A 143218-nucleotide genomic window follows, 5' to 3' on the forward strand; every position below is an offset into this window, starting at 1 on the left:
GAAAACAGGGGCGCCTGGGTGGCTCAGTGGGTTAAAGCCTCTGCCTTCGGCTCAGGTCATGATCCCAGGGTCCTGGGATCGAGCCCCACATAGGGCTCTCTGCTCCGCAGGGAGCCTGCTTCCTCCTCTCTCTCTGCTTGCTCCTCTGCCTACTTGTGATCTCAAATAAATAAAATCTTGAAAGAAAAAAAAAGGGAAACAATAGAAAATGCGTGAAGGATATGAACTGAAGGGTCACAGAAGACACAGCTCTACGTACAAGGAGCATCTCAATGCAACTAATGATCATGATTAGAAAGCTAGAAATTAAAACCACGCTGTGGTATGTTTTATATCCACCTGCTCATCAAAATGTTCAAATCTCGGGGCGCCTCAGTCGTTAAGCATCTGTCTTTGACTCGGATTGTGATCCCGGGGTCCTGGGATTGAGCCCCACATCAGGTTCCGTGCTCATCAGGAAGGCTGCTTCTCCCTCTCCCTTTGCTGCTCCCCTGCTGTGTTCCCTCTCTTGCTGTGTCTCTCTCTGCCAAATAAATAAATAAAATCTTAAAAAAAGAGTTCAAGTCTGATAATACCAAATATTGGTGAGAATGTTGGAAGGCTCATATGGTGTTGGATGGAAACGTACATCACTATGACCAATTTGCAGAGCGATTCAGCCACTTCTGGTCAAGACACAGATGTGCATTATCCCGTTTACTCACATCAGTGTGCGCTAATGGAAAGAACAATCCTACTCACTGAGTTACCATCTATTACTGTCATTGTTTTGACGCTCTAGTTGTCCTACATTTTCCCAGTCGCCACACCTTCAAGCTGGTTCCTGTACCTTTTAAAAATATATTTATCAGGGCACCTGGGTGGCTTAGTGGGTTAAAGCCTGTGCCTTCGGCTCAGGGCATGATCCCAAGATCCGGGGATCGAGCCCCACATTGGGCTTTCTGCTCAAAAGGGAGTCAGCTTCCCTTCCTCTCTCTCTGCCTGCCTCTCTGCCTGCTTGTGATCTATCTGTCAAATAAATAAATAAAATATTTTTAAAAAATCTAGTGTCAGACTTATATTCTGACACAAGGGGTTCACGGCCCATTTCATCCTTCCCTAGCCCCAGACCTGGAATCAACCTTTCTTCCAAAGAGTCTGGCTCCGTTTATTGGAGAATGATGTTTAGAATCAGGGTGGCGACTATACTCATTGCAAAGAGTTTTTTCTCTATATATAGTCGGTTCGGCTGTAACACAATATGTATGTTCCAGCAAATCACAGCACTGTACAAGCAGTAAAAACCATAGGGCTATAGTTCTCTCCATCTATTTGGTGTTCCTTATCAACAAAGTCCCCTGTAAGAAACACAGAATTAGCATTCTGCTCTAATTGTTCCCTAATACAGCAGTCTCCTAGGAATAACATTTTTCTAGCCCTGTGAAGTTATAATTGACACATGAAAATTGTATATATTTAAGGTGTACAGTGTGATGATTTGATATATATATACATTATAAAATAATTACCATAATCAAGTTAATTAACACATCCATCACCTTACTGTGGTGCCATTTTTTTTTTTTTCCTTTCTGTGATGAGAAATTTAGGACGAACCCTTTGAAGCAAATTTCAAGGATACGTACGGTATGATGAACAATAGTCACCATGTGGTACATGAGATCCCCACACCTTAACTCATCTCACTGAAAAACTGGTGCCCTTTGACCGACCTCCTCCCCCTGTCCCCTCCCGTCAACCCCTGCAGCCTTTCTGTTCCCTCCTTCTGTGAGTTTGGCTTTTTTAGATTCCATCCATAAGTGGGAACATGCAGGATTTGTCTTTCTATGTCTGGCTTCTTTCACTTAGCATAATGTCCTCCTTGGAACAAATTTGCATTTTTAAAACAAGTGTTATCGCATAACTGGCTGTATTATATATCAGGAATTATACTAGGTGTTGGGAATTTAATGAACTGATCTTCTGTATGTTTTCCACTTGGCCTTCTGTGATAGAACTTTTCATATTTCATTATTATGATTTACATCTGTCTCTTTTTGATGGACTGTGTATGTTCCTTGAGGGCCAGTTTCATCTCTCATTCACCTCACTTGCCTGACTGCTACACAGCGTCTGGAATCTCAGAGACAGTTATTGAACTCTCGGTGAATCGATTGAAAGAGGGAGGAGGTGCAGTCCTTTCATTTGAAGTGTTGTCAGTCCAGAACTCTGCTCTTCAATATAGTTTGAGTTCACCATGTATGGACACTGAAATTTAGATTAATCAAAATTAAATAAGTAAAGAATTTTTGTTCTTGATCCTCATTAGTCATATTTTAAACACTCAGTAGTCCCATGTGGTAAGTGGCTACCATACTGGCTAGCTCAGAATAGAATATTTCCTCCATTGTCAAAAGTTCTATTGGTCATTGTTGGTTCTAGACTCCAGTGGATGAAGAATTATAGCTCCCTCATTATCCAGATCCTTCTCAGAAGACCTGATGATATCCCCCCCACCTTCCCAGGAAAATGACAAAAAGACGATCCCACATTTGGGAAAATATTATTGAAAACATTTCAAACTGAAAGTCCTCTTCAGAAAAATCAGATTTTGAAAGAAGGTTGATCTGTGTAATAAAATCTACAGTATTCCACAAAGGAGTCAAGAAGCTAAAAAGGAAGTGAATTTTTCTTTTTTTTTTTTTTTTTTTTTTTTAAACAGTATTCTTTTTTTTTTTTTTTTAAAGATTTTTTATTTATTTATTTGAGAGAGAGAGACAGTGAGAGAGAGCATGAGCGAGGAGAAGGTCAGAGAGCGAGCGAAGCAGACTCCCCATGGAGCTGGGAGCCTGATGTGGGACTCGATCCCGGGACTCCAGGATCACGCCCTGAGCCGAAGGCAGTCGTCCAACCAACTGAGCCACCCAGGCGTCCCGGAAGTGAATTTTTCTTAAGGAGACAACACAAGGCAAGATTGTACACCAAGTCTCGAGCCTCCCAAATAGCCATTTTTTGCAAAGTAGACTGAGGGGAGATGGCAAGATCAGTAGGAGAGAAACAGGATCTTGTCTCATCAAAGCCAAGAGATAAGAGTGTGTCAAGAAAGAGAGATTTGCCAACAGCTCAGTGCTGAGAAATTATCTTGTAGATTGCCTGACGAGCACACTTTGGAGTGAAGCACATGGAGGCCATCTGGGACTTGAACTAGAGTAGTTCCAGTGAAGTGCTTGTCTAGGGAGGAGTGGAGAACTTCTAGATTTTTGGCCAAGATCTTTATTTATTATAGTAAACCAAAAATACAAATAATACCCAAGATATCATCCCCATAGAGTATGCTTTTGAATAATGCATATGTGTATACTTCCAGAACTCTGGAAGAAAATTATAGTGAACAGTATTTATTTCAGTAACGTGTGATTGTGGGTAATCCTTATATTCTTGATATTTCTGTGCATTTTTCAAATTTTTTATGATGAACATATATAGCTTTCATGATCAGAAAAAGCAAAAATTGCAGTAAGTATGCATGTGTGTTATTAAGTTATCAATAATTACGTTCAAATAGTGAAATTATGGGTAATATTTTGTTTCTACATATTTTACTCTATGGTAAAAGATTGCATTTTACTGTATATAATCTTATGCATATTTTGCTGACTATCCTTTCCCACATTCTTCATCCCCACTGAATCCCTATTTCATTTGATTTTTTCCCCCAGTTTACTGAGGTAAAATTGGCAAAACTGTAAGATATTTAAGTTTACCATGTGATGATTTGATATAGATATATGGTGTGAAAGGTCAATTCTTGTTTTCTAATGTCACTGTTCTCATGCCTGTCATCTACAAGGAGCTAGTTTGGGGACAATGCTTTCTGTAAGTGTGGCTGTCAAGGGCAGGGGAGAGAAGAGGAAGTAGCAGGAGGCCAACTGGGCCTTCTGGAGGTGCTTTCTTGTTTGAGGGTGAGAGAGAGGCCACCCTGAAGGTTTCAGTGCTGCTGAGAAGGGTCCAGAAAGCAGAGGGAATTCATTGCTGTGTCTGCAGTGCCTTTCATGGGATGGACACTTACTTAGTAGGTGCTCAGCAAAAACCTGTGGAGGTAAGAGGTGCATGTGAAAGGCGATTTAAAAGGCCAGAGGGGTGGTCTTCAGAGCACAGATGGAGGGGCTGGCCTGTGGTGGGAGGAGTGGGGGGTGCACCACCTTGGTTGTAACTCAAGGCAAGAAGGAGAGAGAGGGCACAGATACGGACGGGTTTATAGAGTCTGTGGTAGAAAAACCCTTCTTGAGTGAAGGGGCTGGAGTAGGCATCTGGCACCTGCAGAAAAGGGATGAGATTGGAAGTATCACTGGCAGAGGAAGGGGAGCCCAGCTGATGAGAGCAGAGCGGAGAGCGCAGAGGACAGGGCGGAGGGCCCAGCTAGTTCACTGGACACCTTGACGGTGGTGCTCCCAGCTCTTAGCCCCTTCTCGCCTACCATTGTCCTCCTACTCAACACCATTTGCGCCTGTTTTCCTTGCCCATTGTCCCTCCTTCCTTTATTATCATGTAATGAAAATCCAGCCCAAACCGTAGGATAGAAAAAAGAAAGATTAATTTCCACTGAAATGATCGGGAAAAGCTAAGATTTGAACTGTGTTTTTAAAAAACAAGAATTTCAGGGGTGGAAGAGGGCATTTTCTGCTAAAGGCACAGTCATGAGGGAGGTAAAGGAGGATATAGAAGTTCAAATAATGATTATATGGCTGCTGTGGAGAGCAGCAAAAGGTCTGGGTCACGGGAGAAATCTAGGGCGTGTCTTGTGTCGTCACTGTCATCCCAGAGAATTTTGCTCGTTGACCCTGATCCTTCTTGTGCTGCGTGTTCTTTGCTAAATCTTGCCTGTTTCATCGTTAAGGTCTTTGGTCTTATTACTAAATGCTCCTTACACGGTGCAGCACACAGTACCTGTACCATAAAGATTAACTGCTAGTCATAGTGCTATTAATTGCCAAGGTTTCCCTCTTCGTGAAGGCTTGGGTTATCCTAGAGCCCCAGACTGATGAGGCTGCAAAGCCTGTTGAAGACAGATTGTTACCAGGGAGTCTGGACTTCCGTTTAAAGACAGAGGCAGTCAGCCGAGGATTATGGAGTTGGAACAAAATATATGCCCCTGGAAAATATAGCAGCATAAGGTAGGGTTTATATATATTTAATAATAATATATGTATATAAAATTTATAATGATTTTAATGTATAGTGCTTATACATATAAGCACTAAAATTTCATTAAATGGCATTGAGCCATCATTATACCATATACTAACCATGCATAGAGATTTATTATACTTGATGAGGTGAAAGTTAATAGTTCGGTACATTTTTAAGCAGTTTCTTTCCTCAGGGACCCCCATTTTCCAAATCTCTCTTCTGGTAGCTTCAGTGTGTGGTTCTAAGATGCACGGGGACCCAGAGGCTGGTAAGATCATCCTTTTTCAACCGGGTATCAGTGTGAGGCTGGGTTTGCTTTATGCACTTCAACCAAAACAACCAAAACAACACAGTCCAACAGTTAACGTGGAAGGTAGCTAGTGAGAAGCTGGTCATCTTTGATTAAGTCAGACATTAAAGCAATTTGCAAAAGTATAAAACAATGTCACTGCATTCATTAAATTTTTGGGAAAATTTAGTTATTTTTTCCCAAAAAAGTGCTATTTATGTGAGCAAGTAATGGGCTTAGGTGTTATTTTAAAATTCATGCTAACGCTCCGAAGGCAGCCAGCGGATGAGGGCATCTCTGGGGACAGGGGACCTTCCCAGGGCCTGTGAAACTCACTGCGTGGCCACCTTGTCGCCTGCTCTGTGACTAAGACCAAAGCTACCCATGTGACTCAAGCAAGCAGAACTAATGACAAGGCAGACATTCGAGAGTGGGAAGGTCCTGAAGCTGGATCTGGAGACTAGGGGCTTCTCCAGGGAGGATGGTTTTAGCCTTTGCTGAGTGAGTTCACCATTTGCAGCCAGAGCATGTGTCCCGGAAAGAAGAAGGACCCATGTCTGCTGTCTAGAGGGATGTGGCCTCTTTGTGCCATGCTGACCACTGGTAGAAAACGTGGTGGATGTTGCAAGTTACCTCCTTTATTTAAGGTTCTCTGTATTCTTTCCCCTACTGAAAGGACCCCTCAGAATTTTCTTCAGAGAGGTGTTAAGGGAAATAATAATTCCCCCAGGGCAAATACTGGTGAGCAAGCGAAATGTCAGTGGGCAGATGCGGTGGGGAGATGCTCTCCCCAGCTCATGGATTCCAAGACCAGCTATATTTGGAAACGGGGATAGGTTCTTTGCTAAATATTCCTGTTGAGTGAAACAGGGATAAATTTAGCTAAACCAAAAGCAGGTGACTTAATGAGACTAAAGGTGTCAGGAAATAAACAGGAAGAGCCTGAAGTTTTCCTAGAGGAGCTCAAATCAACCACAGGGAAGTGCTCACGTGTCTTCCCTCTCACCCCCACAGTTGGTATATAAGGGGCTCCCCCAGCAGAAGGCGGCATCAGACCTTCCTCACCTCCTGAGTCTCCCTCCTCACCTCTCCTGAGTCCTTACTCTCCTGACACCATGGGGTGCTGTGGCTGTGGAAGTTGTGGCGGCTGCGGTGGCTGCAGCAGTGGCTGCGGTGGCTGCGGCGGCTGCGGTGGCTGCGGTGGCTGCGGTGGCGGCTGTGGCGGCTGTGGCGGCTGCGGTGGCGGCTGTGGCAGCTGCACCACCTGCAGGTGCTACCGCGTAGGCTGCTGCTCCGCCTGCTGCCCCTGCTGCTGCGGCTGCTGCGGGGGCTGCTGCAGTACCCCCGTGGTCTGCTGCTGCCGCCGCACCTGTGGCTGCAGTTCCTGTGGCTGTGGCTCCTGTGGCTGCGGCTCATGTGGCTGTGGCTGTGGGAAGGGCTGTTGCCAGCAGAAGTGCTGTTGCCAGCAGAAGTGCGGTTGCAAGAAGCAATGCTGCTGCTAGGCAGCTGGCGGCTCCACCCCTCCCAGGAGCTGGAGGCCCCTCTGCCCTACGGGTAAGCAGGCTTTGCCTCATCCACCTACTCCTTTCCCTTGGCCTCTCTGCCACCGGCTTCCTCTCCTCCTGCTTCCTGGGCCTGATGCTTTGTCCTTCTGAGATCTCCCTCTGCCCACATCTGGCACACGTTTCCCCACCTGCACAGCATGAAACAGATGCAGCCAAAGAGCCCATGAGAAGAGAGCTGGGCAAAGCCAAAGTTTACTGGGAACCCTAGGAGTTATTTGTTTGTAATGGCCTTTCTTTTATAAATATTCAGGTCTGGCTTTTGGCCGTTTGGGGGTTTTCTGCCTGTGCGCTGTCTTTTCTGTTGCTCTGTCCACATCTGCTGTTTTAAATTTCCTAATAAACTGACTTGATGCACGATGACATCTCTCCATTCGTCCGTGTTCTATGAATTTCACCGTGGGCTACTCAAGCCCGCACAGTGAATCCAGCTCTGGGGCTCCTGCGGCCGCATCGCCCCGCAGCCGGTCTGGGGGCTGGACCCTGCATCCATAGCCAGTTAGCAGACATGCACACAGCCCCATTCACTGCTGCCCTGAGGGGCCTCTGCGCTCACACTCAATGTTCCAGGGTGGGGTAAAGGTGGTGGGCATTGGTGGTGGTGTGACTCTGTTTCTTCAAACTTATTTAAGGAAAAAAAAAAAAAAGAAAAGAAAAGAAAAAAGAGCCCCAAAGGAAGGAAGAAGGCAGGTAAACTATCCTGCAATGTTGGGTGGTTTCCCAGGAGACTGAGAAGCATTGGTCCCCGCAGGGAGCTCCAGCTCCATGGAGCGTTCCAGAAGGTTCTTTTCTTGCTAGCGTCCTTGTCTGTGCCTCCAACAACTGTGTCTTTTCTCTCTGCTTCTGCTGATACTGTACAGCAAACTCTCAGGGCAGGCCCTTGGGGAGGGAAGATGTACTGTTGCCCAGCTGCTGAGTGCATGGGATGATTCTGCTCAGCTACGGGAGGGGGAGGGGAGCCATACCTTATGACATCACGGTCAACCCTTGTGGCCAGACCAGCTCCAGCAGCAGGGCAGCCAAGGGGTTCTCTCCTTCGGCTTGCATGCTGCTCCGGTGTCCATGCAGAAAAGAAAGAATGGGTGTTGAATTCTCCTGGACACCCCCCCCATCTATAGTGCACTATAAGTTTTCAAGGTGAGTTGTATTAGACCCATTTCATTGCTGAAGTGACTAAGGTTGAGGCAGTTAAGAAATTCACTGAAAGAAATGCAGCTTATCAATCCCGATTGAATCCCAGGTTTTTCTGACACCAAACATGACAATCCTTTTCCTATACCAACACGATTCTCCGAGTTTCAACGGGGTTCCTTGTTCATTTATTTCCCCCCTTTTTGGTCTTCCCATGCTTATGCATACATGTGATGATATCTGTCTGTTCTTTATACTGCCAGGTGGTCTTTGAACACTGCTTCCTAGGTAAGAGCTAGGTTCCAGCAAATTCCTTCTCAGCCATCAGAGGAATTTCTAGGCCACACAAGGGCACATTCTCTGCTTATCCAGGTGACGGCTATTTAACTCGTTACTGGTAGGATGTAACTGTCTACCAATGCTTAACACCGGAAGGAAGAGGGTTCTTTTAGTCTCCAGAAATGGTCTTGAAGTTGGTGTATTTGTTCTGGGTTCCTTGAAAAATGGTGTGGGAGTTAACCATTTACCATGCTTACCTAGGAGATAATGGGGCCGGGGCTGGAGGACTTTAGCTTTTTTTTTTTTTTTAAGTCCTATTTCTTGTGCTTCTTGAACACCCCCCTAAGGTCATTTAGAGGTGGTATGGGTTCAGTTTAGGCCCCATCTTCCCCACTAAACCTCCCCACCTCTAGGCTAGGAACTTCTTTCTCTCTGAGCTCCCATAATGCTTTTTTTTTTTCTTTAGTATCAGATAATGTATTCTGTATCTTATTATTGTTACTTATAAATAAGAGATGATGCTAGATAGTTAGATAGATAGACAGGGACTTTCTTCTTCATAAAATTATATACACAATTTTTATAATTATACATGTGATTTTTAATAAATCTATCTATAGATATAATTTTTTCCTGTTCTGTCCCATTGATGTATCTGCATATTCAAACTCCAGAATGATGCTCACACACTCTCACTGTGCCAGATGCTGGGACTGGACTATGCTAAGCAATGGCTCCTGGCCCTGAGGTGCTTATACTCTGAGGAGGGAGACAAGTAAATGAGAAATACTCTGTAATATGGTAAGTGCTGTGGCTGAGAGGAGCCTGAGATATTATGGAAATGCACAAAGACCTAATCCAGGTTTTTTTTTTTTTTTTTTTTTTTGGTGGGGGAGGTGGTGGCAGTGCCAGGGTCACAGAAAGCTCATGGAGGAAGTGACACTTAAGACCAAGTCAAGAAGAGTTAAGGCAGCTGCTGGGAAGAGGGTGTGTCAGGGGCCGTGGCAGGGATGGGATCTATTTCAGGTGAGGCAGCAACGTGTGCAAAGGTCAGAGATGAGAGGAAGTATGACCAGTGCGGAGAGCCTGAGTTGGGTGTAGCTGCGGACTTGAGGGTGTGGGTGTCACATGAGGAGATGAGGCCAAGCAGTGAGCAAAGTCCAGGTTAGGGAAGACCTCACGCAAGTGTGTGGACATTGTGTTCCATACTGTGAAAGATTCCTTGAAGGATTTTAGTCGGGAAGTGACATACTTCAGGGAAAGTACCAGTCTGGCAGCATAAGGAGAATGCATGCAGGGAGACAAGTCCAGAGCCAGGAAAACAGACAAGAAGCTGTGGCAGTGGTCTGGGCGCTGATGGAGGGGGCTTGAACTGCATGCTATGGGGACATTTGAGAAATTTTAAATGTCAAATGGAGAAGCAAATGGACTTTAGGAGAATTCAAGAGTCCCAGGTGAGCTACCTGGGACAGGTGGGGGAGCTGGGGAAATGAATCATGGATCACGGATCATGGGGTCACCCACCAAGTCGGCAATATTGATGGTAGCAGCTGATACTGCCAGCAAGTCTCCTCCTGATTGGTCCTCACAATAGTTTAGAAGGAAGGTATGAAAATCATCCCCACTGTTTGGGAAATTGAGGTTGTTAGGGGACATCTCTCAGACTCTGCACAGTGGAGCCCAGATCAAATCCAGTCTGCTGGACACCCTGCTGACTTTCTCTGCTCCCAGCACTGCTATAGCGAAGGAGTGAAGGTGGGAGCAAGGTTTGCTTATCTTTGTGGCCTTCCAGAGCCTGGCACATGATTCACAGTGGAGGCCTCCCTCTTGCCATGACTGTAATTGAAAATCTGCCCCCTGGGAAATGGAACTTTAGGGATTCTGCATTCATGCTAACCACATGTATCTTCCCTCCTGCCACAGTCTTTAACAGGCAGTAGGTGGGGCCATGTTTGTGTTTGTGGACTTGTGGACCATTTAAATACCTAGGCATCACTAAACTGTCAAACGCTTGTAAAGTAAGAAGGAGGGTTGGACTAGGGGAAGCTGAGTCAGGCAAGTACATCACCCAACCCTGTCTTTCAGTAAAATTTTGATACTGTTATCATCATGGACTTCTGCACCAATTTTAATCTTTGAAAATATTGTATTAAAAAACATCTTGATGACTTGGTTTTTGGTGCTACCTTAAATTTTTGGTGCCACCTTAAATTTTCACCCCAGGTTAAGTGTTTCATTCACCCTATATGAGGTCTGGCCCTGGGAAGAAGCCTTAGGTGGAGCCAAATATTCCCCACTACTGTTATTTCTATGCAGATATAAACATAGATTTTCTATATGGAATAATATTCCTATTCAAATTGTTATTCTCAGACTGTGACTAGGTATCAGTAATCCCAAGAACTTGTAAATAAATAGGAAAGCCATCCTAATTCTAACAATGGCTTTTATTGAGTAGGTCCCAAGCTCTGTCTTAAGTGTTTATAGGTATTATTACATGTACATTCCACAATAACCCTCTGCTAGAGGTATTATTCTTTTCATCAGGAAACTGAGATAAAGAAGGATCTGATCATACCCCTGGAGGTGAAGGGAGGAAGCAGGATGATCCCAGACTGCATGCTCCAGCCCCCACTCCTTCCTCCTGTCTACCTGTTCCCGTCTGGTTTCCTATTCAAGACCCAGCTTGAGTTCTACCTGCTTCATAAGCTTTCCTATCTTCGCTACATAATTGGAGTTAATTAGCCCCTCTTTGAACTCTTACAAGTCTTAATATTCACTTGGAACTTAAACATCCCACACTTGGAGTCAACTCTTATTTTGTTGGACTATTATTTTAAAGCTTTTCCCCCCTGAATTTACCCAATTATATTTTCTCCTATCTCTGATTAGTCGGAGTTAATTAGAAGTACATTTCTTTTCATTGCCCATGTGGACCGCACGTGAAATGGGTTCAACAAATGTTTGTTAATGTGGTTGCTTTGCTGAAGTGTTTATCATTCCAAGTAGAACTATAAGTAGGAAGTTAATTGACAGATGCGCTGCATAGTATCCTCTATTTAGAACAGCCACACCTGGTTATTTTTAACTGGCATGCTTATCCATTTGAACCATGCTTTAGGCAGGAATTTGTGTTACAGACTAATGGGTCACACATTTGAATGCTATAAGGCTTCCAAAGACCTGGTTGTACAGGCTGGAGTTGGAATTGTTTTCTATCCCGATGGGACGGAGATGAGCTGACCATCCTAGATGCATTCGGTTAATCTGAATGTAGTCACAGTTTCAAAGAGATCTGATCATTGTCCGATGTGATTTTTTCAAAATCTTGGTAAAAGTTCAAGTGAAACAAAGAACCCAGCAGATGGTATCTGTAGGAGTCTCATTTAGTCTTTGGGATTCCCACACTCTTTTACAAGGGAAGGCATCATTGTAGGGAACATTGGTACAAAAACAGGGGGCAGTAGCAAGTATGAAGGGGGAAGGGGTAAAGTTGTCTAGCTTATTCAACTAGAAAAAGGAGTTAGAAAATCATATAGATAATCACAAGTATCTATCAATTCTGCTTCCGTGATGCCTCGTACACTTAGGTAGTGACTGTTCCATATGAACTTCAGCTTGACCGGTCTGGGATTCTGCCATGTCTGGTTAGATCTCCAGAATGGTGAAGTGAGACAGTCCAGGGTTACTTGAGATGAAGACCGAGGGGCATCTTAATGAAAACAAAAGCAAGGAGGGTCATTTGAAGGGAAAAGAGTCAGGCAACGGTGTTCAGTTCTATGACGATGACCCAGTTACTAGAGGTCTTTTGAGTGGTTCATGTTGGGGACCAAGAGCAATTGGTCTTGGGCCTGAGGCATGTGGAAAAAAAGTCAAGGAGAAATGTTCCCAGACAGACATGGAGAGTCTGGAGCATGGAATCAGGTGGGGGAGGACATTCTCTCCATGGCAGCAGAGCAACATCAGGGCAGGATGACACTGGCGCAGATGTGGCCGGGAAGGTCGGCACTGGTAGCAGCCACAGCACAGGGCAGTGTCTGGTGACAGTGTTGGCTCCATCATGGTGGAGCTTTGGCTCTGGCTTAGGATCTGCAACCCTTAGGCAGTGCCTGCAGCCAGTGGCAGCCACCATGTCCCGTGATGGCTTTTCCTGCTTGCAAGGGCTCAGAGTTGTATCACCGCCAGTCCTGGGAGACTGGCCAGGGGAGAAAGGGATGCTCAACAGGACCACTGAGTGTGCTACATTCCTGAGCACACTGAAACCTCTCGAGGACCCCCCAGGATCATGGTTGTTAGGGCAGGAGGACTCTGAAGAGGGTGAGAGGGTGGAGCTACATGGCACCCAATGATGAGCAAAATTCAGTTAATCAGATCGACACATTCAACAATAATTACTGACCACTTACTAAGGGACTGAGTAGCCGATCTAGTAAAACACTGTTTGTTCCTGTGAATGTGATACTGTCTTCTTTACTCTGATGGAGTGCCCTGGGGAATGTTCTGTGCCCCACTTATCACTTAATCCTTTTCTCTCTGTCTCTGTCTTTAGACCTCTGAGGTTATCTGGCCAACACTGTTGCAAATGCCTTTTAACTGGTCCCAGCTTTTGGGGGTCTCACCTTCCCAAGTCCTGGTTCTGTGGTTGGTCACCTTCCAGAAATATGAATCTCGGGTCCCATGAACCCCACAACCCCAGTGCTTCTGGACCAGCTTCCCCTTGCTCTCTGGCCAGAAGTAGAGTGTTCCTATGAACACTTTCATAAACCAAAGAGACATAAAACTGAAGAAGGAGCAATTATCATTAATTTATCTGGAAAAATTTTTGAGGATTCCCAGACTCCCAAAACACCTCTCTTAGGCTTTTCTGCAACCTTGGGACACATATTGCCGACAGATGCACACAGTCAATGGTGATAAAGCACAAATGCTCGAGGACATAGTTCAAAGCTCTGGGGGCTTGATGGTGGGATGCTGAGGGTGCTTTCCCAGGAAGGAGCTGGGTAGGGTTGCTCTCCCTGCTTCTGGAACAGCTCTATAATTTCGGCTTTAATCATAAAAGTGAAAAGCCTTTTCAGATTTCTTTCCATCAGCAAAAACAGGTGCTAACGTAGGTCTTTGTAAAGCAAAGTAGCCTAACAGGAACTTTCAAAAAGCAGGGATATTTGCCCAGGGATTTCTACCCTTAACTCTACCTATGTTCCCAGGCCTTCCCCTGGGTCCCATCCCATAAGTACCAGCTGCAGGCCCATGGGGCTGCTGCCTGGATCACCCCTCACCTGTTCCCATCTCCAATCCTTACTGAAGCCCTTCTATGGAAAAGAAGCCTTTCCTGCAATAGATGGTCCCTGTCAGAGTTTTCCCAATTCCCCTTCTCCCACATAAACCCAGAATCAACAACTTCTTTCTCATACCTCTAAGAAAGTCCATTGATTGGGTTATTCTGGTTCTGGTGCTGTGTTTTGGAATTCTTCTTCTTCTTTTTTTTTTTTTTTCTCTTTTCAGCATGCATTTCTCACCAGACTGAGAGTCTTGATTCATCTCATGGTGCCCTCACAGTGTCCTCAGAGTTACCCCCACCAAGACAAGGATAATTCGATAACTACTTAGTTAATTGCATATGCTGCTCCCCCTCCAAGTTGATATGATGGAAAATATTAATGTGCTTTAAGGTAGAAGCTCACAAGCCCTTTTAAATGAGAACAGAGGCATCTTGAAGGTTAGAGAATTGGGGAGAAACATGTAGGAGCTGAAGGCATGGAAGCAGTGCTTCCTCATTGTGTATTTCCCAGGATAGTTATTTTTCAGTTTTTAAAATTTATTTTTATTATTTAAGTAGTTTTGTTTATTTATTTGACAGAGAAAGAGATCATAAGTAGGTGGAGAGGCAGGTGGAGAGAACTGTGGCGACTGAATTCAGGTAGATGTAGGGATGATTTAAAGGTCTGAACAGTGCCAAACTACTCCATTATCTTTCTTTTTCTGGCTCTCTTTTTAAAGATTTTATTTATTTGAGAGAGAATGAATGAGAAAGAGAGAGAGAGAGAATGAGTTGGGGGTAGGAACAGAGGCAGAAGGAGAAGCAGACACCCCACTGAGCAGGGAGCCCGATGTGGGACTTGATTCTGGGACTCTGGGGTCATGCCCTGAGCTAACGGCAGGCGCTTAACCAACTGATCCATCCAGGTTCCCCTCCATTATCTTTCTGCTCTGAAAAGTAGGACAGTTGCCTTCATAAAGAAGTCATTAAGACTTTTTTTAATCCAACTATAATTAACATACAATGTTATATTAGGTTCATGTATACAGTACAGTGATTCAACAATCTCATATATTACTCAGTACTCATGACGATGACTGTACTCTTAACCCCCATCATCTATTTTCCCCATCCCCCACCCCCCTCCCCTTTAGTAACCAGCAGTTTGTTTTTTATAGTTTCTATATCAGTCTTATTTTTTTTGGTCTGTCTCTTTTTTTTGTTTGTTTGCTTTGTTCCTTCAATTCTACATATGAGGGAAATCATACGGTATTTGTCTTTCTTTGACTGACTTATTTCACTTAGCATTATCCCCCCTAGATCCAGCCATGTTGTTGCAATTGGCAAGATTTCATTCTTTTTTATGACTGAGTAATATTCTATCACTACCACATCTCTATCCATTCTAGATAAATACTTGGGCTGCTTCCATATCTTGGCTATCATAAATAACACTGCAGTAAACATAGGAGTACACCTATCTTTTTAAATTAGTGTTTTTGTAACTACTGGGGTAAATACCCTATAGTGGACTTACTGAATCATATGGCAATTCTTAATTTTTTAAGGAGTGTCCATACTGTTTTCCACAGTGGCTGGGTCAGCTTGGCATTCCCATCAACAGTGCATGAGGATTCCTTTTTCTCCACATCCTTGTCAACACTTATTGTTTCTTGTGTTTTTTTATTTTAGCCATTCTTCCAGGTATGAGGTGGTATTTCATTGTAGTTTTATTTACATTTATCTGATGATGAGTGATGTTGAGCATCTTTGCATGTGTCTATTGGCCATCTGTATCTCTTCTTTGGAAAATTGTCTATTCCTGTTCTCTGCCCATTTTCTAACCAGATTATTTGCTTTCTTAGGTGTTGAGTTGTATAAGTTCTTTATATATTTTGGATATTAACCCTTATTGGATACATCATTTGGAAATACCTTTTCCTATTCAGTAGGTTGTCTTTTTGTTTTGTTGATGGTTTCTTTTGCTGTGTGAAAGATCTTATTTTACTATAGTCCCAATAGTTTAATTTAATAGTTTTGTTTTGTTTCCTTTGCCAAAAGAGAAGTATCTGGAAAAAATATTTCTAAGGCTGATATCAAAGAGATTAGTGCCTATGTTTTTTTCTAGGACTTTTATGGTTTCAGGTCTGACATTTAAGTCTTTAATTCATTTTGAGTTTACTTCTGTGTATGGTATAGAAAGTGGTCCAATTTCATTTCTTAGCATGTTACTGTCCAGTTTTCCAAACACTGTTAAAGATAATATCTTTTTCCAATTATATATTCTTGCCTCTTTTATTATAGACTAACTGGCCATAAAAGCATGGGTTTATTTCTGGATTCTCTATTCTGTTTTATTGATCCTTGTGTTTGTTTTTGTGCCAGTACCATGCTGTTTTGATTATTATAGCTTTGTAGTATACCTTGAAATCTGGGATTGTGATACATCAAGTTTTGCTCTTTTTTTTTTTTTTCAAGATGGCTTTGGCTAGTCAGAGTCTTTTGCGGTTCTGTAGAAATTTAAGGATTATTCTAGTTCTGTGAAAAATGCTGTTGGTATTTTGATATGGATTGCATTAAATATGTTGATTGCTTTGGGTAGTATGGACATTTTAACAATGTTGGCTCTTCCAATTCATGAACATGGACTATCTTTCCCTTTGCTTGTGTCATCTTCAATTTCTTTCACCAAAGTTTTATAGTTTTCATAGTACAGGGCTTCACTTCCTTGGTTAAATTTTAAGACTTCTTTAACAATAACTAAAAAGTAACCAGAAGGGTGTTCCTATACCACTTATAACCATTTACTAAATGGTGAAGCATCCCTTTAGGCAGAATCAAAGGGTGGCTCAGTTGGTTAAGCATCTGCCTTCAGCTTGGGTCGTGATCCTGGGGTCCTGAGATCATGTCCCACATTGGGCTGTGCAGGGAGCCTGCTTCTCCCCCTGTCTTTGCCCTCTTCTCTGTCTGTCTGTCTCTCTCTATCATGAATAAATAAATTTTTTAAAAGATTTTATTTATTTATTTGACAGACAGAGATCACAAGTAGACAGAGAGGCAGGCAGAGAGAGGAAGGGAAGCAGGCTCCCTGCTGACTGAGCAGAGAGCCCGATGTGGGGCTCGATCCCAGGACCCTGGGATCATGGCCTGAGCCGAAGGCAGAGGCTTTAACCCACTGAGCCACCCAGGCGCCCCATGAATAAATAAATTTTAAAAATATTTAAAAAGTACCCAGAAGAGAGCCCTGTGTTAAAGACCTGGACTATAACCTTACTCCAAACTCCTTCGACTCAGGGTCATGCAGGGGGCTGACAGGACACCTGGGCTTGCCTCATCTGTGTGACACTTGGACTGTCCTAGGATGGCTGTTAAGACCACTTTCATATTCTATAACAGTCGGTAGAACCTGACCTGCAGACTGCAGTGATTGCCTTCACTATTTCCCCTTAAGAGGAAAGAGTCATCTGTATAGGAATGGCTAATTAGAAGCAACCATTTCAAGTAAGCATTCCATGGCGGACTGGTCCATGATCACTAGGGACTGAGCAACTGTTGGAAATATACCTTTAGGTTTCTTTCTTTTTCTTTTTTAAAGATTTTATTTATTTGAGAGCAAGAGAGAGTGAGAGCATGAACAGGGGTTGGGGGAAGGGGCAGAGGGAGAGGAAGAAGTAGACTCCCTGTTGAGCAGGGAGCCTGATGTGGGGCTCAGTCCCATAATCTCAGGATCATGACCTGAGTTGAAGGCAGATTCTTAACTGACTGAGCCACCAGATCCCCTACATTTGTCTTTCTTTTTAAACAGGCTGATGACAGCAGAAGGCTCCTTGAGTTTGGCGCATGGCTTGGGAATATTGTGCTTAGGATGTGCTTCTATCTTCTGGCAGAATGCTAAGGTCACTCTGTCATAACCCCTGATAACACTGGATCCCTTCTCCTGGGAATCAGAGTCTTCTTCTAACCGATGTTACAGGATGAAGAAACACCCAAGGAACTCAGCCTTGGGATGATGAAACAATGTGACCTGGGATCACCTTTCCCTTTGATTCTCAGAATTCCCCTTTGATTCTGCCTAAAGGGATGCTTCACCATTTAGTAAATGGTTATAAGTGGTATAGGAATGAAAATATCTTGTCCTGGGCTAATAATGACCAAGAAATGTAAAAGTACCCAAGGGAAATTCTGACCCATTCAGATGTCTACCCAAACCCCTCCAACCCCCCCCAAAAGAAAACAAACCAAAAACTGGATTTCATAGTTACTTCCTGTCCTATTTTTAAAATGACCTTAAAAAGAGAAGTAAAAGATAAATTTAGCAAAGTTTACAAGTCAGAAGGACCCATTAAGGAAGTGCATAAAAGGCCATGTGAGATTCAGCCATGGATATTTGCATCAACAACAACAGGGAAGTGGCCTTGAGTCCTGGGTCAATATTCTCCCTGCAGTGTTGGTATATAAGGGGCTCCCACAGCAGAAGGCGACATCAGACCTTCCTCACCTCCTGAGTCTCCCTCCTCACCTCTCCTGAGTCCTTACTCTCCTGACACCATGGGTTGCTGTGGCTGTGGAAGTTGTGGCGGCTGCGGTGGCTGCAGCAGTGGCTGCGGCGGCTGCGGTGGTTGTGGTGGCTGTGGTGGCTGCAGTGGTGGCTGTGGCGGCTGCGGTGGCGGCTGTGGCAGCTGCACCACCTGCAGGTGCTACCGTGTGGGCTGCTGCTCCGCCTGCTGCCCCTGCTGCTGTGGCTGCTGCGGGGGCTGCTGCAGTACCCCCGTGGTCTGCTGCTGCCGCCGCACCTGTGGCTCGTGTGGCTGTGGCTCGTGTGGCTGTGGCTCGTGTGGCTGTGGCTGTGGGAAGGGCTGTTGCCAGCAGAAGTGCTGTTGCCAGCAGAAGTGCGGTTGCAAGAAGCAATGCTGCTGCTAGGAGGGCCATCTGGCCCCTGTCCCTGCACAAGAGATAATGGGATTATCTTCCACTTCATTCATCGGTCCTACCTGTTGTCCTCTGGTAGTCTGAGACTTACCCTCTTGGGTAGCTTTGGTGACTTTGCTCCTGGATTTAGGTTCCTCTTTTTCCTGCTTTGGGTGTTTCCAATGTTCCTCCCTGAAAAGTTTCCAATTAAATAGGACATAGCAAAAACAAGGACATGAAAACTCCAAAAGAAGAGCTGACATCACGGAGTTCCATCAGATAGGATCACGTTATTATTCTTAGATGTATGTGATTATTTCCTTCCCATGTATGTGCTTTTATGTCTACTCCTTTTTTATCTTGTATTTCTATTTGTCAATAACACTTTTTAAAAATTTCCAGTAAAATAAAAACTTTAATCACTAAATGTTTCTCTTTGCCTTTATTTTGATTTTACTTTATCCTACCCTCTAGAACATCTTAATCTCACTTAAACATCCCTTAGAAGAAGAGAATAGTTTTCTTGCCAGTACTGTCCATGTATTCCAGCTATGAACACCAATGGGACACTTGAAAGAATAATGTATCTATATTCTGAATTCTACTTTGAAATGACAGTTACAGAGAAACAAGTGTCCCCCCAAAAAAAGAAAGAAAGAAAGAAAGAAAGAAAGAAAGAAGTGTCCCTAATTCATTAAGAAATGTGTCCCTAATTCATTAAAAAAAATCCTGTTTTATTCACAAAGAACCAATTCAAACCCATTTTCAGAAATGTATCTGCTACCAAAATATGGATGGCTTCATTTGCTTTAGATTCCCATCTATTGTGGCCATTTACTCTTTGTGTCAAGGGCAGAGTTCCACCCCTGCTGAGCAGGCCCTTTCATTTTTTCCCCTATAAACTCAGCCAGCAGTGCCCATTTAGACTTTTGGTATTATTAGTTTAGCTTTCTATCTCCCTAAATACAATGCCAGCAGGTTGTGCTAAGTGGGCCAGCATTGGTGGACATGAGACTTATCTTCATTCTCTTCTGTTTATATTAATTTAACCTCAGTTGGGGTCTTGCTGAGGCTCAAGCTTTCTTTTGACTTTACTTCAAACCTATTTTTTTTTTCTTTTGAAGGGGGGAGGGACAGAGACAGAGGAAGTGAGAGAATCTCAAGCAGACCCCACGCTGAGCATGGCACAGGGCTTGATCTAATGACCCTGAGATCATGACCTGAGCCAAAATCATCAGTCAGAAGTTTAACTGACTGAGCCACCCAGGCGTCCCTTAGATCTTACTTAACAACTCAAACTATAATGTGTGTTTTAAATAATTTTTTAAAAAGATTTTATTTATTTAATTGAGAGAGAGACAGTGAGAGAGAACATGAGAGGGGAGAGGGAGAAGCAGACTCCCCATGGAGCTGGGAGCCGGATGTGGGACTCGATTCCCAGACTCCAGGATCATGACCTGATGCAAAGGCAGTTGCTTAACCTACTGAGCCACCCATACACCCAGTGATGCATGTTTTTAAATTGTATTTCCATTTTTATAGACTCATGAGCTTAGAGGGGATCTGACTGGTCATCGAATGTGAGTCCTTTTGCCAGACTGTGGTAGTCTATTCCTGATAGGAAAACAGTTTTATGAGCAAGATCTGTTTCCTTTATACCTGGAGCAAACTAGAGTTGAGTTAATCCCCTATAGCCATTATTCACTTGGAAGATACAAACTGAAATACAAATGACATTTTATGACTCAGATCAGGAGTAGTACTTAAAAGGATTTAAATATTTCAGAAGAATCTACTTCTTTCTTTCAGAGAAACTCCTAGATATAAAGGTGGGTCTAAGGTATTGAAGCCAGTTCAAAGATAGAGTAGTTCAAAGACACCCTGCCTTAGGGTGTCTTTGGGTGGAGTGGGCTGTGTACAAGGAATCATAATCCAAGGCCAAGTGTGATGCTTGCTGCAGCTGTTTCCATCAGAGGTGGAGAGATAGTTCTCAAAAACACTCAGAGTGGCTTCATAGCACTGTATCTCATGGCTTTCTTGCAAACTCTTCAGTGTATGTTCTCTCTGCCACTTTTGGTCTACTTTGGACCAGAGCCAGAAAGTGGTAGAGGTCATTGTCCCTGCAATGTGAAGGTCAACAATTATTGTCTCTGCATTAATTTTCCTCTTCTTTTGCCAGAAGGCACATGTTTCTCAGGTGGACCCAGTACTGACAACAAAAAGGTGGATCACAATTTAAGGAAAATATTTCTGTAGTTCAACTGAGTTTAGCAAATATTTTCATTTTTCAATCTGATATGTTTCTGCCTTTGTTTTCAAATCCTTATAGGCCCTGCCTATACCTTTCCCAATTATTCAGATCACCTAAATGAAGACCCGTATTTTGCAATTAGATTACAGAGAGGAACATTCAAGAACTGAGGTGAAATGCAGGTTGTGTGCCTTCCCATGCGTTCCAGCCCCTGTCACCAGAGCCCCCATACATGGATCCTGTGTGATTTCCTTGTGGATTCTGTGATAGTTTCATGTACTGGGAATTAGTGTGGACCACGCTCAGGAGGAAGAAGTGAGGGCTAAGTGTGTCAAGGAAAACCAGGAAGCACACTGTGTACATGTGCCATGTTGTGGATGCAACAGCAGCAATGTTTCTTTCTTTCTGTGTATCAACTTAGAATTTGAGGAAGCTCATCTCAGACCCTCTCCTCAAACCCTATCTTCTGAATTTCAAGGGGGGAAAGGAAGACTATCTTTTTAGGGGCTCCCTTTGGAGATATTACTTGACATGGCTACTCAATTCATATATTGTTTGGTGATTTCACTGCATTTGGTCACTTCAGCCTATGTAAGCATCTAGTTTGTCAGGCTCTGCTCTGAGTGACAAGAAAATACTCCATATGGATTTGTGGTGTTGGAGCAAAAATATCCTTCTGAAGACAAACCACAGGGACTTGTCTTTCCTCAACCCCAGCTTCACCACCAGACCCAGCTGGGAGACCCTGCCTCCTTTCTCTCTCAGCTCACTGCTAAACCAACCATGATGGATCAAGAATCTGGAAACCACAGAAAAGAGCCAGGCATCACTATGGGAAATTAATAGAAAGGGTGTTCAGGAACACATTTTATTGTGTGTAATGGTGTAGACTCCTTCAGACAATGCTGAGGGGGTGGTATGAAAGTTTCCCAGTTTGATTATTTTGAATCTAATGCTCATCTTCTGACACTACATCTGAAAACCAATTTTGTAGTTCGTAGTAGCTGACAGACAGACTTCCATGGCCCCTACAATGGCTCCAGAAGAACTTCTGAGAGAGCTGCTTGGGAGGGTATGGATGCTTAGTGAGGTGGTGACTGAATGAAAAGCACTCATGGACTATAGAGCTAATGGGCAAAGAGATGTGAGAGACTCAGGGCTTCCATTTATGTTGCCTGTTGGAGTAATTCTCAGCTATGAGGCCATGACAGTCGGGATCAACATGCAGTAGAAAAAGACCCTAGGAGTAGAAAAAAGTGAGCGTCATAAACGATAAGCCTCAAAAGCGACAATGCTCTTAAGTGATCAAATGACTACGCAGGATCTGTATGAATATTCACGTACTCAGACTGCTGTTGCTAAGACTCTATCAGAAGAGAGATTTGGGAAGAGTTTAGTTTACGACCTTCTGCTGCCAAGATAAAGGATGTGCCCCCTGAGTTCTTTGCTTCTTGATAGACCCACAATGGATTAACCATTTACTAACCCATCTATATCCATTGCAAATAACTTCTCTTGCTTTTAATTCATTGTCATGTTCACCTATACACTACCTGCTTCATGTTGAGATTGAAATGCATTGTTCCCAAGGGATAGATAGTTTAGAGACTGGCAAAAACAAACAAACAAAAACAACAACAACAAAGGTTTTTGAGGCTGATTTAGTATAATTTATTAAGAAAAGAGTTGTTTTGCATTTACAGAGATGGCAATGCAATGGTAAAAACAGGACATAAATAAACACAAAGTTAAAGGCATTTCAAGAACACAAAACATTAGCTATCTTGATTCATTTTTGTCAAGGCAATATTTGAAAGTTAATGGACAGAGGAGGCTGTCCATTTACACTTTGGCTGGTGTTTATTAAATGCAAACAGGATGACAGAAACCACAGAATGTGGGATTCCTATGGGTTGGTGACCAGGCTCAGGTCACGCTTGTGACTTAAAAGTCAGAAAGGAGCTGACAGAAAGGGAGGGGGAAGTCTTACCTACAGCATGGTTACCTGCAGCACTTCCCCAGAGGCCGGCCGGCCGCCTAGCAGCAGCATTGCTTCTTGCAACAGCACTTCTGCTGGCAACAACACTTCTGCTGGCAACAGCCCTTCCCACAGCCGCAGCCACACGAGCCACAGCCACAGGAACTGCAGCCACAGGTGCGGCGGCAGCAGCAGACCACGGGGGTACTGCAGCAGCCTCCGCAGCAGCCGCAGCAGCAGGGGCAGCAGGCAGAGCAGCAGCCCACACGGTAGCACCTGCAGGTGGTGCAGCTGCCACAGCCGCCACCGCAGCTGCCACAGCCACCACAGCCGCCGCAGCCACCACTACAGCCACCGCAGCCGCCGCAGCCACTGCTGCAGCCACCACAGCCGCCACAACTTCCACAGCCACAGCACCCCATGGTATCAGGAGAGAGGACTCAGGAGGGAGTAGAGAGGAGCAAAACTCAGGAGGTGAGAGAGGTCTAATGCCACCTTCTGCGGGTGGAGCCCTTATATACCAGCACTGGGTGGAAAGCAGGAAGACACATGACCACTTCCTTGTCGCTATTTGGCTCTACTTACAGGGAAGAATCACATCATCTCTTATTTGCTTCCCTTTTAGATATCTTTGTCTTCATCACATGTTTAGTTTATTGTTTAAATAAAACCTTTATTCCAGTTTAACTTTGAAAAAACCCAGAAAGTTCTAGGGAGGCATTCTCGGAACCCAGAATGTGGTGAAGCTATCAACAGGAATGGGCCGAATCTCATCTTACCACGATACCTGTGTCTGTGGGGCTTGCAGACCACACCCTGGGCCAGGTGATCTGTGAGCACCCAGGGGCTGGCATGGTCCCTGACCTCAAAGAGCTTGTAATAGGAAGCAATACTGGGAGCTGGGGATGTGAAAGGCCAGATACCATCATTGCATCTATTGACCAGTGAAAATTTCTGGAGCTGGAAACTTCGACTCCTTTCCTCTTCATGTGAAGCATACCGGTGTTCTTTCTCACACCCAGGTTCTAATGACTATTTTATAACAGAAATAAATCCTCTTAAGAGTCATTTTAATGATGTAAATGGACAAGGAATTAATTTTTAATTTTTGTTTTTGAGTAGATAAGATCAGTTGATGTCCTCACTAAGGAGTCTGACCTTGGAGATTTTGAAAGAAGGGTGGGAACTTTGAGGGGTGCAGGTACAGAGGCCACAGATGCAAAGAGGGGCCCAATGTGGTGAGAAAGAGTGTGAAATATGGTGAAGTGTGCAGCTGTGGTCCTGGGTGGGATTGGAGGGCTAGTGACTAACAAGGAGGTGATAGAAACATAGACAAGAAAAACAAGAGCACCAGTGGGCTCCTCATCACGTGTGCTGTTGGAGGAGCCCTCTGGCCTCTCAGGGAGTTCTACAGACCTTCATGGAGATCGTTGGTGGCCAACAGATTCCCCAAACTATGATTTATAACTGGCTTGCTGCCCAGAGCCCATTTTCCCAATCTGGTGAGATTGTTCTTCAGGAATCTGAGTGAGAGGAAATGTTGTAAGGTCCCAGAGGCATGTTGGCATTGTTATTCATGATCTCAAACTATTTTTGAGGTTTGTGGACCAAGGCATGCATTTCAACCACCCAGCTGAGATGAGCTAGGGTTGGGGGTACAGTGGGGTAAGAGATATAGGAATAGGTTAGAGAGCTTTTAAGGAGGCACAATCACAGAATTCTGGGTCAAATATCACCCATAAGAACGTAAACAAGGAATAGCCCTGGATGAGCTTCTTGTGGAAACTGCATTGGCAGCTGTGAGGAAGTGCTGGGTCATGTGTCTGGGTCACTAACTCCATCACCTTCCTCCTCAAGATGGTACATAAGGGGCTCCCCCAGCAGAAGGCGGCATCAGACCTTCCTCACCTCCTGAATCTCCCTCCTCACCTCTCCTGAGTCCTTACTCTCCTGACACCATGGGGTGCTGTGGCTGTGGAAGTTGTGGCGGCTGCGGTGGCTGTGGTGGCTGCGGTGGCTGTGGTGGCTGCGGTGGCTGTGGTGGCTGCGGTGGCTGCGGTGGCTGTGGTGGCTGCGGTGGCTGTGGTGGCAGCTGTACCACCTGCAGATGCTACCGGGTCAACTGCTGTCCCTGCTGCACCGGCTGCTGCGGGTGCTGCTGCACTGTCCCCGTGGTCTGCTGCTGCCGCCGCTCCTGTGGCTGCAGCTCCTGTGGCTGTGGCTCCTGTGGCTGCGGCTCCTGTGGCTGTGGCTGTGGGAAGGGCTGTTGCCAGCAGAAGTGCTGTTGCCAGCAGAAGTGCGGTTGCAAGAAGCAATGCTGCTGCTAGGCAGCCGGTGTGCAGGTGCCTCCGGCACCCATTCACTTGGTAAGACTTCTGCCTTCCTGTTGCTCTTCTCCACTTGATGGTCCTGAAAATACCCTTTCCTGTCTTTGGTGCCTTAAGACCTTCCATCAGAAGAGTCCCCGAACTCAGAGAAATCATCTAATGGAAGAAATACTGATGCAGTGGAGCACCAGAGTAATTATGCAAATTACTAATGAAATCACGATTATGAATACTTGGTTTGATGGAAATATCCAGTGCCTTGCAGGTTTGTCTTTGACCACTTTTTTCTGTCAGCATGCATAGTCCTCCCCCACCCTACCTTTTCTCCTTCCTAGTCATTACATAATACTCTCTAAATTTCCCTAATAAAATAAACACTAGAAATCCATAAAAGTGTTCTTTTTGTCTTTGTTGTGTTTGAATGCATGGAATCCTGGTTTGTTCTGAAACTTGAGAATTTACCTTTGCACCAAATTTTTAAAACCCTTGCAGCTATAGCAGGTTCAAAGCTCCAGCCAGGTCCTTGGTGACCACCCTCTCCCCTCAGTGAAACTTCACTTTCCTGCCAGCCTCTTTCCTCCCTTACAGCTCGGTGTAAGGCTCCCAACTCCCCTGGGAGACACAGTCCTCGTGTACTGATATAAGGGCGTGGCCCTTCAGCAGGCATTAAACCTTACATGGACATTCCCATCAGGACCCAAATTCAGAATTTAATAGTGGGCCTGAGACCATCTGGGCTTTCCATGGGGTCTCTTTTGTGGACACATTCAATCTTTTTCTTCTCCTCTTTCTGTTTTTTGGTGCATGCAGTTTTCTTCTTTCAATTGTTTCAGTAGGTAGTAAACATTTGATGATAACAGACACCTGAAACGTTTCTAAATTTTTAAAATGCATTCAGTTGCCATAAATTCTTCCAGTGCCTCTGTCTTCTCAGCTACCTTCAGCAAAAGTAATACATGAAAAGAACCCCTGGGGAAAGGGGGTTTCCAATGCTTTTTCAAGGGGGGACATCTTTTCTTCCACTGCTTCAATTTTGTCCACAAGAAGATAACCTCTTTTCTTTTTCCTTCCTTTCTCTTTTTTTCCAGTTCCTTTCTTTTCTCTCCTCTCCCTTCCTTGTCCTTTTCTTTCCTTTAATTATTTTCTACAGCTTTTTTTTTTCCAACTGTTGAGATTCTGCAATTTTATTAGCAGTAGAGACTGTAGGCCAAGGAGATTTTGGATCACGATGGTTCAGTATTTTCACACATTGATGCATTTGTCCAAAAAGGGAGGAAGCTCTGCTGGATAACATGTTCAAATGAAATAAATTAACCACAGCCCTGGGCTCAAAAACAAGATCTGATCTCTGTGGACCAAACACAGAACAGAAATGCAGAATGCAAGGCTGCAGCCATGTCCTTGCTGGGATCTGGGTCTGGAAGTGGCCTACAGACACGTGGAGAGTAGGAATTTGATCACAGAGATCAGATATTCCACACAGAGAGGGGATGATATAGCTAGGCTCACTTGAGATGTAGTGTGAGGGTGGGCTCCCTTCTGTCTTGAAAAAATCCTATGACTCTCTGCTGCCTAGGGTTCTGCCTAGGGTTCACCAGAGACATATGGATATAGTCCCAAGATCACAAATTGACTTAAATCATCCAGAGGCTTGAGAATAATCTATGATATCCCATTACACTATGGGATGAGGCTTGGATGTAGGGCAGGAGAATATAACAGCAAAACTTCTAGACAGGTCAAAGCCAAGGTGAGGATTGAGGTAAGAAGAGAGAGTGAGAGAAATGAAAGTAGAAACAAAGCACTTCTCACTTAAGGGAAGTTGGCAAAGTTTCAAAAACTCTTTGTAGTAGGAAGCTTTAACATGGTTCCCAGTGATCCCTGCCTCCTGGTGTTCATACCCTTGTGAAATCAATCATCGTCTCTGGAGTACGCACTGGATCTAGGGACTAATGAAGAGAATACCACAAAAGTGACAGGATGCCACATTCTTGATTAGGTTACAAAATCTTTAAGCCGATCCTTGATTTCTTGGCTTGCACACTTTGATGAAGCAAGCTGACATGTTGGAGAGGCCCACATGACCAGGAACTGAGCATAGTCTCCAGTCAACAGCTAGCAAGGAATTGAAGCCTTCTGCTCAGTGGCCACGAGGAACTGAATCCTGCCAACAATTACATGAACTTCGAAATGCATCATGCCCCAGTCAATGCCCTACCTACTGAAGTAGTCTGTCTTGATATGAAATCTAATCTGGGAACAAGGTTTTGAAGACTTTCCCAATAGGGCTTCTCCTTATGCACAAGGATATCTTTCTACTACCATCAAACTTATTCATGTTGGACTTATATTCCAGATACTTTTGGATGGATTAAATTTCAGGCAGCTTTTAGTGTACTAAAAATATTGGGATCCAAATTATCATGAAGCAGTGGTAGCATTTTCCATTATGACTGCTACTGAATATTGAATTTCTTAAAATTAATTAGAACTCTTTGGCTCATACAGGTCAAGTAAGAATTCAGTAAAAAGTTTTTCTTTTTACTGAAAAGAAAAGTTCATGATGAAAAAGTTCATCTTTTTCTCTTCTATGGATTACCAACTAGCCAACACCACAACTCTCTGTAAGTTAGACTATTCTGACCACTGCTTTGGCTCCATTGTCCTTTATGGTAACCACACCCATGTTGTCTTTAGCAACTAAGTGTCTCCACATAGCCCCTGTCTCCCTAGGATCCTTTGATCTCCATTGTATATAAGTATTCCAGTTCATTGATAATAGTTCCCACTTAAATTGTTGATCTATAGAGCAAAGCAACCACAGAGTTCTTTTAGCATGCTGGACTGTTCTCCTGAATGTATTCGCACAGTTATAGTAGAAGGTGTGTCTTCTGGATCCTCCCAAGTTGGGTGAACAAATCCACATGATAAATCCACTCTAACATCATAATTTCACTAAGAACCAAGGCAGTTCTGGCATTTCAGCTGATTTAGTGTGTTCCACCTGTGACTTCATGTTTCAGCTAACCAACCAAACTGGCAGCCCATATCAACAAATTCTGCTTGATCCAACTTTATGTTCCTTCTACCATGATCCCACATCCTTAAGATACATTCCCATACATAATATCTAGATTTCTGTTTATAAAAACTGGGAGAATCATGTAGCTCTTTTGAAGCATAATGCATCTCCACACATTTTGTACTATCCCTTTTGGGGTCTGCTGAAACTTGAGTCTATTTATGGGTTTAGAGACAAAGATGGGTGCTGGGGGGGTGGGTCTGAGGAGACTCAACAATGTCTTGCTACCTCAGTGGATGCCATTACAGGACTACCTCATTAGGCAGGGGTGGAAGGACAACTTCTAATGGCAAAGACTTGGCTAATCTAGGGCTTAGATATCCCCAGCTTTATTGCTAGCTGACCATGTGTCCCCAATCCAGTTTTCAGGATTCCATCCATTCCCAGTGAATGTCCTCACTTTATCAGAAGACACACTGCAAGGTCAGGAATTCAATTTGTACTGTAAAGCAGCCAATTGCAGAATGAGACTCCTGGTTTGATTATCAGAAATCTCTGCTCTGTGGCTGCAGGAGATAATGGTTTATTTTAGAAAATATATTAGAGCTTTCAGGTCATTAATGCAAGCACTCGAGCTGGGAATTTGAAGCCCTGAGCCTATCCTTTTTTCCTCCCTTATTTTCTCCAGTGCTGCCAGGAGTAACCACCCAATTCCATTTTTCTCTTTAGTTTAACTAAAATAGTCTAAACTGAAAAATACACGACAATTTAGAACCTCACCTTCTATAGGTACTGCTGAATGTTGACCTCCCCAACCCCAGATTTATGTTCATCTGGAACCTATAATGTGACTTAATTAGGGTTGACCTAAATCCAATATGGTTGGTCTCCTTATACTAAAAAGAGACTTTGGACATAGAGACAAGGACACATAGGGAAAACATCATGTGATAACAGAGGAACAGATTGGAGTGATGTGTCTACAAGCCAAGGGATGTTAAGAATTGCCAGCAACTGCTCAACGTTAGGAATAGTCAAGGAAGGATCCTTTCCTAGATATTTTCGGAGAGAAAGTATGGGCCCATCAACACCTTGATTTCAGACTTGTAGCCTCCAGAACTGTGAGAAAAGAACTTTCTGTTGTTTAAAGTGACTCAATTTGTGGTCATTTGTTATAAGAACATTAGGAAACTAATATAGTATTTGATTAGGTGTATCTAATGGTGACACTTAATGTGTCTAAAACCACATCATGCCATAACTACTAGTGCCTTCTTTATGACCAGAAACAGATTCATAGTGGCTTTAAATCTAACTAGATCAGAAAACAAGTTCCAGAAAACCCAGAAGCTGTACAGAAAAGTCTTTCTTAAAAATATTTCCTTTATGGGATGTCTAGGTGGCTCAGTTGGTTAAGCCACTGCCTTCGGCTCTGGTCATGATCCCAAGGTCCTGGGACCGAGTCCCACATCAGGCTCTTTGCTCAGCAGGGAGCCTGCTTCTCTCGCTGCCTCTGCCTGCCTCTCTGCCTGCTTGTGTGTACTCTATCTCTCTATCTCTGGCAAATAAATAAAATCTTTAAAAAAAAAATCTGTCCTTTACAACCACTCCTGGTACCAAAATCTGTATCAATCAGAATTCAGCCTGAGAAACAACCAGTGGAGATATATATTGAAAAATTTATTTAAAGGAGTTGGCTTACTTGATTGGGGGAGCTGGGGAGGCCAAGTCCAAAATTCACAGGGCAGGTCATCAGGACAGGTAGGCTAGAATTCTCAGACATGTCCTCAGATGGAACTGCTTCCTCTGGGAAGGCTCAGTTCTGCTCTTAAGGCCTTTCAACTGATGGAATCGGGCCCATCCAGGTTATCTAGAGTAATCTCCCTTACTTAAAGTCAACTGATTATGAACTTTGATCATATCTACAAAATATATCACAGCAACACTCCGATTAGTACTTGTTTGAATAGATAAATAAGGAACTTGAGAGAAACTAGTCAGGATGACACTAACACTGACTGTCACAAATTACAACAAACTTATCCATTAGTTTGAAAAGACTTGAAATCATTACAATATTCAATCTTTTCACGTAAGGTCATTGTAAAGTTTAATAAAAAATTGTTTCCTTGGGGCACCTGGGTTGCTTAGTGGGTTAAAGCCTCTGCTTTCGGCTCAGGTCATGATTCCAGAGTTCTGGAATTGAGCCCCGCGTCGGGCTCTCTGCTCTGTAGGGAGCCTGCTTCCCTTCCTCTCTATCTGCCTGCCTCTCTGCCTACTTGTGATCTCTGTCAAATAAATAAATAAAATCTTAAAAAATTTTTTTTCCTTATTTTTTTTGGCTTAATTTTATAGGAATTAAATGATTTCCCCCATTCTAGCTTTTTTCATAGTATATAGTATGAGTATAATCATAATGGTTATCACATGTTGATCATTTACTATGCATCAGGCCTGCATGAGAAACTTTTTTATCTACTATTCAAACCAAAACAAATCACACTTTTATGAAGTTGGGCACAAAAACCAGTATATATCATTCACTCTGTGATAGTTCATGTTTCTGTTCTTGGATGGCCCCATTTGTCTGATTTCCATGTTCTTTTGGGGTGGACTCTAAAGTATTAAAACTGTATTTAGGGTCCTAGTTGCTCACGAAGGCCATAAAGATGGCTGGTTTCAACTTAGTTGACTATAGTTTTTGGTTGTATCCAGTTCACCAGCCCATAGCAGAGATTTTGATGTGGTGTTGATAAGGTTGATGATAATCCTGTCTTTTATGATATCTTAATCTAGGATAAAAAATTAAAATGTCACATAGTATAGCACCATATATTTTCAGAGCTGTCCACCCTTTGAGTCCATGGTAGGAGGGACCAGGCTAAAACTGTGTTACTGTGTTCATACCAGACATTGAGTTCTCCGGTTCACTTGGATTCTGACCAGTAACAGTAGACATACATTCTTCCTTTCCGCATTTGGCTGAACAGATTATGTAAATGCTTCTCATCAGGAAAATTCCAGCAATAATAGAAAAATAACTCCCATAAATTAAAAACTATAAAAGAAAAATAAATTAATGAATGACATTAAAATGGGTATTCAATACTGAAGGTAAATAGTGGTGCTTTATTACTTGCTGGGAGATCTTAAATAGGTCATGGATTCTCTCTCTGCCTCCATTTTCTCAACTGTGAAATTAGAATAATAACAATATTTACACATTTGTTGTGAGGATTAAATGAGTTATTACATATGCGATATATAGAACAATACCCATGTAGTAGAATTCAATCAGTGTTAACTGTCTGTGCTTCTGAAACTCTCCATCTATATAGAGTATAGTCTTCCTTTTTGCTTGCCTTCTCTTTTCATATTCACATTTAGTGTATGAAATTGGGAGTTTATTTTTTTCTTAGAATATAACATACTTGACAGTATTCTATCCAAAAAATAAAAATAAAAAGAAAGAAGACAGCATATCTATTCAAAATATTGAAATGATACTAATAGATGTACAGAAGTTTAGAACTTGTATATGTTTCTAATAAATCAATGGAATTTTAATCATTTTTAATGATTCTTAGATATACAGATCAAGAGGTCTTAATTATGTTTTATCTTTTAAAAAATTTGACTGTATTTGCTTTTAAAATTTTTGTTTGAATGGTAGGAGTTTTCCTTCCTTCCCCCCTGCAAACTTCACATGTCTTTGTAATTTTATATGTGTCTTCTGTAAATAGACTATAGTTGTAACCCTTTAAGAATCTAACCTGAAAATACATTTTAATTTTTTTCCCCTGGGTTGTTCAGCTTTGAATTGCTTGATTTTTATTTTTGGAAAATTATAAACATTCACAAAAGTGGACAGTATCCAAATGCCCATGAATCCATGACCTGTTTTCATCAATCACCAGCTCATAGTCACTCTTGTTTCTACAATTCCCCAATCACTTCCCCTTTCCCCTCGCAGATTAATTTGAATCCAGTATCATATAATGTAATAAATATTTCAGCTTGTATCTTTAAAAAGAGGGATGCACAAAAACGTCACCATGAATCATTAATATACCTAAAATATTAGCAATTGTTTAATGTCTTCTAGTCAGTATCCAAGTTTCCCTGCTTGTCTCATAACATTTTTAGTTTCTGGGTATGAAACAGTATTCAAATAAGACCCACACATTGTGATTGATTACTGAATTTCTCAAGACACTATTGATCTTTTTTTAAAAATTTATTTGTTGAAAAATTAATTTCCCAGATGTTGGTTTTTTTTGGTGATAATTCTGGGTGTCATGTAATGAGTTCTTTTGCTTCTCCTATTTCCTGTAAATTGGCTGTCCAATCTATGAGTTAGTTTGTTATTTTAGTGACAACTAGCATATTTGTGTTTTTTGCCACCATATTTTTCGGATTTTTCATGCTCCTTAATTTTCCCCTCCTTTCTTGAGCTCTTTCATGTGACTCTTTTTCCACATACTATTTAATTCCTCTCTTCTGTATAAAAATTGCATAATCTACTTCTAATTTTTTTTCATGGTTACACTTGAAATATTGACTCTTAAATAAACAAATCAGTAATGTATAAAGGTGATGGTGGTGGGAGTTGTCTGCCTTGGGAATGGGCAGTAAGTAGGGAGAACTCTGTGCAGAGAATTTTAAAACTATATTAAAATTGATTAAAAGTCTGTTGCATCTCATTATCGTCATGCTGCAGCAATTTAGACAATGCTGGTGATGAAATCCGCCTCCCTACCAGATGGACTCCCAACCCGTTCTCTGCTTAGTGTGTCGCCCCAGCAGTTTCTAATCAATAATTCCTCCCCTCCTCCAGAAGAGCACAAAAATCCCGAGTTTTGAACACCCACTACTGAGAGACACTATTGTTGTCCAGTACTTTGGGCATCTTTTTAAAAAACTCTTCAAGATATAAAATATAAATATTATTGTTTTATTTTTTTACTTTTAAAGATTTTATTTATTTATTTATTTATTTTAGAGAGGATGGGGAGGGGCAGAGGGAAAGGGAGGGAGAGAGAATCTCAAACAGACTCCAAGCTGACTGCAGAGTGCGACAGGGGGCGCCATCCCAGGACCCTGAGATCATGACTTAAGCTAAAATCAAGAGTTGGATGCTTAACTGACTGAGCCACCCAGATGCCCCTAAGTATTAATGATTAGTGTTTGTTTAGATTTACTCACATGTTTAGTTTTTTTTCACATTCCTTCTTTTGGGAATACCTTCCTTTTGGGATAATTTTCCTTCTTCCTCAAATGCATACTTTAGATTTTGTTTGTTTGTTTTTCCCAAAGACTTTATCTATTTATTTGACAGAGAGAGATCACAAGTAGACAGAGAGGCAGGCAGAGAGAGAGAGAGACTGAGAGAGAGGGAAGCAGGCTCCCCGCTGAGCAGAGAACCTGATGTAGGACTCGATCCCAGGACCCTGAGATCATGACCTGAGCCGAAGGCAGTGGCCTAACTCACTGAGCCACCCAGGCGCCCTAGATTGTTTTTGTAAAGGTTTGTTGGTGACAACACACTGATTCTATTTCCATTTGTCTGAAAATGTCCTTGTTTTACTCTTATTTTTATAACAGAGTTTCTCGTCTATGATTCTGGGCCGGCCATTATTCTCTGTAACACTTGAAGCCATTGCTTTGCTGGCTTCTACTGTAAGCTACTGACAGGTCCACTCTCGACCACCTATAGCTGATTTCTGTTTCTTTAATTTTAAGATTTCTTTTTCTTTGGTTTTCTGCAGTTAACCATAGTGTGCTTAGATATGAATTTCTTTTTACTTACTCTTTTTGAGATTTTGAGGGCTTCTTTCTTAATTCTGAGAATACTTCTGGAAAATTCTCAGTGCATATTTCTTTTTTGGCATCTCTTTACTGCTTTTATTATCTCCTCAAGGAATTCCAGATAGATATTTGTTCAACTTTCTCAGTTTCATCTCCACATGTGTTAATTTTTCCACTTCCCTCTTTCTTTGCTGCATTCTTGGTGATTTTTTCCCCATTCAGTAATTTTTCCTAATGCTGGCAATTCTTCTGTCTCAAATCTTTGTCAGTCAGTCTGATTCTGCTTTTTATTATTTCACTTGGCTGGCTCATGCTACTTTATATCCAGGCACGATTTTGGACTTTTTAAAAAATAATCTCATATTTGGTGGCATTTTATCTGTGGCATTTTTTTTTTAAATTTCTGTATTGAGTGACAGTCTTTCCAGAGAACATTTGTTTTGATACATACAGGTACCTGGGGGACATTATCAACCAGGGCCATTTTAAACGAAATATTCAGCTTTAGGAAAAGAAAAAAAATATTTAGCCTGTAGAAACTGGGCCCTAGAATTATGTGAGTGCTGGCTTATGAAAGCAAATTTCCAGGGTAAATTCCTCTGATATCACCCAGATTCATCTTCTTTGTTGGCATTTCCCCCGTAATTTCATGTTTTGTTTCTGCTTCATCACTCACAGAGGATATAGCTTTTGGGGTTGCCACTAAAACCAAAATTCCAGGTCGCTGGGGAATCAGCAGATGCCCAAGCACATGAGAGATTCAGTGTTTCCTTATCTATCTGGTTTCCTGTTCCTGCTTTGACCTCTGCAGAGTGTTCTTATTTCTTACCAATTCAGCGTTTATTTAAAAAAAAAAATCTTAAATTTATATCCAGGAGTTTTAGGTGTTTTGTAGTGTAAAGGACTTTTTCTGATATCCAGTTTATTGTTGCTTTAATGGAAATAAGCCTTTCTTATTTTAGTATTTCTTAAATTCTATAGCTCTTAATGGAAGTAAGTCTTTCTTAATTTAATATTAAAGAAAAAAAACCACTTGTTTACTTCAAACTTCAAACGATGTGGACACCACCCTTCTTCTCTTTCTTCAAACACAATCCTCAACCCCACTCCTCCCAAGGTGGTTGCCTTCAGACCATTTCCACTAAAACAACTTTCCACTAAAAAAATTTCCACTAAAACTTTTTCTTCCAGAAAAGTAAGAAAACAAGACCATGTCTGAAGATCAGGACTCAAACTCTTTGAAAATCTGTATAGGCAGTTATTTTGTTTGATAATGAAAATCTGGGCTCACCTTCAGTTGCTCTTTAAGATTCCAAAACGGAATCTTAAATCCAACAGACCACACATCTCACATGTTTTGAGTTAATGAACGCGGCCTGAAAACATTCATCTGAGCTTTCTGGACTGGCCAATAGTCCATGCTTTAAATACATCAAAAAAATCTCAGAATTGATATGGGAGGTTTCCCAGAATCTAAAGGAATCCCCATTCCATGCACTCACAATAATAGCGTCCCTGTTCTACTTTTTGTGAGATAATCTTTCTATTTAGAGTGCCCCTTCCCTTATTAAGCCCTTTGGGGTTAAAACTAAAACTCCATTTTCATGATTCTAATTTTTATTTAATTTAAGGCAGCCAAAAGTACCAGTTATCCTAGCTAGATAATCTAATGGAGTGTGTAATCAGGGGTCCATCTGGTCCCCAAGTGGCTAAGTGCAGTGGCTTCCTGCCAAGAGAGCTGGGGAGGATCATTTCTCATTTCTCCATGAGGACATGGCAGATAGAGCAGAGCAGCAGCTGTGGTGTCCATGTCATCGAAGGGTCACTTTGTACCAGTGGCCTTCCCCTTTTCTTTTTCTTGTGTGCTTCCCCAGCTTGCTGGTGATGGGGTTCAGGACAAGTTACTTCCAAATATGACACTTTGGCATAGTGAATGTTTTTTACTGAAGGAGTCTGAGGCATGGCAGGTGCAGGAAGGACTTTCCGAATTTCCTTTGGAGCAGGTCCTAAGAACTGAGTGTCTATACCCAGAGGAAAGGAACATCCTTATCTCCAAAGATAAAAGGACACAGAGAGGAATCTGAATGAACAGGCATTGTGAAGTTCCCCCAATTTACTATTCTTAGTTTATATCCTTTTCGTCCTATCATATTTTTTTTTCATAGCTTTCCACCCTTTATCAAATCTAGTATAAAAACATTTAGGCTCAACTATTACTTGGGGTCTTTACTTCCTCACGAAGGTTCCTGTGTTACACAAAACTTAAATCAAATACATTTGTATGCTTTTGCTAATTTGTTTTTGTTACAGTGACGCAGCTGAGAACCAAATTGGGTGTTGCTTTTCATGTTAAGCTTCAAGATCATCCAGGGAGGAGGCTGGTGAAAGTAATGAGATTCATGAATGGGAGTTGAATGAATGTCAACTCTCTCAATCAATAAAAAATTGATGATTGGGGTGCCTGGGTGGCTCATTGGGTTAAAGCCTCTGCCTTCGGCTCAGGTCATGGTCCCAGGGTCCTGGGATCGAGCCTCACATCAGGCTCTCTGCTCCGCAGGGAGCCTGCTTCCTCCTCTCTCTCTGCCTGCCTCTCTGCCTAGTTGTGATTTCTCACTGCCAAATAAAAAAATATTTTAAAAAAATTGATGATTACCGTGTGTTTTCCATTGCGAAGGGCATCTCTGCACACTGAAGGATGGAACCGGGTGGGGAGTGAGAGGAATGGAGGGATATAGTAACAGGTCACCAACCTGAGTAATTGGGTGTTTTCATGTGAAACCTAACAAAGGGATTATTTTTTAAATATTTTATTTGTTTACTTATTTGGGGAGGTGGAGAACAAGCATACAGGGGGAGGAGCAAAGGGAGAGGGTGAAGGGTATAATTTCCAGAAGACTATGTGCTGAGTGTAGAGCCTGATGCCAGCCTCCATCTCAAGACCATGAGATCATGACCTGAGCTGAAACCAAGAATCAGACACTTAACTGACTGAGCCACTCAGGTGCCCCTCAAAAGGATTATTTTTTAAAAAAATTAACCATTTTGGATTTGTGTGATTATTCACCCACTCCCTCTGAAAGTCCCTCATATTTACACCTATGAATTTCATCTATTTTTTAAAAACAAAATTCCCCCTGAAAATTATTTTATATCATCAGTGTACCACAGTATGTTTTTATGGCTTCAGTAAAGCTATATTCTAAAGTTACCTCTTCTTACATAACTAGCTAAATTACTCCTTAGCTTTTTCTAGATGAGGTAAAAAGATTCTTTTAGCTGCTCTCATGGGCATTTTCCCCCTAGCTTTTCAGTAATATTCAAAGATATACGAGGAACCTTTTTTTAAGATCTCTATGGTCCTTTTAAATTGAGAAATCTAAAAAAGCCTATGTTGGGTAACAGGCTGAAAAATAATGAGGAAATGGAAGAATTGTTCAGGATGCCTCAATGCAGATTTCTTTCCACTGAATCTCTATGTCCTATGAAAATGCTGACTTAGGTTGTAGTTTCTATTTTTTAGATTCCAATCTTTTAAAATGGCACTTGAAATTATATTAAGAAGCTCATGGGATATCATTAAGTGCATAACCAATGATAAATGGACATTTATGATTGAGACTTGGGAGTTATTAATCAATATAACTATTCTTGGCTTTCTGAAGTTAATCCAATTTCATTAGATTTCTACCCAAAACCAATTTTAAGAGGGCTGCTTTTCAAACCCAGAAATCTGTGGTAAAACTTTTTTGTTTGGGGAATATTTGATAGAAATAGGGGTTGTCTTCCCTTATGCCTTTGGACTGTATATTTTGTGCTTACCCTGCTCTGGCACCTGGGGAAACTAGTACTTTATTTAGGAGTTGAGTTTTACTTTACCTCACTTACATGAAAGAATCTCAAAGAAAGTTGTTGTAGCATTGAGGATAGTGGCAGAGATGATAAGACAAGATAGAAATACAAAGAAAGATTTTATTTTTAAAGATTTTTATTTATTTATTTGACAGAGAGAGATCACAAGTAGGTGGAGAGGCAGTCAGAGAGAGAGAGAGAGAGAAGCAGGTTCCCTGCTGAGCAGAGAACCCGACGTGGGACTCGATCCCAGGACCCTGAGATCATGACCTGAGCGGAAGGCAGCAGCTTAACCCACTGAGCCACCCAGGCGCCCCCAAAGAAAGATTTTAGAGGAGTTCTCTGAATCTAGATTTCCCTTGGTTGAGAAGATAAAAGGATTTGGAAATCTTGGCTTATCAGGGGAAACAAAAATGAAGCTTGACTTTTTCTGCCAAACTTAATTTTCACCCCCGGCTTTGGATGTCCATGTGAACTCCCCCGAAAGGTCAAAATTTATTGATTTTCCCACAAAGTTGTCATTTAAATCAGGTTACACAAAATAGTGCAAGGAGGAGGACGGACAGACTGACAGACAATTTTCTTCTTAAGTTCTGGGTTGCCTCCTTCAGTTCTAGGAATTCATTAATTTCAGATTAAGGCTCAATGGATTTGTGGAAAAATAAAGGAGATTTCTGAAGGATATTCCTGCAGAAGTCCTCAGAAAAGGTAAGTGCATCCTAACAGTGTTGACTCATGTGAATAACTCTTGCTTCTTTGTATTAAGAAAGGAGAGAGACACATCTATGTATTGAGTACACTATAGCCTGGGAATGGTATATTTTATAGGCAAGCATCTAATCTGTGTATGAACTCAGATATTATATTTTCCATTCTACTGAAGAGAAAACAGACATTAAAAAAATAAATTACAGAGGGCACCCAGGTGGCTCTGTTGGTAAGCGTCTGCCTTCAGCTCAGGTCATGGTCCCAGGGTCCTGGAATCGAATCCCATATCAGGCTCCTTGCCCAGTGGGGAGTCTGCTTTTCCCTCTCCCTCTGTGCTCTCTCAGGTAATAAATAAAATCTTTAAAAAAATTGTATCTCTAGGGGAAGAATGAGGAAGTATGTGGCAGGTACAGATGAAATAAGATTGGCCATAAATTTGAGTGATGGATGCCTGATATCATGACACTATTCTTTCTAGTTTTATAATAGAATTAAAAGTTCTTAAGAAATCACTCACAAACATCAAGATTTATAGCCATAATTTGTTGATTTCAGGGCTGTGCTCTCTTGATCACATCACATACCCAATGATTTCTAAAAAGCTGGAAAGTGGGATGATAAAATAGGAATTTAAATTTTATTTTAGAAAGTAACAACTGATCTTTTTATGTCCTCAAAAAGACCCGAGTCTATAGTAATCTTAGTTTTAATATTTATTCAATGAAGGTATCTTTCCTTCTGTTAAACTAATTTGAGATTAAAATAGATTTCTTAAATATTACTCATTCAATTGTGTTTCCTGAAATGATTTCTTTTTCTCTTTTTGTTTTTAAAGAAGATGACTCAATATTCTAAACATTTGCATTAGGGATGTGTAGGGACATGTAAGATCTACCATTTTGTCCATGAGACTGAGTAGGCTTATGAAATCTGTGAACTAAGAATTCATAAGATTGAGTTTTAACCAGGGCAAGAAAAACATTTAACTGTGGATAATGAGAACCTCTTAAACTGGAATGACTTTATGGGTCTATTTTAGGTAATGCTTTCATTCTTTCACCTGCTCAATGAAAAGGTCACCTGCTAAATGAAAAAGTTTCCTAAGAAATAGAATGTATCTTAACCACATCGTATTTATACCTCTCAGTATAAAATTATTCCATTGAAGACACCATGCTAAATGAAAACAATCCAGAAATAAAAGGCTATATCTCTATGATTCCATTTATATGACTTCCTAAAATGACAAAACAATAGGGATTGAAAACCCATCAATTGATTGGGGAGGTAGCATGGAGAGAGGCAGCTGACAGCAAGAGGGGGCAGGCATTGTCTGGCTGAAGGGGTGGTTCTTTATTTTCATGTGTAGTGGCTACACAGCTGTGTGTTTGCCCAAATTAATAGAACTGTAAATAGATTTTTATATGTCAATTTATTTTATGAAAATTGTATCTCAGCAAGTCCAATTACTATGTATAATAATATAAACATATGTATGTGTGTATATAGTTTTTAAAGTATACCTCTGTGTCATGCCCTTACCTGGATGCTGACCGGAAGTCCCAGTCCCTGGTTGTCAACCACAGCTACAGTCATGACAGTCTGGATCACCAGGGCAATGAAGGTGTTGATTCCGAACACCAGGGCATAGCGTTCCACACTGAGATTAACAGCAACCTGAAATCTAAAAGTGTAAAAATGGAAAGAATTTTGAAAGTGCACATATGTGGGCTTTTATTTTGTTTAAAAACTTTTTTTTATTCATTTGGGAGAGAAAGAAAGCAGAAAGAGCACACAAGTGACAGTGGGAAGAGGCAGAGCATGAAGGAAAAGCAGACTCTTCACTGATTAGGGAGCCCTATTCAGGGCTTGATGTGAGGCTCCATCCCAGGACCCTGGCATCATGACCTGAGCCCAAGGCAGATGCTTAACCCACTGAGCCACCCAGGTGCCCACATATATAGGCTTTTGAATACAGAGCAGGGAGTTGTGTTTTTTCCAAGATTTGTCTTTCCCAGGCAGCCCAAGTTTCTGTTGAAGTTCTTGCTGAAAAGTTCTTCTAGCAGAGAAAACGGGAAGAATGGTAAATGGAATAGTGAGGTGTTATATTTTTAACATTCCCATGTAATGTGATATATTATAAGAATTTAAAACTAATTAACCTTCTCTAAAGTTAAGCCAAATATTCCAAATGTTCTGCAACTAAGGAACACTGAACATTATTGGACATGGATATGGTTTAACAGTCACTCTTTAACCTTGATATATCAATGAGTAAATCACAAGTCTATCTGATGAGTTTTTACTTATTTGGATTCTTTCTGGATCATTGACTGTCTACATTAGCAGTTTCAGAGTCTAATAGATGAATTTTTCTCTGGAAAACTCACAAATTATTTGCTCTCACAGTTGGTTCAGTCTGACTGTTAGTTCATTTTAAATAAATGATTGGGTTTTTTAATTTAGTCAGGCAAGATTGACATATATGCATTCAAATTCTTCCATCTAATTTAGCTAAAATATTTATAACCTGAATTTATTTAAAAATATGAAAACAAATAGAAAAATTTTAAACAATTTTTACATCCTCTCCCCAAATCCTCACATTAAAAACAAATATAAGCATTTTAAAATTATGTGATTCAATGAAAATGTATTATTTCAGTGCAAAACATTACCAACATAACAAAACCCATAAATTATCCTAGATCCCACAAAGCGAATATAACATGTGATCCAGGTAAGCCTTATAATTTCAGGAGTTTTTTGCTCAGCTAACAAATTTTCCTTTGGCAGAAAAAATGCTATACTAGATAGATGCTCTTGAAACCTAGATTAAATCAAATGGCAGATTCCCTTTTAGTATACAGATTATTCCAGGTTGGAATCTTGATTTAATCTGTACAGATGCTTAAACAAAGTATCAGTGATTACTTTGTTTTGGATAAGACCTTTATATATGTGGTAGATTCAGATAGAGGCATAATGATGACATCAGGCTCAGCGTGACATTGAATGCTAAGCTTTTTCAGACTAAACCCCAAAATTATTGTCCCAGGTAACTGAAATGACAAGGAATAATACTATCTAAAACCTTTTTCAAAGCTCCTACTGAGTCATATCTACATAGGCATAAATCTACCATGCTGAGTACCCTGCTCAGGGCCAATAAATTCTTGGGAACTGAATTGTATTCATGTTCTGTTAGGCAATTAACACTAAACACAGATAAGCCTGTAAGATAGGTAGTGAAAAGAAGGGCCATCTCTACCCCAATGTTTATAGCAGCAATGGCCACGGTCGCCAAACTGTGGAAAGAACCAAGATGCCCTTCAACGGACGAATGGATAAGGAAGATGTGGTCCATATACACTATGGAGTATTATGCCTCCATCAGAAAGGACGAATACCCAACTTTTGTAGCAACATGGACGGGACTGGAAGAAATTATGCTGAGTGAAATCAGTCAAGCAGAGAGAGTCAAATATCATATGGTTTCACTATTTGTGGAGCATAACAAATAGCATGGAGGACATGGGGAGTTAGAGAGGAGAAGGGAGTTGGGGGAAATTGGAAGGAGAGGTGAACCATGAGAGACTATGGACTCTGAAAAACAATCTGAGGGTTTTGAAGGAGCGGGGGGTGGGAGGTTGGGGTACCAGGTGGTGGGTATTATAGAGGGCACGGATTGCATGGAGCACTGGGTGTGGTGCAAAAATAATGAATACTGTTATGCTGAAAATAAAAAATAAATAAGAAAAAAGATAGTCTGTAATTTAAAGATAGAACCACTTTGAAATTTTATTTGATCATTTATGTTCCATATATTATGGCATTATGGAATTGAATTTACCCATTTACCCTATCTGTTAAAGGAAGTCATAGGAACAATTTATAAAGCAAAGAAAAACATTGCTTTTTGCCCATAAAAAAATTCAATAGCCTAAAGTTTTTCTTAATGTTATATTATTGTATTTGTTTGTAGATTTTTTTTTTAAGATTTTATTTATTTGAGAGAGAGAGAGAACATGAGCAGGAAAAGGGACAGAGGGAGAGGGAGAGAGAAGTGGATTCTCCGATGAGCAGGGAGCCTGACATAGGACTTGATTCCAGGACCCCAGAATCATGACCTGAGCTGAAAGCAGATGCCTAACAGACTGAGTCACCCAGCTACCCCTTGCTTATTGTTATTGTTGTTGTTGTTTTCCAGAAATGCTCACCAAATGTTCATTATGAAACAGGGACTTCATGGGCATACCAGTGTATGAGCATGATTCTACTTTCACTCCAACAGGGAATACTTAACTGGACCCAGATAACGGCTTTGACTAAGATTAATTAAATTTATCACTTTTGTCATGAAACAGAAATATAAAGTAAGTATCTTCTTTTATAGAATAATCAGATTTTTTTATATGAACTTCTTGTATCGTAGGATGGTTGAAACCACGGATGGTCAATCACCTTAGAATTTCTTCCAAATCTGAACTCTAATCCTTTGCATTAGAAATATACTTATCCTACACATGATAAATTTATTTTAAAATTTTCTTGGAAGTTAGAGGAGTAAAAAGATGTAAGTGAGGTTACAGAGACTGGATTCACCTATAGAGAAAATGATATTCTATTAGTATTCTGAAGTTGGACATGGGAGTGATAATTTCATTTAGCACCAAATTTCATGGATATTTGAGGTCAAGTTCTCTTTACCACCCCCATGTGAGTGTGTATCCTAACACTAAGATACTATTTATTGAGTCCTGCCCAGTAATTAGATAACTTAATTAATGTAACCAAAGTTAATTACATCTAAAATAATACCCCTTTTCACTAAGCTTATCAGTCATCTGACTGAACTGACAAATTAGATGAAAGATGATCATTGAGCTGTAGAATGCTCTGAGCATACTGTCTGGGAAAACCCTGACAATGAAAATATGAGTTCCATCTTCATGGCCTCTCAAAATCTTAGCATTCTTACTATTCCTATAGTTTAACCTTTGCTTCCCCATGTCTATAATAAATCATTCTGAGAATTTCTCAAAACACCAAAACATTTGGGTTGTTTGTTTTTTCCTAAACCATCTCATATTCTGACAGTTAATCTTACAATTTTTTTTCAAATTTTCCTATTTGTTTCTTTAGTAGAGCAAATTGACTCGCTTCATAGTATGCAATAAATATGCAGATGGCTGTGAACCAATCTGTTCTGAAATATTCAAGAATAACATACTTTTTACTCTTTCACTATGTGAAAACTGTGGTCAACAACAGTAAAAATAACTCTGAAAAAAGTATTTTTACTAATTTGCAAGGTCTCCATCTTCCTAAATGTAGCCATTGAGCATTAAATCAAACTAATTTAGGTTTGACTTAAGTTCCTTTTCCTAATCAAGAGTTAGACTGCTGAGAGAAAAGGAAACCTTTCAAATAATTTCTAAAATAAAAGTGGAGGAAGATAGAGATCTCCTTGTTAAGATGTTGATGGTCAGAAAAGACTAAAATAACAATAAGAAAATAACAGGGCAAGCCTGTTTCCATAAAGAAAACGTAAGTATAGTAAAGTTGCTGAAAATCAAATAAAAATAGAAAATCTTAGAAACAGCCAAAAGCAAAATAATCATCACATTTAGAGGAAGAACAACAATGAGAATGACAACAAACTCCATAACGCAAGCTCAAGACAATGGAATAATAATAAATCCTTAAAATGTTGAATGGGGGGGGAAACACTATCAACTTAGAATTCTAATCAGTAAAAATATACTTTAAAATGACATAAAATGTATTTTCAAATAAATAAAATTTGAGCAAAATTGTCACCAGGTGGCTTGTACTAAAAGAAATGTTAAAACAAGTTTTCAGGGCGCCTGGGTGGCTTGGCTGGTTAAGCGACTGCCTTCAGCTCAGGTCATGATCCTGGAGTCCCAGGATCGAGTTCCGCATCAGGCTCCCTGCTCAGCGGGGAGTCTGTTTCTCCCTCTGACCTCTCCTCTCTCATGCTCCCTCTCTCTCATTCTCTTTCTCTCTCTCAAATAAATAAACAAATAAATAAAATCTTAAAAAAAAATAAAATAAGTTTTCAGGCTTGGGGAATCAATAGCAGATGGAAACATGGATCTACAGAAAGAAATGAGAAGAATTAGGAATTGTAAATCTATGAGTAAATATAAAAGATTTTTTTTTGGTCCTAATTAAAAAAAATTATTTTCCTGTTTAAAGTAAATAGACTAATAATGTATTGTAGGGTTTATAACAGAAACTGAAGTAAAATCTCTAAAACAGTACAAGGCACAGGGAGTAAATGAGATTATGTTGCTGTAAAGAACTTACACACAAAGTGGTATAATATTAATTTAACAAAAACTATTGAGTTAAAAATCTAATCCCACTAAAAACATAAAGATTTAGCCAAAAAAACAAGAAAAATGGAATTAAAAAAGAAAACTCAATTAACTTCAAAAGAGGAATAAAGGCAAATGAATAGGTGGGACAAATAGTAAACAAATAACAAACTGGTAGATATAAACTCAATTGTAAGTTACATGGGGTTCATGGGTGAGCCTCTTGAATGTACAAATTAATGTTTTAAATGAATGTTCATACATTTTTTGAATATATGATTAATGCTTTTGATAAAATCTGGGAACTTTCTCACCATTATCACAACACTTTTTTTCTCCTTTATGTTCACTTCTTCTGGGACTTCATAATGCATATATTGATATAGTTTTTTGTGTTCCATAGGTCTCTAAGAAAAATTTAAGGCCAAAGAGCATGTCCAAGATTATACAGCTGATGGTAGGTCAAGGAAAATATTTTTAGATGTTTGCTTTGTCTTTGATCAACTTACTAATTAAAATTAAACATACTGCCACACAGGAAATGATGAGCAATACCTATCTAGTCCTTTTTTAGGTATTCTCTAGGCAACATTCATCACTTCCTTAGCTCATTTTCTTTCTATTCTAATTAATCAAGATCAAATATTCCCTTTGTTTAAACTACTGTATGATTTAACGTTTCTTATTTTTATATGTAGTTTTATAGAACAGCTTCAGTTCTACAGCTGCTCTGAGACTACTTGATAATTTGTTTCAAAAAGAAACAGATGTGCTATGATTATTCAAGCAGGTACGGGTGAAAATGAAACGGAGTCAAAATTAGATAATAATCCCATCTCAATTTGTTGCTAAATAAAACAAAATCAAATTGGAGAAATTAGAACTAAGGGACACTGTTGGTGGGAATGCAAAATGGTACAGCCATTGTGGAAAACAGTATGGAGGTCCCTCAACAAATTAAAAATAGAACTACCATACAATCCAGAAATTCCCACTTCTGAGTATTGATCGAAAATAATTGAAATCAGGACCTAGAAAAAATGAGAGCACTCCCATGTTCATTATACTGCTATTCATAATAACCAAGATGTGGAAACAACCTAAATGTCTGTAGATGGATTAATGAATAAAGAAAATGTGGTATACACGTACAAATGACTATAATGTAGCCTTAAAAAAAAAAAAAAAGGAAATCCTACAATATGGGACAACATGGGTGTATCTTGGGAACACTATGCTACATGAAATGTTTCAGTCATAGAAGGACATATGTCGCATGATTCCATTGCTATGTGATGTCTAAAATAATCAAATTCATAGAAGAAAGAATAGAATGGCAGTTTCCAGGGGCTTTGTGAAGAGGAAAATTAAGTTGCTACTTAATGTATATAAATACTTATTTTTCAGTTATGCATCATAAATAAGTTCTAGCAGTCTGGTGTATACTATTGTACCTACAGATAGCAATCCTGCAGTGTGCACTTAAAAATCTGCTAAGAAAAATAGATCTCATGTTACATGTTTTTACCAAATTAAAAAAAAAAAGAGGACTATAAAAGAAAAAAATCAATAAAATTATTCTGTTAAATAAATACAATAGAAAAAAACATAAAAAGTCAAAACCTCAGAGCATATTGCTATTTACTAATTATGAGAACTTTGAATTTTTTTGCCTGATTAATAACCTTAATCAAGTTCCAGGAGAAAGTCTGTTAAAAGAGGAATATAGTTGTTGTCTCTTATATTAGGCATTAAATATAACATTGAAAATGCTATTCAGAAGAACTAGAAGAATAAATAAAGAAACCTGTTCTGTTGCTTGAGATTTAGATTAAGAAATGATAAATACTTACGCTGCTATTGTTATGAGAAGCATGTAACTTGACTTGAATATCACAAAACCAGCATAGCACACCCAAATATTATTTGTGTAATGCATGAGAAGTAGAGAACCGGCATCCACTGCTGAGAACACTGCCAGGGCCATCTCTCCCAGGAGATCCCAGTTGACTTTCACACAGCCTGCTGTGAAGGCTGCCAGAGCCCCTGGAAAGGAAGGAATCAATATATATTACAACTTGTCATTCCACATATACAAAGTAGGGTGATGTTTTGTTAAAATTCACAGTGGATGGGCACTGAAGCATTTCCAGGCTATGGTAAAAAATGTTGACCAATCATGACCTTTGACTGAATGACAATCACTTGATCCACCTCTGGGAAGTGTGCGTATCTTTTTCTCTTAAAGTTTGAAATAGAACAACTGAATTTGGGTCTCCATAAATCACAGACTGGAATGGCCCCAGAGAGGCCTTTTTTCCCTTTCTTCTTCCCTTTGCAGAAGATAAAACTTGGGTTCAGAAAACTGGTGTCAAACAAAAACAAATCCAGACTTTGATAGGGGGAGGCTTTATTTAGAAGAAAGAATTGCAATAGGAAGGACACTCTGATTGCCGAAATCTGCAAGCATCTTAAAATCAAACAGAAAAAGGGTTTTCTTTTATAGTGTAATCCTTCACTGTAGGGCAAGCAGCCATAAATGGGATCTTTGGAGAGGAAGCTGGACAAGGAAGGGGAAATGATCAGTGGAGACTGACAGGAAAGTGTCCTGCTGCGGTCCATTTTCAGAAGATGATGGGGGCTGGGGCACATTCCAACTCGTGTGGTGTTTACTCAGAATTGGGGCAAGCAGAATGTGAGGGGTCTGTAATAAGGAGAGGAGTCTGACTCAAGTTCAGTCAAGACAAAGCACCGTGGAAGGAACAGTCAGTTGTGAACACTTGGTGACCAAGTGAGGCACCAGGTTCTTCAGACTGAACGCCAGTCCCCGCTACCATGTCCTTCCCTGTGCCGCATAACAGATGTTCTAGCAAGAAGGGATTCTCTCTCTCTGTCCTTATCCCTGTTTTCTCTATCTTCTCTATAACATCGATTTAAAAATTCCCTCAAATCCCTAAAACATACCTATCTTCTTTTTAAGAATTCTCTCTATACACTTCCTCCACTTGTTGGTTTAATCATTCCCCTCTTTGTTGACTCATTCATTCACCTACCCACTCATCAAATTTTTTTTGAGCTTCTCTGTGAGAAAATATGGTGGTAAACTTAGGATCCTTGCTCTTGAAAATAATATAGCCAACTGGAGAAATGAGATGTATCAATTTTTCATTTTAATAGTGTGTGACAGAATTATAGAAATGCTGACCTTAACTCAAATTTAAACTAATCGTAACCTAGTGGTTCTCACAAAAGTGTTTTTGTCCTTCAGGGGAGAGATGGCAATATTTGAAGACAATTTTGGTTGTCATGACTTGTCAGGGGTGAGGGGTGCTGCTGGTGGTGGTATGTTAAGGGGATCTACTGGGTTGGGACCGATGATGTTGTGGAACATCTTACAAAGCACAGGACAGCCCCCCAGGACAAAGAATTTCCCTGCCCAAAATATCAGTATTGCTGAGGATGAGAAACTCTGACCCAAGCCCTACATGTAGTCACAAGACATACCCCCAGAACATATTCACGTGATGATATGTATTATATGGATATATGTATAATATGTTCCTACATCGTGCTGTGAATGAAGTAATCAGTTGTCAGGTTTCTTGCTACCCTTAGCTTTCTTTCTTAAAGACATGGCTTAATTTACATGAGGCATTAGGTCAGCAAACCAGTCTACTTCACCTGGTTCTGCCTAAAAATTTGACACTAATTAGGGTCATCGCAATCACAAAGAGACTAAAGAAAAATTGTGTTTGGGGAGTTTTTTTTTTTTTTAAGATTTTATTTATTTATTTGACAGAGATCACAAGTAGGCAGAGAGGCAGGCAGAGGAAGAGGAAGGGAAACAGTCTCCCCGCTGAGCAGAGAGCCCAATGTGGGGCTTGATCCCAGCACCCTGGGATCATGACCTGAGCCGAAGGCAGAGGCTTTAACCCCCTGAGCCACCCAGGCGCCCCTGTTTGGGGAGCTTTTAAAGAATGAATTTTATGCACATTTTACCTTTCCTACACATGCCTTTAGTAAGGGTACATTATCTAAAGAGAAGAAGATTGTTTTCTCCCTTCTCCCAAGGAGCAGCAAGTCCTTAGAGAGGAAAAGGGTTTAAGGTAAACAAATCCTAGAACAGGTTTCTAGGAGTCAAAATGGAATTTTTAGAAAGGGAAGTGAGAAGAATATTATCTCAACAATGGACCCTGAAATGTCCAATAAATATATGGGTGTGGAACACCCCAACTTCAAAAATAATACCTTCAAAGTCTTATTTGATGTGAAAGCTTTGTTATATCAGGAAAAACCATGTGCATTGTTGGGCTTACTTCAAAGAGAGCTCTGGGCTCTACCCTTCAAACTCTAGAGGATTAACTCTGTATCAACCCACCTTCCCTCCTCTTCACCTCATTCTCTTTGGAAAAGGATTTTAAACTTCACAAAATATGTTCAGGGAAAAAGGAAGAGTCCGTGGACAAGAATCTAAGAACCCCCAAACCAAGGTAGCTTCTCAGCCAGGAGGGAAGTTTTTGAAAGTCGAAAGCCCAGGATGGGGTTGAGGGGGAATCCTGTAGCAGAAGCTGGAAACCCTCACTCTCTCAGGATCTTCTCAGGGTCACTCAGTCTCACTGCCTCTTTCCTGGGGCACAAAAAGCAGTATCAGAAATTCATCAATAGGTAAATAAGGTTGAAGCAAACACTTAAGCAGTCAGCTCCAGGAGAAGGAATAAATACTCAGGAACACACATAGCCTCTTGGAGGTCCCGCCTCTCCCAACAGGTCACACCCTGTCTTTCTCCTCCCGCTGCCATTTTCTCCACACTCAAAGATTGCTATTTGTTAAGAGCTACTGTGGAGAGACACAATTCTTACTGCCTCTTACTAATGTCAAATGAATGAAAGTATATTATGTAGGAAAGACCAGAGAGAACAGTATACAAGGTAATACAATAAGCTAGCTGTGGAGAAGAAATGGGATGTAAGATTATAAGAATCCCGTTTTGATTCACTATTATTCCAGAAAAAATCTGGATATAATAGGGAATGGGGGAAGCTGAGTAGGGAAAATAATCTTAATCAGAAGGCAACAAGTTTTGGCAAATCTCTGCATGTAGAGTTAAGGAAAGATATAAATAAATTATTTAAGTTGTCTCAAAAGGAAACTTTGAATGATAAAGTAGCTCATAGAACAGTAGCTTTCAAACTTCTTTGACCATAGCCTGAAAAAAAGAAAAATGTTTTATATGTCCACCAGTACATACATATTTGTATGTAAACAGTTTTCACAAAACAGACCTTATCCCTATAAGCTGCTGTGCTCTGTATTCTATTCTAAATTTTCTATTCTGTTCTTTGATTTAAAAATGCTGGTCAGAAATCCACTACATTGATTTCAAAAGCTGTACTCTATAAAGGGTCAGAAAGTAAATATTTTAGGCTTGCAGACTACATAGCCTTCTTTGTTTTTATTTGGTTGGTTTATTATTTTTACAAACCTTGGCATATATTATTTTTTCCCTTATAGCCCATTAAAAATGTAAAAATTATTAGCTCTCATGGGTCTTGGGCCATCGTTTGCCCACCTCTGTTAATAGTTTGCAAACCACAGTTTATCAATTAGAATTAGAGAGCAATTAGAGAGGAAAGTGATTTGGTAGCTTAACCTTAAACCATTCAACTCTTTATGGCCAAACCAGGTTTGGCCAGTTGGACAGAAATTTGTAGTCCCTGTTTCTAGGGGGTAGGTAAAACTTTATTTTCCGTGGATAACTTCGTCAATCTTCCCTTATATTCATTGCCTCTTTTACATTTTTAAATTTTGTGTTAAAGCTCTTTTTTTTTTTTCAGAGTATTTGGTATTTAATATTGAAGTCAGTACAATGAATCTAAGACTATGATTTGGAAGACTATATTTCTTGCACTAAGAACACTATCTGAAAAGATAAAGTCTGGTATGCTGACCTCCAAAGGTTGCAAGGGCTTCTACTGCTCCATTATAGATTGTAGAACTCTGGGACGGTGCCTTGTAATCCCACAGGATTTGAACATAGTTCAAAACCTGATTGAAACCTGCTGTGGAGAAGGCCCACCACAGGGACCAGTAAAAAAGTTGCTCTGAGGAGTAGCACTCCTTCAGATCTTGGAACCACTGCACAAAAACCCTCAAAGTTACGTTTTCCGGCTTTGGAGTGCTTAACGAACCATCATCCAGATTCCTTGAGAAGGTGAATGTTTCTTGGCAGACTGGTTTGTGACCCTTTTGAGGTTCCTCTAAGAAAGCATCTCTTCCTCCTGGTTTTGGAGAAGCCCCTGTGCTGGGTTTTGCATGAAAAAACATGCTCTTCTTAGGCATTGGTAGGAGAAGTGAGAAAAGAAAGGCCACAGAGACGGAGGCCAAAGATATGATGTTGAGGCAAAAGTACGAGAGGCTGGCCAGGGACACCAGGAGCTGGGCCAGCACCGAGGCTGCTGTGTAGGCCACCAGCGTGATGCTCCTGCAGTAGCCGCTCACTTTCTGGTAGTGCTCGGGGCTGACCACGCTGTAAATGTAGGCATAGTACGCCACCTCGGTGGCAGAGACCATTCCATAGAAGAACTCTAGCACCTGCATGGCTCTTAATCCTTGGCCAAATACAAGAAACAGCCAGGTGATGATGAAGCTGACTCCTTGCAGGATGATGACTGGCTTGTAGCGGACGTAATCGGTCAGGATGAACACGGGGAGCAGCAGCACCAGGTAAGAGTATGTCCAGATTGGGAAGATCTCATTTGTGATCTGTGAGATTAAATGGGGGAGGGGCATAAGGACCAAAGCACTGGACGTGAAACACACCATAGTTCTCTGACATAATATATTATCCAAAGGACAATGTATCCATCCTAGGACACATTGCTTGGCCCACGTCAATTTGATACTTCACATGAGTTTTTGACAATACAGTGGAAAGTCGTGGGAAATGGAAATTCAAGGAAAACAAATGGCCCAAATCATGGATATTCCTAACATGTGGGTTCCCCTCTCCAGGGTAAAGAAAGAGCAGTTATTGTTCTCAGTTACCTGCTTCTTACATTTTAAAATGGAATATTTAAATTTAAATAATAATATTTTATATTTATTTTATATTTAGCAATAATATTAATAATATTTAAATATTAAATTTAACATGGAAAATCTGCATAAGCCACTGAGGCTGGGAAAGAGGCCATAATGTGTACGTTAGGCTTACCAGCTTTCCCGAGGGCAGTGTCGGACTGCTCACATGCTGTTGCCTCTCCTTTTAAAATAGTTGACTCTTCTCCAATAAGGTTAAAAAGAATGTTTTGGTACTGGCAGAGCCTAACCATATTTGTCTTTGATCCACAGCAGTATGTGCAGACCCTCAAGAGATCATCTGGGTCATCAGGAACACATAGGACAAATGACCAGTTCAAGATCGAATATCAGAAGAAGGAATGCTAGTCTGTCTTCTGTTCTTCCGCATTCTTGGCCTTACTCTCTTGGGCTGCTTTGGAGGAGCCATGAGAAACCAGTTAGTATCTCTCTTGTTTAAGTCAGCTTTGGCCACGGTTTTCCATGAAGGAGTCGGTGGTATCGGCCAATCATCTGAGCCCATCAATAGAACATAATTATTTTAGCTTCTATAAGCTGAATCTATAGTGGGTGGGAAATGAGGTAAAGAAGGCTGGGGTAGAACCCCGTAAATCCTTCTCAGATCCCTGATGTAAATCTGCCAACTTACTGAGCCCGAGAGTGTGTTTTGACCTAACCTGTGTCCTGACTCCTTGAGTTCTCAGGTCACCTTCTATCTAAGTGTTCTTATAGTTGGGTAGAACTTCATTCTGGCTCTTCCCAACATTAGGTGGAGTCACTAACCCGGGAAAAGCTACGTTCCAGATCTGTTTTTAGGGACTGTCTCTGGACTCTAAATCCAGTCCAGGGGTATCTCTCAGACAAACCTATCTGCACCTACCGGCATTCAAGATTGGCATGTACCTTTTACTTTTTTATTTTTTTTATTTTTATTTATGTGACAGACAGAGAGGCAGGCAGAGAGAGGGGAGGAAGCAGGCTCCCCGCTGAGCAGAGAGCCCGATGCGGGGCTCGATCCCAGGACTCTGAGATCATGACCCGAGCCGAAAGCAGCGGCTTAACCCACTGAGGCACCCAGGTGCCCCGGCATGTACCCTTTTAACTGGGAAGGAAAGTGGCGAGTGGGTTTAGAGGGCAGACTTTTCCTTGGTGTCCAGTAGGGACATGAGGATGTTTTCCGGGAGAGGGAGGCCAAGGGAGATATAATTGTAATGACCCATCTGCTGACTAACCAGCCTGTAAAAATCGGTGTGACATTTTTTTTCCTAAGGAAATTGAATCAATACAGTGCTTTGTCTGATCTTGTTATTGTTCAGTGATTAAAGGGAAGGTTCTAAAATTTTTGTGTAGCTGATTTACCTGGAAGGTTTATTAAAAAACAGACATTTAGACTCAGTAGATCCGGGGTGGGGCCTGAAATGAACATTTCTAATAAGTTACCCAGGTGATGCTCTTGCGTGGGTCGACGGACCATGCTTGGAGAAACACTGACTCATAGGCTCTTTAGGATTAGATCCTATGACTTAACTAGAAGCCAACAATAGCCTTCATTTTTACACATAAAGAGGAAAATAAAATCTTCAGAGGATTTTTTTTTTAAGATTTTATTTATTTATTTGACAGACAGAGATCACAAGTAGGCAGAGAGGCAGGCAGAGAGAAAGAGAGAAGAAGAAGCAAGCTCCCTGCGGAGCAGACAGCCCGACGTAGGGCTCGATCCCAGGACCCCGGGATCATGACCTGAGCCGAAGGCAGAGGCTTTAACCCCCTGAGCCACCCAGGCGCCCCCAGAGGATTTTTTTCATATGCTTTTTCCTAATTTTCCCCCTATAAATCTTATACTATCCTCTAAGGTTTTGCTTATATGTAGGTATGGTTAACTTTATTTTAGATTCATAATAATAAGCAATGACATCCAGGAGTATTGTTTTTATATAGCTCAAAGGTTGTTTTGAACTCACCCTATCTGTGTGGTAGCAGAGAATTTTATATTTTAAATGACAAATACACCGAAATCATTAAGGCCCATTTGTTCATCTTTGAGATTGTAAGAGGTGTTGATACTTTGCTCCCACCCAAGACTTTAGACATTGGTTCTAACAAGACATAAATCCAAGATAAGCACGTTAGTAAACTTACCACACCGAGGCTTATATTTTTATCTGGTCCTGCTAAATAAGGTACCACAAACGGTTCTGATGGTTTCATCATTGAGAAAAATCCAAAGCAGCAGAGGTTTACTGTGGGGAAAACCCAGGAATTGCTTGGTGATGTCCGGCAACAATTCATGGATGGTTAAACTATTGGAGAAAAAAGAAAAAAGGAAGTCTGAAGATTGATGCTTTCTTTTCATAAAACTCGTGTTCTCTTCCCCATGCTCCATTTGTCCTATGGTCTTAAAAATGACAAAAAAAGCAAATCGTGTGACAGTAAATACACATATCACAGGTCAAAACACAGGGACTTGAGTCTTGTCTTTGGATTTTTTGGTTTAAAGAAAAACTAATGGTTACCTGAAAACACTGCAGTAAAGGGGTTAAGTTTCATCTCAGCGGGAGTGGCGGGGTCACTGAGGAAAATTTACTCCCCAGTACTGCAAGCCAGTGGGTTTCTCCTGTAATCTTTTTCAGTAGAAAGGAGTAGGGGAATTTCTCCTCAGGCAGAAATCTTGGGCATAAGATAAGATTGGTGGAATTTTGATAAACGTAGTTGCTAAGCAAACATCTGCTTCACGCCCCCCTGTCATGAACCTATTACCCTGTAGCAGCTGATGAACTGGAAATTCATTTTACTGAGTGCTTTAAAATGGTGAATAAAATAGCCTTTGGGGAGTGAAGATTTATAAAGCAGATAGACCCCTTGCTTTTTCTAAGAATCAAACTCAAGGTGAACCTTGGTTTAGCATAAGAAGCCTCCACAGATTTGCATTGTCATCCACCCAGGTGATTTGATTTGTTTTTAATATCTCTCTTCAGAAGAACTCCATGACATCTAGACAACATGGCATCATGCATGAAATTCAACAGGACTTAAAAGTATTTCTGAGGTGATACTTAGCACTTGCTCTGTTCCTGTTTTTTGCCGCTTACATTGTTAATACTGAAATGTGAGAACTTAAGTTCAGGAGGTTAAGCCTTAAAGTCTGCTGAGGGAAGATATGTGCAGCCCTTAGGGGGGCAGTCGACTGCTCTGAGAGAACGTCACTCACTCAGTCATTGACCGTTTCCTCCCTGAAGCTTCCAGACCCTCTCCAGCTTCTCTCCCTCCTTCATCTATGCTTCCTCTCAGTCACAGCCCTGACAAAGCAGGGTGCCCTGACCGTCAAGGGCAGGGCTCTGGAGTCAGTAAGGTCCAAATTCTTCCTGCTAATTACAAGCTTGAAAACTATGGCAAGTTACCAACCTCTTCAGTACCTCAGATTTCTCATCTGTAAAGTGAAGATAATGATATCTACTTCGTGTTGTCAAGATTACACGCATTGCTACAAGCTAGAACGATGCCAGTCAGTAAGCACACACTATGCGTTCTGTGGAAGGCATGTCTTTGGAAGACATTGAGGTGCCTTTTACCTGCACATCTGTTTGTTAGCCTGGCAATTAGGGGGGCAGGAGGCAGGGATTCATTTTTGTCACTGAGTCTAACACACAATCTCACACATCAAAAGTCTCCTGGAAATATTTGTTCAAAGTAGAGCCACTGGGCTAAACATGGTTTCCAACTGATCAGAACAATTCAAATAATAATAAGGAGATATTTCCCAAGTTTTCTAATTACTTAAAGTTGTTCTCTGGAGTAGGAAATACAAGCCACTGTTTGCTTCTCAAGAATATGGAAGTTTGGGGCTCCTGGGTGGCTCACTGGGTTAAGCCTCTGCCTTCAGCTCAGGTCGTGATCTCAGGGTCCTGGGATTGAGCCCTGCATCGGGCTCTCAGCTCAGCAGGGAGCCTGCTTCACTCTCTCTCTCTCTCTGCCTGCCTCTCTGCTTACTTATCATTTCTCCCTCTGTCAAATAAATAAATAAAATCTTAAAAAAAAAAAAAAAAAAGAACATAGAGGTTACTCTTTTTTTTCCCAAAAAATATTTATTTATTTATTTGAGGGGGGCAGGGAGAGAATCCCAGGCAGAACCCCCATCACCACCCCGCTGAGCATGGAGCCTGATGTGGGGCTCAATCCCAGGACCCTGAGACAATGACCTGAGCTGAAACCAAGTGTCAGTCATTTAACCAACTGAGCCCTCAGATGCCCCTGGAGGTTACCATGAAAATAGTTTTGGATCAACAAAACGAGGATTTTCTGGTGAGAAGAACACGGCTTTTGCAGTTGAGAAATTCAAATCTGGACTACACCTTTTGAGCTGTGTGACCCCTGGACACAGTTTCTTAAGGGGCCGAGGCCCCAGTTGTCCTCATCTGGGCAAGTGGGTAACTTCCCTTTCCACCTCAGATGTTGGCAGCCGGTTTGTCAAAGAGTGTTGAACTCAAGATGGGTGGATTGGTTGGTCTGACTAGAATACGGAATCTGTTACCACCACCATGGGAAGATTCACATGACAAATGATCATGTGGAGAAACAGCCAGAACAAATCCTCTCGAATGTGAAATCGGGAGGGCTGCTCTCAGGACGGGCTCCAAGTTGGCCCCCTGCTGGTGTCCTCACTTACTGCAAAAGGACCCTGCGTTTTCATTTTCTCTGTGGTGCTCTGCCTGCATAGCCCCTCTGAATTGAAGGGCTTTCATTATGGCCTGTGGAAAACTAATGCGAAGAACCTTGAAACCACGAGGCGTGTGCTATTCCTTGATATGTGGTCTCCTATGAGATTGACGGGAGTGAAGAACCCAACATGATAGATGCAAACATTCCTTCCTTAGACCTAGGTTTCTAATTCCAAGGCATTTTCCCCTTTTTAAAATTAATGGTGGGGTTACAGCTTTAAAAAAGAGACATATACTGAATTTACAATCTCAGGTTACTCTAGTGGTGTGATTTTAATAGTTCAAGCAGGTGATAATTCTTAGTTGATTTTTAACCTGTTGCTTCAAAGGTCATTGGAAATTAGTTAAAAAGTTACCGAACAAAGGCGCTGATTTGCTTAGTTATGTCAAAATGTAAATTTCTAGTCTTCTGGAGGAGGATGTTGGGTGCACTGAACACAGTGGGCTTCCATTTCAGGACACAGTTCCATCCCAGGTGTTTGAGGAGGGGTGTTCTGCAGCTTCGGGGCCCTTGCTATTTGAGGAGCAGGTGCACTGCCATGAGTGGGCGGGCATTTAATAAGTATCCCAGCTATTACTGCGATGTGGACCTTCTGATAGATGTGTTTTCTGCTGTACTTAACATAGCTGGCTGAACTTAGTCAAATTCCTTTGCCTCTCTGGGCCCCACTGATTAAAAGAAGGTAACAGTGATCTACTTTATTATTTGTGAAGAGTACATGAGGTCAACAGGGGACGACTCAGGGCACTGCCTAGCACAGTAAATACCAATGTCTTCCCCTGGCCTTTCTTTGAGAGTCTGGTCTAGTCCCAGTGACCCAGGAAATCATACCACCAATGAATCCCTGATAAAGTAACAGCTCATAATGTTAGACCCACATAAGTTGAATTATTGATCATCAGTACACAATGTAGGAATAATTTCAAAATTAATTTAAGAGAATAAGAAGACACGGAAAGAGTAACTTTACAATTTAAGATCACAAGGAAAACTATTTCTTTAAGGAATTAAATTGTCTGAAAGCCCTTTATAAATACTAACTTACATATGAGAGATCATAAGTCATTCTTACTTGTCTTTTATTCAGACCTTTATGGTTTGCCATAAAGGGAACATAATCAATTAGTTAGGTTTTGCTCAAAACACATGCTGTCCACACCTATAATTCTCCATTTAAATGTTTTACTAAATTCATTTAGATTCTTGTCTAAATTAGTGAACATTTCCTGGACATACTTTTTTAAAGAATTAGGAGAAAATGATCTCTATATTCCAGTTCACCATGACTCAGTATTAATTTTTTTTTTTAAACATAGATGACTTAAGTCAGCTTTCCACGTCAACATTTTCCATCTGAACCTTGCTCTGCCCTTTCTAACCAGCTGTGTTGGTTAATACACACTGACCAAAATCATCATTTTTAATGGTGATTGGACAGATTTCTTTCTAGTTGACTTTCAGTGTTCATATCACTAACCTTGCTATTTGGATGCTATCAGGTAAGATTAGGGACTCATTTCAATGGCACGGTTCCCTTGCACCCAGGAAATCACAAGGATTAATGAATTGTTGAGACCAGTTTTGGTACCGGGAAGTGACGTGGTCCCATAACAAACATAGAAGCATGGAAGTGACTTTGGACTGGAAAATGGGTAGAGACTGGAAGAATTGTGAGGTACTAGATAGAAAAAAATTTAGAATGCCTTGAAGAGATTGTTGGTAGAAATATTGCCATTATATGCACTTCTGCTGAGGGCTCAGGAAGAAGAGAGGAGGCGCACTACAGAGAAAGCGTCTATTGTTTTAGAGAAGACATATCTCACCAGGAACAGAATGTTGCTAGAAATATGAATGGTAAAAGTGTTTTGGTGATGTCCTAGTTGGGAAGGAGAAACATGCTTTGGACACTGGAAGAAAGGTGATTTGGTTCTAAAGAAAGTTTCTAAAATGGCAAAGAACACAGTTTAATTATGTTTCGTTGTTGGAAAGAGAGTAGAACTTGTAAGCCATGAATTTTGCTTGGAGATAACTTTGCTTGGAGAGTTCCAAGCAGTGTTGAAGGTACAGCCTGGCTTCTCCTTTCTACTTATAATAAAATGTGAGAGAAAGGAAAGAAATCGAGGGACGAACTCCGAAGCAAAAAGGAATCAGCACTCAGCGACTTGGAAGATCCTCAGCCAATCTTGATAGCATACTTTATAAACAGCGCCAACAGTGTGGCTGGACCATCACTGGCTAAAGATCTCAGGTGTTTGACTGATGGATCCAATCAACCATATTGGTAGAAGCCAGGAATGGAGATGGGGTTATCCTGGAAAGCTCTGTAGAGGACCCTCTGGTCTGATGGCTTGGATCTCTGTGAATTGCATTCTACTGGTATAACATTGAGAATGTTATACCAGTAGAATCACTACCAGCTTGGCTTAATAGGGGCAGAAGCAGCATGAAACAAAAAAATGAGTGAGTCTGAGAACAGAGGCACAGATGCAGAAGTTTGGGCTGATGAGACCCCCTCAGGTTTACAGGGTGAGGCTGCTGTCCTGTCAGGCCCAGAGGACAGAGCACTGAGCCACAAGGAATTATTCTCAGGTCTTGAAATCTAATGGAACTTACCCTGCTGGATTTTAAGTCTTCCTTGGGACCCATTACTCGCCTTTCCCCCTTCCAATTTCTCCTATTTGGAATGAGAATGTCTATCCTATGCCATGAACATTATATTTTATAAGCAGATATCTTGTTCTCTGGTTCACAGATGGAGGGGAATTTTACCAAAGGATGAATCATACCCCGGGTCTCACCCATAGTGATTTATATGATTTAAATGATGAAATTTGGGTCTCCGAATTGATGATATTTAGATGGCAGGCTGGATTTAGAGTGAATACTGGGATAGTTAAGACATTTGGGAATGTTGGGAATGGGGTGAATGTAATTTTGTATGTTGGGGGCGGATGTGAATTTTGGGAGGCCAGGAGGTGGACTGTTAAGGGTTGAATTGTGTCCCCACCCCAAAAATATGTTGAAGTCCTAATTCCCAGTACGTTAAAATGGAACTTACTTGGAAACAGGGTTGTTGCAGATATAATTAGTTAAGATGAGGTCATCCTAGAGTAGGGTGGGCCTTTATTCCGATATGAGTGAGAAGCTCGTAAGGAGAGACACAGATACAGAGACCCACATGGAGATGTGCCAACAAAGGAAAAGACTGGCATGATACATCTATAAACCAAGGGACAGTAAGTATTGCCAGGAAACACCTTAAGTTGGCAGAGGCAAGGAAGGCTCTTCTCTACAGCTTTTAGAGGGAGAAGGGACCTACGGACACCTTAGTTCTAAGCTTCTAATCTCTATGAGAGAGGCAATAAATTCCTGATATTTTAAACCACCCAGCTTTGTAGTGCTTTGCAGCCACTTTAGGAAGCTGATATTGATTATAATACATCTAATTTGAAATTTATAAAATTTAATTCAATTTATTAACATATAGTATATTATTAGTTCCAGAGGTAGAGGTCCGTGACTCATCAGTTGGATATAATACCCAGTGCTTATCACATCACGTGCCCTCCTTAATCCCTATCATCCAGTTACCCTACCCCCTACCCTCCTCCCCTCTAGTGGTTGTCTCTTTCTCTGTTTTCATCTTATTTTTTTTCCCTCCCTTCTCCTTATAATTTAAATTTTTGATAATTTGGACAAAATGTATGATACATTACACTTTAAAATTTTTCATTGAATATGTTCTATCCTGGATTTTCTTGTATTCATACTTTCATTATTGTTAACTATAAATAGGACAAATGAGTCTTTATTTACATATTGAATGAAATTTCCCAGTTCTTTTTTATAGCTACCTATAAATATCTTCACCTGGATAATAAACATTGATTATACCCCATACGTTAGTGGTTCAAAAAACTGAAGTGTTCTCATTGACGTTCCCGCTGAGATAGTGATGTCGATAATGACAGCACTCCATTTTACTGAGTCTGTCTTCTTTATCAAATTTCAAGTTTTAGAAATGAGTGTGCCACAATGGTAATGAAGGTGTCTTTTGTCCAGGAGACTGATGTTTTTAGGGCACCTTTGGTTGGGTTTGTGCTTTCAGCCAACAGAAACTTCAGACACCCCAAGTAGTCAGGAAGCCTTTGGGGAAGGAAGAAAAAGGAAGGAAGGAAGAAAGCCAGTTCTGTTGTAGTTGTAGTAAAATTGTTCTAACTCATTCATTCATCCATATTTGGTCTGCCTGGTCTGAACAGAGCAGATCCAGGATGGCGGGCCAGGAAAAAGATTTATGATGGAAAGATCACCTTGTGTATGTACTAAACACAAGTTAGAGTTACAGGGTTTTCATCACTACTTCACCATGCAAAACCTGTGTTTTACGATGGGCATTACCATTACAGAAATTTTCTTTAAAGAAAAGTGGGACAGGCTCATTCTAGAACCTTCTTTTGTCATTCATGGCAATGCTACAGATAAATTGGGTCCAGTGGTATTGTTGGAGTGGATGTAGCTCATACTGAGTCTGAAAGAATGGCATAAAGTGAAAATTGTTGAACGAGTCCTAGGTAGAGAAAGTCCTCTGTGAATTTTTGGTTGTCAACCGAGCTGTTCCAAGTTTTTTTTTTTTTTTTCTTAATTGAAAGTGACATGGTACTCCCACCTATGGGGGATGGGCTGAGCTGTGATTTTGCTTCTCATTTGGAGAAGGTGTTTAAACACCAACTGTTGGGTCTCTTCCCGACTTACTGATTCAGCATGTGTTGGCAAGGAAGGGAAGAGACTGAGAATTTTCATTTCTAACAAGTAGCCAGGTGGTGCTGACCGTTGGGGACCTCACTTTGAGAATCACAGATTAGCAAACAGCAGTTTGGGGCCACTCTGAGGCTGGAAGTTTTAAAGAGATTTCTGTAGTAGTTTTAGCTTCACTCTCTTTGCGTATTAGGCACTAGAGGGCAGTGTGATCCCAGCACATGGGGACAGAGAGCCGATGATGTCACAGCAAATCCAGACCTGTTTCAGCCCAGGCATCTCTGATTTTTATCTGCTTTGTTTATTGCCGGTTAACATAGGAATTTAGTAGTTTTTATTATTTTGTTCACATAGGAATTTATCTGTCAAAAAGGTTCTACCGCCAAAAATAAATTTAAAAGTTATTCTCTCTCCAGTTCCTTCTTTTTGAAGTCCTAGGGCCTGCTAGCTAGACAGCAGGGGTGACGGGGGTGTGTGATTTTATGTCCCATTATTCAGACAGCTATAGAACTGAAAGATAAACTGTCTCCTTAGAGTCCGGTATTTCTGAAAGTGTTTGCAATGCACTCAAATTCTATTCATAACAGAAATAGAGTTTTGAGACCAAATAAGTTCAGAAGCATTGGGTTAAATAAAGTTACATGAGTTCCTTTGCTGGAATGTTCCTCAGAGTCTTTAATTGTACATTGGAAATCCTTGAGAGGAGGTTGTGGAATGCAAGTCCACTACAAGTATTTTGGAAGGAATCACCAATCTGGTCCTAATTCTTCATTTTTCTCGAAGTAGAGACCAGAAGATAACATGGCTGCTGGGTAGTGACAGGGCCTGTCTCCTGAGTGCAGCTCAATGTACTTCCCATGGGATATACCTACAGGCCTGCGTGCAATGACAATGCCCACGTGGGTTAAATGTGCTTCCTGTTTGGGGCCACGAGTCTTCCTAATCCACCTGTTGGGATACTCCTCCTCTAGGTGCTTGCATACTTTACAACAGATGGGGCTCCAAGGCCCCTTCCTAGACAGAGTCCTCCTCAGGACACCCTGTCCAATTTTTTTTTTTCTCCTGTTGGTAATGCTTTGTCACCACTTGCTATATATTAATATGCTTAATGGTCTTTGTCCATTTCTGCCTTTTAAAATAGAAGAGCCGGAATCATCTTGGTGTCTACTATATTCACATTTAGTAGGTGCTCAATTAACATTTTTTGGATAAATTATCTAGTGTTGGCAAAGTATATAACCTGAGATTGATTATTGTATCAGTCAGGGTTCTCCAGAGAAATAGAATTAGTAGGAGTTATATATGTTATGGGTTAAAATGACAAAAGCTAGTGTGTTTTATGAAATGGTTCTAATAGGACCCAGATAACCTAAGTGTTATATGAATTTACAGACAAATTTCCACTTGCATTTCTGGGCTTAAAAGTACAATATCTGAAAAAAAAAGTACAATATCTGACACTATCTAGTAATTGTTTAAATTTAATGGTATTTTATTTGTATACATCCTGTTATGTTACAGAATATTCTTACAGGCTTCAGGAAGTTTGGATTTAAATGTTATTAAGGTGATAGGTATTTACATTTATCCAAAGGCCTCTCTGAGAAGGGATTCTACCCTAGGTTTTATTGCAGTTAAGGTAACTGTCTTGGAAAATACTAGCCACTTCTTTATTTTCCATCTTCTGAATCTCACAGGAGTGCTTTTCATGAGGAGACTGACCCGAAACCATACAGGGAATTAAAATCAGCAGATGTCCCAGGCAGGAGGGAGGAAGCCCTGGAAGGTGGCGGTGGTCCGTGGGGATGACATCGAGTTATCAACATCCAGAGAAGCACAGATATTGGTGAGGTTAACTAACAAGATAAAATCTACCCTCTGAGGAGACTCCTCTGCTCAGCCTCCCAGAGCTCATCTTCTCTCCTTGAATCCCAAGATCCCTCCTGTTTCGCAGACCGTTGAGGTAAGTGAGCAGGGAGTGGGGGTGCGTGTGTGCGTGTGTGAAAGCCTGCAGTATTAGATATAAGAGAAATCTGAAAAGAGATGTGACGTGTTAAAGGACTCGTATGTTAGGTACCTGGCTTCTGGTATTCTTAGCCTGAGCAGTGCTGTCTACAGTGAGAGGTACAAGCTTCCACAAGGGCGTTCACACTTACTTGCCAGTAACAACCCACGAGTCCTCTGGTAATTTCACTTTGAAGGAAGGTTAGAGATAATGCTCACCGTGGAAGAAGATGTTCTCTGGAAAAGAGTGAATAGCGTTGAGTGGAATCTTGGCTTTGGGAGGGATGACCTTCCAGGTGAGGTCATGTAATCTACTACCCACTCTATCCCTTCATAAGGGGGGCCCACATGAAGGTTGATTTATTTGAAGATCTATTAGATTGATTGTCCTCTTCCTTGAGTAAAGTAAATACTGATCCAGTTTATAGTAATAAAACTCTTACTTAAGCAGAGTAGGAGGCAATAAAAATCAGAAACTGAACTACGTCAGAATGACAACAATGAAAAATATTTGCCAGAGGTTAAGTTGCGATAACTGCTTTCCATTTACTTCTACTTCACAGAAAGTAGAGATTTGCTCTCCCATATGGAATGCTTTTGGGGTTTTCTAGGTCTTTCTTGTGTAATCAATGAAATGATTATCTGTGGAGCCATGGATGAGCCTTACTGAGAGTCACCTGTTCTCTGTGCTCCTAGAAGCTCACGCTCTTCTTTAATTCATTATGTTTCTGTCTAGCCTGACTGTGGGTGGTTTGCCCAACTCCATAATTGAATGTGGAGCTGAACTTCTGGTCTTTTCTTCTCCATGACTTTCAGGGACCTACAGCTATTTCTACTATCCTGGAGATGTTGAAATTCCTCTGCCCTCTGAATTTTGGTTTGAGAAAACCAGAGATCAACCTAATAGAAGAAACACAATCGCTGACTTGATGGGGATGGGGGAAAACCTCAGCCTTTGTGGAGAGAAGAGGAGAAGAATAGGCAAAATCCCAAGACTGAGCAAGAATATAGAAATGGAGGAGGTGATAATGAGGGAGAAGGGGATGGAAGTTATTTCCTGCAGCTAAGGAGAGCAATCATTCTGCTAGTATTCTCCAGGATCTTCAAATATCAGCTCCATCGTTTTCTAGCGGTGATTTCGGGTGTTCACATGTGGTAGTTGATACTGTCCTTGACCCTCCAGGCTGTCTCCAGACAATGTTCATTTCTTCAGAACTCACTTAACTTGACCACTTCATCGTGGTCTACTTGCCAATATTCACTGACTTCCCCAGCTCTCTTCCTCTGTCTTCCAAATCCTTGGCATCAATTTTTCAACCCAAGTCCTGCTATTATTTTACAGTTCTTCAATATCCACCTGAAATGCATCTCATCTTCCCAGTTCCTCGGTCTTCTCATCTGCAGGAACTTTTTTTCCATGCTGTCTCCATTCCCCATTCTCATGGCCACACCCTATTCTCCTTCTAATAAGGGACCTCATCAACTGGCTCTATCTACAATTACCTCTTCTTGCTTAAGTCATCAGCTACTTTCTTACATACCATTCCTTAGCTCCATTGGGATGTTTCTGTTTTGCTTCCAATATCTCTGTCTTCTCTTTTCCTTCTTTCCCTTGTAATTTCTACAATAATCATACCAACACTCTAAATTCCATTGCCTGTCCATGTTTTGATCACATCTGTGTGGAAAAAAACCCTCATCTTCAGGTTTTTTCAGGGTACATTTCTTAGTTGGTGATTTTGCTTTCCTGATCTTGTCTTTTAGACTCAAAACTAAGTTCTCCATTAGGGATTTCCCCATGTTCCATGGAGATCCTAGGGTGCCCTTCCAAGAGAGGGTGCTGGAATCTCCTGCATGCAATTTTCAACAGCTACTCAGAGATTCTCTAGATTTTGATGCACCCCTAATCAGAAGACCACTCTGATACCCCCACCCAGATGCTTTCCCAAAAAGGGACCACCTGAGTGTTGGGTCTGCATGCTTTCTGGATTAGTGATGCACAAGGGGGGCGTGGCAGGGTTACATGGCTCAAAAGACATATGCACACAAGTATCTGAAATTCTTCAGCCCACAGAGATTCTCATCCCCTCCATACCCCCTGGAAGCTCCTGAGAGGTCAAATACAACAAGTCTTCTTCTGATACCACTTTAGTTTGAATAATCACCTGTAAATATCACTTCTAGGGACCTCCTTCAACCTGGCTGTGCCTGTCTGTCCACATTTCCTGAGATTTCAGGTGCTCAGCCTGTGCTCCAAGTATGCAATTCTCTACTAAAACCAAATTAATTCTTCCTAACCCATATTATCAATAAGCATGTAAAAATAATACCGCTGGGGGTTGCCTTTGACCCTAATACCTGTTTGGGTAGACATTTATACAACATACTTTCTATGCCTTGTTTTTAATCCTCTGAAAATTTCACAAAGTAGATTGACAGTTGACAGTTAAGGAAGCAGCCATTCCAGGAGAGATAATGTGGCTGGCCCAGGGTCACGCAGTTTAGAATCCAGTTCTGTAAGGATGCAAGGTTTGAACTCTTCTTCTTCTACCTGCTGGATGGGGCATACTGGTTTTGTTTCCTTCTTGCATTTCTTTCAAGTTCTTTCATGGTCTTGTTTACTTTCTGCTCTGCCGTTGCTGGCTATTCCCTAAATTAGAACTGCGTCGTATACAACTTAAGGTTGCCATGTAAAATGATGAACATTGGGGTACATGGATGGTACTGTTGGTTGAGCTTCCAACTCTTGATTTTGGCTCAGGTCGTGGTCTCAAGGTCGTAAGATTGAGAGCCCCCCCATGTCCAGCTCCCCACTTGGCGGGGAGTCTGCTTGAGATTCTCTCCTTCTCCCTCTGCCCCTCCCCCTATGTTTGTGAGCACACGCTCTCTCTAATAAATAGTTAAATCTTAAAAAAATAAAATGATGAGCATCATTAAATGTCACATATGACCCCAACTGATAATAAACATAGTATGCATTCTCTTTTTCTTATTGAAGTGTAATTGAAATCCAATATCCTGTTAGTTTCATATGTACATCATAATGATTTAATATTTTTAGACATTATAAAATGGTCCTCACAATAAGTGTAGTTACTATTTGTCACCATACAAATTTATTATAATAATATTATTATATTCCCTATGCTGTATAATATATTTCCATGGCTTATTTATTTTGAAACTGGAAATTTGTACCTCTTCATCTTTTCACCTGTTTTGTCCAACTCTAGCCCCTCCTCCTCTATTTTATGTATCTGTGAGTCTGTTTCTGTTTTGTTTTATTTATTAATTTTTTTATTTAGATTCCACATGTAAGTGAAATCATACAGTATTTGTTTTCCTGTGTTTGACTTATTTCCCTCAGCATAGTACCCCCCCAGGTCCATCTATGTTGTTATAAAAGGCAAGATTTCATTCTTTTTATGGCTGAGGAAGGCAGCAGGCATCCTTGAAATCAGTTCAATGGACATTTACAGAAGTTGTTTCGAGGATGCTTTGCCTTTATTGTTACACCTAATAGTGTATAATTTTGAGTAAATGTTGCAGCCCTGTCCAACCCTGGACAAATTCTAAAAAGCAATGACATATAAACCATTATTTGACTCATGTACCTTCTCCATGACAAGGAGGAGAATCAGAATTCTATACAAATCATTATTTTGCTATTGCCCTCTCTGTTCTGATACATCCCCCACCCCGCCCTGGAATGAATACTTTACCATACTTTCTTTTATCATATGAAGATGAAGCAAAAGTGGTCACATATTTGGTGGAACCAGTGTCTATAGCAAAAACCAGAAAGGTGTCTTTCATCAGCTGCTTCCTCCAGCAGATAAGTTAAAACTTGTGCGGGCTTACCTTTGTGGTCTTAAAAGCGAGAGGAGAGGAGGCTTTATACAAAAGGAAATCATTAGTCAGCAAAACCCAAAGTTCACAAGATGAGCGTGGCGGTCTGTCCTCTGCTCCACTGGGACACAAAGCCAGCCGCCATCAGCCACGATCTCCACGTTCTGGTCTGTAGGGCAGACTCGTAACACCTGCAGAACACCTTGATTGAGCAATGAAGCACGCCGTGGCACGCCGTGGCACGCTATCCTCAGCAGACAGGAAGGAAGGACCAGCGTTCCTTAACCCAGAGTAAGGAGACCTCCACTTCTGCATCAGTAGGGAATTGATCTCTTCCAGTATTAAACACAAATCCCTGCTATCCTATCAACAAACGCTTAGAGACACTACGTTTTCGGATTTTCTTAGCACCACATTTTGTTGAGTTGCCAGAAGACCAGTCAGACACATTCCTGCTATTACTTCGCTAGCTTCCTAGATAATCTCACTTCCCCCACCCCCCAGGCTCATCCAAAGTCCTTTTTACTTCCTGGAACCTCTCATCCGGTTGAATTTTTGAGTGCGCACACTTGCCTTCCTCTTCCATGACATCTGACTTTAATTCCTATTTCCAAAGCTAGATGCATTTTGCCCCCCTTCCATTTTCCTTCAAGAAAGACTCCCTTTCTAGGATCTCCAAAGCAATTTGGTCTCTCAGTGGGGAGATTCAGGTATCCACCTCCCTCTCCGGCTGCCGCTAACGTCCTGTCCCATTTCTCCTGCCCTATCGCTTACGACCTGTTTTTGAGCCACTTCCAGACATTGGCAACTGGCTCTTGGCCAGCATGTTTCTCCCTCTACGTGGGTGTAGCTCATGGGGCTGGCGTTCATCCACCAGTCAGCACTGTGGATTTTATATAATAACCTCAAAGCTCACATGCATTCTTAGGTCAGTTGTCCTTATAATCATTTCAAAAGACAGAAAAGGAAAGAAACAAACAAAAAAAGGACAAGGTTCTCATTTTGTGTTTAGTGGAAGGGAACAGAGTGTGGGATGTGCCTCCTCCGCAAATACTCTGTGAATTTGCTGTGGGTACTGCAGCCTCCCCTGATCCCCAAGATTCATCCCTTAGCTTTCTTTTTTTCAAATTTAAATTCAATTTAGCCAGCATCTAGTACATCATTAGGTTCAGATATCATGTTCAATAATTCATCAGTTGCATAAAGCACCCAGTGTTCATCACATCATGTGCCCTCCTTAAAGCCCGTTGCCCAATTACCCCATGCCCCCACGCACCTCTGCTCCAGCAGCCCTCAGTTTGTTTTCTATAGGGGTGCACGGGTGGATCAGTTGGTTAAGCATCTGCCTTTGGCTCAGGTCACGATCCCGGGATTCTAGGGTCAAGCCCCACGTCAGGCTCGATGCTCAGTAGGGAGCCTGGCTTCTCCCTCTGTCCCCTCCCTGCTCACGCCCTCTCTCTCTCAGATGAATGAATAAAATCTTAAAAAAAAAAAAAAATCCGCTAGTTTCCTGAGTCACCTTGCCTGCCGAAGAGAAACTCCAGTGTGATACCTCTAGTAACATGGTCTATGGAGTGGACACATTAGCTATGTTCTCTAATACTGTTTTGCGCCACCCCCGTCCCATACTTTTTTTTTTTTTTTTTTTAAGTTCCAAAGGTCTGGAAGAGCTAAACTGGTGAAAAAAAATTTGTAAAATGACTTGCTTCCCATTGCCCAAAAAGCTGACATTTTTTGGCAACTATGTTTTACACCCTTCCTTATAACCCACCAATTCCTACAGTGTTCCTAGAATAAACTCTAACTAGAAAGTTATGGATGGAGGCACCTGGGTGGCTCAGTGGGTTAAAGCCTCTGCCTTCAGCTGAGGTCATGATCCCAGGGTCCTGGGATCAAGCCCTGCATCGGGCTCTTGGCTCGGCAGGGAACCTGCTTCCTCCTCTCTCTCTGCCTGCCTCTCTGCCTACTTGTGATCTCTGTCTGTCAAATAAATAAATAAATAAAATCTTAAAAAAAAAGAAAAGAAAAGAAAGTTGCGGATGGATGCTGGGAAAAAGGTCTACCAAAATTGGATACCTGACAATGGAAATATAAGCATTTCGTTAAATTGCCCATACCTTCACATAAAATAACATTTTAATTTACTCTCTAGTGTTCAAGCAGGAAAACCATGGTAAATTTAGATTAAAGCCAGCATATGTTGTTGTAATCTGGGCCAGGATCTGCTGGAGCAGAAGCTGATGCTGGAGGAAGTAAGGAGAGTTAATTTCTGTTTCTCTGCTGCAAATAGAAAATGAAGAAGCCTGGGTTTTTGAAGATTTCTGATTAAAAATAAGCTAACTGCAGGAACTAGAACAATGTCTGGTTCAGACCAAGCACTGAATTAATAATTAATAAAAATGTTCTACTACTTAGAATCTCCACTAGGGCAGTTCAAGGTTTTCAGCCTCACACAGACAAGTTTAGCTTCCTTTTGCCATTAGAGCAATGGCCGTCGTTTCCAAAACTCAAAACGTATGCTCTACACTATAATTAGGCAGTACCATGAGATATTTGAATTGCAACTGTCCTAGGAAAATGCCACTAATGTGGTCTCTCAATCAAAACTCAGGCAGCTCAAGAAAATATGTATGCCTGGACAGCTCACATTTAGAAAGGTAATTATTGCTAGTAATATCAGCCAAGACTTACCAAGTCTTTACTGTGTGTTGGGTGCTCTGGGGTACTTGATATACACGTCTTTGCTCATTCAATCCTCACAAAAATCCCATGAAGTAAGACTGCTCTTGTCCCCATTTTATAGATGAGAACACTGGGGTGTAAAAACCGTGAAGTAAACTTCCCCCCACACCGAGTCATGCCGCTCGCAGGAATATTTTCAGTGGGGCAGGTTGATGGCATGGACCAAAATCCCCTGGAAGCTCCATCAAATACCACATCAGATCTTTTCATTCCTTCTTTCACTGTCAGGGAGACAGAAGGTTGGCAAATTCAACATGCTATCTTTTCCCAGTTCTGCTTGTTTTCATTCCTTTCTGGACGAGCTCTGCCCTCTGCCTCTCCCACTGCCAGTGCTGGAGACTGCCCGGCTCCCAGTCCTCTGAGCCACTTCCATCCCTGCCAAACTGTCAGGGCATAGTCCAGACATCTAGGGATACACCCCCTGAAGCCAACTTCCCCTGTAAAGTCCAACAGAGACTTAATGTTTGGATCTAGATCTTTTTGAGAATATGGGTGGCTGGGGGAAAAAACGCAAGCCAACATCTTCCCCAGGCTGCCAAGATCAAAGGAACTTAATTCAGAATTTCTTCAGAATTTTGTGCTCAGTGGCTCAAAGTCCTAGAACCACAGGCTCAGAGAAGACTCCCAGGGCAGTCTCCCTCCCACTCAGTGTAGACACAACCAGAACCCTCCCCCCGCCCATCCCGTCCCCGTCCCTGTCCCCTGAACTCCCACAGGTTATGTTTTTCTGCCTCTGTAAGAGTAAAGGAACATCCAATCAACGATCAGGTCAGAATATGGTGTTTTCATCTTGCTTTTTTTACTTTTCAACTGAATTTGAGGTGTTTTGATACATAGGACAGTATCTGTGCATCAGGAAAGAATGAGACAGACGCTGTCTAGACTCTAAAGCACATTTTGCCAGTTACCTGATTCTAGCTTTTCCTTACCAGGAAGCTATTTTCCAGATCTGGACATTGCAGGTAGCAACATGAAATAATTCTTAGGGACAGGCATGCAAGTGAATTCTGTCCAGTAGAGGGACCATCCTCTTTCCACGTGGCAAAAACTCTCAATGTTTCCAGTAAGCACATAAATGAGAAGGAACTCTCGATTCCTTTCTGGATGTTGGAATAAGTAATAAGGAAGAAGCTATTTGTTGGGGGTGGCGATGGTGGGGAGAGAAAACAGGTGAAGGAGGTCAAAAAATTAGAAGAAACTAAATAAGTACAAAATGCAGAAAAATGCGGAAAAAAACTGTGCTCTGCTATGGCAAGAGGGTGCACCTGTCCCCTTGGCCAAGGGAAGTGGTACGCGTGCGCCGCACCCACGCAAACTCAGAGCTGCTGGGAGGCCCGGCCAGGCCGCCGGCCACCGCTCCTGTCATTTTTCCTTGATGTTGGCAGGCACTTCCCTTGGACCTTTCAACACCCGCTACCGTGCGTGCCCCTTCCTGAAAGACCCGGTGACCCTGCTTATTTGTCCAATGTGCCCCACGTGCCCCTTCACGTGACACCTTCCTTAAACTGGATCTACATATTTCACCGAAACCAAGGGCCTAGTATAGACAAAGGGCAAGTGTAGACAAGGTAGAACCATAACCTCGTTCTTCTAAAAAATGTTTACTCTCTTGTCATTTTGAGCCCCTTACTTCTGTTATTTATGAAGTCTGTCGTTTCCTCAAGTCCTTCTACGTACAAAACGTGGAAGGTAAGGTATTTCTCCATAAGGTGTTACAACCAGTCAAGAAACCCCACACCTTACAAAGCAAATCAATGTTTTAATATTAAAAAACCTTCCTCTTTAATGAGATACCAAATGAAAAAAACCTCTTTTCAAAATACTCTTTTGTCTTCTGCGTTTGTTCCTTTTGATTATACATGTACATTTAGGTTACTCCCGCATATTACAAAAAAAAAAAAGAAGAAGAAGAAGAAAAAAATCAGAATGGTTACATGTGAAAAATAAAAATCTCCAGCTCCTTATTCTTCGATGCTAATTTATATCCCAAGAGGTTAAACACTTTTTAACCACTTGCATGTGGTACAAGCATCAAAAACCATGGAAAGATGCCTTTTTCTCCCCTCCCCCATTCCTCATTACTCCATAGCAGGTACCTGTTAGCAGTTTTGTTTGTCCTTCCAGAAAAGTTGTATGTGTGTATATAAGCTGATACAGGTATTTTTCTCCTTACTTTTGCACAAATAGTGAACTACCATACTCATTATTTTGGCACTTGACTTTTCCCACTTAATTTATTTTAGATAATTTTATCACTATGTAGGTCTCTTCCTCAATTTTTTATCCAGTTAATATTATTACAAGTGAATATATTGATGCACCATAATACATTTTCCCTGTCTCAATATAATGACATTTAAATAGCTTCTAATCCTTTGTTCTCAGAAACACTACTGTAATGAAAAACACCTGTGCGAGTCATTTCCCAGGCAGGCAGTGTTCATTAGTAGTATATATTTCTACCAGAGAAATCTATAGGTGGAATTTGTAATTGGCAGAGTGCAGAGTTTTCCTTCACAGCAATGAAGCAAATTTATACCCCCACCACTCATCTTTGAGACTGCCTGTTGGCTCATCCCCAGATAACCAAGTGTATTGTTATACTTTTGGATTATTTTCTAGTCTGCCAGGTGAAAAATGGTATCTCATTATACTTTAATAAATGTTTCCTTCATGAGTTAATTTAAATATCATCTACATGTCCAGGCCATTTGTGTTTTGCCTTCTCTGAATTCCTTGTTCACATGCTTTGCCCATTTTTCTATTAGGTAACTGATCTTTTTCTTATCGGTTGGTATTCATTCTTTCTAAATTAAGGAAAGCAGCTTTGAAGCATTGTAATATTTACTCCAGATTATCATCTGTCTTTTGGGTTTGTTTGCAGTGACTTTTCTTCCATACGTTAAGTTTAGTTTTATGCTGTCAATTCACTTTATTACATGACTTCAAGGTTTATACTACTTTAGAAAGATTTGAGGTTATAAAATAACCTAGTATTTTTGTGGTTTCTTTTTTTTAAGTTTCATTCTTTTCTTTCTTAAAAAAAAAAAAAGATTTTTAAAATTTATTTGACACAGAGAGAGAGACAGTGAGAGAGGGAATATAAGCAGGGGAAGTGGGAGAGGGAGAAGCAGGCTTCCCCCTGAGTAGGGAGCCCCATGTGGAACTCGATCCAGGGACTCTGGAGTCAGGACCAGAGCTGAAGGCAGATGCTTAACAACTGAGCCACCCAGGTGCCCTTCTTTTTTTTTTTTTAAATCTGTGCTTTAACACATATATATTGCATATGGATGGAGTTATTCTATCATTCTTGGGTGCAACTTTGTTTTCCTTGAAGAAAATTATTTCAATTTATTAAATATTCAATCTTCTTCTTCCTTTTGTATGAGAAGCTATCTAAACACAGTCTAACCCATTAGGAACTAAGAATTGATTCAGAACTTTTTACTCTTTTCCAGTGACTGTCTCTTCATGTTGCTATGTTACTGCAGATGAGAGTTTAAGTAGAATTTTATTCTCTGCAAATAATTTAATTTCATTTTCCCGCTTGACAAAGTATTTTCTTGGTTCTTTTTTGTTAATGGGAAAAGTAAAACGACAAAACCAGAGAGAGACACAAACCTTAACAGACTCTTAATTATTGGAAACAAACTGAGGGTTGCTGGAAGGGAGAGGGGTGAGGGAATGGGCCAACTGGGTGATGGACAAGTAATGAGCTCTGGATATTATATAAAACTGGTGAATCACAGACCTGAACCTCTGAAACAAATAACACATTATATATTAACAACAACAAAAAAGGAAAGCATAATATCTTTATATATTTTTTCTTCCTAACCAAGAACAAGATACGCTTTTCCATATGTTTAGGTGTTACCTTGTAATCTACAGAAGTGTTTGTAGGCATATTCGTATATGCTTCACACATTTATTAAATAGATTGCATGTAATTATTTTGTATTATTTTTGTTCTACCATAATTTGGGTCTTTCACGCCCATGAATCTTCTAAATGGTCGTTGTATCATGAAGGCAGTTGATTTCTATATACTTTCTATATGCTGCGATCTCAGCTTTTAGCTGAGTTTCCTGGGTATATACTTGCTTATGGAATAGTGAGAGTTTTACTTTGTCTTTTACAGTTCTTCTCTCTCTCTTTTTTTTTTTTTGCTTGTGTAATTGTTTTGGCTTATACTTTGAGTACACTAAATTAAATGAGAATAATAGTGATCATCCTTTCCTTGGTTTTGATAGAAGTAGGAATGTCATTAGTTTTCTCTACTAAGTAAATGTTGGCTTTGGGGCTGAATTTTATTTTCAGTCCATAATCGAATTTTAGAATTTGGAGAAAAGTGTATTTGAAACCTCAATCTTGAATCAGCATTCTTTATTTCCATGGCAGACTATTCCATGTGTCCTCTTTTGAAGTTTCAAAGGACACAAGCTCAGGCGATTTTCAGCACAATTCATCAAAAATTTAGAAAAGCTCTTTAATATTTTTGCACACCTTATTTTATGTAGCACAATCTCTGCCATTTAAAAAGTAGGTGTTTCCCCTCATCAGTGTTTTCTTACTTACAAATACTTTTAGAAACTCTGGAAATTTCTACTTAAGTTTTTCTATTTTAGAGATCACACCAACATGGCATTGAAACACCCATCTAGGGTCACAGTAGGGAGAAAACTCACTGCCACCCCTAGGCCCCCCAGCAACTGACTTGAATGTCATTCTCTGGGCACAGAGGAATGTCTGGGGCTATTCCCGAGGTCAAGTTTCAACAACAAAGCTCAGCAGAACACAAAGTAAAAAGTAATCATGACAGAATTAAATAGGTGATATAATCAAATAATGGCTTGTGAATAATACCATGTTGTCAGGATTGAAGAAAGGTCCTTAGAAATGGGACCTTGAAATTCTCGCAGAGAACTGAAAGTAATATAGAAATGCACTTAATGAAAGAAGGAGGCGAATGGCTATGTGATTTTTAAAAAAATGTCCATCTCTTGCCTGTTTTGGTAAGATAAAATATCTAAAACAAGCAAAGGGGTCAGTCCAGTTAGTATTTCTGCTTATGAATGGGGAACATCAACTGCAGGTTGAGTGGAGTTTTCTCGTGGTTTGTTTCCATGCCATTGATATGTCCTAGGGAGTAACCAAAACCAGAACTTCCCAATCCTTGCTACTGGTTGGAGTACCCAACATCGGCTATTTGACTGAGGCAACAGGTCTTGTCAACAGCATCCATCTGGGCACGTAGTATCTGGTCTAAAACTAAGATTTTGTTGTGGTTTTGAAAAGGTTCCTTGAAATCCAGGCTTTGGAAGTGTGTCAGTTTATGGCGCTCAGTGACTTTGTGACCAAGAAGGTCCTTGTTCAGTGGATGCAGTGGCTGCCATAAGGTCAGAGTTTTGTTCCTGTAATGACATTCCTTGGTCCCTCTGGGTGGAGCTCATCTGGGTTCTGACTTGCCGGAGAGCTCTGTGCTTGCTTTTGGCATTTGGTTGAGTAGATGATGTATGTGCTTCTCATTAGAAAAATGGCAGCAATAACGGCAAAATAACTCCCATAAACTAAAAACTAGAGAAAAACAAATGGAATTAATTAGACACACATAAAATATGACTGTGTATATCATTGATAATACACAGACATGGCGCTGATTTGCTTGGATTGTGGGATGACTAAGACCTAGGACTTTAACATGCGTCATTTAGATTTGCACAATATTTTCTTCTATCTTAGAAGAATCAGCTATAAAAGTGTAAGAAATGCAGTAACTAAGAATGTGGGCTCTGGAGCCAAGGTTGCTTGGGTTCAAACCCCATTTAACCCCACCGAAGTGAAAAAAACACTAAATCCCACTGATCTATGTGTTTATGTCTGCAGGGTAGTGCAATGTTATGAGTAAATTTTATATAATGAGGCTACTTCTTACATGCTTTTCTCTCCCTTTCCCAGATCCAAATGTAAAATATGACATTGGGCTAATTTCAAGTCCCGCGGTAGAGTAGGGAAAAGGAACTGAGCTCTGCAACCATGTACCATTTCGAGTCAAATCTCCTAACCCTTGGAAGGGGATGATGGAAGGAAAGCAGACATACAGGGGACACAATGACCAGAGTAGCACCTGATGAGGTGTTAGGAGCCACAGGCAAACACTAACCGACTGTGCTTATTGCCGAAAACCTGTGTTATGATATGATAATTAAGGAATTGATTATTTTAAAAGTTGCCCAACTAAGCAGTTCAAGAAATTAAATATTGGATTACCTAGGTATTCTGCATTCCCCCAACTACCTGACTAGGAAAACAGCAATACTGCAGCTTACCTGAATGCTGATCGGCAGGTTGAGTCCTTTCTGATCTACAACAATCACTGTCATAATGGTCTGAATTACCAGTGCCATGAAGGTGTTCATTCCAAACACCAGGGCGTAGCGTTCCACACTCAGATTTACTGCGATCTGAAATCTGTCATTGAATGTTGAATTACGTTTCTTTTTAAACAAAATACACAAGGTTTATTTAAAGTTTATTTAAAGGTTTATTTAAGTTTCTTTAAAAGAAACTGAAGATAAAAACAATGTCTTGTTACCAATACTCTGTCTAAATCTCCTCCAGTTTAGACAAACAGGGAGAGCAAAGAAAGGGAATTAATTTTAAAAATACGACTGAAGGATGAATTAGAATACCCATTGAGGAAATACAGCATAATTACTCCAATCCAATTTCATGCTTCCAGAAGTGAAAACTAAATATTCTAAGTTCTCATAACCTGAGAATATTCGATACTATCTGGTTTTAGATTCTGTTTCACAGTGAATTTTTATGAAAATGCCAGCAATATCCCATCTTAGGAGGAATAAGGAAAAAGGAATATTCCTTTTTACCGTCAATTGTATCAGCAGTTTCAAATTTGGGTAGGTGAGGTACTTATTCTTTGGGACATCCAGATCTTGGCTGGCTGTGCAATGGAGTGAATCTATAATTAGTTTGCTTTTAATAATTATATAGATTTTGTCATCTTACAACTCACCAATGATTGGCCAGTGTATGTTATTTAGAGCTCTTCTAAATAACAAAGGCAAAGACTTTTGGTTCTGAAGATTCTTTTTTTTTTTTTTTAAAGACCTATTTATTTATTAGAGAGAGAGATATCACAAGTAGGCAGAGAGGCAGGCAGAGAGAGGGATGGGGAAGCAGGCTCCTTGCTGAGCAGAGAACCTGATGTGGGGCTCGATCCCAAGGACCCTGAGATCATGACCTGAGCTGAAGGCAGAGACTTTAACCCACTGAGCCACCCAGGCGCCCCAGTTCTGAAGATTCTTAAAATGAAAAGAAGCAATGTAATCCTACCTTAACAATGTCCTCTCACATAAAAAGAGAAACTTAAGAGACATGAGTTTGATTCATTAAACTGACATATTTCCATTAAAAAAGTAAACTCTTCAACAAGCTTATTCTCTTTCTTTGGTTCCATCTTTTCAAAGTCTGCTTATATTCCTGTGTTTCATCAATTCCTTATCAAACATTTTTGACACATTAAATCCCAAAATTTAACAGAGTTTCTGGCTCTACTTCTTTCTTATGATTTGAAATTCAAATATTTCTTATCTCTTTTAGTTAATACCAAAGCCTATTTCCTATAGTAAGCTCTCCCTGAACTTCTATTTGGAAAAAAACATTTTTCATTGTTAAAACTATGATTTCTGGGATATACAGTTTTTTATAATTGCATCTACTTTTTTCAATATCCAACTTTTTATAACTTGCTGAGCCTATTTTGCTTCACACAAAAGCACATACCTGGAATGACACAAACAACTAAATGAAATTAACAATAAACTTAATCATTCAAAATCAGATTGCACCACACCTTGTTAGGGCAAAGAGTCTGAAATAAAAATCACAATCATTGCCTTTGGTTATGAACCCACAGAACTCTTTTTTTCTTTGATGACTAATCTTAGTAACATTCACAGGGCAAATAGTTAAGTGAAAACATGGCTTACCTGTGTCCCATTTAATACACAATCAACATTTAAAATACTACAATTGATTAAAATCCTTCCAAAGTTCTGCGAGGAACTATAGAAATGCTAGTGAAGAGAGAATATGGTGTGGTTTCAGGAGTGGAGAGAAATGGCTGGTAATACTTACACTGCTATGGTTATAAGCAGCATATAGCTGGACTTGAATATCAGATAGCCAGCATAGCATGCCCAGATGTCGGTCGTGTAATGCATGAGAAACAGAGAGCCTGCGCTAATGATGGAGAAGATGGCTAGGGCCAGCTCCCCCAGAAGATCCCAGTTGACTTTCACATAGCCCACTGCAAAGGCAGCCACAGCCCCTGAAAAAGAAACATTAAGGGAACTCCAACACATTGACTTTGAGCATGGGATAGGTCAACATGGTCTCTTTACAAAGCCACATCCTGGGCAAATCTACAAGGTGAATACATGGTTTTCACAGAAACAGTGTGATCCACCTAAATGTGGATTTATCCTTTTCTCAACCGTGTTTTCTTTTAGCTTCTCTCTTTACCTCCTCTTCTTTCAGTCCGGTAGTTGCCACAATTTTAATTGGCATCTGCTGCATGCCCTACAGAGCACCCTGGAGAAGGGCCAGAAAGGTTCATTAGAAAGGGGTCAGAAAGGTTCACAGCAGCGTGGGGAGGAATGATACACAAACCCAGTCACTTGCTACAACACGCAAGGGGCTGGGACAGACAAGAGTGAAAGGGCTGCTCTAGTAGTATACCTAGCCTGTCCATACTTGCCTTTCTGTTTCATGGTTTATTGTAAATTTTTTCAGTGGGTTAAGGATGTGTTGCACTGGGTAGAAAAGTTGAGTCTTCACCTTAACCTTCTGGTCTCCATCTCGGTGTCTTTGAGATCTGGTCTCATTTACTTGAGATTTTCAGTGAACTCTGTACTGACTTATGCAGTTTAAGAGATTGAATAATTGGCAGTCATGACAGTTAGCATTTATAGTTTTTTTTTTTATCAAAATGAAAGGTAAAATGTTTTATCAAAACGAAAGGTATTTATGTTTCAAATAACTGATATTTGATTAACTTTTCCATGTGTGAGCCAGGAAAGAATCAGTGCTACAAAGGAAATAAAATTCTTTTCCCTCTCTCCCAGAATTTGGAACATAGGAGAAAGAATTTCAGTGAACCAATTCCAGCACAGTCCTGGTGTGCAGGAGTTAAGGTGAAGCCTCCCAAAAGAGAGACAATAAGAGAACAGACACCACATGAGTTTCTGAAATTTTTGGTAAATGAGGGTGTGGAAATCTCCTACTTCCTAGAAAATATCTTTAAAGTCTCAGTTGAATTAAAGTTTCCACTTACCAGGATATAAATATTTATTGTAGAGTATACTTCAAAGGCAGATTTCCTTCTGATATTGGAATCTTGACTGTCACATTTATTCTACTTCTCACTTAAATCTCTTAAGAAAGCTACTTTGGGAAATTTTTGGTGTGGAACCTAGAATTGCTAAAGGTGGGCACTAGCTAAATCAAGTCCTTTATTAACAAAACTCTTCCCATTGTAATTTGGAAGTCTTGATTGATAGTTCAATCTATTTTACTAAAATAATAAAATCTCCTTACTTATATACAAAGTGAGTATTTTCCTTTGGATATAAAAATAACCTGGAGGAAGAAGCGGCATTATTAACCCCTTTCCTGATGGTGAATTGGAATCTTGAGAATTTGGCCAGAATTTAATCATTTGTTGCTTAATCCTGAGCTCTTGAGTTATTTGGCTATAACTCTACTACATTGAATAGAAGTGTCATGGTCCTCTTTTTATTTTTTCCAGTGACTTCTATTTAAAAAAGAATATTAATACGCCCTTCAAACAAAACCAGTTTACCACCATGGAGTTTAGCAACTGAAGACATAAACTTAATGGGAATAGCCATTAAAGGAAGATAAATCAATGTCTGCTTACCTCCAAAGGTTGCAATAGCTTCTACTGCCCCATTGTAGACGAAAGAACTCTGGGATGGTGCCTTGTAATCCCACAGGATTTGAACATAGTTCAAAACCTGGTTAAAACCTGCTGTGGAGAAGGCCCACCATAGGGACCAGTAAAATAGTTGCTTGGAGGAGTAGCACTCCTTCAGATCTTGGAACCACTGCACAAAAACATTCAACGCTACATTTCGCGGCATCGGGCTGCTCAAAGGACCACCATCCAGGTTCCCTGAAATGGTGGGTATTTCTGAAGCGGGCTTCTCTTCACCGCCTGGTGTGTTAATTTTGTAAGGTGCATCTGACGCCTCATTTTTGTTCGGTTGCTTCCGTACTTCTTTGCTGGATTTTGCATGGAAAAACATGCTCTTCTTGGGCATTGGCAGGAAAAGGGACAAAACGAAGGCCACAGAGACGGAAGCCAAGGATATGACGTTGAGGTAAAAGTACGAGAGGCTGGCCAGGGACACCAGGAGCTGGGCCAGCACCGAGGCCGCTGTGTAGGCCACCAGCGTGATGCTCCTGCAGTAGCCACTCACTTTCTGGTAGTGCTCGGGGCTGACCACGCTATAAATGTAGGCATAGTATGCCACCTCGGTGGCGGTGACCATCCCGTAGAAGAACTCCACCACCTGCATGGCCTTCACTCCCTGGCCGAACAAGAGCAGCAACCACGTGATGATGAAGCTGACTCCTTGCAGGATGATGACTGGCTTGTAGCGGACGTAATCGGTCAGGATGAACACGGGGAGCAGCAGCACCAGGTAAGAGTATGTCCAGATTGGGAAGATCTCATTTGTGATCTGTGAGGTTGAAAAGTGGAGCACATGACCATAAGGCACTGGGAGGGGAAAGGAATACCTTTTCGGTAGTACGTTACTAAGGTACAGGTGGCTTGCCTAATAGCAAATTCCATATCTAGTTGGATGGGATGTTCTTCATATTATGGAAAAGCACAAGAGAAAACTGATTTTCCAGGAAGAGAGAGCTCCTGCCCCTTCTCCAAAACAAAACCAATTTATGAATTTATGTACCTCCCAATATAAGAATATATTTGCTTAATGTGCAATCTGAACTCTAAAGTTAAATAGTATATACATTTGAGTTAAATTAATTAAAAAAATGCTCAACAGCCACTTTGGAGTTTTTCAGGCTCTTCGAAAGTAGCATTCCTTCTTGTTCAAAGATTTTTACAATTAGACAAAGTGGCTACAAAATTAGAAGAAATGAAAATCTTTTTGTTTATTTGATCCATCACCGTGTCATAAATATCTACAGTCTAATGAACACATGAGAAGACAGCAAAGAGTAAATAACCTTGCAGAATTACAAAGTGGGAACAAGTAATGCACTGGATTTTCCTCCTGGCCAAATTTGCTGGGTTCCCAAAGCCTTTCCCTCCCAGTTCTACTGGTTAATCTCTGCTTACTCAATTCTGCCCTCAACTTGATGTGGGTATTTTGCAGCTATCATTGGAAATGCTGCAGACCTCAGTGATCAGTCCTAGAAAGGAAGGACCGAAGGGGCTGATCTTTGGGGCAAGATATGGGTGTGGGGGCAGCTCCACCACACCAGCCTTTGTTTTGTGCCTCTGTTGTCCATAGCAACCTCTGTGGACCCCAAGGTCAACGACGAGGGAAAGAACGAGGGAAAGTTCAGTGATTGGAAGGCTAGTGGGACTGAGTAGCACCTTGGAATCTGGGTACATTAACTGGTCACTAGTGTTTGCAGAAGCAGACCCCACCGGGTTCACTGTTTGATTTGGGACCTGTACTTGTTAGTCCTTTGTTTCGTCTTCATCATGATAGGCTTCTACCTGAAGAAAATTGGAAACACAGCTGTGGCAAACTGATCTTACATTGCCGCACAACAAGCTTGCTTTTCTGTCTGTAGCACCTCATCACCAAATTAACGAGTGTCGAGGAGGCTTCCAGGTGAAGCCACACTCTGCAGGACTTTCGTGGCCCTGGCTGGAGATGGGGATAAAACCAGCGCAGGCTAATTCTCCAGTTGGGTGAGTCCATTTTCTTGTTGCACTTATTATAAAAAAGGACGTGAATCTTTGAAGTGAGAGAATTTGGCCTTCCGGGGAAGATAAAACTGAGATAAAGCTGTTAATGTCTCACCGGCTGGTTGACAGTTTCTCACAACTGAATAACTATCATCAAGAACTGATAAGATTCTTTATCAGATCCTGCTTATACCTCTGCAGCCCAAAACTTTGTGAGGACTGGAGGCCTGGCAGAGATTTTCCTCTAGGATTAGTATAACAGAATCAACTAAGTCCTCCATGAAAGTTACCATGGGTTAAGACTAATGGTAGAACTCCATAAAAGTTAAAATATTTATCAGACATATAATGTGCCATTTTTGTAAGTGTGAGGAGGGAAAAGTAGTTTGAATCATTGTATTAAATGGCAAATATCATGAAAATGGGATCACTGAGGTCAATGGGTTAATGTCTCAAGTTGAATGAAGCCCTAACCCCACATCCTGTTCAAATCCTGTAAAATTAAACCATGTTAAGATATGTCTGTATGTGGGTGCCTGGGGGGCTCAGTGGGTTAAAGCCTCTGCTTTCAGTTCAGGTCATGATTCCAGGGTCCTGGGATCAAGCCCCAAATCGGGCTTTGCTCAGTGGGGAGCCTGCCTCCTCCCTCTCTCTGCCTGCTGCTCTGCCTACTTCAACCTCTCTCTGTCAAATAAATAAATAAAATCTTAAAAAAAATATGTCTGTATGTATATTAACTTACCTCTGAACTGGTCAGATTTTTATCTGGTCCAGATAAATACGGTATAAGGAAGGGTTCTGAGGGTCTCATCATGGAGAAAAATCCAAATAAGCACAGGATCACCGTGGGATAAATCCAGGAATGACTTGGTGAAGTTCTGAAACAATCCATGGCTGATCAAATGGAAACAAAGTCAAAATTAGCTGATGTTTAATTACTTTTAGCATCCTGGATATAACACAAAACTGATCTCTAAATGTTTTGTGAAAGGATAAAGTTTCATCTGTCTGCAGTTGAAATGGAAAGGCAAGTGATGAATGTGTTCTCAAATACTCCTTAGGGCTCCAGTCAAACCATCCTCTGTCAATGGGCTTCTTACTCATTATTGCTGGGACAGTTACACCTCCTTAGTGTTCTTCATCATGAACATGGTAAGAAGTACTTACTAATAAATGATAAACATGGGTTAATTAATACTTGAAAGTAAGTAAAACATTGGCTGGTGAGTTATTGGTGTCCATGTGGTAGGTCAAGTACCTCTAGGAGGTCAAATCCAATTTACCGCAGATTTAGTGGCTCAAGTTACTACTAATCTGCTCACTCTATTTTGTACTGTGACCCTGAAATCTTCCACACACTGAGTGGCATGTATTTATTTATACATTTATCTCCCCATTAGACTGTCCCTTGCACTGTATGGTGCTTGACACATAACATATGTTCAAGATACTTTTGTTAGGTGTCTTCAATCTGATAATCTGTAATTCTTCAGTTAAAAAAATTAAGCCAGATAAATATCTGACTGGCCATTTTTCCCCTTCTCTCCCCATTCCAGACTGATGCTAAGTCTACTTTGGGAAGGCAAGGCATCACTTCGTAGACTGCTCTTCTCCTTTTCATTACCGCTGGGCCTATTTCTTCTCTCGGTCTGCAGTTTCACACCACTCAGTAGGGCAGGGAGCTAATTAATAGTTCATGCTCTTTTTTTTTCTAAGCCACAAATAAAATTGCTTGAAATTCAAACTCCAGACAGAAAATCCAAAGGAGAGTCTGAAACAGAAAAATTCCCTCTCACTCCTTTATATTTGGGATCCAGCTTTTTTTCACAAAGCCTCCACATTTTTGGTGGCCTTGGATGGGGAAACAAACTTACTGTAGGATGCTTTTGTGCATATTATCTAATTAAGTCCTAATAATAACTATAAAATAGATAGCATTCTCCCAAGTTCCCAGGTGAGCATGTAAGAGGTCCAAGATATCCTACAACTGGCTTCAAACCACATGGTCAAGATTTGAATCCAGATCTCTAGGAATTCTCTCTGGGTCCTCTCCTGTGCTCCACTGTGCCTCATTCTGGTGGCCCTTCTTCCTGGGCTGCTGGCAGCAACCTAATGACCACCTTTCCCTGCAGTGAGGAATCTTTAGGATGAGGGTGTTCATGAAAACACTTTCTTTCCTCACTGCAAGGAAAGGATCTCTCATTGAGCTTCCAGGACCAACAGTAGCTTGAAAGCAGACCCAAAAGAGAGAAAGTGATGCTCACTCCAGAAGAGCAAGTCCCTGGATGCAATTCCAGGTATCCAAGAAGAGGAATTTGTTAGGGGCTAAGGAGGTGTGGAGGACCTTCTGGACCACCCTATCTTTTTACAAGTTGACCCCAGACAGTGGCACAGTCCTCTTAAGTTAAATGAGGGGAACGCTGTCTCTGTTTATGTCAACAAGACCCTTGACAGAAACAGTGCAGAGACAACGGAAATCGGAATTTGGATGAGATTATAACTGTGAGTAATGCTGACAATGTGAAAATTTTGCTAAAAGCATACTGGGTTTGACTGTCCTCAGCCTTCAATGCCTGGGATTTATCTCTTCCTGGGTTGTTGCTAGAAACACTGGCAGACTACTGGGGCCTTCTTTCTTTGTGAGTCAGTTCTTGTAGAAAAGTCTGTCATGGGAAGGCAACTACTGAGGCTTGGCTATCTTTCAAAACATGGTCTTAATGCGGAAACATCTGCTGACTCTACATTTAGAACATTCTTTCCATCTATGCTGACTGTGGATTGTCTGCTACTTCAAAGTCATCATCTTCTCCATACATCTCAGAGAACTAAGTCTGCTTCTATGGTTCCCTGGGGTGTTAGGAGTCCCTTGGATTATCTATCCCTTCATCTCTTTACTATCCTAATACTCCTACCCAATGGCATTTGGCTGGAAAGGTCACACCGAAAAAGATGGCCTATGTCCCATGAGAGTGTAAGCAGAAGGGCAGGACTTTTTGTTCGGATGGTTCATGGCTCTATGTTTAGTGCCTATAAGAGTGTCCAATACTAGTAGAGCTTTGTCTGCATTTCCAGAGTGTACTGCTAGCTGCATCAGGTGAAGGCCAAGGAGGTCCTTAATTCTACAAGTGTCTCAAGTTCAGTTGTGCATCTAAAATACAGAAAGGGAAATTAGAGAATCGATTCCATTTACTATAGCACCAAGAACCATAAGATACCTGGGAATAAACCTAACCAAAGAGGTAAAGGATCTGTACTTGAGGAACTACAGAACACTCATGAAAGAAATTGAAGAAGACACAAAAAGATGGAAGACCATTCCATGCTCTTGGATCGGAAGAATAAACATTGTTAAAATGTCTATACTACCTACAGCCATCTATACTTTTAATGTCATTTATATCAAAATTCCACCAGTATTCTTCAAAGAGCTGGAGCAAATAATCCAAAAATTTGTATGGAATCAGAAGAGACCCTGAATCGCTAAGGAAATGTTGAAAAACAAAGATAAAACTGGGGGCATCACATTACCTGATTTCAAGCTTTATTACAAAGCTGTGATCACCAAGACAGCATGGTACTGGCATAAAAACAGACACATAGACCAGTGGAACAGAGTAGAGAGCCCAGATATGGACCCTCAACTGTATGGTCAATTAATCTTCGACAAAACAGGAAAAAATATACAGTGGAAAAAAGACAGTCTCTTCAATAAATGGTGCTGGGAAAACTGGACAGCTATATGTAGAAGAATGAAACTCGACCATTCTCTTACACCGTACACAAAGATAAACTCAAAATGAATAAAAGACCTCAATGTGAGACAGGAATCCATCAGAATCCTAGAGGAGAACATAGGCAGTAACCTCTTTGATATCAGCCACAGCAAATTCTTTCAAGATATGTCTCCAAAGGCAAAGGAAACAAAAGCGAAAATAAACTTTTGGGACTTCATCAAAATCAAAAGCTTCTGCACAGCAAAGGAAACAGTCAAAAAAACAAAGAGGCAACCCACGGAATGGGAGAAGATATTTGCAAATGACAGTACAGACAAAAGGTTGATATCCAGGATCTATAATGAACTCCTCAAACTCAACACTCACAAAAGAGGCAATCATATCAAAAAATGGGCAGAAGATATGAACAGACACTTTTCCAATGAAGACATACAAATGGCTATCAGACACATGAAAAAATGTTCATCATCACTAGCCCTCAGGGAGATTGAAATTAAAACCACATTGAGATATCACCTTACACCAATTAGAATGGCCAAAATTAACAAGACAGGAAACAACATGTGTTGGAGGGGATGTGGAGAAAGGGGAACCCTCTTACACTGTTGGTGGGAATGCAAATTGGTGCAACCTCTTTGGAGAACAGTGTGAAGATTCTTCAAGAAATTAAAAATAGAACTTCCCTATGACCCTGCAATTGCACTCCTGGGTATTTACCCCAAAGATACAGATGTCGTGAAAAGAAGGGCCATCTGTACCCCAATGTTTATAGCAGCAATGGCCACTGTCACCAAACTATGGAAAGAACCAAGATGCCCTTCAACGGACGAATGGATAAGGAAAATTAATTAAAGAAAATTAATTAAGAAATTAAATTTCTTTTAATTCATCCTCTTATGTGTGTTTCCAATCTCTTGCTATCAGAGTTCAAGTTTTTATCTGTGCTTTCATACCAATTATTACCATATTATTGACTTTTCCCCTTGTTTTTATTCTTTTAACCATGTCTTTAAATCTTTCCAACTGGCTTCAGGCCAATATCTTTTCTGTATGAATGTGCATAGCTTTAATAATCATAATCATAATCATAAGTATTATTTGACTTATAATAGTGTCCTCGAAATTCCCAATTTACTTATATTGACCACAAAAGAAGTTCACTGGTCATTATAATCCTATGGTATGGAGAAAAGAAAACTTTTTGTTTATCGTTGCCAGGATCCCCATTTAGATTGAGTTGTAAGGTAAACCTAGAACTCACATTGCTTAAGCCTACAGCCAGTCACTTGGCTGTATTTCCTTAACTAACCTATAGACTCCTATAACATAGGAAAATGTGGTCCATATACACTATGGAGTATTATGCCTCCATCAGAAAAGATGAATACCCAACTTTTGTAGCAACATGGACGGGACTTGAAGAGATTATGATGAGTGAAATAAGTCAAGCAGACAGAGTCAATTATCATATGGTTTCACTTATTTGTGGAGCATAACAAGAAGCATGGAGGACATGGGGAGTTAGAGAGGAGAGGGAGTTGGGGGAAATTGGAAGGGGAGGTGAATCATGAGAGACTATGGACTCTGAAAAACAGTCTGAGGGGTTTGAAGTGGCGGGGGGTTGGGAGGTTGGGGTACCAGGTGGTGGGTATTATAGAGGGCACGGATTGCATGGAGCACTGGGTGTGGTGAAAAAAATAATGAATACTTTTATGCTGAAAATAAATAAATTAATTAAAAAAATAAAATGGGGGTAATGATGCTAACTATATGTGTGCACTTTCTGTGAGCACCAAGCATCCTGACTGATATCTGGAGGCACCATGTGGGGCACAGAGTGACAAACACATGGCTTCTCTCTTCCCTTTTCTCTCGTCATGTTGGAGGATCCATAGTGATTCTAGCTTAACAAGGCAAAAACAAGGGAAGATCTCTGACCGTAGTTGAAAACTGAGAAAGATCTGGGGGGCTCACACCTGCATCCTAGGATGCTGGGCTTCCTTTCCTTGCTCCTTTGCCAGCCTCCTTCCCACAGAAAAAAACACAGGCTCCAAAGCTAGAGTTTCTGCCAGAGGAAATAAGATAAGGCATCTAACCAAACATTAGCAGGAATCCTTTAGCCCGGGGAGGACTGGGCAGAGCAGCAGGAGTGACCAGACCCTTTCCGAGGCCAAGTCTTGCCTTCAGCTTGCAGGGCTCCAGCCTGGTCACTGCCTGCTGGGAGACTTCTCAGAGGCAAGTATCTGGCTGTTCTTTCCCCTTCCCCCAGCCCAGGATCTCTTTGTCTAGCACTGGCCTCATTCCAGAATCCTTTCCTACTCTGCCTACTTAACAAAGACCTTGTGAACTTGACTCGCCCATCACATCGCCTGGGAACTGGATAAATAGGGACTCCTGGACTCCATCCCTAACGTGTGGCTCAGGAGGCCAGGGAATCTGCATTTATACAGAATGATTCTGACCCAGGAGGCCCAAGGACCACTTGTCCCCTTCCCATGCCCTGGGGCAAACTGGCTGCACGCCACAGCCTTGGAGTTTAACAAGGTGGAGGGGGAAGAGGATGGAAATTGTCCAGGAAGTTTTTGCAAAATTACACATAGACATGCGACCCTGAAATTCTTTTCTGGCTTTCCAGGCTCTGAAGAGTCCGGGACAGCTGGAAACATTCTCAGGTGACTCTGATGTTTTGGACATGCCTGTCACACTCTGTCTGCCCAACCCACGAACCCTTTCATGTGCACAAATCACCCCCTATTTGTGACCCATTCCTTCCCAGGCAGCTGAAAGCCTTTTCCAGTAGGGGCCCTGGAGTGTCTGTGTCTCACTGTGAATAAATACCATACAGCACACAGGTATCTGAAATTCTCCAGCCCAGCATGGCCTTTCAACCACCCTCTGAAGGCAGCGATTCTTCTCTTACGTATGTACGAGGCTGCAAGCCACACAGGTAAAATGACAGCAATCTCTCAGCTATTGTCTGCTTGGCTCCTGCTTGACCCCAAATATTGTATTCGTTGTTATACATAATTATTGTCTCTAGTCCTTAGAACAATCCTAATTATAACATTACATATATTGATCTATAATTATGTGTTTTATATAATAATTATATAAGATATTTATTGTATAAATAATTATAATTATTAAATTCAGTTTTATTAAATAAATATAATTATATGATATTATATATATATATTTTTTAAGATTTTATTTTTTTGACGGAGAGAGACACAGTGGGAGAAGGAACGGAAGCAGGGGGACTGGGAGAAGGAGAAGCAGGCTTCCGGCTGAGTAGGAAGCCCAATTCGGGGCTTGATCCCAGGACCCTGGGATCATGACGTGAGCAGAAGGCAGACGCTTAATGAGTGAGCCACCCAGGCACTCCTATAATATATATTTATTATATTTAATATTATATGTAGTTGATCCTTAACAGGTTTGAACTGCATGGGTCCACTTATAGGCAGGTTTTTTTTTTTTTTTTAATAAATACAGTACAGTACTGTAACTCCATTTCTTCTTCCTTATGGTTTTCTTCTCTAGCTTACTTTATTGTAAGAATACAGTATAAAGGGGTGCATGGGTGACTCAGTCCGTTAAGCATCTGCCTTCAGCTCAGGTCATGATCTCAGGGTCCTGGGACCAAGCCCCATGTCAGGTTCCCTGCTCAGTGGGGAGCCTGCTTCTCTTTCTGCTTGCTCCTCCCCCTGCTTATGCTCTCTCTCTTTCTCTCTCTCTCTCTGACAAATAAATAAAATCTTAAAAACAAAAGAATACAGTATATAATACATATAACATACAAAATATGTGTTAATCAACTTTTGTTATCAGGAAGGTATCTGGTCCACAGTAGGCTATTCACAGTTTAGTTTTGGGAGAGTCAAAAGTTGTAAGTGGATTTTCAACCATGTAGGGGGTTGGCATTCCTAATCCCTATGTTGTTCAAGGATCAATTGTAATTACATATTTTCAATAAGTATCTGAAGTGTCCCCAGTTTCTCAGATATGGGAATGGAGCCTCCTCAAACCTCATGACCACTCAGCTAAGAAAGGTTGGTTGAGTTTAGGGTCAGGTCTGTGGTGCTAAGTTTACATCTTCCCTCTACTCCGGTGGGTGGATGCCTCCTTCTTCTGTGGCTCAGTTCCCGCATCCTGGGTATTTTCCTCTTGTTTCCTCACCAGCCATCCACACAGGCTGTCAACGGGGCCTCTAGGTTTCCAACCGAACAATCTGCCCAAATCATTCCCTCTCCCCTGGAGAAACCTTTGGCTAATGGTCTCATAAAGCTTGAAAGTATTGATCACCATCTTTTATTTTTGTCTTACTGGGGAGGCGCCGCTCTTTGGGGCCATCATGACTCAGACAATGATACTCAAATTACACAATCTGTAATTTCTACACTTTGGAAAATTATTTCATTTTTTTTTCCTCCACAGGTTTGTGAGGTAGACAGAGAAGATGGTATTGGCCTCATTTTATAGATGAGGAAATCGAGGGCCAGAGGCAGTAATATATGTGCAGGTTTTCAGCTTTAACCAACATTAGAGCCTGGGCTTATGCTTGGTTTTCCCAGTTCCAAGTTCAGTAATCTTTCCTCCCTGTTGAGATACCTCGTCATAGCCTGGAACTCCCAATTCCCACTTATTTTAGAATAATGTTTTTCAGATTGTGGGTGGTGAAAAAATTTAGTGTGTTGCAAACAGGATTTTTTTTTATGTCCTCTTTGGAGATAAAATATAAGAGGAATCAAAGTATACCATAGAGTGAGGCTAATTTTTTCTGAGCTCTTTTGGGGTTATCAATATAGAAATATACAAGAATGATCACAATGTGTATTACATCTTTCTGTGGGACACAGTCATGGGGTTAGAAGTTGCAGAGGAAAAGGGCACCTGGGTGGCTCCGTTGGTTAAGTGTCCGACTCCTGATTTTGGCTCAGGTCACAAGCTCAGGGTCATGAAAATGAGCACTGTGTCCAGCTCTGAACTGGGTGGGGAGCTTGCTTAAGATTCTTTCTCTCCTTTTCCCTTTGCTCCTCCCCCATGCTCACCCAAGCTCTCTATCTCTCTCAGAAAAGAAGAAAAGGAAAAAAAAAGAAGTTGCAGAGGAAAATATAGGACTAAATATTTATTCATGTCTCTCAGAAGCATCCCTGTTAAGGTCATCTTAGAATACCTGTTCTCTTTGGGAGGGTCTCAGCCTTCACAGCAAAGCAGCATCCTGGAAAAAAACTGTCCTTTTGCTACTTTTCCATTTATCATTATTTTTGACCTTGTAATTTTATCCTCCTCCTAGAGAATACTCTAAACCTTCCCTCATTTCATTGATTCTTATTCAAGGACAGGAATCAGATTGATTTTCTCACTTGACTATGTTTTCCAAATAAGATAATCCTCTTAAAAGTTGCTCCTGTAGTAATAATTCTCATATATGACTCATATGCTCCATTACCACTTTTCAAAAGCACAAGAACATCATATGGGCAGTTGGTTAAAAGAAAATACAATAAAAATATATTCTTTAAACAAAAGTCAGCTTATTGGACTATCCTGATTTGAAATCTATAGTGAAAATGCCAGAAATAACATGAAAGACAGAGAATCAGCTGCTCCTTCAGGAGGAGACATGGAGCAGCAGCTATATCTCCCCCAGAGCTTACCTGGGGCAGCTGGGCCGTGTGGGAGAGCTCTTCAGAGGTCTAGCAACAGCAGATGGAGGAGGTAAACGCTGGGCATTAGCCTCTGGTGGCCCCGGGCGGGGTGCAGTCTCTTTGCTCTGCCTGCCCAGTGGACTAGAGAGCACCTACTTCTGACCCAGTTGCACCATCTGCACACGTGTAACACATCACGTGGGCCCCGGTGGTAAATGGGCCACATGCACTGTTGGGGTTGCCAGCCAGCACATGTGACCTTCTATGAGCTTGGGAGACCTCGAAACACCTTTGCACTGGGAAGTGATCCATCTAAATTACCTTGGAAATGATCTGTTCCTCACTCTTTTTGCTGGTAAGAAAATAATGATGATTTTTCCATTAAAATTCACCAAGGACCCTCCAGAAAGAGTCTGGTCTCTTCTCTCAGTCTCTACTTGGGGTCTATTTCTGGAAGGCCACCTACTTCTGCTGCCACTTCCCTTTCTTCAGAGACCATAGGATGCTGTACCTTCTTTAGAATCACAGTTCCCTGGTGAGTGTAGCAAGACCAACTTTGTTTGATGGTGCTCAGAGACCTTTCCCCATCTCCTAAAAAAATGTAAGGATTACTTATGTTTCAGCTATGATCAAGTTGTGCTGGGTAGCTTCTCATTATTTTTATTCTCACCTTCCTTAGAACAATTTCTTTTAATTCATCCTCTTATGTGTGTTTCCAATCTCTTGCTATCAGAGTTCAAGTTTTTATCTGTGCTTTCATACCAATTATTACCATATTATTGACTTTTCCCCTTGTTTTTATTCTTTTAACCATGTCTTTAAATCTTTCCAACTGGCTTCAGGCCAATATCTTTTCTGTATGAATGTGCATAGCTTTAATAATCATAATCATAATCATAAGTATTATTTGACTTATAATAGTGTCCTCGAAATTCCCAATTTACTTATATTGACCACAAAAGAAGTTCACTGGTCATTATAATCCTATGGTATGGAGAAAAGAAAACTTTTTGTTTATCGTTGCCAGGATCCCCATTTAGATTGAGTTGTAAGGTAAACCTAGAACTCACATTGCTTAAGCCTACAGCCAGTCACTTGGCTGTATTTCCTTAACTAACCTATAGACTCATTGTGTGAACTAAACCTTTTCCATATTTGTCCATTTAAAAATTTTCATGTGTTTTTCATCTATGCCCTAGAGAACTGTATTGGGCCTGTGCCAATGTAGACCTTATCTAAGTGGGAAGCATGGAAAGTGTCCAATTTCCTAAACAATAGGCTATACATGTGTACTACTGTGCATGTATATGAAAACGTTGTGGCCACAAATATTTCTAGGAGTGTATTTCCATTAACATACAATAGGCAACTATTAAAAAGCAAGAACTATAGAAACTGGCATACACTAGTGGGTCCCCTATCTCCTTGAGGCCTGGGTGGACCTCCCAAGTTAGGGGGACTTTAGGGTGATCACATTCCTCAGCCCACTCTGAGAAAATGGAATTCTCCTCCCACTGCTGGGGGACTTCAGAGCTGTGGCCTCCCTGATGCCGGGGAACAAGATGACCTATCAAAGCAAAGATGTTTCCCAAATGTGGTTTTTCCAAAGGTTTCCCACAACCTAGGGCCTGGTATATCAGAGACGAGGTCAGCAGAAAGGAACCATTTCCTCAAATCCTCTCCTATGTTTGTTTAGAAGATGCTGCCAAGATTAACTGAGGTGCTAATACGTTTGGAGAAAACTATCTAGAATCCCCAGTCTCCACTCAATTCCTGTCCGATTCTCCCTACTAAACATTTCAGTCATCTCAGAAAGGGTGCCAGACAAGGCAACCAGCCTCTGAGAATGGGCTGCCCTAATTTTCAGACTATTCTCCAGAACCTTTACTGCAATCAAAACATCAATTTCCAATAACACAGCCTCAGGTTGGCATTTTAAAATAACCATGAATCTCACCACCTCTAAATGCCAAAGGACTTGGGACATCAGGTCAAGAGAGATGACATCCGCAAAGGGTTTCACTCCCCAAGCTCCAAAGCGGTTTTAAAAACAGAGTGAGGGCCAGTATTGGTCCCATTTTCCAAAAACTCACCGTTCGGGTTTTTCAATGCTGCTGGAGCCAAGCCCCTCACCAGACAGAAGCAAACCCGAAATCTGACTACTGAGAACTGAAATATATGCCTGTCACTGACAGTAGAGTATAACACTAATTATGCCTTTCAATCTACTTGCTATTAATGGAGAAGAGAATAGGACTTTGAGTGAAAACATCCAAATAAAGGGAGGGACTGTCTGCATAAGTCAAGCCAGCCAATGTGGGAGACAAGCATGGGGAAGTGATCGCAGGGAGTTGCTAAATTATCATTCCTCTGTTGCAAAATCCTGGATGGGAGGGTGGTTTCACCAATTTCCAGTATCTTAGCCTTTGTCTACTTTAAAATGCATTTCACTGATCTCTACTTCACTCCATACGCCAAAACTAATTTGACGTCATCTATTCTAGGAACCACAGAGTAACCTCTAAGGAAAACAGATGATTATGACACAGGGATTGCAAAATGTGTCACCGAAATGGTAAGAAAGACTTGACTTAAAATAAATCGATAAACTGGATTTCATCAGAAAACCGTCTCTGCTACTCAACAGATACCATTAGGAAAATGGAAAGGAAAACCACAGGTTTTCCATTTTATAACCACTAGAACACCTAAGCACAAAAAGACTAGCAAACCGAATGTTAACAAAGATTTAGAATTCATACACATTGCTTGTGGGAAAGTAAAATGATACCAACTCTTTGGGAAACCATTTGACACTCTATACAAGAAAATTCATATACTCACAATAGTGAAAAAACAGGAAGAAGCTGAAATGTCTATTGAAAGTGAGTGGACAATATTATATATATAAGCAACAAATATTGCTTTAATCAGCAACAAGAAGCATGGAACCACTGCACAACTTGCATGAATATTTATAAAGTTATGCTCTGTCAAAGAATCCAGACACAAAACTGTGATTCCATTAATGTATATAGTCCTAAAACCAGCAGAACTAATCTACAATGTAGAAACTGGATCAGTAGTAGGTAGCCCAGGGTGGGAGACAGGGGATGAACTGACTGCAGTAGAGCACAAGGGAACTTTTGGAATGATGAAATATCCTATATCTTGATGAGATATGGATACATGGGTGTATATAACTGCAAACACTCAAACTTAAAATCCATACTTTATATTGTATGTAGATTATGCCTTAAGAAAAAAAAAATCTACTCCTTCTCCCCATCCCCTACCCCTTAAAAACATTTCATTCTGTGGCTCTCTGTGGCCTTGGACTTTTCTCATTGTTGTAAGCACTGAGGTTTTTCAAATTCTACATGGGACAGTCTGAAAAGAGAACAGCATCTTTCTAACTGGGTCTTCCCTAGAAAATTTAGAACAGAAACTGTGCCCACAAATCAGAGCTAGGACAGACCCACAAGCTTTGGAAGTCTGGTCACACAGAACATCCTTTGAAATAATACAAAGAGAAATCAGAGTTACCTGTTTCTTTTGTGTCCTGAGCTTATTTCTTTCTAAAACAGAGTCCAGTTTCCTGCCTTCAGATCCAACTCCTGCTCCTTCCTGATGTTCCCTGCTGGGAGTCCCTGTCCCATTGCCTCTCCCTCTTCTGGGAGTCTGGAGTCCTTCAGAACTGAGCTGTCAAGAGCAATGGCTTTCTACGCCAGAGCCCACCCCCTTCTGAGGGCTTGCGACACAGGAACCCAACTCTTCCGCAGCCACCCTCTTTTTGGAATCTCATTAGAAGGAAAAAACCCAAACAAACAGAGAAACAGATCTGTGTGAAACAACAGAGAGGTAAACATATCAAAAACACTTTTTCCTGAATGTTAGAACTAAAATAATTTAGTTTTTCTCGAATTTTCTATTAAGTGGCTTAGAATCTCAGGAAACCAGGAAGTAGAACTATCACCTACCATCCACTCATAAGGTTTTCTGTATCCCCCCCTTCATCCAGCCTCCAAGAAAAAAAAAAAAAAAAGACAAAAGCAAACACCAGGGAAGTTTGCAGAAATGAAGCTCTTCACACAACTTCAAAAAGCATGAATGAGGTGTGAACTCCATACTCAACATGCAGGCCAGAAGAGTTCTGCTTCTGGTCAAGACCACTGCAAGAGCAGATGCAAGTGATCTTCTGAACACATGCTTCGGATTCCATTTTGTCATCTATGGCATCATTCTTTTTGGCTCGTGTGAAACATTTGCTGATGAAGTCATCATCCCCTTCCAGGCTTCATCCTTCATCACCTCACTTAATTTTCCGAAAATTATCTTTTTTTTTCTTTTAAAGATTATTTATTTAAGAGAGAGGGGTGGGAGGGGTAGAGGGAGAGAAAGAGAATCCTGAAGAAGATCATCCCCCTTAAAGCGTGATGTGGGGCTCGATCTCATGTCCCTGAGGTCATGACCTGAGCCAAAATCAACAGCTGGATGCTTAACCATCTGAGCCACCAAGGCGCCCCCCAAAATTATCTTTTCATACTTGTTACCATTCATCATGTCTCTAGCCTATCCAAATAACTTCCAATTTATTCCTTTATTCTAAACGATTTGCTAATAGTTGTTAATAACTGAATGGACTATTTAAAACTCTGACATCTTACTGCAGACCTTCCCGGCTTTAGGCTTTATCCCCCACTCTCTTTTCAGGTTTGGGTTTGTGGTGGCCACGGTTCAGTGGAAAAAACATGACTTTGGAGTCCGAAGCTCCAATTCCTCCTCACCTCACCCCTGTTTGTGGCAAGTACTTAACCTCCTCAAGCCTGTTCTTAAAATGTGGATAACCAGATGCCTGGGTGGCTCAGTTGATTAAGCATTTGCCTCTTTGGCTCATGATCCCAGGGTCCTGGGATGAGCCCCACATCAGACTCCTGGCTCAGTAGGGAGCCTGCTTCTCCCTTTCCCTTGGTCTGCCACTCCGCCCACTTGTGCACTCTCTTTCTCTCTCTCTCAAATATTAAAAAAGAAACAAATGTGTACAACCACACCCACCTCACGAGGTTCTTCAGGAACTGCTCAGTCTCGTTCTAGGCACATAGCAGTTGCTCAATAAAGCTTCCTTCCCATCTGCTTCCTGTAAACACACATAGCAAATTCAACCAGAATGAACACAGCTGGGCACTCATAGATCAGAGAGTGTAATCTCAGAAAACAGACATGGTAAGTAACTTCACCTAAATTCATTTAAATATTTATCCTTGAATTATCCAACTTTTAGAAACCATTGATAATCTCTGAACAACAATGACTGAGAAAACCTAGTATTTTTGTTCATTTCAGCTACTTCCAAGGCAGTGTGAAGAAAAACATATTCGGAAGTTAGTTATGTTTGGTTCTATTTAAAATATGTACCTTGGGGCACCTGGGTGGCTCAGTGGGTTAAAGCCTCTGCCTTGGCTCAGGTCGTGATCCCAGGGTCCTTGGATAGAGCCCTGCATCAGGCAGCAAGGAGCCTACTTCCCTTCCTCTCTCTCTGCCTGTCTCTGCCTACTTGTGATCTCTGTCAAATAAAAAATAAATAAATAAAATCTTTAAAAAATAAAAAAAATTAATAAAATATGTACCTTAATGAAAACACACCTTGCCTTAGGAGATACAAATGTATTCCAGTCTTGATAGCAGCAAAGACAGTTCTGTATGAGAACTGTCTTTTCAAACTTTAATCCAAATCCTCACATCTATTGCACATTTATAGCGGCAATCCTGACTTGACAAATCATTAGGTATCCTTCCCAGAAATATTATTGTAAGATATGGTTGTGTTTTCCTTTAATCTCAGTTAACGTAGTCTCTAAATAGAGTCCCATTTCCAAGTCCCATTTTTCTCACTGGGGCCTTTTTCTCCGTTCTTGGGTTGGGATCTAGAATTCTGCGCTCAAGTTTCCTTTCAGTTAGAAGCGATGCACGTAGGTATAACGGTGGGGGATGCTGACCCTTTACCGGGGTCGTGGTCTCATTTAATTGGCTTGGCAGATGGCTGAAAGTGAGATTCTCGCAGACCTAGTTGGGGAGCCTCAGCACCGGGCAGGCAGAAGAGCACAGGAGCCTCAGCGCGACGTAGCTCAGGCCGGTCCCAACCTGTCCTCTGCCGCGCAGGTACTCGTCCCGCCCGCGCCGCGGAAACTGGAAGACAGAAGTGCTGCGGCCCAGAGGTGATGGTGTTTCTGCCAGAAATTCGCCTCCCGCAGCTAGTCTTACCTAGAGGAGGGGGTGTCTGGTCGCCAGATCGCTCACATCCCCAGAGAACAAGCCCCCGGGACAGGACCCCTCGGCCGACCCACCGGGTGAAGCTTAGCGCTGACTGTAGGGGCGGGGGCGGGAGCCTGCTACACACCGAGTTCCGAGGCCCCGCCCCGACGTTTTGCATATGCTAACTAGAGGCCTCCCGAACCTTTAAACTCGGAGGAGGAAAACTGAGATCTGCGGACAAAAGCTCACCTGGTACCCTGGGTTACTGGAACCCGAAAGGAGCAACTTACAGTAATAGCCTGACATATCAATGTAACAAAGCAGCATGAACTGAATGCAGTGTGCATCTATTTATAAATATGTCCTTGCCTATAAATCCACTTACTTTTCCCCAAAACTTGTAAGAAGCGCGGTTAAGATGCCCATCCTGCGCTGAAGTGAGGCAGAAGGCAGTGGGGCTAGTGAATGGAGAAGTCTGGATTTTTGTTGGGGCATCCTGGCTCCAGAGTTAGTGTTTATAGTCACTGTGTTTTTATTTTGTTTTGTTTTATTTTATTTTATTATTTTATTTTTAAGGTTGTGAGGTGGCATAGTTTTCTTATGCTTTGAGAATTTTCCAACACGAATAGTTCAACTATTAAAAAGTTTTTGTTAGGCAGAGGTGGTTTTAAAAAAAAGCATTATGGGGGTGCCTGGGTGGCTCAGTGGGTTAAAGCCTCTGCCTTGGGCTCAGGTCATGGTCCCAGGGTCTTGGGATCCAGCCCCGCATGGGGTTCTCTGCTCAGCAGGGAGCCTGCTTCCTCCTCTCACTCTGCCTGCCTCTTTGCCTACTTGTGATCTCTGCCTGTCATAAATAAATAAATAAATAAATAAAATCTTAAAAAAAAAAGGATTATGAAGTTCTCATTGATTAAAATGGGGGAAAAAAACAAAAACAAAACCTTTTTTCATTATCTGTTGGTAAAAACAGAAAACCCTCCCCCAAATTTACTGTTCGGTTTCTAGTACTCTGACTGGAAGTGAAATTGATTACAAGTATCCCACGTGTTTTTGGGTCACTGCCCTGTTTTCAGCTTGGATTTTCTATTTTCACCTTCCTATGATTTGCAGAAAATTGATTTATAAATTACCAGGCTGCTCATTGTGCAACAGAGTGCCCTGGTATGTTGACTGACAGGCCTTCCCAGAGGACACCGGAATTTTCTTCTTCTTTTTTTTTTTTTTTAAATATTTTACCCACTCATTTGACACGGAAAGAGAAATCACAAGTAGGCAGAGAGGCAAGCAGAGATAGCAGGGGAAGCAGGCTCCCCCTTAGCAGAGAGCCCGATACGGGGCTCGATCCCAGGACCCTGGGATCACGACCCGAGCTGAAGGCAGAGGCTTAACCCACTGAGCCACCCAGGTGCCCCGACACCGGAATTTTCTTAAAGGTCCAGGGTGTCACAATTTCCTCTGCGAAGAGAGGAGCTCATTTTGGACCTTGAGTTTCCTTCTGTATTTCTCTGATAGCCCTTGGCCATAGTCTAAATCAGAGAGAGATGATGAGGAATTCATTCACTTGAAGGAATGTAAACGTATTTGCTGATTAGGTAACAAGAGGTCTGGATTTCATTATGTATTATCTACTGTTGGGAGGGGTATAGATGAGGTCATAGATGATAAGAGACTGGTCATGTTGATAATTGTTGACTTGGGTGACGGTTCCTAAGAAGGTGTTGTACTATATTCTCCACTTCTGTTTATATTTGGCATGTTTCATAATAAAAAAAAAGTTTAAAAAATCACTTATTCATTAAGAAGCTATTTATGGGGGCACCTGGGTGGCTCAGTGGGTTAAGCCTCTGCCTTCGGCTCAAGTCATGATCCCAGGGTCCTGGGATCGAGCCCTGCTTGGGGCTCTCTGCTCAACAGGGAGCCTGCTCCTCTCCCTCTCCCCCACCTTTCCCTCTGCCTACTTGTGATCTCTGTCAAATAAATAAATAAAATCTTAAAAAAAAAAAAAAGCTATTTATGGGCACCTGGGTGGCTCAATTAAGTGTCTGCCTTTGGCTGAGGTCAAGATCTTGGGATCATAGGATCAAGCCCCAAGCTGGGCTCTCTGCTCAGCAGAGAGTCTGTTTGTCCCTTTCCTTCTGCCCCTCCCGACCCACCCCCGATCATGCTCTCTCTCTCTCCTCTCAAATAAATAAATAAATAAAATCTTAAAAAAGAAAAGCAGCAATTTATTGGGTATATATTATGTGCCAGATGCTGTTTGAGGTGCTTGCGATACTTTCAGTGAACAAAACAGTGAGAAATCTTTGCTTTGCAGAATGTACATTTGTGCCTGGCATGAGACAGAGGGGATACCATGGGGTCAACATGATACATTCTGAAATTTTATGGTATGTTAGAAAGTGTTAGGTGCTATGGAAAAGAAAAAAAAAGAAGAAGACAGAGTAGAGATCAGATGGGGATGTAGAAAATGCGAGGAGAGGACTAGCGTCACGCAATGGGGAGTCCACGATGGGCAAACACGTGGAGGATGAGAGGGAGTCACTGGGAAGAGGATGAAGGGTTATTAGGGAGCGCGGTGCTCATTTGTGTCAAATGCAACGGGAGACGGGGACAAAAGCCCCGTGGAAAATGTCAACCACTCACTTGGTCTTCTTATTCAGCAAATGAATTGAGTGTCTCTTACGGTGGTACTCAGCAGCACGCTCAGTTGTGTATAGTGATATACACAAAAATCTATTTGAATCATTGACAAGGCATGGAGAAAGTGTGACCAAAGGAGCCTGGCATGGAATGCTGTTTTGCAATTGACTCTCCCTCTCCCGCTCAGACATCAACTTCAAAGGCTTGTTCTTCTTTAGATCCCTGGTGCTTGGCTTCCTACCTAACACAGCACTTACATATCTGCTGAGTGAATGAATGAGTGAGTGACATGTACAGAGCAATGGAGTGAAATGCGATCTGCCATGCAGGGTTGCCCAACACTGACTCCCAGAATTCAGCTGCAGACACAGATATCAGGAAGACATGTGTAAGAGAGCCAGGAATTTCCCTCAATGACACAACAACCAAAAGTTGGGGTTCTACCTGCCCCACCCCCATTTCTATCTTTATTGTAAAACCCATTATAGCACAGTATAGGACCAACCACCCATGAACTGAAGCCTGTCCCAAGTCTTTAAATATCACCATTAGTCTCCTCCTCCACTGACCTCAGTCATGGGAGGGTACACATCTTACACAACAGACAGACACATTAGAATAATGTGAATAATTTTTTTTTATTAAGAATTACCTTTTTTTTTTACAGAGACATAGAAATGGAAAGAAGTTAGTGAATGTACAATAGAAATGCTCATCATAAGTAATTTTTTGAAGAAAATGAAATATTAACTATCATCATTTTATTTTATCAAGCTTATAACGTAAATAGATGTTTGACCTGGGTGCCCATGTTCCCACTCCCTAAGGCTGACAATATACAGTGCTCCTTTATCTTTCTTCCAGATGGAGACAAGATTTCAAAGATGACAGAGAATAGTTACCCGCTGGATGTTACCTTTTGGAAAATACAGGGAGAAGAACTGGTGTCACCATGCTAGCACACAGAAGGGGAAGAATCAGCCTAAAACTCGGAGCACAAGGACAGAATGAGCAGCTCTAAGACATCAAAGTAATAGGACAGCAGCGAGCAGGCAGGAGGGATGGAGGAAGGTCTTACCAAACGCTGTGAGCAAAGCCCCAGACATCCCTCACGCTAGAGGCAGAGCTGACTGGCCGCCTAGCAGCAGCATTGTTTCTTGCAACCGCACTTCTGCTGGCAACAGCACTTCTGTTGGCAACAGCCCTTTCCACAGCCGCAGCCACATGAGCCACAGCCACACGAGCCACAGCCACACGAGCCACAGGTGCGGCGGCAGCAGCAGACCACGGGGGTACTGCAGCAGCCCCCGCAGCAGCCGCAGCAGCAGGGGCAGCAGGCGGAGCAGCAGCCCACACGGTAGCACCTGCAGGTGGTGCAGCTGCCACAGCCACCACCGCAGCCGCCACAGCCACCACAGCCACCACAGCCACCACCGCAGCCACCGCAGCCACTGCTGCAGCCACCGCAGCCGCCACAACTTCCACAGCCACAGCACCCCATGGTGTCAGGAGAGTAAGGACTCAGGAGAGGTGAGGAGGGAGACTCAGGAGGTGAGGGTGGTCTGGTGCCCTGTGCCTCACGGACCCTTATATACCTGCTTCTGGGCCCAGCCCCGGGCACGTGGCCACTTCCTTGTTGTGGTTTGCACCAGCTTCCTTGGCCGAATTTCACAAGACCCTGAATGCATTTCCTCATTGAGCACCTCTGACTTCAAAGAATTGTTTTAGCATTTACTTCTTCCTCCAGTTGTGCTTTTAATAAACAACATGTTTCTGAATGTTTAATCTAGTTTGCATCGAGCAGTCTTTAAGCGCAAGGATGACCAGCACAGGAGTCTCCCGGGATGAAAACTCATGCATTCTGTGAGCATCGGGGTCCCATTGCCGAGTGGGTTACAGGAGAACCTTTCTCTGATCGCAGGTAGTCTTTGCTGAATGCCAGAGAAGGTGGGATCCCCCTTGGGGAAGCAAAGCTCCCCCATTTGCTTCTTTTCACATGTCATAAAGTTCTCAGGTTATAAAATCCAGAAGTTTTCTCATTGATTTTCAGATTCACTTGGTCCTTGACTCATGGGTCAAAAGATGGGAAGGTCACTTGGAAAGGGACTGCTCTGGGGCTGGAGGGCTTGTGCTGATATCATTCAAAAAGAGTTTCCCACACCAGCTCACATCTCCCTGTGTTCTGCACTCAGGGGGTAGTGGGGGGAGCCAAGTTGGCTCCAAGGCCCAGGAAAACCATGGTCCCTCCATGCCTCAGTTTCCTTCTTGTAGGTTAAGTCATATCTATTTTTTTAAAAGTAGACTATGTGTGTGTGTGTATGTGTGTGTGTAAACGGACACACACACACACAAATCTTTTTTAAAAATTTAAATCAATTAGTGAACGTATAATGTATTATTAGTTTCAGAGTAAAGTAGACTATATTTTTTAGACCAGGTTTATGCTCACAGCAAAACGGATCTGAAGGTTCTGAGATTTCCTATATACTCCCTGTCCCCACACGCAGTCTCCCCCAGTCATCAGTGTCCCGCCCAAGTGGGACAGTTGTCACAATGGAGGAACCTAACTCGACATGTTGTTCATGTTGTTCGTTGTTCGACTCCCAAAGTTCACTGTTTTCTCTCCAGCTTGCTTTGGTGTTATAAATTCCCTGAATTTGGGCAAATGTATAATGACCATCATTATAGTATCACACAGAGCTGTGTTCTGCCTATTTGTCCCTGTTTCTCTACAAATCTCTGTCTCCAGTTTTAACTTTTCCAGAATGTCTTCTCATTGTAATAATTCAAGTTTAATTTGAAAAATGTGCAGTGGACACTTGAACAGCTTAGGTTAGGACTCCATGGTTTCACTTCCAAGTGCATTTTTTTTAATAAATACAGTACAGTTTGTAAATGTATTTTCTCTGCCTTGTGATTTTCTTTTTCCTTTTTTTCTTTAAAGATTTTTATTTATTTGACACAGAGAGAGTGCACAAGTAGGTAGAGCAGCAGGCACAGAGAAAGGGGGAGCAGGCTCCCCACCAAGCAGGGAGTCCAACTCGGGGCTTGATCCCAAGACCCTGGGATTGTGACCCCGGCCAAAGGCAGAGGTTAACCATCTGAGCCACCCAGGCACGCCATTGCCTTGTGGTTTTCTTAACATTTTTTTTTCTCTAGCTTATTTAAAGTAAGAACATAGTAGTAATAATATATATAACATATAAAATGGGTGAGTCGATGTTTTACGTTATCAGTAAGGCTTCTAGTCAACAGTAGGCTATTAGTAGTTAAGTTTTCGGGAAGTCAAAGGTTATAGTTTAAACTGTGGGGGGGTGTTTGGTGCCCCAATCCTGCATTGTTCAAGGGTCAACTGTATACAGTTTATGCCCTGCCTAGCTTTGTGTCACCAGGCCTAAAATAATCACAGTAAAATCTTGACTATTACATATTGAGGTTCACAATAAATGTAGCAACCTTACTTTGTCACTGTAGCTTCCATTTCTAGCTTTTGTAGAAGAAAGAAACTAATCACATGTACCTTATCGTGGTTAGTGTCCACACAGTCCTAGGAGGTAAATGCCATTAGCACTGGTTCAGAGGGGTCAAGGTACATGCTGAGTGTCACACCTGGGGTCTGAGCCAGGATTCCGATTCGACTCTGCTTCACCTTGGCTGAACATAACAAAGGGACAACTATGTCCCTTCAATTGTAAGATCTGCTCTGTTTTCTCAGAACCTACTGCTGACATGTCCAGGCTCTGTTTTTCCTTTCCTCTATAACTTTGAGATTCAGCATCACTCGCAGGGATTATAACTAGTTCCTGTCATATTTAATGTATGTTGGGTAGAGTAGTGGTCCTCTGAGGCTATGCTGCTCTGCAGAAATGCCTGTAGTTCTGAAGGAGCTCCCGGGTCTCATGATCACTTGAGTCCCCTCTGCAAATGTCACCACCATAGACTGCAAAGCCTAGGGAAATGGCACATGACCTTGGCCTTCACAACTAAGTTTAATTTCTTGGATTTTTTTTATATTCAGAAAGATACTATGACTGGTTATTAAAAAAAAATTATATTTCAAGAAGGATACCTCACACCCCCATTTTCCTCACCTGTGGCCTCTTGAGAGTTTTCTGGTCTTACTCAAAGCTCAGCTGAAACATGTTGTGTCTGTGTCATCATTGCCCACAAAGCATTGCACACTCCTTTCTTGCCACTTTTTCTACTCCTTTTTTCTGCCGTCATGTTGCCAGATTATATACTTTGTGTTCCTGACTGGAATGAGCTCCTTGAAGTCTGGGGTCATATTTTATTTATATTTTCATTCCCATATCAGGAACACAGAAGTGAATTGAGAAAGGGATAGATTGGTGGGAGGTGGGTCCAAAATGCATCGGCTGAAATACTATCCCCCATTGTGATGGTATTGGGGGGTGGGGCTTTGGGAGGGGATCAGTTCATGAGGGTGGAGCCCTCATGAATGGGATTAGTGCCCTTAGTCAGGGACCCCAGAGAACTCTCACCTCCTGTTTCCACGATGTGGAGACACATCGAGAAGTCAGCAACCATGAAGAGGGCTCTCACCAAAACCCACCATGGGGGCATTCTGACCTTGGATTTCCAGCCTCAAGAACTGCTATTGTATTTGAGCAGCCCAAACTAAGACAGATGTGATCAGGCTAAGGAATTTGGGCCAAAAATCTTATCACACTGAAGGTTTCCAAAATGACACAGAAAAGGACACAGTGGCAGATCTTGGAAAAGATGGGGTCTTCTTACCCAACCTGTTAGCAACAGGAACAGATGGGGAAGGAGGCATGGGATATAAGCCCCAGGCCAAGGTTCCAAGATGGTAGATTTGTCCACGGCATTCTCCCAGCTCTGTTTTTATGGCCTCTTTCCTATTTCTTGGATCACTACCTTTCTATTTCCTGTAACCAGGGTCTCTTGGAAACCATTTTGAGCTCCCTGGGGTACAGAATAGTATACAAAGTTCTTGTCCCCAGGCTCCTTTGCTTGGCTTCCTGTCTCTTCAGCCATGTTTGTGCAACCAGGAGTCAGAAGGCAAGCCTGCTGCTTCAACAAAGTTGCCCACCCGTTTCCCTCACCAAGCATAGCCTTTCTCTGTATTCCCTTTTCCCCCTCCTGTGGGGATGAAAGATAGAATGCTGGGTTGTGCTGACAGGCAAAACAGCAGAGACTCACGTGGCTTTTTGTTTTGTTTTGATTTTGTGCTGTGCTCTACTTCATTTTTTAAAAGGGGCTAGGATTTCATTTTGTTGGCATCACTAGCATTTCCTGTGATTTTTCTTACTACTGACCGCCTGCCTCCCTGTGGTATTTGACACAAAAGAAAGTGATGAGAGCACAAATCAAGTGACGCCATCTAACAACTGTGTTTTGAGCTCTGGCCTCTTGTCAGTATTGTGGCAGGGATCAGTCCGCGTGCGTGAGCCCCTCCCTGGCCTCACTCACCAGCCACCCCCCATATTTCATGCCTTCTGAATCATATGTCCCGGGGGGTTCTCTCCAAAAATGTAAAAAGACAGAAGAATTTCATACAAAATCCTTTTGCAGACTTCAAGGGCTAGTTCTGAACTCGCCTCCTTTGCCCAAGTGCTAGGATATGGGATATTTCCCTTACATTTTGGTAGCGCTCTGGAGCTCAGTGGGGGGCTATTTTGCCCATGTCTGGAGACATTTGGGTTGTCATCACTGGGAGAGAGTTTTCCATAATTAGTCAGAGGCCAGGAATGCTGCTCAGTACCCTAGAATACATAGGACACTCCCCATGACAAGGAGCTATCTGGTTCAAAATGTCAGTGCCGCCAAGGTTAAGAACACTTACCACTGCTTTATCTTCCCAAAGTATTTTCCAAAGAATTTTCTCAGCTATTATTTCAAAGCCACTATAGTCACCTGAGACTCACCTAAAAAAAAATACGTCTCGATAATAAAGAAGCATTCAGCCCCTGGCATAGATGATGTTCTGTGCTGGGAGATTCCCTGATGGACCATTTTGTGCCATTAGCTGGTGTGTGTTTTAGAACAGGATTATAAGGCTGAGTGTATGGTCACCCCTAGGAGACCACAGGAAACAGGCAAAATGGGTCATGTCAGTAGCTTTCAAATATACCCTGAATATGAATTTAAAAAGGGATGCACATAGTAAAAGTACTTCTCCTCATCTGCGTGCATTCGTGGGCATACCATTTTGCAGGTAGTTTCCTCTTAGACTGCATCTGATCTCCCAAGCACTCAAATTCATGTTTTGTTGTAATTGGGAAAAGTCTTTGTATTTTAAATGCGATAGGAATCATAAAAGAGGAGCCATTGGAAATATTTACTTTTGCTTTCTAAGCAGCCTCCCAAGGTGAAAGGTACTCCACAGCAGTACACGGTGGCCGGCTGGACCGCTCTGTAGCAGGGAGTGAGGCTTTCATTCTTTGGAAAACATCTCTGATGAGGGCAACAAGGCTGATTCTGCAGTTGGCAAGGACATTAAGCCTGACGCTCCTTTTATTTCTCCAGTCTTTGGTAAGAGGACTTCTGGGTGGGCACGGAAAAAGCCCCCTTCCTGATGTTCATTGTCGCTGCGCGTCAGCCCAGGTTCAGTGGGCTTTCTTAGCACGTCCTTGGCTGTTGACGGCATCCCCTTCTCCATGGCTCCCAGGAGCCCTTGCTGGAATTTTTAGGGCATTTATTTGACTTAGAAAAATAAACAAATAACCTAATAAATCCAGCCAACATCACAAAAAGGGAAGTAATTAATGGATTATGAGATTTTTCCCATGATGACTGAACTAAATAGCACCGGGAAGTGGTCATGTGTCTCACTGTCCCTACCGCCAGATTGGGTATATAAGGGGCTCCCCCAGCAGAAGGCAGCATCAGACCTTCCTCACCTCCTGAGTCTCCCTCCTCACCTCTCCTGAGTCCTTACTCTCCTGACACCATGGGTTGCTGTGGCTGTGGAAGTTGTGGCGGCTGTGGTGGCTGCAGCAGTGGCTGCGGCGGCTGCGGTAGCTGTGGCTGCGGTGGCGGCTGTGGTGGCTGTGGCGGCTGTGGCGGCTGCGGTGGCGGCTGTGGCAGCTGCACCACCTGCAGGTGCTACCGTGTGGGCTGCTGCTCCGCCTGCTGCCCCTGCTGCTGCGGCTGCTGCGGAGGCTGCTGCAGTACCCCCGTGGTCTGCTGCTGCCGCCGCACCTGTGGCTGCAGTTCCTGTGGCTCGTGTGGCTGTGGCTCGTGTGGCTGTGGCTGTGGGAAGGGCTGTTGCCAGCAGAAGTGCTGTTGCCAGCAGAAGTGCGGTTGCAAGAAGCAATGCTGCTGCTAAGCGGCCGGCCGGCTTCTGGGAAGATGCTGCAGGTAATAAGATGTCCCATTAATAAGATTTTCTTTCTTCTTGACAGTCCTCCCGGATTTGAATGTCACCAAGGGTGACATGACACTGGTTATCAGGCTAAGGAGTTTAATACAGATCGCCGGTCCCTGAGATCCTGCCTCTAAATGGAAAACACCCACACAATCCCCCGTCCATCACCAAAGTGTGAGCCCAACAAAACAGAGTGATGCTATCCTTTCTTGAAATGTGACTGCTGAAATATGTGTTTCTACTTCTTTCCTCCTCTTTTTATGACTTCTATATCCCAAATCTCTGCTAGTTTCTGTTTCTGTAAACCTAAGACAATGATTTTCCTAATAAACCACATAAAACTGACATTCAAAGTCTCACCAATGTCTCCTCTCTTGTCCTTACTCAATGGTGTCTCACCCAAGGATGTGATTACAGCCATCAAAGTAAGACCCCTGGTGTTTGTTTGAGATGGGTTTGGAGTAAGTAATGAGTAATCTGTCAATAATGGGTTTTCATACAATGGTCATAAGTTGATGGCTTCAACTATCCTCCTGTGCAAGCCAGCAAAAAAATTCTGGCAACACTGTATCAATACTCTCTCTCCACCTCCGGATTCCACTTTTCTAAAAGATTTTGATCTCGGTATCTACAGTCAGGGGAAATTTAATACCTAAACCAATGCGTACTTATTTAGGTTTTAGTTACTTCTGTCTGGTCCTATTAACAACCTAAAATCTAACTGTATATTAATGAGAATTTTTATTCCATCACCAGTACTAGCTAACTGTGTCTTTGTCAGGTTGTGGTCACAAAATACAATGTGATCACAAGAGAATAAATCTATTAGTAAATATTGTGAGATACCCAAACACTTTCTTCACTTAGACTATATTCTGTCATATCAAAATATACTATAAGGACTGAAAAATTAAAATGTCACCATGGGAGAGGTTGCCTGGATGGCTCAGCAGGTTAAGCATCTGACTTGATTTCTGCTCAGGTCAGGATCTCAGCGTCAGGAGATCCAACCCCACGCGGGGCTCAGCAGGGAGTCTGTCTGAGGATTCTCTCCCTCTCTCTCTCCCCCTTTGCCCACCCCCCCCACTCATTCTTTCTTTTTCTCTACATAAATAAAATCTTTAAAACAGCACAATGGGTTGTCTTTGGACCACATGTCTCAGTGTCCCTTGAAGGCAAAACCACACACAGTGAATGTAACTGATGAGCCCACATTCAGAGTGCAGTACCCTTTCGTGTGAATGATGCTTTAGACTTTTCTACTTTATCTGTTTCTTGTGGAAAGCAAGGGACAGAGCCAGGGGCAGAAGGGCACAGTTCAATGTTTCAGGCAGCCCACAAGATCTCGGGTCCTCTCTCTCTCTTCCATCCAGGAAGTACTCAAGGGCGGCAACTGCTTCAGAACATTGCCCTGAACAGAACAGCAGGAGACCCCAGCACAGGGAGCAAGGGAAAAGCACACACCAAATTCCAGTGTTGGGGATGCTTCCGATGAGGCCCTGCTGGGGTTCACAGCACTCAAGCAGAAATGGGTACCTCCTGCCTGGTGCAAGTCTGTGTTCACAGACACGCAGAGGATTGTGGGTGATACTGTCTGCTGGGAGGGGCGTTACTTGTTACCACTTGCCAGCTTTCACACTAATGTGTACATCAAAGGAACGAGAAAATAATACGAAATAGATGAATTTGCTTCATCGTACCACTGGGGATCACCAACTCGTACAGACACTCCTGGGCATGGCGGGACACAGGAAAATAATCCAGGGCTGGGAATATTCCTGCACTAACGGAAGGAGATTAGGTCTGAGTGATAAATGTTTACTTCTGAGGATATAGGGAAATAAAACATTGGTACCAGCAGCATAATATATTTATAGATACAGCATATTTCCCGATTTTACAAATGCATAGAGAGTAACTACAAGGTGTTAAACACTGTTCTAGGCACTAAGAGTACATCAGTGAACAAGACATATAAAAAGTCTCATTCTCATAGACCTAACATCCTAGTTGTGGGAGTGAGATAATAACACTAAGGAAATGAGTATATCATATGGTATGTTAGAGACCAAAGACTGAACATACAAATGGTCGATGACCGAACCATATATGAAAACAAAACTCTCACCTATAGTCAGCAGCAACCAGGCAGGAAACCAGCCTTTATCTAAGCAAGTTGTGCAGGCAGCCCATCTTCTACCTGCAGGTCAGATTTCCAGAAACCTGATCATTATCTCCAGCAAACAATCCAGGAAGTCAAGTAATAAATCCTGTAACAATCAGCCCCAACTGGTCAGGACCTGATCAGTCACTGGCAGCTTCCCAGATTTCTGTCCCTGCTTGCAACTTAGGACCAGCTAGAGAGAGCCAGATATGCCCCCCTTCAACCAGTCACATAGGATGCCCTGGGGCTAGTTAGCCTACCTCCACCTTCCTCCAGCCACAGGCTCCCATCGGGGCACACTGGGAGCCTCTCCTTTTCCATCTGAAAGCCTCTGCCAAAATGCAAGCCAGAATCCCTTTGCTGTAGTGAGCTCTGAATAGGTAAACTTTGTTCTTGTTGTTCTTCATTTATTTCCAGGAGACTTAACAACTCCACCCTTAGGGCGTGTAGGAATTCTCCCACACATGCTCTAGCAGATAGATAAAAAATGTTTGGAGCAGCACTGTCAAAAACAGCAAAACCCTAGAAGCAACAGAAATTCCCCTCAACCAGAGAGTAGATGAACAAATGAATTTTAGTGTATTCACAGGAAGGAATGTATATAGATGTAATAAATTCGTGTCCAAAGAAAAGCAAAGAAAGGGTGAGCATAGGTTTTAGGGTAAGGATTAACCTGAGTGTAGGGGTGCAGAAGAAAGGGTTGGGGTGGTGAGGAACCTTTTAGACCATGATATCAAGGCTTTATCCTGTTATCCAAATAATTGGCAAACTAAATAAAGAAGACTATTCTTGGGGTATATTAAGAACCAGAGGTTACAGTCCATTGTTTTCTGTGCCATGGACGTCCTTAAAAAAATAAAGTATGGTAAAATGTGATGTCATGAGGTCATGGTGAAGGTGGGAGACATTTGAGCACAGAACAGGAAGTGCGGAGGGAGTGAGGTGTCGAGTTGTCAGGGTCAAGAGCACTGTGGATTGTGGGGCTATAAGCGGAGGAGAGGGCTGGGAGCAGGTGTTCAGCAAGGTGGTGGGGGTGGGGGTGGGGAATTGCATCTCAACTGTCAGTCCAGGTCATTGCAAACTTCAGCCTGGCTGTGGGTGTCCTAGGCCCCCTGAGGAGGGCAAGTTAGAGATAAGATCACCAGACTTTCTCTGCAGAAAGATTACTGTAACTGTACCTTGAGAATTGACGATGGCAGGGGTGGGATGGGTGCCGCTCCACCCTGAGGAAGCTCTTTTTGGGGGTGGGGGAGTGGAGGGGGCCAGTGAGAGAGTCCCTCAGGGCATGAGGACCTGGCCGATATTTCGATTTCTCTGCTGTGCTGCTTTGGAGCTGTTTGCATAGACCTGTTTCTCTTCAGGCACCGACTTGCCTGGGGCAGGGGTGGGGATGGCAGGGGAGACTGTGGGTCCTCTTGTTCAAGCCAATCATCACAGATGGTCTGGAGCACTAGCCTTGGGTCTCTAGAAGAGATGTTCCAGTTCAATTTTAACCACCCAATGAAGGAGAGAGTGGGAAAATGAGTACGACAGAGTTACGCACTTTCCACCAGAGGTGTGATATTCCCAGGCCACGTCCCATGTGTTGCTTGGACTTAAATACTCCGAGCATCAGGAGGTAGGGCTGTTGGTTAATTGAGTTCTGAGGTCATTGTCCTGCTGTGACCCTGGGGGCAGGAGGCAGACCCTATCCAGGACGGTGGGAATAAAGTGGAATTTACCCTGAAGGGAACAGATTTTCCCACCTTCCACCATCTGAGCCAGCCCGGACAGATTTCAGAATAGGACATGGGGTGAGGCCCTGCTTGGGGCAGGTGAATCCTTCTTCTTTCAATGGAATTGAATTTTGGTTTGTGACTCCAAAGGGAGCAAAGATGCTGGTGGGCCTCCTGAAGGAAGAGGAGGGGTAGGCAGTAAAGTGGAAGGAGGTGGGAAGAGGCACCTGCATGTGAAGAGCCTGGCTTGTATCTGATCTTGGTTTAAATCATGCCCTGTTATCTTTGAACCTGCAGAGACTCGCCATTAGATGTAATCTGAGGCCTGAAAGGTCATGGGGAATTAAAAGAAAACTCTGCTCCACCCTTGGGATGAAGAGAGAAGGGAGTGGGCCCAGTGGTTGTAAGAACCGTGGACACCCAGGGCGCTCGGCCCTCAACCCAGCAGAGCGGGGACCCCTGAGAGCCAGTTGGTGGCGGTGGAGGAGCTCCCTGGTGATGTGGGTGGGCGTGGGGTGAGTAGGGCCAGCTGTGCCTGGGTGTGGGATCTGGGACCCTAGGGATCTCTCAGGACAAGCTGAGCAAGAGAGTGCCCAGGGTAGTGTAGCAGTGACCACGTGAGGGACTGAATTCCAGCCAAAGCCTGGGGCAGAGTCAGCCATGATCACTGCATGTCTCCCGCTCCCACCCTCCCCTGGCCCCTCTGCTCAAAGGTGCACGCATGAGCTCTCTCTCACAAATAAAATAAATATTCAAAAAAAAATATATGGAATCCAAATGGTTATTATGCAGATTAAATGAGTCAGTGCTTGGCAAAAAATAAGACTTCAATAAATGTTAGCTATACATTACATCTTTTCTTACTTCTGATTATTTCCTTGGAGCAAACTCTTAAAGGTGGACTGACTAAATCAAAGACTATCCATGTTTTGCTGATAAAAGTTATAAATTTGCTCTCTATAAAATGTTTATCAGTTATTCCCAACCACTGTACCTGAAGGTTTCTCTGCAACCAACACTAGATATGATTAAAACAATGTTTTGTTAATATAGCAGATGGGAAAATTAATGTTTTGCTTATTAGTGAAGTTCACTGTAAAAAAAACTCACAAAAACCCAACCTTAAACTTGTATCATGAACTCCCATGGACCTAGCTTTAACAATGATTAATTCATAGGCAATTATTTTGAAACAAATCTGTAAGAATTAAAGTATAACCACAACACCATCGTCATGCCTAACAATTAAGAATGCTTCTTTTTTTTTAAAATTTTTAAAATTTTAAATAAACATGTAATGTATTTTTATCCCCAGGGGTACAGGTCTGTGAATCGCCAGGTTAAGAATGCTTCTTTTTTAAAGAGAGAGAGAGAGAGAAAGAGAGAGAAAACAAGCGAAGGTGGGGGAGGAGGAGGGAGAGGGAAAGAGAATCCTAAGCAGGCTCCATGCCCAGTTCAGAGCCTGATTCAGGGTCTCTATCTCACAACTCTGAAATCATGACCTGAGCCAAAATCAAGAGCTGGACACGTGGGACGCCTGGGTGGCGCAGTTGGTTGGACGACTGCCTTCGGCTCAGGGCGTGATCCTGGAGTCCTGGGATCGAGTCCCACATCAGGCTCCCAGCTCCATGGGGAGTCTGCTTCGCTCTCTGACCTTCTCCTCGCTCATGCTCTCTCTCACTGTCTCTCTCAAATAAATAAATAAAATCTTTAAAAAAAAAAAAAAGAGCTGGACACGTGACTGACTGAACCACCTAGGGGTCCCTAAGAATAATTTTTAATTAATAACTCTTAGTAAGTAGTTATGTTTAAATTTCCCTAAATATCTTATCTTTAAAACAGTTACCTTACACCAGTTAGAATGGCCAAAATTAACATGACAAGAAACAACAAGTGTTGGAGAGCATGTGGAGAAAGGGGAACCCTCTTACACTGTTGGTGGGAATGCAAGTTGGTGCAGCCACTTTGGAAAACAGTGTGGAGATTCCTTAAGAAATTAAAAATAGAGCTTCCCTATGACACTGCAATTGCACTCCTAGGTATTTACCCCAAAGATACAGATGTAGTGAAAATAAGGGCCATATGCACCCCAATGTTCATAGCAGCAATGACCACAATCACCAAACTGTGGAAAGAGCCAAAATGCCCTTCAACAGATGAATGGATAAAGAAGATATGGTCCACATATATAATGGAATATTACGCCTCCATCAGAAAGGATGAATACCCAAACTTTGGTATCAACATGGACATGGATGGGACTGGAGGAGATTATGCTGAGTGAAATAAGTCAAGCAGAGAAAGTCAATTATCATATGGTTTCACTTACTTATGGAGCATAAGGAATAACATGGAGGACATTGGGAGAAGGAAAGGAGAAATGAATTGGGGGAAATCAGAGGGGGAGATGAACTGTGAGAGACTATGGACTCTGAGAAACAAACTGAGGGTTTTGGAAGGGAGGAGGGTGAGGAGATGGGTGAGCCTGGTGGTAGGTATTAAGGAGGGTACTTACTGCATGGAGTACTGGGTGTGGTGTATAAACAATGAATCTTGGAACACCGAAAAAATAAAATAAAATATAAAAAAATTAAAATAGAAAAATAAAAAATAAAAACAGTTATCTAGTTTAGGGTTCTAAGAAGACTCATGTATCCTTAGAACTGGTTGAAGCCTTTCCTGTCTATTCTAACCCAAGTTTCCCCTGCAGCCCTCTCTGTGTCCTTGCAATTTGTCTTTGCTGTACAGTGGGTTAGTTTTCCACAGCTGAGTTCTGGAGTTGGAAGATTCCATCCCCATGGAATCATTTAACACTCTGGAATTCCATTAATCAGATCTAGTGGCCTGTTAGGATTCTGTATCTAGTTTTGGATAAAGTTGCTTCATTGGTGGTATTGATTTTTCTATCAAGAGATACATCATTCCATTGTCTCACTCTATGTGATATTGACATCCCTGGCTAGTCACTACAGAAATTCATGAACTTATTAGGACTGTTTTTTCCTTCCTCTTCATTACCTGGGCTCTGTCTGCAGAAGCAAATATCCTCTTCTCAACTCTTTGGTTACTCTAAGGTATGTTTTACTTACAAAAGGCAGAGTAAATGCCTGATTCTCCACCCCACCATTTTTATTTTTTATTTTTTATTTTTTTTTAAATTTTTTTTTTAGATTTTATTTATTTATTTGACAGACAGAGATCACAAGTAGGTAGAGAGACAGGCAGAGAGAGAGGGTGAAGCAGGCTTCCTGCAGAGCAGAGAGCCCAATGCGGGGCTCGATCCCACGACCCTGGGATCATGACCTGAGCTGAAGGCAGAGGCTTTAGCCCACTGAGCCACCCAGGCGCCCCGTCCAACCCACCATTTTTAAAAACCAGTTTCAAAACAATGTGTTAATTTTCTGGCATCTTCCAAAGATGACTATGAGGTTTACTTTTTATTTTTTGGTATTATTATGAACTCATGTATTTAAAAATATCTAATATGTTCAGTACATTGCAGTTTTTATTTTTTTTTGATGCTCAAATTGTCACCTCAATGTGACTCCGTTACACTTTGTAGCTTCCTGTTCAGGGTTCAACTTGTACCTTTCATGACCAAACCAGGAGTCACCCATTTTTCAAGGAGCCCTGGTTTATTATTTTTTTTTAAATGTGTGATTCTGTCCTTTGTACATTTTTTTCCATATGGATTTGTAAGAACTCTTTACATATGAATATATTTATCTTTTGTCTGTCAGATGAACATATATAGTTTTCCCAGTTAAAAAAAATTGAGACTTCATGTTGAGTTATGTTAACATTTTTCTTATTAGTGAAGAAATGTTGAGTTCATACTGAGTTGTTGGCAGATGTTTAAATATAAATTGTACCTATTGATATTTTTCTTATGAGTTTTGGTCTTGGTGCCATAATAAGCAAGACCTTCCCCATTCTAGGAATATAAAACTGTTCTCCCATAGTTTTTATACTACATCGTAGTTTTAATTTTTATATTTCAATATAAAGTATAAATATTGAAATATCTTTATGTAAATATTAAAATATGAAAAGATCCATCTGGAATTTATGGAGATTTGGTGTGATGTAAAGTTTTTATTTTTAAAAAAAGTCACTGTTATGCTATAGTTATGCATAATGGTACCATTGACAAAAGCTAGAGTAAGAGTACATGGGACTGGCTGGGTGATGGACAATGGGAAGGGTATGTGTTATGGTGAGTGCTGTGAATTATGTAAGACTGATGATTCACAGACCTGTACCCCTGAAACACATAACACATTATATGTTAATTTAAAAAATTAAAATTAAAATTAGAAAAGAATACATGGGACCTCTCCATGATATTTTTAAATTATAAATCTACACGATTTTTTTTTAAAGATTTTATTTATTTGACAGAGAGAGATCACAAGTAGGCAGAGGCAGGCAGAGAGAGAGGAAGGGAAGCAGGCTCCCTGCCGAGCAGAGAGCCCGATGTGGGGCTCAATCCCAGGGTCCTGGGATCATGACCTGAGCTGAAAGCAGAGGCTTAACCCACGGAGCCACTCAGGCACCCCTACATGATTTTTAAAATAATGGAAAAAATAATTTTTTTGTTTTTGCTGTTGGTGTCCCTATTTATATTTCTAAATGGTTAGCTAAATGTCTAATTGCTTAGGTTCTTAGTGGTAAATATGAGGAAATTAGACACAAAATTGGCTATTAAGTGGTCATTAAAAACAGTTTCTAAAAAGCAAATATTCAATATAAGGGCAATTATATACAATTAAATGGTAGGTCAAAAATCAGAATAAAACCTTTGTATTTGTAATACTCTTCTTTTTGTTATATAAATACACAGAAAATAACACCAAGGTTATTAAAAGGGAAAGAATAGCTTAACAATGACAAAATCTGGTGGACATCATATTAATTAGCTGATTGAATTTAACATCACCACTAAGGGATAAACAGACATCACATGCTTTCCAATAGCATGTTCTGAGGGGGAAAAAAAATCACATGTGTAGTATTCCTGCAAATGTGTTTAACCTAAATTTTATCATGAGGGAGCAAATTCATTCTGAGAGTGATTTTGCAAGAACAACTTGCCAGGACAAAAATAAAATGTTGGAGGACCATTATAGATAAAAGCCAACTTAAAATACATCTTTGGTTGGAGCCAGGTTGACATTATTAAAATTGTCAATATAAATTATAAGGCATTCTTGGGATAGAGAAACTGAAGATTGCCTGTATTTATGTAGTAGCATGTATCACTATTTAGTTTCTTAAGCGTGAAAAGTGTGTGGTAGTTCTACAGAAGATCTCTTTTGGAAAATACATGCTAGGGGTCAAGTTTGTTAAGGGTGAAGTTTCATGTTTGCAACTTATTCTCAAATGAAAGGAAGAGAGAAAACTAAAATTCTGGTGAAATGTTCCTTCTTGGTGAACTTAAATGAGTGGTATCTTATTGTGATATTCTCAGAACTTTCCTATAGATTTGTGATTCTCCAAAATAAAAATACTGGGGAAAAAAGTAAAGCCTAGGAAAGCAGTGGCAGGAAATATGACAGGTGCAAGTGGTTATTACAACCAGTGTTAACTTTCATGCTTAGAATTTTCTATATTTTGGGACACCTGGGTGGCTCAGTCGGTTAAGCATCTGCCTTCGGATCAGGTCATGATCCCAGAGTCCTGGGATCAAGTACCACATCGGACTCCTTGCTCAGCAGGGTTCCTGCTTCTGCTCTGCCTGCTGTTCTCTCTGCTTGTGCTTGCTCTCTTGATCTCTCTCTCTGATAAATAAATAAAATCTTTAAAAAAAGAACTTTCTGTATTTTGAAATTGTTTATAATGAGTTTACATTATTTTAAATTCAGAAAAAAATGTTTTGAAAGAAGGAGGGAGTTACCACTCTGTTTCTCTCTGAATGTTTCAGGTCAGTTTCCCCAGTCTGAAGTCATGGTAGGTGGACACGGGGAAGAAGTGAGGGCAGCATTTCATGTCTCTGGGTGGCATCTCCCCACGTTGGGTAAAGCATTCTTACCAAGGGACAGTGGAACCATCTTCACTTCTGTCGTGAATGTGTTTGGGGACTAGCTCCTCTCATCTGGGTGTGTTTCCTTAGAAATCTGAGGGACAGTGCAGGTCCAATTCCCCAACTAAAGAGCATCTTAAGGACGTATAGGAATTTGAAAACCTGCAGAGAACAAGTTTAGGATGGATTATTTAATGAAACCTATAGATTAACCTAACTTGATTATAAGACTTTCCTGATTGTTTCCCAAATTGCTTTACTTTCAACCCAAAGTCTGAGACAGTGAACACTTTGGTCAGTTGGAAGTCAGAGACACCTGTGTCCCATACAGCAATGAAGGCACTGTCACTGTCACAGCCACAGTTTTGCCTGGACTCTGTCAGTCTCAGGTCCAGAACCATTTGTGTAATTGAAGAGACACAGTGAGTCCCCTGAAGCAGAAGAATTCAGAACACCTCTCTCTTTGGGTACAAACATTCCCCGAAGCATTAATACTTCTCTGGGGGAGGTGATGTCACAGGAACACTATAATGCTTGGGGGTGCTCATGTCATCCAAAAGCCTGTGGGATTTCCATCAGTTAGGTTTTTCTTTCTAAAATCACCCTAATCCATTTCACCCCCCTGCCCCCCAGCCACCTCACTCCAGCACACCTTGCTGATAACACCTTGCCCTTGACTATATGTTATAATATTTTGGGTAAGTTTGTAGTCACGTAAATGATCTTGTTGAGCTCTCAAATCACCCCTTCTAAGTCCTTCTAAGTTCACAAGAATCTCACCCCTCTTTTTTAAAATTTTATTTTATTTATTCATTTGCAAGAGAGAGAGAGAGAGCATGGAGACTGAAGATGTGAGTCTGGATCCCGGGACCTGGAGATCCTGACCTGAGCTGAAGGCAGATGCTTAACTACCCAGACGCCATGGGATCTCACTCTTTTTTTTTTTTTTTTTTTTAAGACAGGGATAGCAGGAGAGAGCTCAAGCAGGGAGGGGACGGAGAAGCAGGCTCTCCACGGAGCAAGGGAGCCTGACCTGGGACTGGATCCCAGCACCCTGGGATTATGACCTCAGCCAACGACAGATGCTTAACTGACTGCTCCACCCAGTTACCCCAGAATCTCACTCTTTTTGACAGCTGTACAGTATTCTGATGTATAGCTATAACATTTAATGTGACCTCAATGGCAGCATTTAGGTTTTTTCCTGGTCTTTACACCGCAGAGAATAACCTTGCCAATTATATGTCTGCCCAAGATATGAAATTTCTGTGTTGAAAGAAAGGCATGTGCTTTAAAAAAAAATGTACAGATTGCTAAATTGCCATCCTGAGAAAGAGTACCACTTAGCATTCTCACCAATATTGTAGAAAAGGGACAGTTTTTCCATGCCCATGCCAACAGATTGCTATTCATTTTTCAAAGATAGCTAGTGGGGACTGGGGAAAAAAAAAAAAAAAGAAAAAACTCTTCAAGAGATTTTGAAGGCCAAACTTCCTCATTATCCCTATCCATGCTTATTTCACGCAAGCCGACTGTGGTGGTGTGTATGAAATCCTCTATGGGAAACCCCTTTTGCAAATGGGATGGCAGAGTTGTCCTCAAAGCTTCATAGCTCCAAAAGCTGATTTGTGTACATCTCATGTGAAAATAAACTTCTAACTGAGGAGCAGCATTATGATTTCCCGTAAGGGAATATTTAGGTTGTAAGCAGACCTGAGTTGGCTAAAAACTTGTGGGAATTAATCTTTGGTGGCTAAACCCAAATTTTAAATTCAACTGAGGAAATCCACTTGTCAAAAGGATGCCATTCCCAAGTCAAATTTAAATTGTATACAAAAAATCTGTATTTTCACGAAATTATTTGGCCTTGGAAAGATACACATGGATGGCCATGATAGACATCCTGATGCCTGAGGTAGATTTTATCAAGCTCTGTGTGTATGCTTCACTATTACTGTCAGTTTACTTAAGACCTTCTTGAAAAAAATAAAATATTTCAGGTTATAGTATAGATTTGAAACAGATAAAATAATGAAAAATACAATGTTGGTTAAATTTACAGAAGTAGTTGGCATTCACAATAAATGCGGGCAACCCCAGTGGAGCCCTTTCTTCCCGGCTCAACACCACCCGTTGATCCTCCCTGAGAGGTGACCACCAAATGAGAAGCTTTTGGGAGTCAATGTTTTAAGGATGACCTAGCAGAGTTTATTAGAGATTATTAGTACTATAACTAGAAATACAAAGCAGCAGCTGAGAAATCAGGAATCCATTGTACTTAGAGATGAGAAAGGCAGACCCTGATGAACAACCATGAACTCCGAGTAAAATGATCCTACTGGTCTGACCTCAGGGCTGCTGTGGGAGGCTCTTCTGGTGTTGGGAAGGGCTCACATCTTTTGGTTTAATGATTCCTTTTGGTTTAGATTCTTCTGAGGTGTGAAATCATGAGTCACTCAAAGCCAAAAGAGAAGACGCGCAAGCAAGGTCCCAACACAGGGCCCCAGGCGGTAAATCTCTCACAGCAGGGCAAGTAGCCAGTGAGCAGCAGACCGGGACAGGCTGAGGGAGTGTGCCCCCCACGACTACTGCCAGGGCAGGTGCCAGGCCTGCGTCTCCCAGGGTCGGCCGAACTGCCAGCATCTGCCAAGCGCCACAGCCACCAGCACTACAGATGAATGATCAAGATGTTCTCCGTCTTTCTCCCCTGGTTGTCCTTATACGAGACCTTTGTGCCCGTGCTCCTGGAAAGTGAAGACGCACCGGCACTCCCGTGTGTGAGATACTTAACCGAAGAGAAAATTCCAGGACATTCTGGTGACAGGGAGACAGCGGGAGCAGACAGAGGGGATGGAGGGGAGCCCTAGCGATGGGAGCAAGTAGACGCCCCAGCAACACCTGCACACCATCCGCCTAGCAGCAGCACGGCTTCTGACAGCAGCTCTTCTGCGGGCAACAGCCCTTCCCACCGCAGCAGCCATGGGAGCCACAGCCACAGGAGCCACAGGAGCCGCAGCCACAGGAGCCACAGGAGCCACAGGAGCCACAGGAGCCACAGGAGCCGCAGCCACAGGAGCTGCAGCCACAGGAGTGGCGGCAGCAGCAGACCACAGGGTTACTGCAGCTGCCACCACAGCCACTGCCGCCGCCACCATAGCCACAGCCACAGCCACCATGGCAGCCACCGCAGCTACCACCACCTCTGCAGCCACGGCACCCCATGGAGTCAGGAGAGAGGACTCAGGAGTAGAAAGGAGGAAGACTTAGGAGGTGAGAGCGGGTCTGATGCTGCCTTCTGCTGGGGGAGCCCTGCAGGTACCAAGTCTACAGGCCGAGCCAGCGCCTTGTTGTTGACCTGCCTTTCCAGGAAAGGTCTCACGGGGCCTTTACTCCCTTCCTTGTTGAAGTCTCCATCCCTAAACCTTGCTAATTTTAACCTTAACTGGTCTCTTAAATCTATATTTGGATTAGAACATACTTCTAAGAGGTGTGTGCTCATGAGGATGTACATGTGTATGTATTTTTTGCCCCAGGGCCTCCCCCAGTGCCTTGGGCCCTGTAAGTAGTCAGTGGACAGCTGTTGAGTTAAGTAAGTGCCTGAAATATTTAAGAACAATCCTTACATTTTTATAGCCATGGGGTTCTGAGTCTAGAGTCAGGTAAAATCCCATGTTTCTGTATATACTTCTTAGTCATCATGGGTTTAAGGAAGGACACAAACAAACACACACTGTTTTTCTCTCCACTGGGTTTCACCACACACCTCTCTGTTACAAAAAACTTTCTGAAAGGATAAGTGAAAACTGGATTGAAAAGAGAAAAAGTGGGCACCCCTAAATGTATTCTGTCTCCCCTTAAAACCCGGAGAGGCGTTTCCTGGCTCCCTGAGACTCTTCCTTCACAAGAATCGATTGCTCATTAACATTTCCTTAAAACGTTGTATGATCTCAGGCGCTAAAGATGTAATTGTGGGCAGCCTGCTCCGAAGTCGGCGGCCAAGAGTGAAGTTTCTGCTGCTGTTTGTTCAATGACTGAGGGAACAAAACACAAGAAAGGTTTTGTGGGGGTGGCTCGCTTTCTTTCTTGTCTCTCTCAGTCAGGTTGAAGACTGGAGGCCAGGCCCCCGTTTCAGACCAACCAAGGCCAGGAGGATTTTTTTTTTTTTTTTAAAGATTTTATTTATTTACTTGACAGACAGAGATCACAAGTAGGCAGAGAGAGAGAGAGGAGGAAGCAGGCTCCCCGCTGAGCAGAGAGCCCGACTGAGGGCTCGATCCCAGGACCCTGAGATCATGACCTAAGCCGAAGGCAGAGGCTTTAACCCACTGAGCCACCCAGGTGCCCCGAGGAGATTGTTTATATGCAGTGATCGCTCTCCTCGTGGCTGCCTCTGTAGCCCTGGAGAGCCTGCGGCTGCGACCAAGCCTCCAGAAAGGCTGTTCTTGCAGGACTGTTGTGAGAACCCACCTCCTCCACTCCGGACGACCTACCAGACAGGAAGCCACCCCTCCACCCCAGTCTATCTCCGGCTTATGCTGCAGCTTTGGAGGGGACACAACCTGGCTCTGGCGGGTCTGCATCCCCCCCCCCCCCAAGAATGCTCCTGTCCCTGGATTTACAATGGACACCTCTTTTATAAACTTACCTTTTGAAAGCCAGAGAAGGAAGACTTCGAATGCCCTTCAGGATCTACCGCTGGTCCAGCGGAAGGCTGTCAGGATGCTTCTGGCTCTCCACGTTGGTTGCCCTGCATCGTGGGAAAGCCGTGCTGTGGGCACGGGAACCCCGGGAGAGTTCTCTGATGGCTCCTGTCCGAGACCCACGCATCTTTGTCAGGACCCTGGAACTACAATTTTTCTTCTACTTTAGCCATCATTTTTCTACATTCCATCCGCAGACGATGCGACACACAATGATTTCATTCATAACAGAAAACTCAGAGTTTACTAAGCCTGCTGCTGTGCTAAAAATAGCAGTGTTACCATGGCAAGAGTGTTCAAGAAGGAAGTAAAGGAAAGGTCTTGTGAGATTCTTCCATGGAAACGGGGCTGAAAAATAAGGGGGGGGTGCCAGTATATAAGGGGCTCCCCCAGCAGAAGGCGGCATCAGACCTTCCTCACCTCCTGAGTCTCCCTCCTCACCTCTCCTGAGTCTTTACTCTCCTGACACCATGGGGTGCTGTGGCTGTGGAAGTTGTGGCGGCTGCGGTGGCTGCAGCAGTGGCTGTGGTGGCTGTGGCGGCTGCAGTGGCGGCTGCGGTGGCTGCGGTGGCTGTGGTGGCTGCGGTGGCTGTGGTGGCAGCTGTACCACCTGCAGATGCTACCGGGTCAACTGCTGTCCCTGCTGCACCGGCTGCTGCGGGTGCTGCTGCACTGTCCCCGTGGTCTGCTGCTGCCGCCGCTCCTGTGGCTGCAGCTCCTGTGGCTGTGGCTCGTGTGGCTGCGGCTCATGTGGCTGTGGCTGTGGGAAGGGCTGTTGCCAGCAGAAGTGCTGTTGCCAGCAGAAGTGCTGTTGCCAGAAGCAATGCTGCTGCTAGGCAGCCGGTGTGCAGGTGATGCTGGGGCCTCCGCTTTCTCCATCACTAAGGCTTCCTCCCTCCCATCAGTCTGCCTCCACTATCTCCCTTGGTTTTATGACACCTCCCCCCTGGGTTCTCACTCAGAATTTAAGTAAGTTTTGCCATTTAAAAAATCATCATGCAGACCTTGTATACAATGTCATCCAAGAAACAAGAGAGAGAACCTCTTGATTACTGAGCTCGGCAACCATAACTTCTACTGTGTTCTCTTCTTTATGTTTTTTCCTATCTAGACATTAAGTCTTTTTGTATTTACCATAAATGTTCTGTCTCTTCTGTGGCCACAGAAGCTTTCCAGATACTCTCCTGAAAAATCTCTTAATAAAGTACAAAAATAAACTCGGAACAGTTGTTATTGTTTTAGTCTTAGAGTTATTTTCATTAAGCTAACATTAATTATGTTTCTCCGTGGGTTGGGGCTGTCAATACACAAAATAATTATGCCTTGTGTTATTATAATCTAGCCATACACAAATAACCACGAACGCAAGGCAGGATAATGAACATGTCTAAAGGCGGGGATGTGGTGTGTTGTGGCAGGGGCGAGTCCACATGGTTGGGCGGAGATTGAGGGTAATGGACTGGAACAGTTTCAAGACATACATGACATTTGGGGGTGTGTTTTAAAGAAGTAGTGAAATTTTGACAGGTGGAGATGATTGAGGCGGGATATTTCAAGGAGAAGGTAAAAAAGCAAGGGATGGGAAAGTTCAAGACTTATGTGGGAGGTTGCAAGCCATGAGTGTAAGTGAAATACGGAGTCTGGGCGTAGTTGGAAATAAGCAATCACAAGACCAGGTACACAATTTATAGTGAGAGCAATGGCCAGCATTCACATTGCCCTTATAAGAATGCTGGCTTTTGATGGAAGGCATATTACTACACCCACTGCACAGAAAGAGAGGTTAGGTATTTTGCTTAAAGCACGTGGATGTTGCTGGTGGTTTTTGAGAGGGGTTTTTTAACTACAACATACAGAGTTAACTGGTTCGTGGAGAGGGCTGAAGCTGTGTCAGCAATCCTGGGAAAGACAATGAGGACCTAATACAACAGCAAATGGAAACCCGAAGTATATGTGCGAGTGATAAAACCATAATACAAAACCCACTCCTGGAGGACCATGTCTGCAATCATAAAATGGGCAAGATACCAACGGTGATTGTTATAGACTGAATAATGTCCTCCCTCAACACCATTCATGGGTAGAAACCCGAATGCCCAGTGTGATGGTATTTGGAGATGATGTCTTTAGGAGGTAAGTAGGTTGAGATAAAGTCCCGCGGGTGTGAACTCATGATGGGATTAGCGCCGGAAGAGACGCCAGAGTTCTCTCTCAATCAATCTCTCCCTCTCTCTCTGCCCTCTGAGGGCATTACAGCAAGAAGGTGGCTATTTGCAAGTCAAAATAGAGCTCTCCCAGGAGTCAATTACACTGGCGCCCTAATTTCAGACTTCCCATCCTCCAGAACTCTGAGGAAATAAATCTTGTTTAAGTCATTGAGTCTGTGGTCTTTGGTTATGGCAGCCTTGGAAAATACAGCGATTTAATGATGCATAGTGACTTCTAGTCTTGTTTCTGAGCTCTTTAAGGTACTGTTCAAGGCAGCCTGTTTTTAAATTCATATTAAATATGGTCAACATAGGTGAAGAACTGACCATTTCCTTTAAGGTCATTTCTCTCACTCTGTAAGGTGAGGGGGTAAAGGGACTTGATAACAATGTAAAAAAGCCATCCAATAAACCACACAGTAAATTCTCTCACAAATCACTCTGATCCTGTTCACCATGTACGTATGTATTTATTTATTTATTTGTCGGGGGGGGGGCAGATGGAGAGAGAGAATCCTAAGCAGGCCCCCCGTGTGGCATGGAGCCTGTGGCGGGGCTGATCCCATGACTCTGAGATCATGATCTTGAGCTGAAACTAAGAGTTTGACACTCAACCAACAGAGCCAACCAGGTGCCCCACAGTGTATTTATTTTTCTCCCTCAGCTTGGTGTTTTGAAGAGTGTCACATTTCCTTGATTTGCTAACCTGAAAAGATCTAGACTTGAAAAAATTGTCTTTTTGTTCTTCTTATCTAAACTTGATCTTTCACATTCGTTTCTAAGAAGACTATTTGGATTAAGACTATAGATTACAAATATGTATGGATCAAAAGACTGAGCACACATTACAGTTTGCTAATAATATTATTAGAATGAGTGGATGCTAGGGGCACCTGGGTGGCTCAGTGGGTTAAAGCTGCTGCCTTTGGCTCAGTTCAGGATCTCAGGGTCCTGGGATCAAGTCCCGCATCGGGCTCTCTGCTCAGCGGGGAGCCTGCTTCCCTTCCTCTCTCTCTGCCGGCCTCTGCCTTCCTGTGATCTCTGTCAAATAAATAAACAAATAAATCTTAAAAAAAAAAGAATGAGTGGATGCTAATTATATGTATATAACCTATATGTTTTATATGTTTACATGTTACTCATATTTAACATTATTTATGTCATATATGTTATCTTACATAGGTGATACACGTTTTTATATACATACATATCAGGTTATGCTTGTGTTGTATGTTATACACAATATTTATACACATATATATACTCACATATGCACTCAGATTATGAATTTGATGACTCAACACGTGCATTTTCTTCACTCACTTATAAAATCTAGTGATCTGTGATGGTATGTTCTCAGATACAGTTGTTCCTGGGAAGGCTTGCTTCATCTCCTTTCATCTGTTCCTCCTTGATTCTGGGTCCCCTGTGACTCCTGGGACTTTGTCCATGTGTTTACTTTACCCTCTGTGGATTCTATGATCCCAGTTATCACAGGTTAGAGCGTTACCATCCAAAAGACCTTTGGTCACTTCAAAGCAGCCAAAGCAAGACATAGGATATTCACGGACAGAATGTCCTGGAATTATGTTTATTAGCTGTCTGGGGAGGAGGAAGGCGAGCCAGTGAGAAGGATAGGAGTGTGCTGGGAAGGATCAGCAGGTGAACAATGATGTTTGACTCGGCTTGCCTGTCAATGTTGGAAAGGTAAGATTTGGCTTATCTCAATTTTTTTTTTTTTTTTTGGACCTGACTTCTGGCTCTCTTTGCTGTTAGAGGTTAAATGGCCTGTTTGGAAAATATGCCTGAAGTTAAAACAGAGCCTTACTGACTTTTGTTTAATCTACGATTGAGGTTCTCTCAACAAGAGAGTGTCTTTACACCTTGGCAAGACCCTGAAGTAATAGCATGTTGCCTTAAATATCTCCTACATTTTCAATTGATCGAGCAATTATTTCTCTTTTACATTTGTCAGACTAATTAAATTAAAATCAGATGATATTGAACTCAACCTCCTATGATAAAGAAAAATACACATATTTAGATTTTATATGAGATAAATTTCAAGGGTCACTTACTAAGAAATGTAGTATAACATACTCAATGACTTTTTAATTTACTTCTTGTAAGGACATCATCTGCCGAGAGTGGCATACTGTGTTAGAGTCCCAGGACTGTGGTAGCAAACCACCAGAGGCTGGATGGCTTAAATCACAGCCAAGTTCTTTTCTCAGCCCAAGATCAGAGTTTGGTGAGGTTTGGCTTCTCCTGAGGCCTCTCTCCTTGGCTTGAAGATGGTTATCTTCGGGCTGGGTCCTCACCTGATCTTTTCTCTGTTTGCATCTTTCTTCTTGTAAGGCTAACACCAGTCATTTTACATTAGAGCCCCACCCTTAAGATAAGACCTAACAAGGTCTTATCTCCAAATACCAGAGGACTGGCATCCTTAGAAAAACTCAGCTCAGTGAGAACAGACACACAGGGGAAATGTCATGTGGTAATAGCTGCAGAGATTGGAATTGTGTGGGTGTAACCCGAAGGATGCCAGATTGCCAGAAAACCACCGAAGCTAGAAAAAGGCAAGGAAGTGTCCCTCTATGGATTTCAAAGGGAGCAGGCTTCTGGATTTCTGACTTCTGGCTTCCAGACTATGAGATAATAAATTTCTGCTGTTTTAAGCTGCCCTACTTGTGATTCATTGTTACAGCAGCCCTAGGAAACTAATACAGGGGTTAAGTACCCTGCATTTAAGAGTAGCATATAAAGAATTGCTATTGATTTCTTTCATTTTAGTCCTGTATGTGATCACTGTGAATAGCTCTCTAACCAGCGCTAATGATTTCTTAGTTGATTGCATTACTATTTCTAAGTATCTTTGACTTGCTCCTGATAGTAATGGCAAGATATCTAAAGCCTCTCCAGTAAATATAATGTTCGTTGTAGATTACTGGGACATTTCTAGGTTGCTAAGGGGTACTCTTTAAAAAAAAAAAAACAACATAAAAAGCTGTCAAGTTTAATGAGATGTATTTTTCTGTAGAAGTTGAAGTAGTCTTTTCTCTTCAGTCCATCAAAACTGTGAATTTTATAAGTGAAATGGCCCTACACATTTTTTTTTTTGGTATGGTCCCTACCTAGTTTAGAATCAATATTAACACTTGCCTTATAAAATGAGCCAGGCAGCTTTCATTTTAAAAAAATATTTCATAGAACAATTTTATAAATAAGAAACTGAGCATTTTAAAGAATTTGTTAGGATTAACTAAGAAAGGGGTGCTTGAAAATGTATGTGTAGTTGTTGATAATTTTAAAAATTGCAAGGTTAATTAAAAAAGTTAAACAAATTGATTCCCAGTAGAGGGAAAGATGAAACAAAACATGAATGAGATACAAACGAGGGATATAGAGCTCACCAACAGTGAGTAGATACAGCAAGACAATGAAATTACTTTAAAAATTATTTTTTAAAAAAGGAAGACACAACTTAAAAAAAAGTCAGTGCCAGTGTAGTTAACATACAGTGTTTTATTAATTTCAGTTGTGCAATATAGAGATTCAACAGTTCCATATATCACCCGGTGCCTATCAAGGTAAGTGTACTGTCAGTCTCCTTCTCCTATTTCCCCTACCCCTGCCTCCCTTCTGGTCACCATCTGTTTGCTCTCTATAGTTAAAAGTCTGTTTTTTAGTTTGTCTTTCACTTTTCCCCCTATTCATTTGTTCTATTTCTTAAATTTCACATAGGAGTGAAATCATGTGGTACTTGTCTCTAAGTTATTTCGCTCAGCATTATACCCTCTAGCTCCATCACTGTTGTTGCAAATGGCAATATTTCATTCTGTTTTACAACTTAGTAATATTCCATTGTACATGCATACCATATCTTCTTTATCCACTCATCAACTGATGGACACATGAGCTGTTTCCGTAATTTGGCTTGTAATTAATCCTGCAGTAAACATAGGGGTGCGTGTATTCCTTTGAGTTAGTGTTTTTGGATTCTTTGGATAAATACCCAGTAGTGCAATTGCTGGAGTAGGATAGTTCTACGTTGAACTTTCTGAGGACCCTCCATACTCTTTTCCACAGTGGCTGCACCAGTTTGCATTTCCACCAAGAGTGGCACATTCCTTTTTCTCCACATCCTTGCCAACACTTGTTCTTGTGTTGTTGATTTTAGCTATTCTGACAGGTGCGAGGGGGTCTCATTGTGGTTTTGATTTTCATTTTCCTGATAAAGAGTGAGGTTGAACATCTTTTCATATATCTGTTGGCCCTCTGTATGTCTTCTTTGGAGAAATGTCTGTTCATGAAAGGCACAGCAACTTTATGATTCTCTCTCTTTTTCTTGGAAACATATTTATTTGAGAGGACACATGAGTGTGCATGGGCATGTGAAGGGAGGGGAAGAGGGAGAGAGAGAGTGAAGTGGATTTCCTGCTGAGCGTGGGGTTCACATAGGGCTGGATCCCACGACCCTGAGATCATGACCTGAGCTGAAACCAAGAGTCAGACACTTAACCAAATGAGCCACCCAGGCATCCCTATGATTGCCTTTTTGGGCCCAAGAAGGCATCAGCTGGTTGAGCTTTTGAAAGGAGGTCATAGTCTAGTGTCCCTCCCTGCAAGTTATCTTCTGAACACACTTCTTGTGTGTGCACTTAACACCCTATGGGTAAAATGTTACATGGGTCTCATAGCTTTCTCTGCCTGACTTTGGTTGGGAAGATGCTTACACCAACTTTTCTGCGCACTCCAGTGAGGAGCCTGACTCCGTCATGTCTGTATTTCCATATTAGTTTTTCTTCTTAGTGTGTCTCGCATAGCTCCAAGGCTCCCTTTCATCATGTTTCAACTCTTTATCTTTCTGTGTGTTCTTTTTATAAGCCATCTCAAGTCCCTTGTGAAATCAAGTGGAATATAAATAAGCAAGCACTTCAGTCAAGGAAAATGTTGGTAGTTACTTGCCCTTGCTGCAACTTCCCAGGATTCAGCTTCTTGGATTGGTTCCTATTGGCCTACCCTGAGCAGTTTTCTTTCTACAGGAAAAATGCACGTGTTATGAAAAACCATTCTTTATGTGCATTTCCCCTCTTCTTCCATCTACCTTATTTTGATGCACAGTGAAAAATGGACCCAATAATTTTTCCAAACACTAAACTGGGCATAAAGCCAGAGAGAGGCAGGTAAGATTGGAAAAGAGGAACTTCACCTGTACCACGATAAATTACCTTTTGTCTTGTTCAGAGAGGTAGATTTTAGTAGTCTTATCTTGTGGAAATTCAGATGTCATTGTTTTCAATGATCTATGTAAATTCTTCTTTAAAGTAGACATCTTTTTCCATATTTTTAAAACTGTTTTTCTCTCATCCCACTTAGTCATCTCTCAAGGCCATATGTGCTAACAAAGATTTTTGAATAGCGTCCATTCAAATGGAAGAGAAAAATGGTTTGACCAAAGGCCCTCAAGACAGGTACACAGGACCTCTTGTCCTAAGATCTGACTGGAGATGTAGCCATCTGTCTCTGTGTTGTCTCATGCTGTGACTGGTCTCAAAAACCCAAATTACAACTCGGTAATGTGTTTTCAGCCTTGTTTTGCAGAGACTGCTTTTGGAGATATCAAATCCAAATTTGAGATTTATTTGTTTATTTTTCTTTTAATATTTTTATTTGTTTATTTGAGAGAGAGAGAGAGAGAGCACAAGCAGAGAGAAAGGCAGAGAGAGAAGCAGGCTCCTTGTTGAGCAGGGGGCCTGATGCGGGGCTTGATCCCAAGACGCTGAGATCATGACCTGAGCTGAAAGCAGGTGTTTAACAATTGAGCCACCAGGCACCCCTGAATTTGAGATTTCTTATTAAGATGTCATGATGTCCTTTCTCTGAATGAAACTCACTCTTGACTTCACTCCTTCTTTTCTTTTCTTGTCATTCCTTCATTTTTATTTCTACACTTGAAAAAATCATATATATATGTATATACATATATGTGAAATATATGTATATATGAAATATATGTATATATGAAATATGTGTATATATGAAATATATGTATGTATATAGGTATATGCATATATATGAAATAAAGTGGCACATAACTAATAAAAGAATACAGTGTTTAGAAAAAAATTTATTTTTTTCTTTAATTTTGTTGAAGATTCAAACAGCTTTTCTGGTGGCTTTTTTTTTAAAATAATGAAAGATAAAGCTTCATTGGTTTTCAAAAATAGCTTGTTATGTGTATGTTTTCACAATTACACTGTCACAGCATATTCTGCATGCAAGGACCACTCTCTTTTCGTTGGACATTTTTTGGTTAAGACTCAGACCACGACAACCTTCTTTGACATGTTTGGGAGTCACTGAGCACTAATTCCATCTTTCAGTCTACACTTTACAAAGGAGGACACTTAGTACATCCCATAGCCAAAAGCTTTCTGCAAGGTCAGATGTCGGTGCTTCCGTCTGCTTAGATGTGAGCAGGGGTGCTGTGTTTCCCTGTGGTGCCAGCTTATTTATTTATTTATTTGTTTATCTTTATAGATTTTTTTTTTTTTAAACATTAGAGACACATTGAGAGAGGGGACACAAGCAGGGGCAGTGGGAGAGAAAGAAGCAGGCTTCCTGCTGAGCAGGGAGCCTGATGCTGGGCTTGATCCCTGTACCCTAGGATCATGACCTGAACTGAAGGCAGATGCTTAGACTGAGCCCCCCAGGCGCCTCTGATGGTGCTAGTTTATGAGGGAGTGTTGTCTGAAGCCCGGGATCAGGTCTTGAAGGATCAGCTTGAAGCAACAGGTGAGGAAGATAAAGGTTGACGTTGGAGTCCTCATTCCTGTTCCTCTGCTTTGTCTTAGGTCAGTGATGGTGATGGGGAGGGCTTGTGTTTTCAACTGTCTTCGGTGACTCATGTGTTCCCTTTCTTTCTCAAAACCTCCTCTCAGGAAATATTTGATAACATAAATCACTTCTTAAAGGTTGAAGGTGACTAGTCCCAAGCAAAATTTCATTTAATATTTTAACTGGGAACCGTGTGCCTTTGCAGGACTGTCAACTGTGATTACTAGTTTGGGCTGAAGCGCTTTTGTGATGTTCTGCCCAAGCTCTGGTCTCGAGAGGAAGGCTGCCTGCATCGATAGCACACAGAATGTTAATCCCCTTAAATGAAAATTATGCAAAATAAGAGTTAATCGTGCACTAGAGAGTCGTCCAACATTTTTGCCCTGACTCTTCAGCACATAGCGCAAGAAAGTAGAGTGCACCCAGATTCAGAGAAGGACAATGTTTAATAATTGGCTGTAATGCACCTTTATGGCCATTTCTCCAGGCTCTGTTTTTCTAGCAGGGAAAATGGTGTCTTAAACGTTTAACACTATTTGAAAGCTGCTGTTCTTTGTCTTCAGAAGAGCAGGAGATGTTTTGTTAGGGGTGGGCACTTTAAATCAAGCAGTGAGAACCACCATAGATCTCTTGTTCTCTTTCTTTCTTTCTTTTTTTTTTTTTTCTCTTAGCCATTTTTTAAATAGGGAAAATTACTGAAGTGGAATCATGATGTATGTAGGTGTGTGCAACATACCTTATAAAAAAGGTAGTGTGTGGGGGTGCCTGGGTGGCTCAGGGGGTTAAGTGGCTGCCTTTGGTTGAGATCATGGTCTCAGTGTCCTGGGATCAAGCCCCTCCTCACGCTTCATAGGGTTCCCTGCTTAGTGGGGAGTTTGCTTCTCCCTGTCCCTCTGCCCCTGTTTATGTGCTTTTTCTCTGTCAAATAATTAAATAAAATCTTTTTTTTTTAAAGAGAGAGAGCATGTGTTACACACATAACACGCTGGTCATATGTCAATATGCATGCCCTCCCCTCCGCCTTTCAGGTTTTGAGGGTGTCTTCCCGTTCTGAGAGTGCAAAGCTGAAGGAAGTCCAGAAAGACAAAATGAATTCATCTTTGGAGGAGAGAGAAAGGATTAAGTAAGGAAAGAAAATGGGTAAGTCCCTGCAAGAAGAAAGCCAAGGCTGAGTTCTTTGGGAATTCATGGGTCATTTTCAGAAGGTAAGGAGATGAGGAGGTGGGCCACGCTGCGATGCGGAGGCGCTTGAGAGATCGGAGGGTAAAAATGTTTGGGATGTTTTTCCCTGACTTCTACAGTTTGCTTCCTACTTTTGAACTCTGCTAAGAGATTGCAGTGAATATTCATATCTTTTTTTTTCCTGGATAACTTGACTCTGCTAAGACAGACCACAGGGCAATGCAGCCTCACAGAGAAGGTACACATCTATCTGTCTACCATTCTGTCTAATCCGGTGTTGATTTTATATCATGAAAATAAATCATGGTCATGGAGAAATGTCCAGCAATGGACAAAGTAAAAAGCAAAAGTCCACTGTGAAGTTTGTCACTTAAATATAATCACCTTTACATTCGGTAGCTACACTCAGATTTTTTTTGTCTACACATATGCTAACATATAGTTAATATTTGCAAAACAAGACTAAGTTCTATCTATATACTTCAGTGCAACTTTCCTTTTTCACTTGTTAAGACTGCATGCCATCTCTCTGGCCTCTCCATATCTTTTAGAAATTCTTACAAAGTTTTCCATCTCATAGATTTACTGCAATTGTTTTAAAAACTTTGTCACCATTATGGGGTATTTAGGTTTTTTGATATTGTCAATAGTGCTGCATTGAGAATCCTTGACCATATGGACATACAGATTCTACCATAAATGACCCTTCAAAAAGTATAAAAGGTTCTTATAATCCTTTGTATTTCAGTGTTATCAGCTGTAACATCTCCTCTTTAATTTCTGATTTTACTTATTTGAGTCCTCACTCTCATCTTCTTGATGAGTCTGGCTAAATTTTGTTTTTCTTTCCAAAGAACCCGCTCTTAATTTTTTTTTTTAATTTTTAAAAATTTATTTATTTGACACAGAGAGATCACAAGTAGGCAGAGAGGCAGACAGAGAGAGAGAGAGAGAGAGAGAAGCAGGCCCCCTGCTGAACAGAGAGCCTGATGTGGGACTCGATCCCAGGACCCTGGGATCATGGCCTGAGCCAAAGGCAGAGGCTTAACCCACTGAGCCACCCAGGCACCCCCAGCTCTTAGTTTTATTGCTCTTTTCTGTAGTCTTTTTGTCTCTATTTCATTTATTTGTCATCTATTTCATTTATGCACCCTATGTTGGGTACTTAAATACTTACAAATGTTATACCCTCTCTTGATTGACCTCTTTATGTTATGTAGTGCCCATCTCTGTCTTATTACTGTTTTTTGTTTCAAAGTTTATTTTACCTGATATGAGTATAGCTACTCCAGCTTTCTTCCGGTTTCCATTTGTATGAAATATGTTTTTCCATCCTTTCATTTTAGGTGTCTTACACCTAAAATGACTCTCTTGTAGGCAGCATATAGATAGGTTTTTTTTTTTAATTGACTCAACCATTTTATATCTTTTGATTGATTTAAAGTAATTATTGATAGGTATGTATTTACATTCTGTTACTTGTTTTCTCACTATTTTTATAATTTTCCATTCCTTTCTTGTTCTCTTCCTTTGTGATTTGATCCTTTCCTTTCCTTTCAATTTCTTTCCTTTCCTTTCCTTTCAGAGAGAGAGAGAGAGTACACATGCATGTGAGGTGGGGAGGGAGGGGCAGAGGGAGAGAGAGAAGCCTAAGCAGGTTCCATGCTCAGTGTGGAGACTGTTGTGGGGCTCGATTTCATGGCCCTAAGATCATGACCTGAGCTTAAATCAAGAGTCAGATGCTCAACTGACTGAGCCATCCAGGTGCCCCTGGTGGTTTTCTTTAGAGGTATGCTTATGTTCCTTTCTCTTTAATTTTTATATATTTACTACAGACTTTTGCTTTGTGGTTACCACAAGGTTTATATATAGTAATTTATATCTAAAACAATCTATGTTAAGTTGATAACAACTTAAACTTGAAATGAAAGAGACATTGCAACTGATACCACAGAAACACAAAGGATAATTAGGGACCACTATGAACAATTACATGCCAGCAAATTGGACAACCTAGAAGCAAGGGATAAATTCCTAGAAACATAGATCCTAAGAGGCTGAATCATGGTGAAAAAAAAGGAAATCTGAACAGACTGATTACTAGTACAGAGATTGGATCAGTAATCAAAAACCTTCTTACAAACCAAAGTCCAGGACCACTTGGCTTCATTGTTAAATTCTATCTAATATTTAAAGAAGAATTAATACTAATCCTTCTCAAAGTCTTGCAATAAATGGAAGAGAAGGGAACTCTTCCAAATTCATTTTATGATGCCAGCATTAGTTTGATACCAAAACCAGACAAGGATGCCACATGAAAATTATAGGCCAATATCCCTGATGCACATAGGTGCAAAAATCCTCAACAAAATGCTAGCTAACCAAATTCAACCATACATTAAAAATATTGTACTTCACCTAAAACTAATATAAGATTTTATGTCAACTACACTTCAGTTTAAAAAATGGGTTATAAAAATAGATTGTACACCATGATCAAGTGGAATTTGTTTCAGGGATGCAAGAATGGCTTGACATCTGCAAATCAATCATTTTGTTAATGTGATACACCACATTAACAAAATGAAGAATAATCATATAATCATCTCAATAGTTGCAGGAAAAGCATTCTACAAAATTTAGCTACTATTTATGATAAAAACTCTCAACAAAGTGTGTATAGAGGGAAAGCACCTCAACATAATAAAGGCCATATATAACAATTCCACCTAACATCATACTCAACAGTGAAAAATTTAAAGTCTTTTCTTTAAAATCAGGATCAATATGAGGATGCCTACTTTCACTACTTTTTTTTTCAACATAGCCTAGAAAGAAGAAGAAATAAAAGGCACCTAAATTGGAAAGAAAGAAGCAAAACTATCACAATTTGCAGATGACATAATATTATGTAAAGAAAATTCTAAAGATCCCACCAAAAACCCATTAGAACTAATATATAAATTCAGTAAAGTGCAGCATACAGAATCAATATACAAAAATCTGTCATGTTTCTATACACTATCAGAAAGAGAAATAAAGGAAATAGTTCCATTTACAATTGCATTAGAAAAAGAACAAAATATCCAGGACTAAATTTAACAAAAGAGGTGAAAGACCTGTATGTCGAAAACTATATAATTAATAGAAGAATATGAAGACCCAAATAAATAAGAAGATATCCTGTGCTCATTGGCTGGAAGAACCAACGTTGTTAAAATGTCAATACTACCGAAAACAATCTACAGATTCAGTAAAATCAAAATATCAATGGCATTTTTTCACAGAAAGAACAAATAATTCTAAAATTTGTATGAAAACACACACCCACAGAAAAACCCCAAATAGTCAAAGCTATCTTGAGAAAGGAGGACAAAGCTGGAGGTATCAAGCTGTCTGATTTAAAACTATGTTATAAATTTCAAAACTGTAGTAATTAAAGCATTATAATATTAGCAAAAAGATCAGACACCTAGGTCTGTGGAACAGAATAAGGACTCCAGAAATAAATCTGTGCATTTATGATCAATTAATTTAAGACAAAGGAACCAAAAATATGCAATGGGGAAAGGATAGTTTATTCAATAAGTTGTATTGGGAAAAGAAGAAAACTATTTTATGCTATATGCAAAAGAAGAAAACTAGACCATTATCTTATTCCATCTGCAAAACTCAAAATGGATTAAAAACTTGAACATAAAGCCTGAAACCATAAGACTTTTAGAAGAAAACATAGGGAGTAGGCTCCTTGACCTAGGTCTTGGTGGTGATTTTTTCAGACACCAAAAGCAAAAGAAACAAAAGTAAAAATAAACAAGTGGGACTACACCAAACTAAAAATCTTTTACATAGAGAAAGAAACTATCAGCAATATGAAAAACGAACTTACTGAATGGGACCAAATATTTGTAAGTTATATATCTGATAAGAGACTGATATCCAAAATATATAAAGAACTCACACACCTCAAAGAACCCCAAATAATCCAACTGAAAAGTGGGCAGAAGACATAAACAGGTATTCTTCCAAAGAACACATACAGGTACATGAAAAGATGCTCATATATCACAATAGCTTTAATCACTGAGGAAGTGAAAATCAAAACCTCAATGAGAATACTGTTATGCTGAAAATAAATAAAAAATAAATTAAAACAACAACAACAACAAAAACCTCAATGAGATATCACACCTATCAGAATGGCTATCATCAAGAAGGCAAGAAACAACAGGTGCTGGTAGGGATCCAGAGAAAAAGGAACCCTGTTGCACTATTGGTGAGAATGCAAGCTGATGTAACCACTCTGGAAAACAGTATGGAGGCTCCTCAAAAAATTAAAACTAGAAATACCATACGATCTAGTCATCTTACTATGGGGTATTTACCTAAAGAATACAAAAACACTATTAAAAATTTTTAAAAATTAAAAAAAATCCTATTGGATTATTTGGTTTTTAGATGTTGAGTTGTATCAGTTCTTTATATATTTGGATATTAATCCTTTATAAGATATGTTATTTGCAAATAGCTTCTCCCATTCCATAGATTGCCTTTTAGCTTTGTTGATTGCTTCCTTCACGGTGCAGAAGCTTTTTATTTGATGTAGTCTTAGTAGCTTATTTTCACTTTTGTTTCCCTTGCCTCTGGAGATACATCTGGAAAAATGTTGCTACACTCAATGTCAAAGAACTTACTGTCTGTGTTCTAGGATTTTCATGGCTTTGGGTCTCACATTTAGGTCTTTAATCCATTTTGAGTTTATTTTTGTGTATGGGAGAAAGTGGTCCAGTTTCGTTCATTTGCATGTCTGAGTCATTTTCTCCTTGTCTTGAAAGGAGAGTGAAAAGGAACTCATGCCCACCTTTGAATTCAGGACACTGGCCTATGCTTAGATCCTTCCTTTGTGGCTCAGCATAATTTCCTGAGCTTTTAAGGTCAAATCTTTTTATACTTGGCTTCCAGTTTCACTACTTTAATAGGAAAAAAAAATGCATTTACATAAAACCAAAAGCTGTCTTTATTGGAAAATGAGTGAATTTGTACTATGTGAAAATCCACTCATGAAAGTCAGATACCAATACCAGTAATTATGAGACTATGTGATAACTGTGACTAGAGTAATGTATGGAACCCACACTGGAATGGAGAAGAGGAAATTTTGGGGTGCTAAGGGAGATATAATGAGGAGGAGAAGTTCCATGTAGAGAGTAAGTGTGGGTAGGCAGAAACCATCTTGTAAACAGTGATGAATGTGAGAAAGGCATGTGGGGTGACAGGTGCTGGCATGTGGGGTGGGGAAGTGTGTGACCACAGGAGATGACCTACAGTTAATCCTGAAACAACCACCCCTCACCCCCACCCCATAACTCTTTGTAAGCCGTGCAAAGTCAGACTTTATCTTCCAGGCAGTCCTGAACCAGACAGGACTTTGAAGCAAGGGAGTGGCAAGACCAGATCTGAACTCTCCAAAGTCCTCTCTGATGAGGAAATGGTAAAGCAAAGGGTTTGAACAAACTATTCACAGGGCAGGGGCTGTATGACTGGGAAGGCTGCAAACAATTCAGAAAATGTGAAACCCCTACAAGAGAACAAGAGACTCCGGTGAAGTGGACTTTCCACCCTTCATGTTTAAACATGGAACGGTAAGCGGTGTGCCCGGAGGGGTAGACATCGCAACAAAAAATTATGATATAACAACAGTTAGCTCTTGCTGCCTGTTTACCAGGGGACTTCTGAGCCCTTCCCATATATTAGCTCATAAAATCCATGCAACGATTCCATGATCTAAATTCTGTTTTACCTCTATCTTACATGTAAAGACAATGAGGCACGCAGAAGCTTACAGTCTACCCACCGTCATTTAATGAACTGGCAGATCTCACTCTTGAATTGAGGCAGCTTGGACCATGAACTGAGCTTTTAAATACAGCCCTGTTCTGCCACCTGGTGGCTAACAGTGGAAAGTGCAACAATAGGGGTGTGTCTGGGCCAGTGTGGGGAGGTCAGTGAAGCCTGCAGAAGATGGGAACTTGAACCAGAAGTTGGGAAGACATCTGAAGACAGAGGCGTTTGAGACAGAGGGAGAGACACGTGCCAAGGTAGCGAGGCGACAGTTTTGGCGCCCTGCGCGGGGAACATGACGATCCTGGTGAGCCAAGAGGTAAGCGGGACATGTCAGGAGATGAAGTGGAGAGGTTATGGAGAGCACGTTATAGGGTACCTTGTAGGGACTGGGACTTTGAACTTGAGCTGATGGGAGAGCAAACCAACGGAGCAATGGGGTGAGATTCCCATTTGACACAAATTGTCCAGCAGCTACGAGGAAGAAGGAAAATGGGTTGGGAGAGCTGAGATCAGGCCAGAAGGCCAAAAGAGAGCCCCAGGGAGAAGGTGAGCTGCTGGTGGAGGGCGGGGAGGACAGCACGGTCAAGGAGGGCTTCAGGGGCCAAATGGCCAGAGCTTGCGAGTGGACGTGACGTGGGGGATGAGACAGAGGGTGAAGAGTGATGTTGGGGTCCACAGTCATGATGATCCGCAGTGGAGAGGAAGCAGGAGATCAGGTTTGGGGGCACCAGGAAAAAGACATGGGTACAGTCGTTCATTGTTTCTGAAGCTCCGTAGCAGTGACCCTCCATCGGGGAAGTTTTTGACCGTAGGAGATATTTGGCAATGTCCAAGACATATTTCATTCTCATAATTGGCGGTGGACACTGTTGGTTACTGCTGAACAACTTACAGTGCCTGGGACACCTCCACAACAAAGAATTATGCGACCCCAAATGTCAATGGGCTGAGGTCAGTGTCGCCTGTGTGGCTGCTGAGTTCAAGCTCCAGAGCGGGCCCCCGACTGGCTCCAACATGCGGGGTCTGTCCCCACCATGCTGCTCCAGGACCCAGAGCAGAGTAACCCCATCCTACAAAAACAAGGCCTTGCGCTCCTGGCAGATTCCCAATGCATCCCACAAAGGGCAATGTTCATTCAGGGTTGCCTGCCCCACAGGAGGGCTTTGTCAGCCTCTGTGCACTAAGAAGTGCATTCCAAGGCTCCAACAGCTAGATTACAGCCTTATCTTTGAGGAAGCCACTGGATAAAGTTGGCCACTAATGGGAGTAAGGTTCTCCTTTAGGTGGAATTAGTTTGTTCTGATGGTAGGTTCAAGGCTTTTCTCCTTTTCTTTCTCCAAGGCTGCCTTCTTAGAAGCAAAGAGTGGACCAGGAGGCTCATGGGAGTTGCAGCTTTATGGGCTGGCCCTCCAACACTTGACTTTGGGATTGATTCTCAACAAAACACGAACTCTTCTTCACTATCAGTGCTGTGAAGTGCAGTTCCAAGAATAGGGCTGCAAACCCACGATGGGTGGGTGAGTAGAGAAGGGAGGGCAGCTTCTCCAGGATGCCTGTGGGCCCCTCCCTCTACCAGCAGCTCTTGACCACAGCGGCCAACCAGGCACACATCACACCATGCTGCTTGAGAGAAAGTAACCAGCTCCCCCTAACTGCCAGTGACTGGGCTGACTGTTGAGAACAATCTTCTTAAGAATCATTCCTTGTTTGCATGTGCAGGACGCTTTGGAGGGCAGAAAGAAACCTGCCTTATAGTGATTCAGAGACTCTTCATACACTGCAAGTTTGCATGGACTCTAATACATGACTTCCTTTTCTTGAGGCAAAGCCAATATTTAAGAAAAGAATTTGCTGGGGTCCTGGGTGGTGCATGGCTTAAATGTCTGATCCTTGGTTTTGGCTCATGTCATGATATCAGAGCCCTGGGAAGGAGCCCTGTGTTTGCTCTACACTCAGCCCAGAGTCTGTTTGGGTTTCTCTCTTCTTCTCTCTCTGTCCCCCCGCCTCCCAACACCCCAGCTCAGTTTTGCTCTCGCTCTCTAAAACAAACAAATAAATCTTAAAAAAACAAAGCAAAACAAATGAGTTTTTAAGTTTTGGGTACCAGTTTTAACTGAGGAAAACCACAGCTTAGAGTCTAGATGGGCAATGCACGAAGACATAGGGATCCTTCTTGACAGGACACCCTTCTTGAATGCCAAAAATATTTATGAAATGAATGACGAAGCAGGACAGTGTGGGGTAAAGCACAGCTAAGCTCACATTTGCTAGAAATAAGTTTTGTGGCTTGAGGATGCTAGTTGTCTCAGTTTCTCCACTGGTTTTGAAAAATTACACTATTTGCTTATGCGGGGGTGGCGTAGGGATCGATGTTTAAATGTTTTGTCATAATAAGACAAGAGGTGAGTGAGAGGAACAGAATGCAGGCTGCTGGGTCAATGATGCTACACGTCATTCTTCTGTGTCAAGAAGTGTCAAACGGTTTCCCTCCTCACATTCCTTCCCCCGGTGGCCCGATACTAATTTCTGTTGACTTTGGATGGGGTGTGTGTGTGTTGGGGCGGCGAGGTGGCAAGTGGTTTCCTGTGAAATGGGGAAACGGGAAGCAGCTCCACTGTTTTTCTTTCTCTGACAGATGCCTTCAGCCATTGTCAACTGTCTTCACTGTTTTGCATCTTAGCTCTTTCTATTTATGAGGTAACACAGGTGAAAGAAATAGGTAAGGGACGAAATGAGCTATCCTGCATTGACCCATGCTCAGGTGGTTTTACCTCCTGGAGCTTCTGGAAGGGAGTTCTCTTTCTCCTGGGAGGTGTTAAGGCCTGGGCTCTCTCAGAGAGAACAGACATCAGGCCTGGAAGTAAGCACCCAGTTAGACAGCAGCTCTCCTGTCCAAGTGGCTTCTGACCAAAAGGACAGGATTGGCTCCCTCCCAGAGATGGTCTTTCTGCTACCAGATTTCAAAACAAAGATCTGGAATTATAGAATGCAGAACAGTTTAACTTGGTGACACTCCTTTTCTGCTAATGTTCCTGGGAAGGGTACCTCTTGCTGAGCACTGTTGATGTTTTTAACAGGTTCATGATTGATAACAGTATCTAAAGGCAATGGCTTGGAAATGGTTCCTACGGGATTTACTGTTTGTCAATAAGATTGTAGTCTTGGTTCATGGATTAATTTGGAAATTCTCCAGGGCTCGAAGCCTTCCTGATTAAGGCACCTAGAAAAGCGGTGTGAAGAACGTGTCCTGGGCTAGTGTGCAAACAGATGCTGAATGAGGCTTCGAGGCCAAACCAGAAGTGCAGGGTGCCCCGGGGTCCCATATTGACTCTGTGGGATTCTACTTGGTAAGTTTGTCTCTGCTTCTTTGTCTTTAAGTGGGCATGTGCCTTGGTCAACACGTGGAAGTCAGTCCTGTTCAGCACCTGGTTTCCTCTTGCCACTCTATCAAAGCCCCACAAGCATGGTGGCTACCGATGTCACATGTCTGTTGTCCTATGGTTCTGGAGGCTAGAAATCAGTCTCATGGGGTGAAGTCAAGACATGGGCAGAGCTGGTTCCCTCTGGAGGCTCTGAGGGGAGAAAGATGTCCTTGCCTCTTCTGGACTCTGGAGGCATCATGCCTGTCTCAACTCAGGCTATTCCCCACACACCTCTGACCCCCTGCTTCCATGTCGCTCCACTTTCTGCATGTTCTGCGGTCAAATCTTCTGACTTCCTCTTCTGAAGACACTTGTGGTCATATTTTGGGCCCACCCTAATCATCCAGCATAATTTCCTGATCTCAAAAGCCTTAATCGGGGCTGCCTGGTTCAATCAGTTGAGACTCTCTGTTTTGGCTCAGGTCATAATCTCAGGGTTATGAGATCAAGCTTTGTATCGGGCTCTGTGCTCAGGCGGGTCTGTTTGAGGATTCTCTCTCCCTCTGCCCCTTCCCCCTTCTCGTGTTCTCTTTCTTTCTCTAAAATAATAATTAAGTCTTAAAAAAAAAAAAGTCTAATCAAGGCTGTGGAGTCCTTTCTGCCCTGTAAGGTGACATTTTCAGGTTGCGGGGTGAGGACTTCGTGATCTTTGGGGGCCAGTGTTCAGCCGATCAGAGCACTTCCCCTTCAACATTAGTCAAACTGGGTGACCCAGAAGATCAAGTTTAGTCTGGGGGAAATCCTCATAACATCGGAAAATATTTGCAAAATAGGAGGCTGACACGATTATGCTAAAAGCAAATGTTTTAGGTTTAGGAAGTGCTATCTGGACAAATCCTTTCTTTAGAATCCTTTAGGAATACAACCTGCTAGCAAACAAGACATTTGTTTGCTGGAATGCCATTTTGCTTGAATGACAGCTTTTTATTACAATTGATATTTTTATTTTATATATTGTTTCAGTTGGCACTATCATGATGACTTCCACCAGCTTCCCCCATCTTTGTCTGGTAGGTGTTTTCCTTCGAATCTCCTAATTTCTGGAACTCTTTTCCCCTCTAATCATGAGTCATGGAGCTTTGAGCTGTGTTAAAGGTGTGCTCCCAACTCAAGCACAGTGCAGGGAATGTGCTTCAACCGAAGAAGGAGACAGATGGTGCTGGAGGAGTGTTTCATTTTGTCATGTTAGAAATGGTGAACATCCTAGAGAACATGGTTGAATGCTTGATGGAGGTAGGAGCATGTTTTAAAATACATGTGTTTTCAGCATTGATCTGAATGTCAGAAGATCTGGTTCTAATCAAATGACAAATTTGGGGCCGTTTATTTGCTTTTTGTGGTTATTGGTTTCTCACTTGAAAGAAAAAGGACTTTCCTACATTCTCTGTGGGTTCCCTTCCTTCTTTCCCACACTAGGATTCTTAAAAGTCAAGTCGACTCTGACAAGTTTCTCCACTAATTTCTCAAAGG

At 41.6% G+C, this 143218-nt stretch overlaps 8 protein-coding genes and 2 long non-coding RNA genes across 22 annotated transcripts; 5 read left to right on the forward strand and 5 right to left on the reverse strand.

The window, feature by feature from the left end:
• Positions 1-6573: 6573 nt before the first annotated feature.
• Positions 6574-6993, forward strand: LOC122903488 (small cysteine and glycine repeat-containing protein 8-like). Its single transcript, XM_044244355.1, has one exon. The coding sequence runs from the start codon at positions 6574-6576 to the stop codon at positions 6958-6960; it is 387 nt and encodes a 128-aa protein (XP_044100290.1). The 3' UTR covers positions 6961-6993.
• An 11242-nt stretch (positions 6994-18235) lies between these two features.
• On the forward strand, positions 18236-25190 carry LOC122903489 (small cysteine and glycine repeat-containing protein 7-like). Its single transcript, XM_044244356.1, has 2 exons — positions 18236-18607; positions 25152-25190. Exon 1 carries the CDS (start codon positions 18236-18238, stop codon positions 18605-18607), a length of 372 nt encoding a protein of 123 aa, XP_044100291.1. The 3' UTR covers positions 25152-25190.
• Positions 22508-23246, reverse strand: LOC122902378 (small cysteine and glycine repeat-containing protein 8-like). Its single transcript, XM_044241757.1, has one exon. It carries the CDS (start codon positions 23244-23246, stop codon positions 22884-22886), a length of 363 nt encoding a protein of 120 aa, XP_044097692.1. The 3' UTR covers positions 22508-22883.
• Positions 25191-26372: 1182 nt separating the features above from the next.
• Positions 26373-70379, reverse strand: LOC122902377 (thiamine transporter 2-like). Of its 8 annotated transcripts, XM_044241750.1 has the most exons (9): positions 69976-70379; positions 67297-67475; positions 63588-63672; positions 54100-54260; positions 50832-51645; positions 46736-46928; positions 40081-40222; positions 31081-31231; positions 26373-26434 (listed from the first exon to the last, which is right to left on the reverse strand). In XM_044241750.1, the coding sequence occupies exons 4-9, from the start codon at positions 54247-54249 to the stop codon at positions 26394-26396; spliced, it is 1491 nt and encodes a 496-aa protein (XP_044097685.1). In that variant the 5' UTR covers positions 54250-54260; positions 63588-63672; positions 67297-67475; positions 69976-70379; the 3' UTR covers positions 26373-26393. The 8 variants fall into 8 exon arrangements, with proteins under 8 accessions (XP_044097685.1, XP_044097686.1, XP_044097687.1 ...); XM_044241751.1 differs by lacking the exon at positions 67297-67475; XM_044241752.1 differs by lacking the exons at positions 67297-67475; positions 69976-70379 and adding an exon at positions 68561-68602.
• A 4117-nt stretch (positions 70380-74496) lies between these two features.
• LOC122902380 (thiamine transporter 2-like) lies at positions 74497-97798 on the reverse strand. Of its 6 annotated transcripts, none has more exons than XM_044241761.1 (7): positions 97671-97798; positions 96465-96546; positions 82767-82918; positions 79991-80816; positions 78187-78379; positions 76356-76497; positions 74497-75603 (listed from the first exon to the last, which is right to left on the reverse strand). In XM_044241761.1, exons 3-7 carry the CDS (start codon positions 82914-82916, stop codon positions 75427-75429), a joined length of 1488 nt encoding a protein of 495 aa, XP_044097696.1. In that variant the 5' UTR covers positions 82917-82918; positions 96465-96546; positions 97671-97798; the 3' UTR covers positions 74497-75426. The 6 variants fall into 6 exon arrangements, with proteins under 6 accessions (XP_044097696.1, XP_044097694.1, XP_044097693.1 ...); XM_044241759.1 differs by having other exon boundaries at positions 97053-97798; XM_044241758.1 differs by having other exon boundaries at positions 97037-97798.
• LOC122902383 lies at positions 96562-107991 on the forward strand. The gene is made up of 3 exons (XR_006383799.1): positions 96562-96632; positions 101166-101331; positions 107690-107991. It is a non-coding gene; the product is annotated as an uncharacterized LOC122902383 (long non-coding RNA).
• Positions 101326-101802, reverse strand: LOC122902382 (small cysteine and glycine repeat-containing protein 7-like). Its single transcript, XM_044241766.1, has one exon. The coding sequence runs from the start codon at positions 101800-101802 to the stop codon at positions 101440-101442; it is 363 nt and encodes a 120-aa protein (XP_044097701.1). The 3' UTR covers positions 101326-101439.
• Positions 107236-107635, forward strand: LOC122902381 (small cysteine and glycine repeat-containing protein 8-like). Its single transcript, XM_044241765.1, has one exon. The coding sequence runs from the start codon at positions 107236-107238 to the stop codon at positions 107611-107613; it is 378 nt and encodes a 125-aa protein (XP_044097700.1). The 3' UTR covers positions 107614-107635.
• A 12475-nt stretch (positions 107992-120466) lies between the features above and the next one.
• LOC122901759 (keratin-associated protein 5-1-like) lies at positions 120467-120775 on the reverse strand. The gene has a single exon (XM_044240864.1). The coding sequence runs from the start codon at positions 120773-120775 to the stop codon at positions 120467-120469; it is 309 nt and encodes a 102-aa protein (XP_044096799.1).
• A 5222-nt stretch (positions 120776-125997) lies between these two features.
• Positions 125998-140226, forward strand: LOC122901760. The gene is made up of 6 exons (XR_006383672.1): positions 125998-126167; positions 127999-128050; positions 132329-132440; positions 137888-138124; positions 138302-138642; positions 139668-140226. It is a non-coding gene; the product is annotated as an uncharacterized LOC122901760 (long non-coding RNA).
• The last annotated feature ends 2992 nt before the right edge of the window (positions 140227-143218 follow it).

The sequence above is a fragment of the Neovison vison genome, chromosome 3 (genome assembly GCF_020171115.1).
Source record: "Neovison vison isolate M4711 chromosome 3, ASM_NN_V1, whole genome shotgun sequence".
In the NCBI taxonomy this organism is placed as follows: domain Eukaryota; kingdom Metazoa; phylum Chordata; class Mammalia; order Carnivora; family Mustelidae; genus Neogale; species Neogale vison.

Bases quoted from the DNA above. Each gene is read 5' to 3' on its own strand.
- LOC122903488 (XM_044244355.1), top strand. From the start codon at position 6,574: ATGGGGTGCTGTGGCTGTGGAAGTTGTGGCGGCTGCGGTGGCTGCAGC.
- LOC122903489 (XM_044244356.1), top strand. From the start codon at position 18,236: ATGGGTTGCTGTGGCTGTGGAAGTTGTGGCGGCTGCGGTGGCTGCAGC.
- LOC122902378 (XM_044241757.1), bottom strand. From the start codon at position 23,246: ATGGGGTGCTGTGGCTGTGGAAGTTGTGGCGGCTGTGGTGGCTGCAGC.
- LOC122902377 (XM_044241754.1), bottom strand. From the start codon at position 54,249: ATGAATTGTTGCCGGACATCACCAAGCAATTCCTGGGTTTTCCCCACA. The intron at 51,646-54,099 runs GTAAGTTTACTA...TTAATCTCACAG, and splicing joins AAAATATAAGCCTCGGTGTG to ATCACAAATGAGATCTTCCC. The intron at 46,929-50,831 runs GTCAGCATACCA...CTTCCTTTCCAG, and splicing joins AGCCCTTGCAACCTTTGGAG to GGGCTCTGGCAGCCTTCACA.
- LOC122902380 (XM_044241761.1), bottom strand. From the start codon at position 82,916: ATGGATTGTTTCAGAACTTCACCAAGTCATTCCTGGATTTATCCCACG. The intron at 80,817-82,766 runs GTAAGTTAATAT...TCAACCTCACAG, and splicing joins AAAATCTGACCAGTTCAGAG to ATCACAAATGAGATCTTCCC. The intron at 76,498-78,186 runs GTAAGTATTACC...ATTCAATGACAG, and splicing joins CTGCTTATAACCATAGCAGT to ATTTCAGATCGCAGTAAATC.
- LOC122902382 (XM_044241766.1), bottom strand. From the start codon at position 101,802: ATGGGGTGCTGTGGCTGTGGAAGTTGTGGCGGCTGCGGTGGCTGCAGC.
- LOC122902381 (XM_044241765.1), top strand. From the start codon at position 107,236: ATGGGTTGCTGTGGCTGTGGAAGTTGTGGCGGCTGTGGTGGCTGCAGC.
- LOC122901759 (XM_044240864.1), bottom strand. From the start codon at position 120,775: ATGGGGTGCCGTGGCTGCAGAGGTGGTGGTAGCTGCGGTGGCTGCCAT.